Genomic DNA, 126,839 nt, shown 5'->3' on the forward strand with positions numbered 1-126,839 from the left:
TGAGGGGCCACTTCCCCCCATGGGCTGCAGATGGCTGGGGGTTCCCAGCGAGCCATAACAGGAAAAGCCTGTGGCTCTGCCGGGGATGTTTTTAAAGGTGGGCTAGCCTCCTCCACTTCTTCAGGTGCTGCTTTCTCTCCTTCAGCTAAAATTTGGTGGGGTGACAGAGTAGGGGCATAGATATCACTCAATGGCTCAGGGCCTTGCATTGGCAGCTTTGTTTCCTTTTTTCTCTCCTCATCAAACTGCCCCTAATCCCTTTCCGCCCCTTCCTAATGCTCGGGATGAAAGCAAAGCTTTAGGGCAGAGATGGTTGGGTAGAACCCTAAGGGGGGGTCTAGCCCGTGACTAATCTCATTCTTTCTGGCCAGGGTCTGAACCCAGTCCCAAGTCTCATACGAGAACAAGTTGGACGAAGGTGCCCAAGGGGCTACCTACATCACATGACGCCAGGCATTGGTGGCCGTGGAGTCAGATATTTCTAGGCCTCTGCTTTTTTACATGTACTTTAGAGCCTTGCAAGCTGTCTCATCACTCTTTCCACACACACCTCCCATGTTGCCCCATGGGGAAGGGACAAAGGGAGCAACAGGGCAGAGAAGTGCAGGGACTTCCCCCTGTTATGGTACTCACCCTGACACGCAGGTGGATTACTTCACGGCAACTACCGCGGTTGCAGGGGCCACTCCGCTGGTTGATCACCCTTCGTCGACCTTCTTTCAGGACCAAGCAGCCAGGGGCCTCACTCGCTCACCTTTCACCCATGCATTTTAAAAAATGCCTCACATGGAGCACCACTCTGTCGGGTCCGCTGCCGGCCAACCCAAACAGCCCTAGCCTCATTCCTTTTGGTGGCGAGCGAATGGCATGGATTCCTCTTTCCCTCCGGTCACCTTTGGAAGGAGACGGGGAAAGAGAGCCATGAAGAGAGGTGAGCATAGCCGCCGGCCCCAACCAGCCCAGTTTAAAGGACACTCAGACACAGCAGAGGTTCTGTCGAATAGTTCCGTTTATTATCACACAAGCACTTGCTTTTAAAGGCAAATGGGGAAGGGAGGTTTTTTACATAATCCTATCAGCTTAAAGGTCAAGGGCATGCATCCTGTCTCAATGCCTAGCTATTGCAACCACGCAGTGTTCATGAGCGCAGAAGCACTTATTTGGCCAATAAGGGCTAAGGCAAGGTTCCCGCAGACACCCCCATCCTACTTCCTCCTGGCGCTGTCTTAGTCTGCCACATTAATATGCCCTTGTGGGCCCATAATGGCACCACTTGTAATGTCACTTAAGGTGGCATTAGTTTTTAAGGCCCGACATAGCAACACATCAAAAAATTATACACCATGATGAAGTTGGATACATGCCAGGTATGCAAAGATGGTTCAACATACACAACCAATAAATGAGATACACCACATCAATAAAATCAAAGACAAAAACAATATGATTATCTCAATAGATGCAGAAAAAGCATTTGACAAAATTCAATGTCCCTTCATGATAAAGAATCTCAGCAAATTAGGTATAGAAGGAAAGTATCTCAACATAGTAAAAGCTATATATGACAGACTTTCTGCCAATATCATCCTGAATGGGGAAAAGCTGAAAGTTTTTCCCTTGAGAATGGAAATGAGACAAGGATGCCCACTCTCACCACTCCTATTCAACTTAGTATTGTAAGTACTAGTCAGAGCAATCAGGCAAGACAAAGAAATAAAGGGAATCCAGATTGGAAAGGATGAAGTCAAATTGTCCCTGTTTGCAGATGACATGATTCTGTATATAGAACAGCCCAAAATCTCTACAAAAAAACCTTCTTAGAGTTGAAAAATGACTCTAAAAAGTTGCAGGATACAAAATCAATACGCAAAAATTGGTAGCATTTTTATACTCCAACAACAAATTAGCAGAAAAAGAAATCAAGGAAGCAAGCCCATTTACAATAGTCACACAAAATAAAATTCCTAGGAATCAATTTAACTGAGGAGGTGAAAGATCTCTACAATGAAAACTACAAATCACTGTTGAAAGAAAGTAAAGAGGACACAAAAAGATGGAAAGTCATTCCTTGTTCATGGATTGGAAGAATCAACATTGTGGAAATGTCTATACTTCCCAAAGCAATCTACAGATTCAATGCAATCCCCATCAAAATACCAATGATATTCTTCATGGAAATAGAAAAAAAAAATCCTAATGTTTGTATGGAACAACAAAAGACCCTGAATAGCCAAGGCAATCTTGAGCAAAAAAACTAAAGCTGGAGGTATAACACTACCTGATTTTGAACTATACTACAAAGCTATTGTTACCAGAACAGCATGGTACTGGCATAAAAATAGACACTCAGACCAATGGAACAGAATAGAGAACTCATAAATCAACCCACACACCTACAGCCAACAGATCTGTGATGAAGACAACAAGAACATACACTGGGGAAAAGACTGCCTCTTCAAAGAATGGTGCTGGGAAAACTGGACATCCATATGTAGAAGAATGAAACTAGACCTATACCTCTCACCATACACCAAAATCAACTCAAAATGGATTAAAGACTTAAATATAAGTCTGGAAACTATAAAGCTCCTAAAAGAAAATGCAGGTGAAACACTTCAGGAAGTAGGACTGGGTAAAGATTTTACACATATGACTCCCAAAGTACAGGCAACAAAAAGAAAAATAAACAGATGGGATTATATCAAACTACAAAGCTTCTGAATAGCCAAAGAAACAATTAACAGAGCAAAAAGACAACCTACAGAGTGGGAGAAAACATTTCCAAAGTATGCATCTGACAAATGATTAATATCCAGAATGTATAAGGAACTCAAGCAATTTAACAGTAAAAAAGCAAATAACTCAACTAAAAAATTGTCAAAGGAACTGAATAGGCTTTTCTCAAAGGAAAATATGCAAATGGCCAACAGACACATGAAAAAATGCTCAACATCACTCAGCATCAGAGGAATGCAAATCAAAACCACGTTAAGATACCATCTCACCCGTTAGACTGGCTATCATCAAAAAGATGGAGAACAACAGACACTGGTGATCATGTGGAGAAAAGGGAACCCTCCTACACTGTTGGTGGAACTGTAAATTGGTGCAGCCATTATGGAAAATGGTATGGAGTTTCCTTAAACAACTTCAGCTACAACTGCCATAAAATCCAGCAACCCCACGGCTGGGTATATACCCAGAGGAATGGAAATCATCATGTTGAAGGGACACCTGCACTCCCCCATTTATTGCAGCTCTATTTACAATAGCCAAGAGTTGGAACCAACCTAAATGTCCATCATCAGATGACTGAATGAGGAAAATGTGGTATATCTACACAATAGAATACTACTCATCTATAAAAAAAGAATGAAATATTGCCATTCACAGCAACATGGATGAACTTAGAAAAAATCATATTAAGTGAAATAAGCCAGGCACAGAAAGAGAAATACTGTATGTTCTCACTCATAAGTGGGAGCTGAAATTATAAACATACAAATAAGAGAAAGAAAGAAAGAGACAACTTTCCCAATAATACATTGAACTTTCAAAAGGACAACTGAGGTACTAGAAGCAGGCAGGGAGGGGGTGGGAGGAACTGGTAAAGGGCCACCTATAGCAATGATAGTGTACATTATTGAATATAATAATTATTCTAATGTAAGCATCACATATTGCATGTGGATGTTGATGTTCAACTCTGTTCAATATGTACAATCAACTTTGTTACAATAAAAGAAAAGAAAAGAAGGTTCCTTATGAAATCTCTGCATGTTCCCAAGGGTCCCAAGAACACAGCCTGGGAACTTTGCACCCTAAAATGAAGACCAGCTGTTCACCTGGTCTGCAAAGTCTTAACTTCTAGAGCAACCTCCAAAATGGGAACCTTATTTAGAATGACCCTGTACACTCCTTGAGAATTCCAACTCTGAACCTCCCCCATAATTAGTCATTGTGCTGCCATATGAAATTACTGTTATTGCTATTTTAAAGCAGTGTTTAAACACTTCACTGCCATTCTTCGTAGTCATGTACATATGCCTCTACTTCCAGTAATACGTAAAATTGTGCCTAAGTGGATTTAATTCTATTTTGCTGGTAAGACTTGTTGCAGATCCTTTTTCAAGGCGGGTTATTACCCCCAATTCACATTCTATGTAAGTCTGGATTTTTATTTGTCAGTTTGTTTTAAAGAAAGAAGTAGCTGTATTGCATTTTTCTTTCACCTCTCTCCCTACTGCAGGTTGGAAGGAAGATTAGTAGGAAAGAGTCCGCAATAAAGGGAATGTTTTCCCTCATCTCTATGCTGTCCATACAGGTTGTCTTAATCTTATCGCACAGCCAATATGGAATTAATCAAAACCCAAAAAGCTGCTTCTGGAGTCAGGAGGAATGAAGCTAAGAAGTTGCTGATAATGCCCATCAGGGTGATCCTCTCTCTTTAAAAAAAAAAAAAATTTACTTTGGTTTCTGTTGGATTGTTTTCTTCCCTAGGCAACATTGCAGTGATGCCCAGATAAGGGGAAGGATAAACACTGACAAAGGCGGATGGAGAGGCCACACTGGGCTTACACAACCTGGGGGCCCTAGTCAGATGGGATGGTCTGGCAGATGCAGAGCACTTGAGGAGTCAGAGGTCTCTCTGGGAAGTTTGCTCTGGGGAGGGGCCGTTGGTAAGGGCAGAAGCCCAATCCTGAGCTCGGGAGACCACACAGTCAAGAGGAACCAGGAGTCTGAAGGACTTACTGTATGGTTATTGCTCTGAAGTGAACACAGGCAGATCAGAGCTGGCTATCTTCTGTCCTTCCACCACCCACAACGAAAGCACTCCCCTGCACTCCCCTCCACTCCAGTCCCCAATTCTCTGAATGTCCCTACCTTTGACCCAAGCTTTCTCCCAAACTTTCCCATGGTGTCCTTTCTACTTGCCACCCCACAGTCAGCAAACCCCTCCCCTGTCTTAGTTTCCAATGGCTGCTGTGATAAGTTGCCAAAATCTTAGTGGCTTTGAACAACACAGATGTAGTATCTGACAGTTCTGGAGGTTGAAAGTCCTAGAGTGAAGGTGTTGGCAGGGATCCTATTCCTTCTGGAGTTTCTAGGAGAGAATCCATTTCTTTGCTTTTTCTAGAGGTACTTCATGGCTCCTTCCTCTATCTTCAAAGCCAGGAGTATAGCATCTTCCAATCGCTCTATGTGTCTCTTTCTTTCTCTCTCTTCTTCTCTTTTCTGCTTCCATAATCATAGCTCCTTCCCTGTCTCTCTCTCCCCTGCCTCCCTCATATGAGGTCTCTTGTGATTATGTCAGGCTCACCTGGATAATCCAGATCATCTGCCCATCTTAAATCTGCAACTTAATCACATCTGCAAAATCCCATTTGCCATGTAAAGGACATATTCATAGGTTCCAGGGATTAGGACTTGGAAGTCTCTGGGGCCACCTTCAGGCCCACCTTTTCGGAGCATCCTGCACACCATCTGGCCTCCTGAGGACATCACTCACCCTTCAGCCTTCTCAAGGGCTGGTGTTGGCTGTGGAGATCCCAGATATCTCAAATGATGAGGGGGTAGGGTTGCCTTCCTTTTAGATTCCACTGCCACTTCTAGACTATCACCGTCTCACATGCTGTACATAGACAAACAACATATTCCTCTACAACCGGTTGTTGACCATATTCTGTGCATCACCATCCCCGCCACGGCCACAGCTCTTATGCAGCAGAGACTTGCTCTCCACCAGCGGGTGACTTTAGTTCACATGAACAACCAGACTTGACTGCTGCCTTCCTTCCGGCATCTTCCACACCACCTTAGTGCCCATGCAAAACCTTCACCCTGGACACTGTCATACCTGAAACTGCTCAACCTAAGCATAAGTCATTAATTCATGCTCCCCACTTCTGTTTGCAACTACCTCTCTTTCTGGCTTGTATTCAAAAAGGAGCTCCCCGCCGGCCAGCCCCTCCTCCACCCCATCCTCATCCAGCCTGGAGGCTTCATCCATCATGTCAGGAACACTATGGCAAACCTCGTACATCCTCTTTATCTTTGCTCTTTTCACAGAACAGAATATAAACTCTTATCTGAGAATATCGTGCCTACCTGTATCTCTACAGCTTTTATTTAAGCCCAACTCAAAAAAATGACTTTCTCTAGCGGTATTTTTGCACGATGCTGTCAGTAGACATTGAGAAATGCTTTAAAAGAGATGCGTACATGTCACCATTGCATTCCTGTGAGGATGTTGCCCACCATGTTACTTAGTATTTCCTAGATAAGAATACACGTAAAAACAATTATTTTAGACCAACATACCAGGGATGTTTTTGGTTCTCTTAAGAAATGGAACAAGCTTTGGTAATGGACAATGCAAATCATAAAATTCAAGGGTCAACATTTTCCTTTCTTCTCTGGCTATCAGTCAGCTTTATAACCTCAATAACAGTACCCAAGTGTGCGTGTGTGCAGGCTTTCCCCTGACTTACCACTCTTCTATTCTGTCAGTTTCCCTCAGTTTTGACTTTTATATGTTAATATTCTTTAAATTTCTTTGTATATTTTTGTAAGTAATCTTATAAACTTTGTGGGGTGTGATAGAATATCAATAAATAGACACTCAGTTGTACTGGTTTTTGCTTCATCCTCAAGTTCATTCTCTCTCTCCCAATCTCTCTCCCCCTCTTCCCTCACGGAGCTTATGGTTTAGTGCAAACTAATTACTCCCCCCAAAAAGTGTGAATTCAATATTCCAATTTTATGTATGAGAAAATGGAGACTCAGAGTCAAAGCAACTTACTTAAATTAGTTGGTGACTAGATTGTGTAGTTAGTTGCAGGTTTAGATCAGATTTCAGAATTTCCATCCAGAACTCTTTTCTCAGCCAGGATAATAATCCATACTTTCACTGCAGCCATATTCGGGAGAATAGCAATGTACACTCCCAACTTCTATAGGAGAAACTGCGGGCTGACATTTAACCTGGATTATATGTGTATGTGTTGAACCGAAATTGACGTAAGAGTCAGTTCTTTATTAAGCCTGATTTATTCACATTGATTTAAGAATCTCTGACAGAGAAAAACAAAAAACAGCATCAGTGAAATTTGCATAACATTTTTTGTCTCTGGGTAGATGGAATACCCAGGAGCTGCTGTTGCCCCATCCCATCCTCCTCACCCTCCATCCAGCCCAGAGCTTGCCCAGGGACCTTCCCAGAGCAGAATGTGACCTTCACACACCAGCAGGAGTGGGAGAAGCAGCAGCGGCACCTCACCTCCTCAGGAGCAATGGACTTCAATCACTCAGCCAATTGGCCACTTGGCCACCCAACATGCATTATTAAACACCTTCAATGGACCAGGCATTGGGATGCAGGATGGACAAAACACACTTCTAGCCCTTGAGGCATCAGTATATGCTGGAGGAACATAGAGAATCACAACTCAATATGGTGAGTAAAGGGATGGAGAGATGCCCAGGTTTAGGGAATACACAACGAAAGACCTCGGCCCTGCCCTCATGATGACTGATTCCAAAGAGTAAAAAGTAGAAGCAAAACTAACGAGTATAGAGCTAGAATCCAAGTCCATGCTGACACATAACTGGCTGTTATTAGAGTTATAAGATTTTCTCTTCAACGATCATTTCTACCATGATTGTAAAAAGAAAAACCATCTCCCTTTGGTGATCTTGTTTTGCCCTGAAAGAAAAGTCTGAATCAAACTTCAATCTACTGCTTGAGTTGCCTAAGTAGTTCTCTTCCCACCTGTAGACCCAGAGGGTACACCATTAGAATGAGTATTTCTTTTGAGCCATGGCCATTCTATCAAGTGCGGGTGGGTAAGGAAGGAAATTTGCCTCCATAAGTGCATCTTCATAACTAAGTTTTCTGATGAGAGCCACAGTCAGGCAACCAAGGTATAACTGAGCTCACAGGTAATTGCCTTTCTGAATTCCAGGTTCCAGTTTCTGACCAAGCATGTAAAGAGCCTGGAAGTCATCACTCCTATCCATGCCAGAAGAAAAAAGATAAACTGAAAATCAGCAACTCTTCTTAGACCTGTCAGAGAACTGAGGTCAGAGGGCAAACTGCTGCCACAAAATTGGAGGCTCAGATGGGCGGATACAATCACAACATACCTGAGCGGAAACCTCCTCAGGAATCAGTTCTGGAGTAGGGAAACCTAAACTGTGATTGATGAAGCAGGAGACTCAGTGTGGATATCTCTAAAAGTTAAAAATTCCAGGGGGACCCATGTTTAGGGGTCCCCCACACTTTTTTTGAGTCTTACTTCTGGAGCTTGACCAGGTTCTGACAGTAAATACCAAAGAAAAATCCCCTTGTGATACCGGCAGGGGAAGGTGAAAAGGAACCACTTTGAAACAGGTCAGGGCATTCTATTCTTAAAGAGGTCTGCCCTCAAGAGGAGTTATTCTACCAGAGCCTAAGAGACTGGTGTTTTAATTAGAGTCTAAACTACCAGAAGAAACAGAAACACTCAACTACAGTCCACTTTAGCCATCCCGTCCTCAACAGGGGAGAACACAACTGAGGAGCACTGGTAAGTGTCACAGGCCAGGGCACATTCTGATTAAAACACTGAGACCTGGTCACAGGAATGTGGGATGCTTCCCCTCCCCACACCTTGCCACTGTATCAGTAAAGCTCCTGTATATTAACAGGGAAATACAACAAAAAGAGCAGCAAGTCTCTTACTTAAGGAGAACTGCCTTTTCTATGTTGATCTTACAGAGGTCTCACTTCTAAACCCAAGATTAAATTGTTTAGTTATACATTGAACAAACTACTCTTGTGAGAGCCCGAAAAAGAACCAAAGCTCGCATGCAAAGGAACTGTAAGCAGACCCATTTCACCTCTACTCATCATCAAGAAGGAACTGTTAACGTCTTCTCATAATCTTCATAAACGTGTTGTCCTGGATATCAGAAAGTCTTCCCTTTGACAACTGGTGTGACGCAAACCTTCCCATATCCTGTGGATGTTTCCCCTCATGTTTCTGCTGACAAGCACCAACAAAGAGCTCAGCTCTCACTAGCATCATGCCTCGTGGCTTTTTAAAACCCTGCCCACAAGTTTGTACACAGTCCCTCTATTGAACCCTCCCTAAATTATCCAAATTTGAATATTTCATTGGTCTTCTACTGGGACTGACTTGTACACCTGAAAAGGTAGAGAAGGATCAAGTATGTAATGTAGACCTCTTTCCATTCCCTTTGGCAAAATAAAATGCCATGTAGTTGTTCAAAGCATTGCATGTTCTATATCTTGATCTGAATGGTATAAATATGTAGCATTTCATTGATCTCTCTGTCACCTCTTCTTGGGAGGAGCCTAGAGGACTAGACAATAGAATGTCAAAGCCACAGGATACGACATGAGGAGAATTCTGGCATAGCCCTGCCATAGAATACTTTTAATAATTAATTTATTTATTTTTTCACAGCTGGCTGGTAACAGGGATTGAACCCTAGATGTTGGTGTTACCAACAGCATTGCTCTAACCAACTGAGCTAATTGGCTGGCCTTTATTTTTTCTTTTTGCATTTTTCTTAACCAAAACACTATTTGAAATATTTTTCCCATTTTCCCATTACACCATAAAGAGTGCTCTTTGGAAATTGATATTGTGTCAAGCATACAGGAATAATTAATATTTAGTTTGTCTCAGAAACTGTGGTCACTGTGTTATTCATAGCATCTACTGGAAAATGGTTTTGTTTGATCTTAGAAACCAGTACTGTTAATAGGATGTTAAGCAAGTGTTTTCTGTGCACACAGAGTGTTTATATAGTGGAGTTGATAGCATTTTGATTTTGTCCTTGTGTACAAATTTTGGCACCAACCCTGGGCAAAGTTCCAGAACTTGGTGAACATCTGAGTGAACTGGGCTTTGCACCTATATGTCATTCACTCCATGAATGTTTATGGCATAATTACAAGTCAGCCTCTCTATGTCCCCTGTGGAAGGTCAAATAAACAAATACGACTTGGTGCTGTCTTCAAAGAGGCTATATAGTTCAACCCCTAACATGAGGTCACCACAGAGGCCACTTTTTACCCAGAGCTCCCTTCAGGACTAGTTTGGGGATACAGGGAGCCTGAACCCAGATTTCTCTGACACAAACAGAACAAATTTGCTTTTATTTATTTTACATAGTCATTGAAAGCTCGGTCACTGGGACAAAGAGTTTGAGGGTTTAGAAGTAAGAGAGGAAACTAGTGATCAATTGGAAAGATGTTTGATAATAGAGTTGTGCAGGCTTTATCACAATTAAGCTGAACAAGATCTGGTGGGTGCGGGATCAGGATCTTTACAGGCTCTGTAGGTAGTTATCGTGCATAAAGCCTAGCTGACTTGAGAACTGTTCATCTAGACCTGTGGCTGAAGACAGTACTGTGCATTTGGGTCTCCCGAGTAGCTTGTTTATGATCAGATACCCAGAAAAGAGACCCAGAAATTCCGATTGCATAAGCACTATGGATCCTGGGAATCTGCATTTGAAATAAACACTCCTGATGATTCTAATGCAAGCAGTCTGAGGCCCATAGGCAGAGAAATACTGTGTAGAGAATCCCTGGAATATGGAACGCAATTATTGAATATGTGCTGTATTTGTCCATTTTGTGTTGCTATAACAGAATACCTGAGACTGGGTAATTTATAAAGAATAGAGGTTTATTTGGCTTATGATTCTGGGACAGCTGCATCTAGTGCGGGCCTCAGGCTGCTTCTACTCATGGCAGAAAGGGGTAAGCAGCCAGCAAATACAAGCAGATCACATGGTGAGAGGAAGGAGAGAGAGTGGGGAGGTGCCAGGCTCCTTTTAAACAACCAGCTCTCAGGGGAACTAATAAAGCAAGAACTCACTCACTACCCCCACCCCCAGGGAGAGCATTAATACATTCATGAGGGATCTTCCCCCATGACCCAAACAGCTTTCAACACTGCCACACTGGGGAGCAGATTTCCACATGAGTTTTGGGCAGAAAACACATCCAAACTCTATCATGTGCCCAACACCTGGAGCTCTGCAGTTGATGGCTTCCCACTGCACAGATGATTGTCTCTCTGATAACCAGCTGAGATTTCAAAATAGGGCTTCACTTAAAAAGAACAGTGGTTATTTCTGAGTGGTGGAATTACATATGGTTTATAAATATGTCTACCTTATACTTTTCTGAATTTTCTGTCTTTTCTGTCTTTATTTATTGATTCAACAGCTATTTATTAAGCATACAGCATATGCCACCTATTATATTGTTTCAATAATAGAATAATAGTAATTGGTAATTTAATAATATCAAAATATATTTTAATGCTAATTAAAATAGGAATACAACTAGAAACCTGTCTGCTTTCTAAGCAATAATTTGAAAAAAGGCATTTTTCCCAAATTTTAATAGTTTGGCTCTTGGCCTTCTCTTTCATAGAAATCATATTATATATACTTCCCGGGAGATTGTCAAAGCCTGTTCAATCAACAGCAGGTTATTCTTCACATCATCCTGAAATATTAGGCTTTCAGTAGTACTGCACTCACTGCTGGCTTATGTCACTTATACTGCCCTGGGTTTTACGTTGGAATAAAAGTAAAGAGAATCTATAGGCATACTGAAGCAAAATTGTTGATAATTTTGTTGTTCTTTGCTTCATGTATCCATTGAGGTGGATCAAGACACCCAGAAAGTGGGTTCTTTGAATAGGCAGACAGGGAAAAGAGGAGGCTATTGCTAAGCTGGGAAGTGCCTCCCTCATTTATAATTAACCAGTGTACACTGAATTTGGCTGTCTGTATAAGACTGGGTTCTGGTATTACCAAAATAAATCCTGGCCTTTATACAGACTTATTCTCCAGGCCATTGTTGGTCCTCACCAACTTGATTCTGAAGATTCAGACCCCATCAGCATGAATTCATTTCATTTTCCATCTTGCCACCTTCAGCCCTTTAGATGGAGCTGAGGTTTTCATTTAAACATAGTAGCTAAATTTCTGTGTTCTGATTTTATCTTTTCCATGGGTACATTAGGCATTTCTTTCCAAAAGATAAGAATCATTTACATTGAAATTTTCACTCATTCAGTTAGGTTCAGAAACTCCAATTGGATTCTTACTAACTTAGTAAGAATCCCTGCTAGTTTAATTTGCTTTAACTTCTCTTTCTCCCAGAAGTTACTGGAAGAATGGTTAATGCAGCCCATTAACTGTTTCATCATTTGATTACTTATAACCAAACCAGAATTAATTTTTCAAAATTATGTAGCACATTACTATAATGGTTTACTACAACCAGATGCATTAAAAATACTGCCTTCCTATTGTCTCTGAATTTTTTAATTCAATCAGAAAATCAATAAACTGCTGACAAGTTTGCTTGGAAAAACCCACACTGTTTGACATGAAATTTTGGTATCTTCAGTTTTTTATTGTAACCCTGGTGACTGAACAACTGTGGCAGGTTGTCATCATTTATACAACTAGTGACCCTACCCAAAAACTTGGAAAATTCCCACTACTGGACAATCTGGCACTTGGAAACACTCTGATCAAGATGTGTTAGAATGAGGTTTCATTCAGAAATGAAAAATACCATCTTTTGTTGCCTATACTCTTTGACATGACATAGCCTTGGCTGTTTCCCCCCCTCCCACTTGGGAGTTTGCAGTGTGGATGCCCAGCAAACATGATGGCTGACTAGAGGTGGCCAACCCTTGCCTCTAATGCACAAAAAGCCCAAAGCAACAAATAGTCACCTGTAGAGTAGAGTATCTAGGAGAAAACAGTGAGATCCAGCTACACAGTAAGGAAAACTACCTAAGACCTGGAAACTTGAGACAGCAACATAGAAGGACAGGTGAAATACCTGACATGGACTGATGTGGAGACTGCAGAAACCCTGCACTGCTGGGAGAAGAGTTCTACTCAATTTAGGGGAACCACCCATGCCAGTAGAGAGTGGGAGGAGTGTGCCGATCATCTCAATCTATGCCCTACTTCCTCATGGAGCTCGAAGTCCCACCTGACTTAGTGCACCACCCCCACCCCAGTGGACAGCAAGCAGAGGCTGCACAATTTCCTTGTGCTGATTGCCTGGATCCATGCCACCTTCCCCAGGAGCCCAGTGTCCCATCCAACACAGCAGCCTGCCAGCACCAAGAGAGAAGGTGCAGATAGTGAGCTGTTACTTACTACTGTACTCACTCAGAACCAAACCTATGAAGCCCAACCCAACTATCAATAAAAAACACTTCTACAAGTAAGAGTCTCTCCCCTTGAAAACCACTCCAAAAATTAAAAGAAGTAACTATGCCACTAGATGCCCAAATATCAATGCAGAGATAAAAGAAGCATGAAAAAACAGGGAAACATGACTCCCCCAAAAGAAGACTGCAATTCTCCAAAACCAGACCCCAAACCATAGGAAATGGGTGAATTGCCTAAAGAGGAATCCCAAATGGCAATATTAAAAAAACTCAACATGATGGATAAAAAATAGACAAAAATCACAATGAAGTAAAAAAAAAAAAAAAAAAAAATCCAGGTCATGTATGAGAAATTCAACAAAGAGATAGAAACAATAAAAAAGAACCAAGTAGAAATCCTGGAACTGAAGAATTCTTTCAAGGAAATAAAAAATACAATCAAGAGCATAAGCAGCATTCTAGAACAAGAGGAAAAATGAATTTCTGAACTAGAAGATAGTCTTTTTGAATGATTACAGTTGGACCAAGGAAAAAAATGATTTTTTTAAAAATTAAGAAAGCCTATGAGATCTTTCTGATAATTTTAAGTGTGCAAACATCTTTATTATGGGTGTACCAGAAGTAGAAGGAGAGAAAGGAAAAGGCATTGAAAGCCTATTTAATAAAACATAGCTGAAAATGTCCCAAGTATTGGGAGAGTTATGGTCTCACAGATCCAGGAAGCTCAAAGATCCCCAAACAGATTCAACCCAAAAAGGAACTCTCCAAGACATATTATAGTCAAATTGTCAAAAGTCAAAGACAAAGAAAGAATTCTAAAATCAGCAAGATAAAAGCATCAAATCACCTATAAGGGAATGCCTATCAGGCTAACAGCAGACTTCTCAAAAGAAACTCTACAGTCCAGAAGAGGGTGGTATGGCATATTCAAAGTGCTAAAAGAAAAAAACTGACAACCAAGAATACTATGTCCAGCAAAGCTTTCATTCAGAAATGAGGAAGAAATAGTATCTTTCCCAGATAAACAAAAACTGTGGCAATTAACCACCAGAAGACCAGGCACTCAACAAATCCTCAAAGGACTCCTACAACTGGAATCAAAAGAGTGATATATGTCACCATAAATACACAAGAATAAAAACTGCAAATGAGATAAGCAAATGAGAAAGAGAAAGAAAATGTATCTTATCATTACAAAAAACACCAAACAGCACACACAAACAATAAAAGGGAAAGAAATGAACAAAAGAAATATAAAACAATCACGAAAAATTAATAAAATAGCAAGAACAAGGCAATACCTTTCAATAACAACCCTGAATGTAAATGGATTAAATTCTCCATTTAAAAGATATAGACTGGTTGAATGGATTAAAAAACTAGACCCAACCATATGCTACCTGCAAGAAACTCATTTCACCAGTAAAGACATACATAGACTAATAGCGAAGGAATGGAAAAAGATATTCCACATAAATGGAAACCAAAAATGAGCAGGAGTTGCCATACTTATATCAGATAAGATAGACTTTAAACCAAGAACTATAAACAGAAACAAAGAAGGCCATTATACAATGATAAAAGGATCAATGCAGCAAGAAGACATAACAATAATGAATACATATGCACCCAACATCAGAACACCCAATTACATAAAGCAACTGTTACTGGATCTAAGGGGAGAGAGAGAATCCCAAAAATAATAGGTGGGAACTCTAACATACTACTCTCAGCACTGGAGAGATTATCTAGACAAAAAATTAGCAGAAGAATATTAGATTTAAACAGGACTTTAGCCCAAATGGACATGTACAGAGCATTTCATCCAACAACTACAGACTATACATTCTTCTCATTAGCAAATGATTGTTCTTCAGGATAGATCACATGTTAGGTCACAAATTAAGTCTCAACAAATTTTAAAAGAATGAAATCCTACCAAGTATATTTTCAGACCACAATAGAATAAAATTAAATATTAACAACAAACAAAATTTTGGAAAGTATACAAATACATAGAAATTAAACAACTTGCTCCCAAACAATCAATGGGTCAAAGAAGAAATAAAGCAGGAAATAAAAAAAATTCCTTGAAACAAATGAAAATACAAGCACAATTTATCAAAACCTATGGGATAATGCAAAAGCTTTACTAAAAGGGATGTTTAATGCAGTGAATGCTTACGTCAAAACCATAGAAAGATTTCAAACAAACAACCTAATGTTACACCTCAAAGAACTTGAAAAACAAGAACAATCTAATACCAAAATTGGTAGATAGAAAGAAATAATTATGATCAGAGCAGAACTAAACAAATTAGAGACCAAAAAATGATACAAAAGATCAACGAAACAAAAAGTTGGTTTTTTGAGAAGAGAAACAAAATAGACAGAGCATTACTTAGGTTAACTAAAAAAGGAAGACAGAAGACCCAAATAAAAAAATCAGAAATGAAAAAGGAGACATTACAACCAATACCATAGAAATACAAAGAATCATTAGAAACTATTGTGAACAATTGTATGCCAACAAATTTGAAAATCTGGAAAATATTTATAAATTTCTGGATGCATGCAAACTACCAAGACTGAATCGAGAAGAAATAGAAAACTTGAACAACCAATAACAATCAAAGAGATTGGAGCTATAATCAGCAATCTCCCAACTAAGAAAAGCCCAGGACCAGATAGCTTCACTGCTGAATTCTAACAAACCTTTAAAGAGGAATTAATACCAATCTTTTCCAAACTATTCCAAAAAATTGAAACAGAGGTCATTCTCCCAAACTCATTCTATGAGGCTAGCATCACCCTGATACCAGAATCAGAGACACAATGAAAAAAGAAAAATACAGGCCAATATCCTTGATGAACATAGACACAAAAATCCTCAACAAAAATTAGCAAACAGAATACAACAGCACATCAAAAAGATTATAAACTATGATCAAGTGGGATTCATCCCAGGGATGCAAGGATGGTTCAACATATGTAAATCAATAAATGTGATTCACCATATCAAAAAAATAAGGACAAAAATTATGTGATTATCTCAATAGATGTAGAAAAAGCATTTGACAAAATTCAGCATCCCCTCTTGATAGAGACCCTCAACAAATTAATTACAGAAGGAAAGTATCTCAACACAATAAAGACCATATATGACAAACTCACCACCAATATCATCCTGAATGGGGAAAAATGGAAAGATTTTCCCTTAAGAACGTGAACAAGACAAGAATGTCCACTCTCACCAATTGGAAGTATTAGCCAGAGCAATCAGGCAAGAGAAAGAAATAAATGGCATCCAAACTGGAAAAGATGAAATCAAATTGTCACTGTTTGTCAATGACATGATCCTATATACAGAAAAACCTAAAAACTCTACCAAAAAACTCCTAGATAGACCTGATAAATGAATGCAGTAAAGTTGCAGGATACAAAATTAATACACAAAAATCAATAGTATTTTTATACACCAACAATGAACTAGCAGAAAAAGACATCAAGAAAGCATGCCCACTTACAATAGCTACCAAAAGAATAAAATACCTAGGAATAAATTTAACTACAGAGGTGAAAGATCTCTACAATGAGAACTACAAAACCCTCTTGAAAGAAATTAAGGAGGAAACCAAAAGATGGAAAGACATTCTATGTTTATGGATTGGAAGAATTAATGTGAAAATGTCCATACTACCCAAAGCAAATTAAAACCCCATTAAGATATCATTTCACTCCAGTTAGACTGTCTATTATCAAAAGACAGAGAACAACAAATTCTGGTGAGGATGCAGCAGAGAAAGAGAAACTCTTCTACACTGTTGGTGAGACTGTGAATTAGTATAGTCATTATGGAAAACTGTATGGAGTTTTCTCAAACAGTTACAGATAGAATTACCATAGGAACCTGCAACCCCACTTCTGTGTATCTATCCAAAGGAATGGAAATCATCATGTGAAGGGACACCCTCACTCCCATGTTCATTGCACTTCTATTTACAATAGCCAAGCTATGGAACCACCCTAAATGTCCATGTATGGCTACTCAGCCATGGAAAAGAACGAAATCCTGCCATTCACAGCAACATGAATGAGCTTGGAGAAAATTATGTTACATGAAACAAGAGAAGCATAGAAAGAGAGGGAAATATCACGTCCTCACTCATACGTGGGAGTGAAGGAAGGAAGGAAGGAGGAAAGAAGGAAGGAAGGAAGGAGGAAGGAAGGAAGGAAAGAAGGAAAGAAAGAAAGAAGAAAAGAAGGAAAGGAAGAAAGGAATGAAGGAAAGAAGGAAAGAAAGAAAAGAAAAGACCACAATAATACATTGAACTTTCAGAAGCAGAGAACAGAACCGTGGTAACTAGAGGTAGGAAAGTGGGAGGGGGAGGGGGTTAGCAAGAAATTGGTTAATCGGCACAAGGAATGATTACATTTTGTCAAAATGAACATGCTAATTATCATGATTTGATAATCACACATTGCACACAGGTATTGATATTCAATTCTCTACCCCACAAATATGTACAATCAATTACGTTTCAATGAAAAAAAAGAAATGGAAAACACCAACAGCTATCATGGACTGCAATAGGCATGCACCCAGTGGTGTGCTGGCACTGGTTCAAGTTGGCTTGTGAGAATTGAAAATGCATCCCTTCCCAGCTCCTCATTAAGTGAGGCCGCCTTGTTGTGAGGTTGTCACCCAGGAAAGGAACCAAACATTTAATTAAGAATTTTAAAGGAGTCTTTATTGGACGGCCAGTGACTGCCTCCCCTAGGTATCTTGGGAGAGCAGCAAATTGTCTTGGTCTGCTGGAGTTTATAAAGGCAAAAATCACATCCCATTGGCACACGGGTTTGTCCAGGTGCACAAAGCAAGCTAGGTATCTAGGTTACAGAAGCCAAAAGTGAGCAGTTAAAGCAATCGAACATAAAAATTTTCATTGTGTATGGTTCTTGTTCCTATGTAACGGTTCACTGTGTATGGTTCCTGTTTCGATGCAATGGTCTTTGTTTCTATGAGAAGATCAATGGTTTTTCACACAGAGGAGGGTAGTCTGACAATGAGAATGGAGCACCTACCCAAGATGGCGTCGGTATTGCTCAGGATTCTCTGCTACAACCTGAGTAACTTGAAATTGGCCATGGTTGGGAATATATACACCACAGAAATTAGCAAACACTATAAACAAGGGCTTCTTTACATTCCTGCCCCTCTTCTTAAAAGCTGGTTTGCCAGCACACCACCAGACATAATCCAATTGACTACCTGGGCCATCACTATGGTCTGAAGGTTTGGTTTCCCCAAAATTCATCTGTTAAACCTTAATCCCCAAGGTTACTGTATGAGGAGGTGGGGCCTTTGGGAGGTGATTATCATGATGGCTGATCCCTCATGAATGAGATTAGCATCCTTATAAAAGAGGTTCCAGAGAGCTCCATTACCCTTTCACCTTGTGAGGATGCATTGAAAAAGTACCATCTATGAACCAGGAAGCCAGTCTTCACCAGACACCGAATCTGCCACACCTTGATCTTGGACTTCCCAGTCAGAGTCATGAGAAATAAATGTCTGTTGTTTATAAGCCACCCGGTCTAAGGCATTTGTTATAGCTGCTCAAACACTAAGACAGCCATGATTTTTCAGAACTTCATAATTCCTTACAGCCGTTGCCCTCTCATGAGGACAATTACTCCCAATTCATTTACAGTCAGTCCTTAGAGCTCATGTCCATGTATGGATGATGAGTTCACTGACATCATCCCACATGTTGATTTTCTCTCCTTGCTCTTTGAGCCACACTACTGTAGTATCTAAACAGTGGCACGATGTCCCCACTAACCCTCTATTCAATAGTCTGCAAGCTTATCTCCTCTCTGTTAACAGTCTGTCTTGCTTTCCTCCCAGCTTCCCTCTTTGTCACTGAGAGCCCTCTCTGCTTTACTCATGCTTCCCCATGGCCTCCCCTTTGAAGAAGGTTCCCCTTAATAGACTTTGCTCATTCATCACCCAGAGGCTGGGTCTTTGTGCTCACTCCCAGGAGGACATAATCAGTCATTCCCACTGAAGCAGTGGACAGTCACGATGGGTAAGAGCCCAGGGTGACCTGAGATGACTGATGGTCAGAAGCAGTCTAAGGACTAATCCAGCCAGTGCCCAGAGGTCCTGTTGTACATTAAAAGGCTGTGGACACCTAGCCACCAAGCCCATCCGTGGTAGTCTAGCCTTTGATGGACATAAAAAGAGGGCTCTTGGAATTCCAGGAACAGATGACAACAGACAGAAACCCATGTGTTGTGTGAGAGAAAGAAAACTATGTGTGCAGCCAGGACGCTTGGCTCTGGTCTGAGTTCTGCTATCCTTGTACTGGCTGTGTGTGCACTGGGAAGTCATGGGCCTTATCTGCAATGAGTTAGGCTCCATGGCAAAGGTCTCTTTCAATCATAACAATCCATTGCTAGTTTATTTTATTGCTTGGATCTCATATGAGGCAATATAGAAATAAAATAAGCCCATGTACCATGGAAATAATCATAAATATGATGAGCTAACATTGATATCATATCAGATGGGACTTTGAAGTTTAGACTTGTTCCCAACATTTCAGGAATGGCTGTGCTGTTTAGATTGAGCATTTCTAGCTAGAATCAGCCAACAATTCATTGTGTCTCTCTCTCCCTGCCTTCTCCACAGAGAATTAGATTTTCAGGGCTCCAAAAAGTATAACAATTTTGTCCCTGATTACAGAGAGCTTTCGGTCTTCATGGGGAACTGAGTATTTTTTTTTTTTTAATTAAAGTAGATATCAGGGCTGGGCTGAGATTTGAGTAACTGAAATAAATCACAAGATGCTGTGATTGTCTAAGGAAGAGTAAGGACAGTAAATCCCCAGGAGGCTGGGAGGCAGAGGGAACACTTGATACAGGCCTAGTCAGTGAGGAGCTATACAGGGACAGCAGACAAGCAGGTTAAGAGTGCAAGGTCTGGGTTGGAAGAACCAGCAATCCAACCCTGCACCCACCTCTGCCTACTTATGTGTGTGCCTGCCCCCACTTTGAGGGGAGAAACCAAGGTTCAGAAGGTTAAGCTACTTGCCCAAAGTTGCACATCCAGGAAGCCAGATGTCCCCCTTGTTGAATCCTCATCCATGCTCTATTTCTAGGACAACCAGCCACCGTTCAGTAGGACAGCGGGGCAGCCGAACCATGGCATCGCACCAGGCTCAGCAGGCAGGGCTTCAGTGTTGTAGCACATCAGGTCAGGGCAGCCAACTGGCCTCTGTTAGTATGAATTCTACTGCAGATATGCTTAGTTTGGCAAGTACAGGGTTTCAAAAGTTGGGGGCCAAGCAGCCCATGGGCGGCTGAGCAGCCTTCACCTATGACTTCCCATTCTGATGTCACACACTCCACAGGCTGCTATCACTGCAGGCGCCTGCATGTACAGCCCTAAAATTGTATTCTAACCCATTATTTGTAAGTCCTTAAAGCCCTCATTGCCCTATTTTCTGTTTGCCATCCTATATCTGCCTCAGGCGGTAAGCTCCTGGAAATCAGGGATTTCCACTTAGTATCTAGCGTCTCTCACAGTGCCTGACATGCAGTCTGCATGGAGCATTAACTCTGAGACACAAATTGATATATAAGTATTACCTTCCTAGTTCCATATCAAAGTGCTAGAGTTTTGTTTGGGTGTTTTGCTTTGGCACGTTTATCTCTTATCACAATATCATTGCTGTATAGAAAGCAGAAGTGGTCTTTCACATGCTGTGGAAAGACCCCCGTTAAACATTATTCTAAGTGTTCCTGAGGGCATGAGCAAGAAGAACAAGAAGATTCTCTGAGACTGGAGGGGACAAAATCTAGGCTGTCCCAAGACTGTCAGGGACACACACACACTGTCTGTGTAGCATTTGGGAAGGTCAGAGGAGACAGATGTGGAGTGTTGCTCCAAGAAGCACAGGACCGCTGTGTTTGCCACCACCCAATCTCCCAGTGAGACATGGAGCAGCTAGTGGAGTCTGTAAGCAGGGACAGTCCCCAGCTTACTGCCATGAGAGACTTGACATTGGGGAGGGGCTATGGCAATGAGTTTAAATTTCCCCAACTCTTTGGATACTGTCAGATTTGAATTACTTTAAAGAGAATAAAGAAACATGATATTTTTCCTCACCCGAGTATATAAACTTGTTAAATGAACTGAATGCTAACAAGTGTATTTAGTAAGAAGGCACCTCTTTCCCAGTCACTTTTCCCCATGCAGAGCCTTCCATCTGGGTAACCTCCCTACAAACCCCAGCTACACCACATGTTTAGAGAAGAGTTTTTCCTGGCTCCTCTGGGTGTTTTCTCTTTCTCCATTGATGAAATTCCTGAGGAGACAGAATATGTTAATCTCTACAAGCAGAATAGTCAAGTACAGTGACTAGAGCAAAGTACACACTCAATGACTGTTATTGATCTGAACTGTCCTAAACCACTTTGTGGGCTCCTGCTGCTACTCTGTGGGTTCCTACTGCTTGTCTGTGAATTCTTGATTTTACTCTGTGGGTTCTGCGGTTACTCTGTGGACTCCTGCTGTTATTCTGTGCCTGTTGTTACTTTGTGAGTTCCTACAATTACTTTGCCTCCTCACAATCTAGCCAATGGAATTCCTTCCCAAGTTGTGTGGATGCTGGAAAATTAGATTAAATTTAATATTCTCTGGCTCCTATTGTGATGGTGGGGGTCTTTGCTTGGCAATATCTACTACTCCCTGTGCAGTTAACCTTGACCCAACAATCTCATTTATAGCAATGTTTTAGTCTGTTTTGTGTTGCTATAACAGAAATACCTGAGACTGGGTAATTTATTAGGAACAGAGGTTTATTTGGCTTATGATTCTGGGATAGCTACATCTGGCAAGGGCCTCAGGCTGCTTCTACTCATGGCAGAAAGCGCAGGCAGACAGTGGGTACAAGCAGATCACATGGTGAGAAGAAACAAGAGAGAGAGAGGAGGTGCCAGGGTCTCTTTGCTCTTGCAGGAACTAATAGAGTGAGGACTTACTCGTTAATCCCCCCTCCCTCAGGGAGAGCATTAATCCATTCAAGAGGGACCTGCCCCCACGACTCAATCAGTTTCCAACACTGCCACACTGGGGTTCAAATTTCCACGTAAGTTTTGGAAGGGACAACACATCCAAACTCCATCAAGCAACTTACTTGCAAATACACTTCCACAAGTTAAAAACAAACAAAAAACACACACACAATCATTAGGTGTTATTCATAACAGCAAACTTGGAAACGACCAAATGCCCGTCCATGGAAACTCTCTGAATAAATTATGATACATTCTCATAACGGAAGAATCTGCAACCATTAAAAAAAGAAAGAAGGAAAGAGAATAAAAGAGAGAGGCAGGAAGGGAGCGAGGAATGAAGGAAGGAAGGAGAAGACCTGTGCTTAAATTGGAGATGTGTATGCAATACTGCCTACTTCAGTCCATAATCACTTTTACATTTGTTTTTTGGTGGCTGGCCGGTTCCAAACCCTTGACCTTTGTGTACATTATATTCAAAGCATGCAGTCAAGAAGTACATCAGAAATAATTTACAAGAATATTTTCCCAAAATATGAATACCTACAATATGCTTCCTGCAATGTCCTCCAAATATAAAAACACACATTTTAAAAAGAAAAATACTAAGATTGAATATTTATATTTGCTTACTCTACACTAGACACTATTTTAAATATTTTGCACATAACTCATTTCTTATAAAAATCCTGTCAGGCAAGTACTATTACTTGCTGTGGATTGAGTGTCCCTGCAAAACTCATTGAAGCTTGACCCCCATTGTAATAGTGCTAAGAGGGTGGGAAATCCAATCATGGCATTTGAAAGGTGAGGCCTTTAAGAGGTGATTAGTTTTTGAGGACTGTGCCCTCATGAATGGATTGATCCATTTGTGGAGTAAAGGGCATGGTTCTGATGGCTTTGTAAGGAGGGCAAGTGACAAGGTTGGTTCACTCTTGCTCACCCCATTTCTCTGTGTCACTGTAGAGTCACCACCAAGAAGGCCCTCATCAGATGTGTTCTTTGGAGCTTGGACTTCCCAGCCTCCAAAACTGTAAGAAACAGATTTCATTTTCTTTATAAATTACCCACATTCAGGTATTCTGTTATAAGCAAAAGAAACCAACTAATACATACTATTTCCATTTTACTAGTGAGAAAAATGAGGCATAGCATGGCTAAGGCCTTAACCAATTCGCACACCTCCTCGGCAGCCATTCCTGGACTCAAATGCCATCTCCATCCCCTCACCTAGAGTCAGGGCTCTTACCCACTGTGGTCTTAACTCTGCCATGTAATGTCACTTTGCTCCTTCCCTTCCCTCCCAGTAACCCCCACATTATTTTTTCCTAATTGGGAAAAGAAAGAAAAAAAACCAAAAAACTCAATGTTGAAGCTGCTTCTCCAGGCCATTTCCAACCTTCTAGAAAGATTAAAACAATATTCTAAATTGTTTACAAATAGAAAGTGCTTGAGCCTTAAAGCTAAGTACTAAAGAACTAAGTGCACAGGTTTGGAGGCAAAACTAAGCTTTGTTCTTGAAGCTCAGATTGTTTCTGGAGCAGTGGTTGGGTTGGAAAATTTAACAGGTTGGGATCAGTGGATTTGAGCGTCTGCCTGTAATCCAGATGGTCATTAGGTCTAGATCCTCTTAAGCAGCCAATAGTCAAAATCCTTTCCTGTTCTTGTGCCATGAATATAGGTAGGGTAAGCCCTTTTCTGTTCTTGTGGCATGAACTTACTGGTATGAAGATATACATATATTTTAAGGGAATATTTCGTTAAGGATACATATGCCTTTCAGGATTCTGAACCAATATTGTACCATAGACACAGTAAATGGCTCCACCACCCAGCCAGGACAATAATCCCCTTCAAGAAGGCCCATAAGTCGCTTCAGGAGCATCTGCCACACAGAGGTTAAATCAGAGGACTTCTAAGTGATTACAGTCGTCACTGGCACTAACCCTGAGCTTGTCCTACCCACTCCCGCCCAGGCCCACGGCCTCCCTCCATCCCCATGCGGATTCAGACCCGGCTCTTCCACGACCCCCGCGGGCACGAGCGGTCAGAGCGCTCAGCGCCCACTGCGCACGCGCGCTCCGAGGGCCTCCGGGACCGGGTAGCAACGCCGCCACGCGCAGCCGCGCTGGCCAATCAGCGCATCCGGAGGCGGGGCTTTTCCGCGGCGCGCCCTTAGAGGCGGCGGACGACTTCCGGCAATAATCTCCGACGCGTCGCCGTCAGGTGCGGACGGAGGCCGTTGGCGCGTCAGGTGGGGACTGGCGGTGAGCGCGCCAGGTGGTGATGGGGGTTTGTGGTGTGTGAGGTGGGGACGGGGACTGTGGGCACGCCGAGTGGGGACAGAAGCCGTCCGTTGGTGCGTTAGGTGGGGACTAAGGCCGTCCGCTTGTGCACCGCACAGCCTCCTCTCAGCCGACGCCCACCTTTCGGGACCCCTCCTCACAGCAGCCCTCCCAGGCTCTCTCCCCCCAGCCCGCGCTTCCATCGGGGCCTGCGACCGCCTCTTGTCTTGACTGCCTTCGTCTCGAAAGTATTGGCGATTCCTCCCCACCCTCGACCCTGGGGCCTCCCGTGGCGTCTGTTCGCCTGTTCTGCGCCCCGTCCCCCGATGGACACCTGTCTGGGTACGACCCCACTCTCCTCCAGGCCTCTCTGTGCATCGTCTACTGTTTAATCTTCCTCTATTTCTCTACTCCTTGTCTGTAGCTCCGGCGCCGTCCCCTTCCTTCAATTGCCTTGTTTGCTTTTTTTTTTTTTTTTTGCAGCTGATACTTGTGAATTTTGCGTTCTTCTCCTGCCAGTAAGCTCAGTTTTGACCTTTTTTCCTGTTATTTCATCTCTGTCCCAGGGCCTATTCAAACTCGTTTTGAAAACTTAGGACTCTAGAGAACTGTTTCTTTCCCTGTAAAGCTCTATTTTCTTGCCTCCTCCAAATCCTTACCATGCAGCCCTAATCAGAATATATTCTCGCTTATTCTTTCATATTCCGTTTTCCGCTATTGTTTGCATGTTTCCTTTTCCATGAAGCATCTGCTATTGTCTCTCAGGCCTTAGAGTATATCCCATCTCAGCCCTCAGTTTGCCATTTTTTGATATCCTTTCTGGATGAAATTTGTCCACACTTACATGCTGTATTCACGTTTGACCCTAAAATTGCTTGAATATGAGTTATCTGGAAATATTGTAAGAAAAAGAGCAATAAAGGAAAATGAAACGCTTATCAAAATGAAGACCATTCTTTCTTATCCCAGAAACCTGAAAATTGTTTTCTCATAATTTATAATGAAAGATAAGGTATAAGGGAGAAGATAAATTTCTTTGCCAACTTTTTTCTCAGAATATGAAATTGCCTTGCTGTTATTTTCATGTAACTTGTTGCTTTTTTGTTATTGCTTATTCTTTGTATAGCTCTAGCTCTTGCTTTACACTTACAGCTTTTATTGTTTTTGAAGATCAGCTTAATTGCTGTAAGTACTGGTTATTCCATTTTCTTTTCATCTAACCTAAAAGCAAATAGCAAAACACAAATAGCTTTTTAAAAATATATTAGAGTTTTGTTTCCTGTTTGTTTTCCTTGTCTTACTGCTTTTATACTTAGGTCCATCATTACTTTAGATCATGTTGGTGATATATGTAATGCTATATAAGATAAATGTAAAAAGAAGAAAACCTTGTAATTTTATAGTGTCTTTTAACAGGGTGTTCAGGAATCGCTATTATAAACATTATGGTTAAGAGCATGGATCCTGGAATGAGACTTCATAATTTTGAACTCCAGCTCCACCAAACTCTTTGCCTCAGTGTCTTCATCTATAAAATAGAGAATTAAACCTGTAAAATGAAGTTAATATTTCCTACCTAAAGGAAATAATGAGACAAAATGTGTAGATTATTTAGAGTAATGGCTAGCCCATACTAAGCTAAGTAATGTTTGCCATTATTAAAAAAAAGCATGATTGTTGAAGGAAAGACATTTATTGGTTAGTTCGGATTCTCTCATACCAGTAGTTTTCACTGGCAAAATGAAATCCTCTTCTCTTGCAATACCCCAGACCCGTATCCTGCCATATAAAATAGAGATTAAGGGAAAATTTAAAATAGTTCAGCCCCATGTGCTCTCTGACATAAGTTGTCATAAAATGTGTTTAAAAATTGCTAATTATACAAACTATGTCACAACTGAGTAGACACGCTTTGAGTAGTTGCTCTTACACATTAAATGTTTCTCAGGAGTAATTTTTAGTTTTTATTTTGTATTTGCAAATTCTCAACAAATGTAATTTTAATTAAAATAAATGTATAAGCCCTAGTAACTCTTATCTTTAAGCCGAACAGATAAATAAATGCCAATATAAAGTGGTGGGTCGTCATCATTCCAAAAGTTTAGTAATAGTGTTTTTGATTTACAAAATCAGATGCCTCACATTGGGAGTATTTTTGAAAGTTTGATACCCAGACCTTTTAAATTGCAACTTGTCTATTTTTTTTTTTTTTCTTCTTTTTCCCAGTGTCTTTTTTGGTTGTTATTGTTTTTGAATAGATCTACTTCCAGAGTCTGTGATTTAGTTTGTGAACTGTAAAGATTATACTTTAAAATAAAACTTCATTGTGATCCGAAGAACATACCATGGCCAATCTCTGAGATATACACAACTGCAGAAAAACAAATTTTTTCCTTTGTGTTGAAAATAATTTGCATTGGAAATAAAAACCTTGGGCATGGACTACTTTTTATTTTCTTGGTGCATTAGCTGCATTTCATTCCTTCCAACCTGTAAAAAATCAAACTCAGCAGCTGAAAAATTCTGACCAAATTATATTTCTCACTGAGTTTAAGGTCAAAATAAATCATCTGTTGAGTTCTGGTGGCTTTAAAAGAATTGGTTATATTATTAGAAACACCAAGCCAGCTCTTTACCTGAATTTTATAGTGATGGTTTCTGAAGCTAGAAGATAAGTGTATTAAATGGTGAGTTGGCATAGAATCTAAATAAGTACAGCATTGTGTGTCATCAAATTTTAAAATATTTCAGTAGATGAGGAAACAGTGGTGTGCATAGGGCAGTCATCAGGATAAGGGTCTTTTGGCAAGACGTTTTCTGTTGCCTAATTGTTTTCTCTGTCTTCATTCTCCCGTTTGATCTATGGTCCTTAGAAAATTATCATTCTCACAGCAACACTGCTCACATTAATATGTTGCTCAAAAACTTAATTACTTAGAGAATAAAGTCCGGACACCTTTGATGTTCAAAGTCTTCCATAATCTGGCTTCTAGTCATCTTTCCAGCTTACCTACCAATTCTCTCATAAGATTTCTCTATTTCAGCCAACCTATTATGTTTATTTTTCTCAGATATGTCACATACATTTTGGCCTTTGTATGTATTCACCCACCATTCCTGTGTTGATATTTTTTTCCTTACCTCTCCATTCATGTAAGAGCTAACTATGCTTTCAGGTGTAGCTCATGTCCTAATTTCTGCTCAGAGCCTTCCTAGCCAATTTGCTTTTTTCTCTTATTTTCTCTTTACTACTCATTTGGCGGGGGGCGGGGGGGAGTGTGTGTGTGTGTGTGTGTGTGTGTGTGTGTGTGTGTGTGTGTGTGTGTGTGTGTGTGTGTGTGTGTGTGTGTGTGTGTGTGTGTGTGTGTGTGTGTGTGTGTGTGTGTGTGTGTGTGTGTGTGTGTACACACTTTATTACATTACATGAGTATGGAGTTTTTCTCTGTGTATGTTTTGGTTTATTTTGCTGTTGCTTTTTTAATTCCTCAACTACATGGTATATCCTTGGGGGCAGGGACACGTAGCATAACATTTAGTTGGTACTCAAATGTTTGTCATTGAGCTAATCCTGTGTTTGGTCTGTTAGTAATGTTTTTCATGGTTACCAAATATTTTTTTTATCACAGATTTCTGAGTTCACAGTTTTAACATGATATTGAGAGATATTTTGGCAATTATCAGAGATGATCATAACAGCCATCTTTCTGTTGTATGTGTTTTAGGAGACTAAAGTTGCCATTTAAAGTAGTCATCTGCTACTTCATAGTCCTTGCCTTCTTTTGTGGGAATGTTCTCTGGCCTATATCTGAATGTTCTTGAAAATCAGAAAATCAGGTGCATGCTATTGAAATCTGTCTTAGAGAACTCTGGATTGAACGGACACAGGTGGTGGCTTTTGCATTTTAGAATGATCAGAAGTTGTGAAGCAAGTCTATGAGACGAGGCTTATCAGAATAGTGCTGAGATGTAAGGAGTATTTTTAAAGTATGTTCTAAAGCAAAAATTTAGGTTAATCAATATGTGACTAAAAAAGACGTGTTCTTACTATAAATTATTTTACAAAGGTTTTGAGATCTCAGTGTAAAGAAAAATTACTTTATACATTTCATACACTGGTTTAAGAGTTGAATACTTGTAGTTGACCCAGTAATATTGTCGAAGTCTGTATAATTTCCTTCCTAATTTTTCATATCTTCTATGATAGTATAAATGCCCATTTAATAGCCTGTTTTTTGTTAGTTATACTAAATATTGTTGGGAGATGGTACTCCGAGTCTACTTTTGACAGTCAACATAACACATTACAAAAACTATTTTTGCTTGATGCATCAGCTACCTTTCTGTCACTAAATTCAGTATATATTTTTCAACTCTTCCCCTGCTTGGCTTTTTTGTAACATCTTCCTGTCTCTCATTTCTTTCTTAATATACATTCTTCTCTTGACTTTCTACTTTTCCCTCTACCTCTTTGGCTCTAACTTTCCAGTGTTCTTTCTTGGCTCATCTTCATCTACTTGTCCATTAAGTGATGATGTTTCTTAGGGTTTTTTCCTTGGCTCTCTTGATTACCCACTCTGCATACTCAGTGATATTGTTTCCATGGCTTTGATTACTATCTAAATGCTGATGGTTTTCCTATATTTCTCTTCAGCCTAAGTCTCTTCTGAGCCATGAATCTGTATATTCATTCACTTATCAATCGATCAACAAATATGTATTGAGTTTCTATTGCATGCCTGGTATTGTTCAAGGTTATTGGGATCAGAGCTGAACAAGAAGACATTGCATTCTCTTAGAGGAAAACAAATAGTAAACACAAATCATTTCAGACAGCCCTACTGCTATGAACACACTAGATAATGGCAGAGAGACTAATGGGGGTGGGGGCAGAGGAAGTGGAAGGGAACTGTTTAGACAGTGTGGTCAGGGAAGCCTTTCTGGGGAGGTGAGATTTTGAATCAACAGTGTGAACATCTAAGGCAGTTCTTAGCCCTCACTGTGCATGAGAATCACCTATGGACCTTAAAAAATACCCGTAGTTAGCCCTCAGCCCCAAATATTCATATTTCGTTGTCCCGAGATGGGGCTAAGCACTTATATTTTTAAAGAGCTTCCCAGACTGTGATGTTAATACACAGCAGTAGTTGAAAACCACTGATCAAGAGGAAGAGAATTCCAATCAATGGGAAGTGCTAGTATTCAAAGTCTTACTCTCATGAAATTGTAGCTTCATGATAGGGTAATAATGTCTGTTGCATCATTTTTTAAATGATGATTTTCATAACTGGAGTCTAGTCCATGAAACTTAACAGGCATGTTCCAAACTGAAACCAACATCTCTCATCTCCCCTCCCCTAGCAAAAACCTATTCATTCTGTATTTCTTATCTCAGAGCCAGGTGCCCCAAATCAAAATATGGATGTCTTTGATTTCTTCCTCACATATCCAGCCAGTCTTCAAGTGCTGTTTGGCTCTATTTCCTAAATATTTCTACCATCTTTTCCCTTCTCTCCAGTCCATTTGCTGCTGTTCTGTCTCACCTTTTAAACGGAACATTCAGCAGCCTCCAGTCCTAAATATTCATTCCTCCCAGTGTCCCCCCACCCCATCTGTTCCCTAGAGTGTAATCCTTAGTTGTTTGTAAAGCTCAAATATATTTGAATCACTTACCTACTTACGTCACTTTCTGGGTCCCTCCTTGCTCTCAGAATAAAGTCCAACTCCTGTAACTTGCTCTGGCCTTTACTGACTTCATTCTTCTAGCTGCTACCCATTTCCTCTCTTCTATTTTAAACTTCAAATTCAACCACATTGTATATTGACAAAATAAAATAAATCTAAAAAAATAAAATCAATAAATCAATAAAATAAAATGAAAAAACAAAAGATTTTATAAAAACTAAAAAATAAATTAAAAAAAAAAAAAACTTCAACCAAATTGATCTACTTAGAGTTGCAGAATGTAAATACATTTCATGTTATGTTGCATCTAAGTTCTGGCATAGAGAGTGCTCTCTGTTTAGAATAATATTCCCTGTTCTTTCCCATTCTCCGATTCCTGCTTGTTCTTCAGGTATGAGCATAGATGTGACATTTTACCTCTGGTAAACCTTTTCTAACACGTGCAGTATTGGGCTAGTAAATCTGTCTATACTCATGCCATCTTATCAGTTTCGTATAACCAAAGAATTATGTTATCATCACTGTTTACCACCAATGTCTTGCCAACATTTCAGTGATAAGCAGACATGTTAATATTAACTAAGAACTTTAATCTTTAAAAATCAATGAGGGGTTGACCAGTTAGCTCAGTTGGTTAGAGCATGGTGCTGATAGCACCAGGATCCAGGGTTCTATCTCTGTACTGGCCAGCTGCAAAAAATTTTTTAAAAATACGTAGTCAAAATAAATGCTACAAATGAAGGAAACTTTTGTTAATTACGTATTCACTTTTAACATAAATTAACTTTTCCTTCATAGGAGAACTATGCCTTTTTTGGGTCAGGACTGGAGATCTCCTGGATGGAGTTGGATTAAAACAGAAGATGGCTGGAAAAGATGTGAATCCTGTAGTCAGGAACTTGAAAGAGAGAATAATCAGTGTAACATCAATCACAATGTGTAAGTTACAGGTTAACAAAACCACATCATTTGTCAGCTTAACATCTATGGCCTTTTCTATTTTTCAGTTTACTGCAAAGCTCCATAACTGGTAATTTTGCTGAGAATTACAGAGGATCAGATGAGTTATTTAGCTAAAGAATGAGCCTAGTAGATTGCCTAATAGACACACATACATGCTGTTTTCTTCTTTTTATTTAAAACGTTTAATCCTCACAATAATCTGAGAGATGGGTGTTGTTATTAATCCTACATTATAGCTGAGGAACCTGAGGATATTAAAAGGTACAAGTTTGTTGGCATATGTCAGGGACATGATAATAGTGGCTTACACAAGACAGAATTTTATTTTTCTCTCTTGAAAGCCTGAGTTGGTATAAGGGACTTTGCTTCATAACATTTCAGGGGCCCAAGTGACGTTCTGTCTTGTTGCCCTGCCATCCCAAGAGTGTAGCCACATTGGCATGATCTAAGAGAGTGTATTGCCTACCCCATCTGTATTCCAGTTCATCTGTGCTTTAATGGCACAGCCCAAAAGTTACACAGATCAGATCATGTCTGTCCACTCTCTATTGGCTAGAGCACTAGCCATACGGGAAGCTAGGGTTTGCGGACTATCTTCTGCATAGCTGTATATATAGATAAAAATCAGAGATTTCATGAACACAGATGCAGGGTAGATGGCTATGGTGTGGTAACTAGCAATCTCTACCACAGTGATATTGAGAATTTGAAGGGTTAGGAACGTCTTGAGACCTGTTCCTCTAGTCATGGGTCTAGTCATTGATTTTATTGTATATTTTTATTTGACATTTGCATAAATACCAACTATGTGTGTGATAGCCATCTGTTTTTCTGACAGAAGTTTAGTAGCTTTAGACCAGAGACTGTTTTTTGCAGTATTCGAAGCAGAAATTAATTTTATATTTCAGTTAAAGTGGAGATAACACATAATAATTGTTGAATTTATATCATTCTGAGTTTTGTTTAATATTGATGGCTATAAAATTTATTAGGGTTGGTAATTATGCTTTTGGTATCAGATAATTAATGTTTCACAGTTATGAATTTTCTAGGTCATTTTTTTATTGTCTTACGATTTTTATAACAAATTATTTAAAGTTGGTTGAGTATATGTAGAAATGTTAGTTGTCTCACATTTACTCCCAATAGTCACAATTAAATGTGGAGATTCCTAAGGTTACCATTTTAGGATGGGGAAATAGGTTACAAAATGTCAGTTTACAAGAAGTTGTAGTGCTGGAAATACAATGTTATTGCTACTTCTACATTATGTAATTTGTGTGAGTTTCTGTTTTTTTCCTCATGTACTCTTTTTCTCATCATTCCAAACATGTTTTAAAAGTCTGAGAATTAATTTTTTCTATATACACATAAACTTGGAGAATATAGTCAGGACATGTTTTCTTTATGTATCTCTGTGCCCTGTCTGCCTCCTCCGTTCCCAGCAAACTCACCTACATATCCACACCCATTCAGACTTACAAATCCTTTGAAATAGCACTGCTAACAGAAGCGTCCCTGTGCAGAGTGAAAACGTCCAAATGTCTTCGCTTACGACACAAGGTGTTACTGTAGCAACCATGGCTACCCACCATGAGGTGACATGAAGGGAGGATTAGTCAACACTCATTTCTTTCACCCCATCCAGTTGCCTCACAAATCTATGGACCCTCTCTTTCCCCTTCTACCTTTGTTCTCTATCTTCCCCTGACTTCTCTCCATTCCTACCAAAATGTGTGAAACATAGCACTCCTGATTCTTTGATTTAGAGTGGGCTTTCTAAAATTAGAAAAATTACTGTAGTAAAATAATTTAGGTGATCAAGACCCTAACTAAGTTACTTAATTCTATTTTTTGTAAATGGGCATGAAAATAGAAGGCCTTTAAATATTCCCCTGCTTACTTTTCCCCTCATTTTGGGACAAAAAGTTCAGAAGAAATAGGTAAGAAATTACGCAATTCATCTTGGTAGATCTAGGAGCAGCCAATCAGTTCTTACTTTGAACCCTTGATTAAGTTGCTCCTTCAAGGAACATTCATGATATTATTAAGGTTACCGATGATGGAGCAAATACTAAACCATGTTTTGAATGCTTAGTTCTTCATTTAAAAGAAGTCATGTGTTAGAACTTACAGAGTATCTTACAGAGCACAGTTTAATATACAGAGCACTCATCTTGAACCCCATCCAAGGAAGTGTATTTAATAAGCTGTAGATGCAGCATAGAATGCAGATTGGCTGGGTTATAGATGGAAGAAAAGACAACCATTTCACAATTCTAGTATACCAGATGAGTCTACTGGGTGAGTACTTGCCTACAGTAATGTCTGTGCAGCTGGATAGAGGGTTAGAATCAGTAGGAGAGTGGGTAATAAATTGATTTGACAAGCAAAAAGGGGAGCCCTTAAGAATAACTTTCAGGTTTTGGCTAGGAGAAAATGGAACTAAGTAAATAACCTGGCTTGATTTTCTCTTCATTGTGGGGTTGCTGCCACTCAGTTTTATGTTTGATGACAAAAATTATATGATTTTTATAAAGAGAAAGTATTGAAGAAGAGTGTCTAGGTACTATTTATCTTTAAGAATTCCTCACATTTTCCATTAGATTTCAATGTTGTTAGTAACTATAGGATTGTTGAGGATGTACAAGAAGTTACTCATTGTCTTTTGTAAAGCTGAAATTTGATGAGGGAGTGTGTAGTCAAAATTGTGTTTATTTATTTTTAAATTTTTCTTTTAATTTATTTATTATGAATATTCATGAGATACAAAGATGATTGTCCCCCCTCCTGCCCATGATGTGAGGGCCAGATTCATACTGGACCAGAAATTACTTTTGTACCCTTTGTCCCCTCCCAATTATCCCCCAACCTCCCTCACCCTCCTCTTCTCCCCTCCACTCCAATTTGTAGCCCTAGGAATGTTCCCTCCCTCTGTTGGATCACAGCACTGCTGTGGTCTTTCTTTCCTACCTTTCTCTCTTAGCTCCCTCATATGAGTGAGCACATGCGGTGTTTATCCCTCTGTGCTTTGCTTGTTTCACTCAACATAAGTTTCTTCAGGTTCATCCATGTTGTTGCAAATGGGAGTATTTCATTCTTTTTTTATGGCAGAGTAGTGTTCCATAGTGTATGTATACCACAGTTTCCTTATCCAGTCATCTATTGATGGACACTTAGGTTGGTTCCATATCTTGGCTATTGTAAACAGAGCTGCAATAAACATGGGAGTGCAGGTATCTCTCGACATGATTTCCATTCCTCTGGATATATACCCAGAAGAGGGATTGCTGGATCATATGGAAGATCTATCTGTAGCTGTTTGAGAAACCTCCAAATTGTTTTCCAAAGTGGTTGTACTAATTTACAGTCCCACCAACAGTGCAGTAGTGTTCCCTTCTTTCCACACCCTTGCCAGCATTTGTTATTCACCATCTTTTTGATTATAGCCAGTCTAACTGGAGTGAGGTGGTGTCTCAATGTGGTTTTAATTTGCATTTCCCTGATGAATAGTGATGTTGAGCATTTTTTCACGTATCTGTTGGCCATTTGTATGTCTGCCTTTGAAAAATGTCTATTCAGCTCCTTTGCCCGTTTTTTAATTGGGTCATTTATTTTTTTACTGTATAATTGCTTGAGTTCTATGTATATTCGGAATATTAGTCCTTTGTTGGATGCATAGTTAGGAAAAAATTTCTCCCATACTGTAGGTTGTCTTTTCACTCTGTTGATTGTTTCTTTTGCTGTGCAGAAACTTTTTAGTTTGATATAGTCCATTTGTTTATTTTTTCTTTTGCTGCTTGTGCTTTCGGGCTCATGTTCATAAAGCCTGTGCCCTGACCTAACTGCTGAAGTGTTTCACCTATATTTTCCCTTAGTAATTTTACAGTTTCGAGTCTTATACCTAGGTCTTTAATCCATTTTGAGTTGATTTTAGTGTATGGTGAGAGATGCATATCTAGTTTCATTCTTCTGCATATGGATATCCAGTTTTCCCAGCACCACTTGTTGAAGAGTCAGTCTTTTCCCTCATGTAGATTTTTGTTGCCTTTGTCTAATATCAGATGGCTATAAGCCTGAGGAGTGATTTCTGAGTTCTCTATTCTACTCCACCTGTCTGAATGTCTATTCTTATACCAGTACCATGCTGTTTTGGTTACAACAGCTTTGTAGTATAACTTGAAGTCAGGCAGAGTTATGCCTCCAGCTTTGTGTTTTTTGCTCAGGATTGCTTTGTCTATTTGGGGTCTTTTGTTTTTCCATATGAAAGGTAAGGTTTTTTTTTTCCATTTCTGTGAAGAATGTCATTGGTATTTTGATGGGGATTGCATTGAATCTGTAGATCGCTTTGGGTAGTATAGACATTTTCAGTGTTAATTCTTCCAGTCCAAGAGCATGGAATATCTTTCCATCTTTTTGTGTCTTCTTTAATTTCTTTCAGAAGTGGTTTGTAATTCTCATTGTAGAGGCCTTTCACCTCCTTGGTTAAGTTGATCCCTGGGTATCGTATTTTTTTGATGACAATTGTAAATGGGCTTTCTTTATTTCTCTTTCTGTTAATTCATTATTTGAGTATATCAATGCTGCTGATTTGGGGGCATTTGTCTTGTATCCTGCAACGTTACTGAAGTTATTAACCAGCTCTAGTTTTTTGATAGACTCTTTAGGTTTTTCTCTATATAGTATCATGTCATCTGCAAATAGGGAAAGTTTGACTTCATCTTTTCCAATCTGGATTCCCTTTGTTTCTTTCTCTTGCCTGATTGCCCTAGCTAGTACCTCCAGTACTATGTTGAATAGAAGTGGTGAAAGTGGACATCCTTGTCTTGTTCCTGTTCTTAAGGGGAAGGCCTTCAATTTTTCCCCATTCAGAATAATACTGGTGGTGGGCTTGTCATAAATGGCTTTTATTGTGTTAAGATATTTTCCTTCTATACCTAATTTGTTGAGAGTCTTTATCATGAAGGATTGTTGAATTTTGTCAAATGCTTTTTCAGGATCTATTAAGATAATCATATGGTCTTTGTCCTTGAGCTTGTTGATGTGATGTATCACATTTATTGACTTTCATATGTTGAACCATCCTTGCATCCCTGGGATGAATCCCACTTGATCATAGTGTATAATTTTTTTAAATATGTTGCTGAATTCTAATTGCTAATATTTTGTTGAGGATTTTAGCTTCTAGGTTTATCAAGGATATTGGCCTATAATTTTTTGTTGTTGTTGTATCTTTATCTGGTTTTGGTATCAGAGTTATGTTGGCCTCATAGAATGAATTTGGGAGAGTAGCATCTATTTCAGTTTTTTGAAATACTTTCATGAGAATTGGTATTAACTCCTCTTTAGAAGTTTGATAGAATTCAGCTGTAAAGCCATCCAGACCCATACTTCTTTTTGTTGGAAGATTGCTAATTACCACTTCAGTCTCCTTGCTTGTTATTGGTCTGTTCAGGTTTTCTATCTCTTCTTGGTTCAGTCTTGGTAATTTATATGTGTCTAGAAACTTATCCATATCTTCCAGATTTTCAAATTTGTTGTCATACAATTGTTTATAATAGTCTTTAATGATTCTTTGTATTTCTGTGGTATCAGTTGTAATGTCTCCCTTTTCATTTCTGATTTTTGTTATTTGTATCTTAGCTGTCCTTTTTTTGTTAATCTAACTAATAGTGTGTCTATTTTGTTTATCTTCTCAAAAACCAACTTTTAGTTTTGTTGATCTTTTCTATTGTTTTTTGGGTCTGTATTTCATTTTGTTCTGCTCTGATCTTAATTATTTCTTTCCATCTACTGCCTTTAGGTTTGGATTGTTCTTGTTTTTCAAGTTCTTTGAGGTATAGTGTTAGGTCATTTATTTGAAGTCTTTCCATTTTTTTGATATAAACATTTACAGCAATAAATTTGCCTCTTAGTACTGCTTTTGCAGTATCCCACAAGTTTTGGTTTAATGTATCTTTATTCTCATTAGTTTCTAGAATTTTTTTGGTTTCCTGTTTAATTTCTTCTTGGACCCATAGGTCATTCAGGAGCCTATTATTTATTTTCCATGTATTTGTATAGCTTCCAGTGTTTTGCTTATTGTTTATCTCCAGTTTTAGTCCATTGTGGTCTGAAAAGATTGTTTGAATGATTTCAGTTTTTAAAAATTTGCTGAGACTAGATTTGTGAACTAATATGTGGTCTGTCCTGGAGAATGTACTGTGAGCTGATAAGAAAGTGTACTCTTTAGCTGTTGGGTGAAGTGTTCTGTATATATCTGCCAAGTCCAGTTGGTCTAGGGTGTAGATTAAATCCTGTGTCTATTTGTTGACTCATTGCCTGGAGTCCTGTCCCATACTGCAAGAGGGCTATTCAGATCACCCACTATTAATGTATTAGGTCCTATCTCCTTCTTTAGGTCTAAGAGTGTTTGCTTGAAATATCTGGGTGCACCTGTATTGGGTGCATACATGTTTATGATTGTTATGTCTTTTAGCTGAATAGTTCCCTTCATCATTATATAATGGCCTTCTTTGTCTTTTTTAATGTTTTTTGTTTTAAAGTATGTTTTGTCCAATATAAGAATAGCTACTCCTGCTCGTTTTTGGTTTCCATTTGCATGGTATCTCTTTTTCCATCCCTTCACTTTTAGTCTATGAGTGTCTTTACAGGTGAGGTGGGTCTCTTGAAGACAGCATATACTTGGGTCTAGCTTTTTAATCCAGTCAGTTGGTCTGTGTCTTTTTAATGGGGGTTTAGTCCATTCACATTTAGAGTAGTTATTGAGAAGTGTTGTTTAATTCCTGTCATTTAATTGCTACTTGTTTAGGTGGTTTATATATCTTTTGATCATTATTTCCCCTTTTATTTCTCTTCTTCAATGTGAGTTGAGAATTTAAGGTGGAATGATTTAGCTTCTTTCTCTTTCTTGCTGTCATTTTTGTTTTAACTGTGGGTTTTGCTCTTTCTTGTGTATTTGTGATGGTGGTCGCCATTATTCAGATTCCAGATGAATGACTCCCTTGAGAATTTCTTGCAGGGCTGTTCATGTGGTGGTGAACTTCCACAACTTTTGTTTGTCTGGGAAATACACTATTTCTCCCTCATTTCTGAAGGAGAGCCTTGCTGGGTAAAGAATTCTTGGCTGGCAGTTTTTTTTCTTTTGGTATTTTGAATATATCATTCCACTTTCTACTGGCCTGTCTGTTTTTGGTTGAGAAGTCTGCTGTTAGTTTGATGGGGGTTCCTCTATAAGTGACCTGATGCTTTTCTCTTACTGCTTGTAGAATTCTCTCTTTGTCTTTGAGCTTTGTGAATCTAACTATAATATTTCTTGGGGAGGATCTTATCGGGTTGAATCTGTTTGGCGACCTTTGAGCTTCCTGGATCTGAAGGTCTGTATCTCGCCCTACACCTGGGAAGTTTTCTGTTACTATTTCCTTGAGTAGGTTTTCAATACCTTTTCCTTTCTCCTGCCCCTCAGGAATACCCACAATTTGGTTGTTAGAGCGCTTGAGGTTATCTGCTATCTCTCTTAGGTTTTCCTCATTATTTTAAATTCTTTTTTCCTTTTTTTTTTTGTCTTCCTGAGTTATTTCAAAAAGACCGACTTCAGGCTCTGAAATTCTTTCTTCTGCTTTCTCTACCCTGCTGCTCAAGCTCTCAGTTGTGTTTTTCATTTCATTGAGTGAGTCCTTCATTTCTAGAAGTTCTGCTACACTCTTTTTTATGGTATTAATCTCTTTGTAGATTTCCTCCTTCATATTCTGGATGATTTTTCTTGTTTCATTGTGTTCTCTAATTAAGTCTTCCTTTATTTCTTTAAGTTTTCTTAATATCATTGCTCAAAATTCTTTTTCAGATATTTCACGGATTCCCTGTTCCATGGAGTCTGACTTTGGGCATTACTGTATCCTTTTGGTGGTGTCATTTCTTCTTGATTGTTTGTACTTCTAGTATTTTTTCGCTGACGCTTGGTCATTTGGTGGGGGATTTGCTTCTTCTATTACACCGAAGTTGGCCATAGAATGGCCCTGGCTGCTACTGTGGAGGGTGAATTGTCTTTGCTTGACAGTAGGTGTGGTGGTGGCTATGTTAAACCACCTTGGTTCCCATTCCAGACTCTGTGGTCATAGAATGAGCCCCTAGCGCTGTGGAGTTCTGCTGGGCCAAACTCAGTGGGTCGGATCTGTGGCCTGGTGCTCCCCCTGGGTCTGAGGTGGGGTGAGGGGCCGCATCCAGCCGCGCAGTTCCAGCTGGCTGCTGCTAGTGGGCTCACCTGCGTGGTGCAGGTTCAGGGTGCAGGGGTAGGGTCTGGAGCTCCCCCGCTGCCTGGATCCGAGGCAGCCGGGTGAGGGGACCATGTGAAGCTGCACGGTTCCACTGGTTGTTGCTGCTTCCGGCCACTACCAGTGGGCTCACCTGTGCAGTGCTGGTTCAGGGCATGGGGTGGGCGGAGTCTGGAGCTCCCCCCTGACTGGGTTGGAGATGACGGGGTGAGGGAACCGTGAGGTTCCCCTGGCTGGTACTGGCGGGCTCCCAAACAGTGTCTTTAGCTCAGCCTTGATGATGATGCTTCTAGGGTTCTTTCCCTTTGCATCTCATTTATTAAATCTTTTTATTGCATTATTTTTATTTACACCTCATTAAACATTCTATTTCCTATCCAAATTTTAATGTTAAAACATTTTCTTTTGGGTTTAATTTGGGTTTATTTTGGTATTTGGTTCTCAGAGGCATATCAGTGGGGATCATCATAAATTTAGGGCTCCACAAAAATTATCTTCAACCTTAGTACTTCCCAAGATATCCCAAGATTGTTGAATTCAGTAAAAGTTTTTTATACTCCCCTTGGTGGCTGGCCAGTGTAGGGACTGAACCCTGGACATTGGTGTTATCAGCACCACACTCTAACCAACTGAGCTAACTGGCCAGCCCTATAAAAGGCATTTTTAAATTGTAGGTCTCCCAAGGGAACAAGATAAAAGAAGCTAAATTTTTGGTTCTCTGCCGAGTATGTGAAAATGTTCTCTGGTCACCGTGAGAGATAGAGGATTCATGGGATTCTCATGGCCCTTGAAGTAAAAACTGGGATACTAGAGCTGTAGTATCTTGGTGAGGAGACCATTCTGAATCCATTTATTTAGTTAAATAAATACCCCTGTTGTCACATTGGTGTTTTCCCATTAGGATCTTTAGAGTATCATTACAGGTTTCAGTAAACACCCAGACGGGCTTCCTTATATTTTCTTTTTAGTGACTGGAAAGAAAATTTTAAGTGATTTATAAAGTTAGTTTCAACGTCAGTTTCAACTCTAAGTATTTCAGGCAATATTTATTATTAATTGCTTTTTAATTAATGATTTCCTTTGGATTACAAATTTCTATCTCTGACTTTAATACTGTCTCTCCCACATATGTATTTTTTGTCAATTATAAAGTAATGCATGCTCATTGTAAATGAACAAAAGCAAAATCATGCAGTCCGAAAGTATATGATATGAAGAGGGAAGTTCTCCTTTTCCAGCTCCTATCCTATTTCGACATAGTAACTAACTGTGTGTCACTATTACCAAATGGTAGAGTATACAAAAAATCATGGTCTTTTTCTCTATCCCAAACCCTGCCATCACCTGATGCTTTCTTTGTCCACCTTTAGGATTCACAACCTCTGGCCTTGGTGCTTGACTGCTTTGTTTGTCTTCTCTGTCTCAGCCGCCCACTCCCATGATTCAAAACCATGAATTCAGGCATCCCAGTCTTTAAGCATAATCTTCCTTCTTGCCAAGTTTCTTGGCTGCCACCTTGTCTTTTGACCTATTTTTTTCATCCTATCAACCCTTTCTTTTTCATATTTCTTTTTGTCCAGCTATTGTTCCATGATCCATTGTTTTAATAACATTCCTGCCAGTACCCTAAACTTTCATCTCAGGCTTTTTTTTTTTTTTTTAATACACCCAACCCTAGATGAACCTACACATGAGCAGCCAGGAAATGCTATCAGTTTGGATTTGGTTTTTCTCACTTGAAAGAACTCTAACTGCTGTGGTTAGTGTATATCTTAAGTTAAGAATTTAGCTCATCAGCCAGATCTTCAGTTTCCTCCTATTACCTGTGGACTTAACTACATACACCCCCCCACCCGACATCTATTCATCCTGTGTCTATAACCACTCTTACTCTCTGTTGGTTCTCAAAGTGTCCTAAGAATATTTCTGTCATTGCATTTAACACATTTGGATAGCTTGTTTATCTAAATGCAGCATTCTCATAGAACAAGGACTTTTCCTAATTCATTTTTGTGCCCCAGTCCATTCCTACTTAGTGTCTTGAACATATTAGGTGCTCAGAAAATGTCTGGTGTCCAGATGAATGCAGAGGCACATTCATAGAGTGGTAGAAAAATTCTAACTATAAACCAACAGCTAAATCTATTGAAATTGGTTTGGTTTCGATTATGGATTTACTTATCTTTCAGGAGCAAAGGCCTAAATCACTTTTTTCAGGTTAAATTAAATTATTTGTTTTAAGCCGGGTTTAGACATCTTTTGCTAATGTAGGCCATGAGAACAAAACATCCCTTTTCAAATCCAGGTCACTAAAGCTTTGCATTGGTTGTATTATGTCTGCTGTACGATGTTTTGCAGATGAAAGCCGTGTACTTATTTTCTGCCAATTAATGTAAAAAAATGGGCCAAACCACATTCAGAGAACGTGTATCCCAACCTAATCCCTTTGTTCTGAAATTGATCTGTCTTCCTTTTCCTCAGTCATCTTCAGTTCATTCTTCTAGCTTGGTTATGTTCATAAGCTGCTTTTGACATTTTGCCGTTATCTGGTTTTGACATTCTGATTAATTTTGTTTATTTTCCATTTTATGTATATATTTTTAATTTAAAACTTTCTCATATCTTATTTGAGGATGGCAGTAAAAAGGTCTTAAATTTTCCAATATTTCAAATGCCTAGGTACTTTTTTCTTTTCTTTTTTTAATGTTTTTATTGTGAAATGTAGCGTTCATACAGAAAACAACACAAAACAAATTTTACAATTCAGTGATGTGTCACAAAGGAAATATACCAGAGTTCCCAATACAGTAAATAAATAAAACATGGCCAGCATCTACAAAGCTCACCCCCATTCTCGCTTTTCTTTGTAGTTAACCACCAAGGGTTGTATTTCTAAATGCTGTATTTTAGTTTTGTCTGATTTTTGAAATACTTATAAAATAGGGATCATACATTATGAATTCTTTTATATCTGGTCTCTTGTGGTCAACTTGTGAGATTCATCCATGTAACTAACTGAAGATATTGCAGTGTGTGTTCCATATAGGAAGGACATATGGCTTGTTTTCAGTTTGGGATTTTTACAGATACTGCTGCTGTAAACTATCTTGTGCAAGTTTTTAGGTTTACCCATGTAGTCATTTTAGTTGAATGTATACCTAGGATTAAAATAGCTGGGCCATTTAGTATGTACGTAGCCACCGTTAATATGTTATGCCAAACTGTTTTCCAGAATGGTTGTGTCATCCATTCTTCTATTAGTAGGCATAAGAACTGCCATTGTTCCACAGTCTAAAATGCCATTGCATTGTGGGTTTATTTTGCTTTTTTCTTCTTGGAAATAATCAAGACAGTGGGATATTAGGGTAAGAATAAACAAATAGATCGGTGGAATAGAACAGAGTGTGTGAAAAAATGATCCACATTTACGAGGGCAGTTGTTTCCTGACAAAGGTGTCCAGACACATGGGCGGTGGGGCACAGGGAGGAGGGGAAAGCAGTCTTTTCAACCAATGCAGTTCAATTGGGAAAGGAAAGTTTTTTCAACTGGATAAATATATGGGGGAAATGAACCTCCACTACTAACTCTCACCATGGACACATCAATTTTAGATGGATTGTAGAATGAATTGTGAAAGCTAGTTTCAAGAAGAAAACACAGAAGAATATCTTCACAACCTGGAGGTAAGCAGATTTCTTAGCACACAAAAAACACTACAAAATAAAAAAAATGCTAAGTTGAACTTCTCAATATTAAAAACTTCTTGTCTAAAGTCATTATTAGAAAGGCAGAGAAACTAGAATAGCCAAAACAGTTTTGAAAAGAACAAGATTTCAAGACTTAACTATAAAGTATAAAACTACTGTAATCAAGAGAGTATGCCATGTGGTATTGGTGAAAAGATAGATACACAGGTCTATGAGACAGTATAGAGGGCCCCAAATAGGTACATATAAACAGTCAACTGATTTTTGACAGAGGTGCAAAAGTAATTGAATAGAGAACATATAATCTTGTCAGCAAATGGTACTGGAAAACTAGATGTCCATATGCAGAAAATGAGCATTGTCCTACAGCTCATACTTTATACAAAAATTAACTTAGAATAGGTGATAGACCTAAATGTAAAATGTAAAATTATAAAATGTAAAGCTATAAAACTTGTGAAAGAAACACAGAAGAAAGTCTGTGTGATCTTGGATGGAGTTTTTAGATATGACACCAAAAGCACAGTCCATTAAAAAAAATCAATAATTTGCATTTCATCAAAATTTTTAAATTTTGCTCTCGGAGAAAACATTTGTGAATCACATATCTGGCAAAGGACTAATATCCAGAGTAGAAAAAGAACACTTAAAACTCATAAATAAGAAAACGAACAACCCAACACAAAATTGGGCAAAAGATCTGAACCTACACTTCACCAAAGGTGATGCATGGATTGCAGAGAAGCACATGAAAGAGAGCAGGGGAAAATAAGCATATTGATGCTCAACATCATTTGTCGTTAGGGAAATGCAAGCAATCCAGAAAGTAATCATTGCAACTAGCCTGAGGTCACAGTACCAATTAGGGCAAGCAGCTGACCAGCTAGAAATAGAACAAAGTTCTGGGGATTGAGTTAGCCATAGTGGGCCTAGATAAGCCTTCACATGTCTGTGGTGGTCTGGAAGGCTGTGCACCTTCTGTGTAAGATACCATTACTCACCTATTACAGTAGCTGAGGTTAAAGAACAACAAAACATTCTAGTGCTGGTGAGGACAGTACCATATGCTGGCAAGATTGTACTCTCACAAATGTTGATGGGAATGCAGAATGGCACAACCACTTTGGAAAACAGTTTGGGAGTTTTGTGCTAAGTTAGCTGTCATATGACCCAGCAATCTCACTCCTAGGTATTTACCCAAGAAAAATGAAAACTTATGTTTACACAAAACCTGTATGTGAATGTTAATAGCAGTTTTATTCAGCAATTGCCAATGCTTTGACTAAACCCAGATGTCCTTCAACTGGTGAATGGATAAACAAAACAGTGGTAACATCTGCAGTGGAATACTACTTGAAAGTAAAAAGGAATGAACTATTGATCTGCACAACAACATGGGTGAATCTTAAATTCATTTTGCTTAGTGAAAGAAACTAAACTGAAAGGCTTACATATTGTATGATTCCATTTATATGACATTCCAGAAAAAGCAAAACCATCGGGATGAAAAACAACTCAGTGGTTGCCACGGACTAAGAGTTAGGGGAAAGGAGTTGATTACTAGAGGAGGCAGTTTTGGGAGTGATGGCACTGTGGCATTAGATTTATGACTGTGCATTTGTCAAAATGCATAGAATTGTGCAGCACAGAATTCACTAAAATCAACTAGGATGTTTGTGTGTGAGTGAGGGAGGTAGCCCAAATGATACAAATGTGACAGATGGATCTAATTGCATTACAGACGAATCCTGTAACCACCCCGAAATGGAGGTAGAAGGAGCTGACAGCATGCTGTAAGACTAAAGACAAAAAACTCTAGTTAGTGCATTTGTTCCTCTTAGGAGTATGGGTTAGCAGTCCTGAAACTACTTTATGTGTAAACTAGGTTAAACAAATATGAGTGAATATAGATAATGGGAGCCAGCTTTTTCACTTTAAATAAGGAAAGTGGTAGTGCTAGCATTAACTGTGGTTCTGCATTGCAGTTGGAGGTGCCAGTATGAACTCAGGTTTTTGTTAATTTTTTAGAAAGAGAAATCTGAATTTGTGTGTACATGAGTTAGTATAATACATCTATGTCCTAGCTCTGTTCAGGAAGAGGTGGTAGAGTAGTGACGCACCAGCAGCAGTGAGCAGATCCAGCCACGTACCAAGATCATGGTTTCTAAGGACTCCTTGAAGAAGGGCTTGATTCCAGGGCTGAAGTACAGAAAACACAAGATAAGCCTGAAGCATCTGAGCGTCTTGTGGCTGAAAGTCAAGAAATGATATTAAGAAAAAAAGATAGCAGCATGTCAGAAGTGCAGATGTCAACCCCAAAGTGCTCCAATGGCCAAAGCTGTAGCAATTTGAGCAATAAAATAAATAATGATAGTAATGGATTATAACCCAAAGAAGAAAATAAATATCCATGAGTTCATGCTGATATAAAGAAATAATATAAATATATAAATAAATAAGGGATAAGGAACAATTCTTCCTTTACAGAAGGCTTCCAGTTAATGTAGAAGGAATAAGGGAAATAGAAAATCATTATTAGATACCCATGGTAACGGTTGTTGTAGTCAAGATCCATTGATAGATACTAAAATTAATAGGTGGAAGGTTAAGGAGAAACAGTATCTGCAATCTTCTCCAAAATAGCTATTCATAGCAAAGGGAAAATTAATAACTGTACAGTTGAGAAACTTGGCAGACACTACCCTAAACAAGCAATCAAGTTTGGGTTTGGCATCATATTGGCTTCATAAACCCCTGGGGTGGTGCAGTGTGAACAGCATAACCAGCGGTATTCTTCCCAAAAATGTAAGACCTCAAATCTCATCAGAAGAAATACTGGACAAATTGAAGGACATTCTACAAAATAATTAGCCAGTACTCTCAAAATTGTCAAGGTTACGAAAAATGAGAGAACTACAAAACTGTCCTGGATGGGAGGAGACCGTGGAACTGTGTCAGCTAAACATGGTATGTATCCTGGATGGGTCCCCGGAGCACAAGAGGGCATTAGTGGGAGACCAGGTGAAACATGAATAAAGCCTGTAGCCACCTTGATAGCATTCTACCAATGTTTGTTTCTTGGTTTTGATCCTTGTTCTGTGGGTATGTAAGATGCTTGGGGAAGCTGTGTAAAAAGTCAGGAATGTCCTCTGGACTGTTTCTGCAACTCTTCTGGAAGTGTAAAATTATTTTTAAAAGTTTTTTATTTTTTAATTCATCTCTAAAAAAATTAATAGGCAAGCCAAAGACCAAGAGATAGTATTGTATTATATTGTCTGACTGTGCAAGGCAATCAGGTCTAGGGTCTATTGTCAGTTCAGGGGCACACAGTCATGGCAGGTAAGATTAATGTTGAGCCCCTCCCCAATTATTGCCTTAACAGCTTTAGGGGGAGGGCTGGGACTGACTGAGAGTAGCAGGAGGCAACTTTCTGTGGTGTAGAAGCATCGGGGTCTTGATTGGGTGTGTGTTACAGGTGATCGCATAGATCGGAACCCCTGAACTGTACTTAAAAATCTATTCATTCTACCGTTTATGAATTATACCTCAGGGGGGAGAGAGAGAGAGAAAGAGAATCTCTGCTCCATTTGAAATTCATCTGAGGGTGTGATGTGAGGAACAAATCTGTATCTTTGTGTAGTAACTATCCAGTTACTGCAACACCATTTATTTAAAAGTCCTTTTCCCCATTTTTTGAGAAGTCCCCTTTATTGTATACTGAATTTTCATGGGACCGCTTTTGGGCTTTCTATTCTGTTGGACTGCCATTGTAATGTGTTTTAATATCAGGTAGGACCAGACTCCTCCCCCATTGCTGTTCTTGTTTAGAGTTGTCTGGTTATTCTTGCTTGCTGCTTCTTAAATGAACTTTACAGTTAACTTGTCTAGCTCCAGGAAAAGAAAACCTGATATTTTTTATTGAGATAGTATTAAATTTATATATTTTTAAAGAATTGTTTCATATGCTTCTAACTTATTTGCAAAGAGTTGTACCATGTAGTCTTTTGCAATTTTTAAATTTTCCTCTGTTAGCATTTGTATTTTCTTCTCATCATTATTAATTTCATATATTTGTGCTTTTTTTTTTTTCTTTTTTCTGATAAAATATCTAGTGGTTTGTTTTTGTTCGTTTCCTCCAGAGTACCAGCTTTTGGATTTACTTTTTAGTTCTATTCTTTTTCTACTTAATATTATCTGTTTTTATCTTTAATAATTCTTTTCTTTCTTTTGGTTTGCCTGTTCTTTTTCTGGCTTTTTAGGTTGTATGTTTAAATAATGTATTTTTATTATATAAATTTGTATTGATATAGGCATTTAATACTATAAAGTTTCTTGTGACAATTGTTTTTCCTGGGTTCCATAAATTCTATATATATTTCCCAAACCTTTTATAGGTGTGTGTCTTATATGTATGGTGTTTGATTTTGCTCTGTGAGCCAATCCAAAACTCTTTTTCCTTTTAATAGGTGAGCCGTGCCCATTCACAGTTCTGGCTCCATCTGGCCTCAGTTTCTGTGTATAATGTATATCTACACCTGTATGTATCTGTACATATGTGTGTATTTTTTAGATCACAAAAATAGGGAGCCTCTCACCTTTTGTTCTGCTTTATTTGCTTTTACTCTTTTGGTTTTTCCCCCTTATGATTTTCACCTTTATACTAATACCTTTGCATCATACCCTTAGTTTCTTCAGGATGTGATATTGCAATTAGCTAGTGTTCTCCTCCTTCCCCTCCCTCTGCCCAACGTCTGGTCTGAAGCAGTCCTGTCCCCCTTTTCTCCCAGTTGGCACCTGACACATCCTCTCCCCCATTCCCACCACCATTTTTTTTTTGGTTGTTTTTCTCTGTTTACTTTGTCCAAGCTTATAACCATCACATGCTGTACTTTTATCATCATCATTTACCAGTAGTTCTACAAATAAACATATGTGGCCTATACAGCCCCAGCCTCTTGCCTCTGCCTCTAGTCGTTTTGATTTCCAGAACTCATTCTTCAGTGGATTCCTCTTCTCGGTGCCTGGTCATGATACTTCCCTGTGTTTGTGCATGCTCATAAAAAATGTGTGTGGCCTTTACCCTTGACACTCAGTTTATCTAAATTTTAAATCTTCCACTCACTTTTTTTCCCCTTGAGTATCTTAAATATGTTACCTGAACCTATTTCATCCTAGGCCTGTTATCCCTACCACAAAACCACTTACAAGTCTAGTTTTGTTATTCTCGGTTTTACAGATATACATTGTAAAAATTAAGTGGAGAATTAATTTATAGAACTGTCAGCCATGTGAATACCCTGGCCATGAGTTGGGTGAGATTCTGTCTGTACAGGTGAGATAGAGGTCAGAATTGTGCACACAGGAAGTCATAGAATGTAAGAGGCAGCAACTCTGTATACCCTTGTGCGTCTGTGTTACTTTTTGATGGGTTTACAGCCTCTTCTGATGGACTTTCTGATACAGCCCTTCCCTAACAGAGCTACATTCTGCTAAATTGCATGGTGTGCATGATTCAGTTGCTTCTTCCTGTTGAATGAGGCCTAGGCATGAATCTACTACTGGTCTATCTCACCCCAGTGTTCTGTTTGCTGGTTGCTCTGGTGCGCCCTTCATGTAGTAAGCTTGTGTTAGATTCCTTAAGCATGTCATGTCACATATTTAGGAAAGAAATATTAATCCTAAAAATAAGTTTCATATCTTTTTTTAACTTATATAAAATTGACTGGACTTTTTCTTTTGGAATATTCTATTACAATTAAAGGCTAATAATATATTGATGGGAAAGTAACTTTACATCAGGAAAATGAGTAAATGTGAGCATTTGCCTACCAAGAGAAAATAATACAACCCCCAATCTTTTTTGGAAAATGTGTAGATAAAAACCTAAGTTTAATAGGCAATCATTGATGAATAGAAGTATAACTTAAAACAATGATCGGGGATTGTTACAGCAGAAATTGTAGTGCTATTGGGAGAATGAACTAACTAGGATGAAGAGTAAAAGTGATTCTGAAAGAAACATAAGAGGTGGTCAGCTGAAGAATTATTTATCAATGGCTGTGTTCAAAGGTTTGTTCTGTTTTGTTTTTGGTGAAATGATTACGTTGTGTATGTCATTGTTACCTTGTTTATAAAATCTTTCAGACAAGTTGTCACATTTATGCTGAGTTTCTCTCTCCCTAAAGTCTCCTCTATTTGAATAGTAGAATTGATAGCATACATGTGCCTTTCAAGATCAATATCAAACTGAGCTAACTAAAGAAGATAGATAATTGTCTTAGTTTTTGTATTCATCTGTTTTTGTGTTGCTATAACAGAATACCTGAGACTGGATAATTTACAAAGAAAAGAGATTTATTAGGCTTATAATTCTGGCACAGCTGCATCTGGTGTGGGCCTCAAGCTGCTTCTACTAATGGTGGAAAATGTCAGGCAGCCAGCAGGTACAAGCAGATCACATGACAAGAGGAAGCAAGAAAGATAGAGAGGGGAGGTGCCAGAGTCTTTAAACAACCAGCTCTCACAGGAACTAACAGAGCAAGAACTCACTACCCTCCCCTCAGAGAGAACATTAATCCATTCATAAGGGATCCATCCCCATGACCCAAACAGCTCCTGGCATTGCCATGTTGGAGACAGATTTCCACTTGAGTTTAGGGGGGACAACATATCCAAACTCTGTCAGTTTTCCAGGGTGCTATAATCACAAACTTGGTGGCTTAAAACAACAGAAATTTATGCCCTCGCAGTTCTGGAGGCTAGAAATCCAAAATCAGGGGGTTGGCAGGGTTGGTTCCTTCTGGAGGCTCTGAGAGATAATCCATTCCATGCCTCCTCCAGCTTCTGGTGTTGGCACAATTCTTGGTGTATAGACACATCACTCCAATCACTATCTCTGTTGACACATGGCCTTCTCCCTGTGTGGCCTTTCCTCCTCTTCTTATAAGGACACCTGGTTAATCCAGAATAGTTTTACCTTGAGATTTTTCACTTAATTATATCTGCAAAGACCTTTTTTTCCAATAAGGTCACATTCACAGGCACCACAGGTTAGAACGTAGACATCTTTTGAGGAGCCACCATTCAACTCACTACAATAATAAATACATCTGGTTTTCTGCAGTTTACAAGATTCTGATTCCAAGAAATTGGATGGATGTATTTTACAGTTTCCCCTCCTATGTTAAACTGTAGAAATGATAAAAGGATGTATTATTTTAAATACTGTGTTATGGATTGGATTATGTTCTCCCAAAGTCCGTATGTTGGTGCCCTAACCGCCAACTTGACTATATTTGGAGATAGGGCCTTTAAGGAGGTAACAAAAGTTAAATGAGGTCATAAGGGTGGGGTCCTAATCCAATAGGACTGGTATCCTGATAAGAAGAGGAAAAGACACCAGGGATGCTCACACACACATATAGAGAAGACCGTGGGAGGGCACAAAGAGAGGCAGCCACCTACAAGCCAAGGAGACAGGCCTCAGGAGAAACCATCCCTGTTGACACCTTGATCTAGGAATTCCAGCCTCCAGTTCTGTGAGGAAATAAATGTCTGTTGTTTAAGCCACCCAGTTTAGTGTTCTGTTACAGCAGCCCAAGATGACTAATGTATACTGTAAATATATATTGTACTTGAGAAATTAAAAACAGGGAGGGGGCAACTCTGAACATCTCAGTGGACCTGAAATGATGGAGAATCTGCGAGACACTGAGCACAGTATTTGATTGAAGGACAGAAGACAGCCTGGTGGGAAAGATTGAGGGGGTTGCCACACAGGTGGGAGCAGCCAGGGGCCACTCTCAAAAGTGGTGGAAAACACTGTAAGGTGAGTATCAAGGACAGCTTCAGGATACTTAATTGAGAAATGCAGTAGAGGCAAGCAACAGAACAGATGGTGTGTATACCTCCATCCATAGGCCCTGGAGGTCTTGGGGTCTGATCCACACAGAGAGCAGTCGTGTGGGAGGGGTGGCCATGGTCAGGGCAACACGCTGGGTAGCTGGAGGTGTCTAGAGCCCAGATCCGTGCAGTCTAACAGCACGTTCCACCGTTCCCCACAGTAAATATGCTGATCACAACAGGACAGTGAGTACAACCCAGAAATACTTACACATGAAACCATGTCCTGTCTGGGGCTTACTTCACAACACTCAGGTTTGGCAGGGGAGCAAAAGATGGCAGGGGAGAGAGTAAGATTGGCTGTGAATTGATAATTGTTGAACGATGAGCTGCCAGTCAAAATTGAGAGGAATGTGATAACCATCTTAATTCCTTATCTTTTATAGACAACTCAAGAAATAGAGGTAGGTGTATCTTTTTTGGAATTATTAAAATTAGCACCCAGAACAAATAAAAATAGAAATAACATTTTAGCTAGTTCAGACATGGGTTTGATAAAGGACACTTTTCATTTTATACTCTTGTATTATTTGATATTTTTATTATAAGCAATATATTACTTTTATAATTTTTAAAACTTAAATCATTCACAAATTTTGGTAATTTGTGTTAGTTGCAACAAAATTTTTGTGACATATCTTAAAGCACTATAATTAAAAACTGCTGCCCTTTATTAACCATTTTAAAAACTATAGGGTTATCCTAGCCTGTCTCATTTCCTAGAATTGTGGGAAAGTTATTTTAAGAGGATGGCCCATAACATCATGTAAAGACCATCCCTAGTACCCCTGACTGGTCTGGAAAAAGAAGCTTAAAGCTATGTTATCCTACTCTTCAGGATGTCATCAGAGGAAAATGTAAATTTTCTAATAGGTCATCAATAGACTAAGGATGATAATTTAGGGAAAGGATCAGATCACACGACAATAAATATTAAAGCAGCATTCTAACTTTTGGAGTTGAATTATGAGAATAATTTCTATTCTTGGCTCTAGGTTATTTCTGTTTGGTTTGTTGATTCTTCTCTACATTCTCCTTTTCTTGATTGGAAACGAATTTGGGGGAAGAAGTCATTCACCACAGGTGGATTTATCTGAGAAATCCTGGAGTTTCGTTGCCTTTTGGGCATTTTGCCCAGAAAAAGGGTGGTTGGGGTGTCGGTGGGACAGCACACTGTCGATGTGGAGTTAAAAACTATAACCTTTATAAGTCAGATGCACTTTAAATATATAGGTATTCTGTGGTTCTTGCAGGTACATCTGTGCCCTGTATTTTCAACTTGTCTTATTGTGTGAGGTTCTATCGTTTGTTGGTTTTTAACACTTGCTTCCTTCCTCCTCTCTGTCCCCCTGACACACACTCTACACTACCTGAACAAGACACGATTAGCATGCTGCTTCCTCTCTCTCTCTCTCTTTTTAATTGTGGTAACATGCACTTAACATAAAATTTACCATCTCAACCATTTTAAAATGTACAGTTCAGTGGCATTGAGAACATTTGCATTGTTGTGCCACCATCAGCACCATCCATGTCCAGAACTCTTTTTCATCTTCCCAAACTGAAATTCTGTCCGCATTAAACACTACCTCCCCAGTTCCTGCCCTGGTAACCACCATTCTACTTTCTGTCTCTATGACTTGATTACCCTAGGGACCTCATGTAAGTCAGATTAGATAGTATTCGTCTTTTTGTGACTGGCTTATCTCAGCATGAAATCCTTAATGTTCATCCATGTTGGAGCCTGTGTCAATATTTCTTTCCTTTTTAAGACTTCCATTGTATGGATATACCACATTTTGTTTATCCATGCAAACATGGATGTATAAATATCTCTTTAAGACACTTCTTTCAGATCTTTTGGATGTACTAGTATACTCAGAAGTGGAATTTCTGGATCATATGATAATTCTATGTTTAATTTTTTGAGGAGCCACCATACTGTCTTCTACTGTGGCTGTAACATTTCATATTCCTACCAGTAGTGCACAAAGGTTCCAGTTTTTCCACATCTTCAGCAACACTTGTTATTTTCTGGGGTTTTTTGATAGTAGTCCTCCTGATAGGTGTGAGTTGGTATCTCATTGTAGTTTTAATTTGCATTTCCAAAACAATTGTTTCTGTGACAATTAAGATGTTGAGCATCTTTTCGTGTGCTTGTTGCCTATTTGTATGTCTTTGAAGAAATATCTATTGAAGTCCTTTTTTAAATTGGGTTGTTGAGTTTTTTTGTTGTTAAAGTTTCCATTGTTTTTTAAGTCTGGATAGGTGGTGTTTATCTTGCTCATGGAACCAAAGGTTATGAAAGAAGTGTTTGCTGTGAAAAGTAGTTGATTGATGGTTTACATACATGCAAAATGGGAAGATTCGTACGGCATTAAATTCTATTTTATCAATATTTATGGATGTTGGATTTTAATTTCAGAAGCGTTAGTTTTCTTCCCCACTTTTTAACGTTTTTGTTTACCTGACAGTATAAAAACCACTACCAAAAAATATGGCTTTTTTTCCCTGTATACGAATAGCAACTAAGTTAATAGTTTCTCTAAAGTAACCATTTTTCCTTAATTGTCATTTGTGGGCTCGGGCTTCCTATTCAAATCTGACATAGACTCTTCTAGGGCCTAACTCCAAAGTCCTTTGAGTCCTGTTGCTGCCCACAGTGGCCCAGGAAGCATCCTGGTGATGCCCACTAAGGTTGGCTCCACCTACAGAGTCCACTGGTATGGGGAGCCCCAAGGGAGCCACAGCCAACACAGTGTAGGACTAGATTTGCAGGAGGATGTAGTGACTGTAGGCAGCCATACCCAGGTCTCAGCCAGGAAGAAGATGAGGCTGTTTCCTCATTGTGGAAGCATCTGAATGGTGGCCCAACACCCTGGGCAAAGCCCAGGTCACATTCCACATGTCTAGGCTTACCTTCCTGCCCCACTCACATGCCAGAGCCAAGGTGCATAGGGAAGTCCCTCTCCCTTGACTGATAAGATCAGTCGGCAGTCTTCTGTTCTTCCATATCCTGTTTTCATTTCTGTGACTATTTCTGGAGAACAGTGTATTTCTGCTTTTCCTTTGGTATGTTTGTGATTTAGTTAGAAAAGCTTTTTCAGACTTTAGAACTTCTACATACAATATTTCAATCAGTGACAACAAACTATAGTAAGATTATTTATAAGATATGAGGATCAGCACATTCCCATGAATTGGTGTTATTTAATGCCTCTCATGGAATTTTAAGTTGTTTGTATGTTTTTCAAATGTGCCTTTGCTTGTCTTGATGATTTACAGCTATTGCCAGTGCTATTGTCTATTCCCACAGTGATAAATAGGTTCATTTGGCAAACTCAGCTGGTTTTATTAAAAGTGAATACTGGTGAGTGGAGAGGGACTTGTGTACAATTTTCTTGTCAAATAACAATGATGTGGAAATAAGCAATTTTAGTTCCTTGGCTTTGAGTATCATTCCCATATGGCTCCACTGGCCAGCTTATCTCTACAGAGCCTCTTTCCTCGCTTTCAGAGTGAAAACAATCTCAGTTATCAGTGTGCTGAAAAATAAACATTATATACATATTTAGTTTTGAGCGTGTGGATTGCTGTTCACAGGGTTTTTGTTGTATTTTAAGGAATGAACTTTTTTAAAAAAGAAAAGATGTTCAAGTTATTTATTGCCTTTCCTTATTTCATATAAAAAGAATAAATAATGGAAAAGTTTTTAATTAAGTGTATTTAAGTGGTAAAAATATATGTTTTACTTCATCTGGTTTCAGTTAAGTGACTTAAAAGTATATTTGGTTGATGCTTAATAAGAAAATGTTCAGTGGAGTAATGATTAGCTTCGGATAAATCTTTACAAATCTAGGGGATAAACAGAAACGTTGAGCATTTGCTTAACATTGGCTCAGTGATATAGCAAGTCATTGATATCAAGTGTCACACTGTCACTAACTTTCTTCCAGAGTTTTTATATATTTGTTTATAATCTCTGTGTTTTATTAAAGCATTTTGATGTCTGAAACTACCTTGGTTGAACATGTCAAAACCTTTGGGATAGTCTAAAACATGTCCAGCACTTTCTGGTACAACATTCTTAAAAGAAACAGGACACATCTCAGATTTCTTAAAACGAAAAAATAATATTAGACATTGCCCTTGTATTTCAAGCCCATGATCTGTCACTTTGAAAATTAACTGGTACTTTCAAAATTTAACATGATTTTTATTTTGGTCTCCAGAATTGCAAACCAAGTATTTATTATGTTCTCTTACAAAAGAAAAGCCAAATGAAAAACTATTTTAATAAAATGTATCTTTATTTCAGTATCTTAAATAGTGAAGATGAAGAAATATTCAATAATGAACAGCATGAATATACATCCAAAAAAAGGAAAAAGGACCATTTTAGAAATGACACAAATACGCAAAGTAAGGTCATTTTATTAATGATTTTTTGATATTTTACTTGTTGAATATTTTGCTTTGACAATGCTGTCTTATGAAATAAAAAGATAATACAGATATGTAAATAACAGTGCTGTATCCTGTGTTGCCCACTGATTTAGTGGTCACTTTTTGCAACTCAGCCATTTTAGTTGATAAGATGTGCAAAAACAGAACAAGAGATAGCAAAACCCACAAAACAGCTCACATATCTGAATGACTGAATTGTGGTCATGAATTCAGTTCATTCCTGAGCAACGAGGCTAAACCAAGAGGGGTCTTGACTTTGGTGCAGGAGTCACTGAAGTTTCGGAGCAGGAGACCAGGTCAGAACTGGAGTTGAGGACGTTGGAAGCCATGTAGTACAGATGAGGGTGGAGGAGGCAGGAAGAGGTCACTGATCTGTGAGGGGGTACCTCTTTTAGGACACTGTGTTAGGGCACAACTAGGAGTCACCAAGACGTGTTCATGTATGAAGAAGGTAAGGTCACGTGGAGAATATAGTTAGTGTGATTCTTGATGGTTTGGGATTTGAGTTAAATTAAAAAGTTGTTTCTATGGAATACCATGTAGGGCAACAAAAGAACTTTATTAGGGTATGTAAGAATTTATTAGTAATTTTATTGAATTTTTATAATCATTTATGTTTTGATATGACTGTAGTCATTAATAATACTAATTTTCTTGTAAGTTACCAAGACTTGGTACTGTCTTAAATAATTTTTCATGTGAAAGTGTTTCAGCATCTCTTAAACTGATATTGGGAAACAAAACAATTCGGTTTACATTTAATCAAGTAAATGCTCTCTTATCAGTACAGTAAATCAGATAATTTTGTTAGTGTATCCAATTATAGAAATTCCATCAAAATATTCATTTTGAAATGATTCACCAGATTTTAAAAATAAAATTAATTTTTATTCTAGGTTTTTATCGTGAAAAATGGATCTATGTCCATAAAGAAAGCACAAAAGAAGTAAGTATTTATTATGAATAAGAGCATATCTTGTATTGTTTCTGTTGAATATGTAATATTAAATAAATTGTTTCTTTTGCAGTGTTAAGCCTATATTCACATTCTAACAGATGAAAGCATATGAGGATTTTTTGAAGCAGTGATTCTCAATTTTGTGTATGGTGTGTGTGTTTGTGTGGTGTGTGTGTGTGTGTGTGTGTGTATGTTGTGTGGTATGTGTGTATGTTGTGTGGTATGTGTGTATGTGAGGGTGATATGGTTTTGTATGTGGGTTTTGTGTGTGTGTGTACGTGTGTGTGGAGTGTGTGGTTCCCGCCTACCTGATACACATCTGAATCGCACAAGGGCTATTTCAAACCAAGCATGGATTCCTACAACGTTAGATTTATTTTCTCTCTGTTAGTGTGAACCCTGTTGCTGATGGGGATGTGCCCTCTCTCTCGTGTGTTTTCTGGGGTTAGGACATCTGTGAGACCTTCATTCAATTTGGAGAGTGGCTAATATGGAATTAGTAGTCACGTTTGAATCTGTGCAGAGCTATTTGAACTCTTTCCTTGCCTTTCTTTTGCCAATTGGCTAAAGCTTTTTTAATGAGCTATAAAACAAGACAGTTCACTTCAAGCTCTGTTTCATGTTTCTCTGCTTAGTATTGGGGAAGCTTAGTTCTTCGTACAATCCTAGAAACTGCATTTACTTGATTTTGCAACAACTGGGGAAAATAATTTAGGAAGCAGTTGTTTATCACATATTATGTTAGGATAAGTCAAATGTTCCAGAAATGTTGATAATGGATGTTCTGAAACTAGCACAGTTTCCTAGAAACTGAGGGATTAGATTCTGAGAAAGAAAACTTACCTGACCTATTTGGTGATGGCTAATATTGTTAAATGGGTATAACACAATTTTAATCCTTAATGTATACTTCAGTACACCATTAGAAGGCTGTTTGACAGAATCTAACCTAATGTGTAAAAAACAGAGCTTAGAGCTTATGAAAGACCATTAAATATTTCATCTGCTCTGTATTACCGCACTGATCACAGAACAGAGAACCCCATTTAAGCTAGCATAAGCAGCAGAAAAGAGGAATTTATTGTGAAGCTGTGGGAACATTCTGTGTGTCCCGGGTGCAGAAATCTAATCAGGCTGAAGAAGGGACCAGACAAGGAATGAGAGCAGGCACTTCTCTGCATCTTGTCATGCACCTTAATTCCTGTCACCTGGTTTAGACCAGGTGTGTGCTGCCTGTCCACGTGACCAACTGGCTTCCCCATGGCATCCAAGGTTACATGTTGTGGGGCAAGGCCCCTACAAAAGTGGGTATGCTTTTGTGGTGCAAACATGCTATTTGCGGCCCCTCTGTGAATTAGATTTAATTTCCCGTTGTGAGATGATGGCAACCTAGAAAAGGTGTGTGCTGTACCACCATGGAGGATTCTGTTCCTTGGGAAAGTAGGAAAGGAAGGAAGGAAGGAAGAGGATATCTAATTAACCCTTTCTTCCCCCACAGCTCCAAGGAACGTGTCTTGCACACAGTAGTCACTCAGTACACATACGTATTGTCAATTTGTGCACACAGTAGGCCTGTTCTTGGGATCTGGGCACGAAACCAAATGAGCCTCTGTAGTGCATCTGTTATCTGAGTGTAAGGGGTTACTGCTCCAGCTACTTTCTCGAGACCATCTCAAATCACATGTTTGAAATCTGAGAAATGATGTATCACGTTTTCTGTTTTTGTCCTCTAATTTATCTGTCCCCACACCTCTAAATAAAAGTCTGTTTATATATTTTTAAATATTTCAAATACGGAGGCTGTAGTTTAAAATAACTCCTGAAACCTAATGTGCAAATCTGTAAAAACCAATAGAAAATATAGGATATATAATTAAAGAAAAACATCTGAAATAGAATAGTAGTGTTCACGGTACTGAAAGAAATTACTCACGTTTCATTTTCTTTCTTTGACTCTTGGACTTGTGGGTCTCCTTACCTGCTGTTTTGGTTTTTTGGGTGCTTGGACTCCATACTCCCAGCCTAGAAACTGTGGTTACATCCAGCTGCATGCCTTCAGCCCTTTTCACCCAAACGCAGTTTTTCTGAGGCTCCTTACTGTTGCCAGGCGCCTCTCTGAGCCTTGGCCTTTCATGGTTAAGTATACTTCTAACCCTGGGCCATACATACCTCCCCTGCAAAGAAATCCTGTCCTGATAATAGAGCTAAATAATGATTTATGTATTTTTTAGTTGCATAGCCTAGAATATATCCAGGTTTTAAAAATAATCTTAGGCTTAATTTTGTTCACCGTCCAACTTGTCCCCAGCAAAAGAAACTAGCAAGATATTTAATAAATATTTATTTGTCATTACATTAGCATTGGTGTAAAAAATGTCAATACATAGTATCTTGATTATATATAAATGGTTTAAATTTAGCATTGCTAGAATTTTACTTTACTGTCATCTGAATCTGAAATAAATCTTTAAAATAAAAAGAAATGTCCTTTACCAAAAATTTAAAAAATTTTTGCAGAGCCTAATTACCATTAACTGTCAGTTCATTTAGACTAACTGCCTACTTTGTAATTTTAACTATTCTGTGTTGCTTTTCCAGAGGCATGGCTATTGTACCTTGGGGGAAGCCTTTAATCGATTAGACTTCTCAAGTGCAATTCAGGATATCCGAAGGTTCAATTATGTGGTTAAAGTAAGTGTTTTATTTCAAAAACTACTTTGATGACTCTTTTGAATAACTGAATTTTGAAGATTACAAGAGTAAGATGTTTATGATGCTTTGGGCAGCTGCATAAATATGCACCTGTTTGCTGCGTCAGAAAAAAAGGGGGTAAGTCCAGAAGAGAACACTAAAATCCAAGGATTTCCCCAAGGTTGGTGTCATAGGTTGCTGGGCCTTTAGCACTTGAGGCCTCACCTGCCTGTGCTCTGCAGTTGTGAGGATGCTGCAGGGCATCTCTCATGGGCTCGTACGATGTGCCTATGCACAGCATTGGTGATAGCAAGAGAGGAGGTAGGCATTTCCAAAGGAGCTTTACCTGGTGATTTCAGGTGCATTTTCTACTTCATGTTGTTCACAAACAATGGACCTTGTTTCATAGAGGAAGAACTAGCAAACAAGAAAAAAAAAAGAATTTTATACAAAATAGAGCTCCACAAAAGTCTTACTGCATTAATGGTGTATTTTTAGAAGAAATGTTTATCTTGGGGTACATTCAAAAAGAAAAGATCTTAGCCATATTTATTGTTTGCTTTTATTTGTCTGAAGATTAATTACTATGTGGTTTGTTCACCTTCATTCTGTTATAGGTAAAGTATGAGTTATGGTTTATGAAGCTATTAAATTTTGTGTTTTTAATGGTGCTGGGAGACAGTGGAAAGATTTTTCTTTTAATGGCTTTTAGGCATTTAAAAGTATTATTGGAAGGACAAAAAAAGTGAGAGGTTAAATAACGTTAAGGCTCAGGTAATATTATCTGTTTGGTTTGGTTCCAGGCAGAATCTGCCAGGGCACCTACATAACTTAGATCTGTGGTTCCTCTTGTGTCCTATGCTTCACTGAATCCCAGCCATCACTGAGCTGTTTTTAGGCTGAATTTCCCCATTGTTTTTCTGAGTTTTTCTATAGATATTTATACATTGGCCAGCAGGGTGTCTCCCTTAGTTACCTCTTTTATAGATGATGAAACTGAGACTTTTGACTTGGCCTCATTGAAATTTTCAGGAATTAAGTAGCCAGGAAAAACGTATGTTAGCAGAGAGGTTGTTTTATAGTTTTATATTAACAACTTTTCAATAAATAAAAATTTTAGAAACAAAAACCAAAAACAATAAGTACTTCTGTGCATAGCTGTCTGGTAATTCAGACTATATTTATTGTTTTCTTAGTAGCAATTCTTGACCATCTACCTACATAAAAGGATTTAATTCTTGGGGTAGGTGAAAGTCAGAGTAGGATAGAGGCACAGGAGGAAAAAGCCAGCTCCTGGTCGCTTCAGGGCCTGATATTCCGCTTCATCTTTTTTGTCTGTTGATGGTGGGGAGGGTCTGAGTATTATGTGGTTTGTATGAGGAGAGGCCATAGACCAGGGCCCTTGTTTTGTCAATTTCAGTCATTTGAACCATTTCATGATTTTTTTGTTTTGTCTGCATACCACCCACTACTATTATTTACTAAGTAGCTTTTCTTCAAGTTGACTTTTTAAAACAGAAATACTTACTTCAGCTGCAAGCTAAACAATAATACCTGTGAAACTACAAATTTTGTGTTGTTTTCTAATACATAAAAAATGAATACATAACTATAAGAATTAATATATATTGTGTGCCCATGTACCAACTAAACTCACCTTACAATACTTTAAGAAACACTGTTTCTAGATACCACCTCCCAGAGGTGGCGGGAGGGAGCTAGTGAATTTAGGAAGCCTACTGGGTGCGGGCACGTGACTGCTTGTGTTGCACCCACACTGACCCACCTTCTCACAGTGGACCTCACACATTTAGGTCTCCTCCTTAGGAATCCCACCTTTTCCCTCCTCCAGTACCTGCTGGCCTTCCAATTACCCTTCACAAGTCCAGCAAAGTTATCTTCTAAAAATTGGTTTGCTTGTATCCACCTTTTGCCAAAAACAAAAACAAAAACCAGCCTTCAGTGATTTTTTTGTAATGACCTCCATGTGCCATGCCCTTCATGGGCTACTGTCCTAGTCTTAATTCCTGCTTCCCTTCCCATGCCCAGTGCCCTCCCGTATTTGCTCGCTCTCAGTTGTGGTCTGCTTTTTCACCTCTGTGCTTTTGCTTGGGGTAAATCTCATCTCCTCCATTTGCTGCCACATCCTTCAGGGATACATGGGGACTGTCTTCCCTCCTTGAGCCACTCGCGGGCTTCAGGTGTAGAACTTGAAGAATGCTGCTTTCCCTCAGTGCTGATGCATTGATACTGTGGTTAGGGGCCATCTTTTACAAACTTGGGTGTTTTTCTAGCATAGGCATTGTTGAGTAAATCCTTGTTAAACTGAATTGAATCTTTGTTCGCTTTACCAACAGGATATTTTTTTTGCTGCTTTAAATGTTTATAACAACACTTACAACAACTGAGAGGATTCTCTTGCAGTTCTTCTAAATAATATGATTTTCAATAATTAATTCTAAGCTATTCATAAAATCACTCATTAGTATTATGAGAATAGTGATAATCAAGAAATATAGAAGCATTTTATAAAATGCCTGATAAAAGGGTTTTCTTCTCATTCTAATGGCATTCAGTAGTATCTGCACTCAAGAATTTATGTGGAAAAAAAAATTCCCAGTATGTATTTTTCAATGAACATTTACATAAAAACTTTTTGTTCATCTAAAATAAGCCATTTTAAACTGAAACTAATCAATAATTACAACATAGTCTTTAAATAAAAATTAATATTAAATTGTCTCTTCCACAATCCTATATATAAAATGATAAGCCAGTATTGGTATTGTCAGTTAAAAATATTTGAAACTGTCATATCTTGTGTTCTTTCATAATTTTTCAAAATTTCAATAGGATTTTGAGGAATATATACTGTTTTTCCAAGCTGCATACACTCAGCTTTTTAAAGGAGAATATAAAACTACTTCATATGTGCTGTGTTTTTCAAAACACTTGCACCTTCCTTGGAATCACAGGTGAACTATTCAGTCAGTTATGACTGCTGGTAATTGTAATGAAGGCTGAAAATTTGGGATAAGTTGCTCTTCCTGGAAATGGAGTAATGATTGAGTGACCTGTCACACTCTTCTTGGGCAATTGACAAAGTTTCTAAATATCATACACATGGGCATTTTTGTCCATCTGGTCATGTCAGTGCAGTTTGGGAAGCATAAGTCCACACATTTTTCTTGCTGTGTGCTAACACCTATATAATTACAGACATGCAACCTACTCTGCTGAAGTTTGTGCACTTGTAAAATAGCTGTTTTCTATCACTGGGGTTCAGTAGAACAAACCAGTGTTCAGAATTATTTTTATAGCACGCATTGGTGGTTCAGTGGTAGAATTCTCGCCTGCCAGAATTATTTTTATAAATGTAATGGTATATATTTAGTTGCAGACTATTGGTTGTCAGTTATACCACCATTTTGTTAAATTACCATTAAAACCTGTCTGTAATACAATAACAACTCCTTATTATTATAACATATTGTGAAAATTGTCCTAGTTTGTTACTAAAGAATCCTTAGCATAATTTATTGAACTATTAAATTTATTTACATCTAGAAAAATAAATAAAAACTGAAATACTTGAGTAAAAAGAATTTTTCTCTCATTAACTATTTACAATTATTATTTTATAATATGCCCTGAGAAACTTCCATATTGAAAATAAATGACAAATCAAGATGCAGTATAGATTTGACCTTGGTGAGTAAATAATTCTCACTTCTTATTTATACCATTTATAAATAATATGTAAATAAATTAAATGCAGTTTTGGTCAGTTTTATTGTCTTATTTTCATTGACATAAAGAGTTAAATTTAGAGGAATTTTGAAAAATTTTTTAAGTGATTATGCATATTCATGGGGTCCAAAGCTGACTGTCACCACCTGTACCCAATATGTGACCAGATCAATATGCCCATTACTACAAATAGCAATTGTTCCCCATGTCACCCACCCAATTAATCTCCAACCTCATTTGCCTTCTCCCACTTCACCCCACAGCCCTGGGTAAGCTCTCTCCCTCTGCAAGTCCAACATACCACCGTGGTCTTTCTTTCCTTCTTCCTTCTTTTTCTTGTAGCTCCCACTTATGAGTGAGGACATGCAGTATTTTTCCCTCTGTGCTTGGCTTATTTCACTTAATGTAATTTTCTCCAAGCTCATCCATGTTGCTGCTAATGGCAAAATTTCATTCTTTTTCATGGCAGAGTGGTATCACATGGTGTATATATACCACATTTTCCTTATCCATTTGTCTGCTGATGGACATTTGGGTTGGTTCCATATCTTGGCTATTGTAAACAGAGCTGCAGTGAACATGGGAGTGCAGGTATACCTTCAATATGATGATTTCCATTCCTTTGGGTATCTAACTAGAAGTGGAATTGCCATATCGTATGGTAGATCTATCTGTAGTTGTTCGAGAAACCTCCATACTGTTTTTCATAGTGGTTGTACTAATTGACAGTCCCACCAACAGTGTAGGAGCGTTCCCTTCCCTCAGTATCCTTGTCAGCATTTGTTATTCTCCATCTTTTTTGTTATAGCCAGTCTTACTGGGGTGAGGTGATATCTCAGTGTGATTTTAATCTACATTTCCCTGATGATTAATGATATGAGCATTTCTTTAAGTACTTGTTGGCCATTTGTATGTCTTCCTTAGAAAAATGTCTATTCAGCTCCTTTCCCAATTTTTGAATTGGGTTGTTTGTTTTCTTATTGTGTAGTTGCTTGAGTTCCTTGTATGTTCTGGATATTAATCCCTTGTCAGATGTAGAGTTTGCAAATATTTTCTCCCATTCTGTAGGTTGTCATTTCACTCTGTTGTTTCCTTTGCTGTGCAGAAGCTTTTTAGTTTGATATAATCCCATTTGTTTACTTTTTCTTTTGTTGCTTGTGCTTTTGGGCTCTTGTTCATAAAGTCTGTGCCCAGTCCTAGTTCCTGAAGTGTTTCCCCTATATTTTTGCTTTGTAGTTTTACAGTTTCAGGTCTTCTACTTGAGTCTTTAATCCATTTCAAGTTGATTTTGGCATATGGTAAGAGTTGCAGGTCTAGTTTCATTTTTCTGCATATGGATATCCAATTTTCCAGATCCATTTATTGAAGAGGCGGTTTTTTCCCAATGTATGTTTTTGTTGCCTTTGTCAAATATCAGTTGACTGTAAGTCTGTGGGTTGATTTCTGAGTTCTCTAATCTGTTCCATTGATCTGTCTATTTTTATCCCAGTATCATGCTGTTTTGGTTACTATAGCTTTCTAGTGTAATTTGAAGTTAGGAGGTGTTATCCCTCTGGATTTTTTTTTTTTTTTTTTTAGTCAGGATTGCTTTGGCTATTTGGGGTCTTTTGTTGTTCCATATGAATGTTAGGGTAGTTTTTTCTATTTCTGTGAAGAATGTCATTGGTATTTTGATCAGGATTGCATTGAACCTGTAGATTACTTTGGGTAGTATGGACATTTTCATAATGTTAATTCTTCCAATCCAAGAGCATGGAATGTCTTTCCATCTTTTTGTGTCTTCTTTAATTTCTTTCTGTAATGATTTGTAGTTCTCGTTATAGCAATCTTTCACCTCCTTGATCAAAATGATTCCTAGGTATTTTATTTTTTTGGTGACTGCTGTAAGTGGGCTTACTTTCTTGAGTTCCTTGTATGTTGTGGATGTACATCCCTTGTCAGATGTAGAGTTTGAAAATATTTTCATTATTGGAGAATATAAGTGCAACTGATTTTTGGATATTGATTTTGTATCCTGCAACATTACTGAAATTATTAACCAGCTTTAGGAGTTTTTTGATAGAGTCTTTAGGTTTTTCTATATATGGGATCATGTCATCTGCAAATAGAGACAGTTTGACTACCATCTTTTCCAATCTGAATATCCTTTATTTCTTTCTCTTCCCTGATTGTTCTAGCTAGTATCACCATTTTTATGTTAAATAAGAGTGGTGAGAGTGGGCATCCTTGTCTTGTTCCTGTTCTTGAGGGAAAAGCCTTCAGTTTTTCCCCATTCAGGATAATATTGTCAGTGAACTTGTCATAGATAGCTTTTATTGTGTTGAGATACTTTCCTTCTATACCTAATTTGCTGAGAGGCTTTATTGTAAAGGGATGTTGGAGTTTGTTGAATGCTTTCTACATCTGTTGAGACAGTTATATCGTTTTTGTTCTTGATTTTGTTGATGTGAGGTATCACACTTATTGACTTGCATATTTTGAATCATCCTTGCATCTCTGGTATGAATCACACTTGATCTTGGTGTATGTTTTTTTGACGTGTTGCTGTATTCTGATTGCTAGTGTTTTATTGAGGAGATTTCTGTCTGTGTTCACCAGAGAGATTGATCTGCAGTTTTCTTTTTTTGTTGGATTTTTGTCTGGTTTTGGTATCTGGGTGATGCCTCATAGAATGAATTTGGGAGAATGGCCTCTGTTTCAATTTTTGGAATAGTTTGAAGAGAAATGGTGTTAATTCTTCTTTAAAGGTTTGGGAGAATTTAGCAGTAAAGCCATCTGGTCCTGGGCTTTTCTGTATTGGGAGATTGTTGATTAGTGCTTCAGTCTCATTCCTTGTTATTGGTCTGTTCAGGTTATCTATTCTTGGTTCAGTCTTGGTAGTTTGTGTGTCCAGAAATTTATCCATTTCTTCCAGGTTTCCTAATTTGTTGGCATATAGTTTTATGTAATAGTCTCTAATGATTTTTTGTATTACTATGGTATCAGTTGTAGTGTCTCCTTTTTCATTTCTGATTTTTGTAGTTTGGGTCTTCTCTCTCTCTCTCTCTCTTTTTTTTTTTTTTTTTTTTTTTGTTAACCTAGCTCGTGGTTTATCTATTTTGTTTATCTTCTTAGAAAACCAACTTTTTGTTTTATTGACTTTTGTATTGTTTTTTGGGTCTCTATAGCATTTAGTTCTGCTGTATCTTAATTATTTCTTTCCATCTACTAACTTTGGGATTGGATTGTTCTTGTTTTTCTAGTTCTCTTAGGTATAGGATTAGGTTGTGTACTTGAAATCTTTCTGTTTTTTTGATGTAAGCATATATTGCTATGAACTTCCCTCTTAGTACTACTTTTGCAGTATCCCAGAGGTTTTGATATGATGTGTCTTTATTTCTGTTGTTTTCCAGAAATTTTTAAATTTTCTGTTTAATTTCTTCTTGGACCCATAGATCATTCAGGAGCCTATTTAATATCCTTGTTTGTGGATAGAATCCTGAGTTTCAATTGTTATTAATTTCTCGTTTTAATCCATTGTGGTCTGAAAAGACCATTGAGATTATTTTGATTTTGTTAAAGTTATCGAGACTTGTGAGTTTCAATTGTTATTAATTTCTCGTTTTAATCCATTGTGGTCTGAAAAGACCATTGAGATTATTTTGATTTTGTTAAAGTTATTGAGACTTGATTTGTGACCAAACATGTGGTCTGTCTTGGAGAATGTTATGTGTGCTAATCAGAAGAATATATATTCTGTAGTTGTTGAATGAAACATTCTGTAGATATCTGCCAGGTCCAATTGGCTTAAAGTGTAGTTTAAACCCTGTGTTTCTCTGTTGATTTGCTGCCTGGATGATCTGCCCAGTGATGAAAGGGAGGTGTTCAGGTCCCCTACTATTATTGTACTGGGATCTATGTCTTTCTTTAGGTCTTAATAGTGTTTGCTTTATATATCTGGGTACTCCATTGTTGGAGGTATATATATTTATGATTGTTATGTCTTATTGCTAGATCTATCCCTTTGTCATTATATAGTGGCCTTTTTTGTCTCTTTATGGTTTTTGGTTTAAAGTCTATTTTATATGATACAAGAATAGCTACTCCTGCTCGTTTTTGGTTTCCATTTGTGTGGCATATCTTTTTCCATCCCTTCACTATTAGTCGGTGTATATCTTTACCAGGGAGATGAGTCTCTTGAAGACAGCATATAGTTGGGTCTTGCTTTTTGATCCAATCCATCAGTCTGTATCTTCTGAGTGGAGAGTTTAATCCATTTACATTTAGGGTTGTTATTGAGAGGTATTGTCTTATTCCTGGCATTTTATGGCTTTTTGATGAGATGTTTTGAGAATCATTTGTTGCTTTCTTCTCCTTTGATTGTGGGGTTTTTTGAAGTGGTAAGATTTAGTTTCTTTTGTCTTTCACATTTGCATTTGTGTTTTACTCGTGGGTTTTGTTCTTACTTGTGTATTTGGTGCTAGTGATTATTGTTTTTTGGATTCCAGATGCAGAACTTTCTTGAGAATTTCTTGCAGGACTGGTTGTGTGGTGGTGAATGCACATAGTTTTTGTGTGTCTGGGAAATACACTATTTCTCCCTCATTTCTGAAGGATAGCCTCACTGGGTATAGAATTCTTGGCTGGCAGTTTTTTTCTTTTAGTGTTTTCAATATGTCATCCCATTTTCTTCTCACTTATAGAGTTTCAGTTGAGAAGTCTGCTGTTAGTCTGATGGGGGATCCCTTGTAGGTGACTTGATGCTTTTCTCTTGCTGCTTTTAGGATTCTCTGTTTGTCTTTGAGCTTTGCCAGTATGACTATAATGTGTCTCAGAGAGGATCTTTTTGGATTGAATCTTTTTGGTGACTTTGAGCTTCCTGGATCTGAAGGTCTGTATCTCTCCCTATACCTGGGAAGTTTTCTGTTATTTTTTCATTGAATAGTTTTCAACACCTTTACCTTTCTTCTCCCCATCAGGAACACCTATGATTTAGATGTTTGTATGCTTAAGGCTGTCTGCTAGCTCTTTTAAACAGTTTTCATTTTTTTAAAATTATTTTTTCTTTCTTTGCTTTTTTTTTTTTTGTCTGCCTGGGTTATTTCATAAAGACCATCTTAAAGTTCAGAAATTCTTTTTTCCACTTGTTCTATTCTGCTGCTTAAGCTTTCAGTTGTGTTTTTTATTTCATTGAATGCATCTTTCAGTTCCTGGATTTCTGCTACATTCTTTGTTAAGGTGTTAATCTCTTTGTAAATTTTTTCCTTCATATCCTGGATATTTTTTCTTGTCTTGTTGCGTTGTCTTACAGAGTCCTCTCTTATCTCATTGAGTTTCCTTAAGATAGTTACTCAAAATTCCTTCTCAGTCATTTCAAGGTTTCCTGTTCTGTAGAGTCTGTTACTTGAATTCCTTTGACAGTGTCATATTTTCTGATTTTTTCATATTTCAAGCATTTCTACATTGATTTCTGGTCATCTGGTAGATCAGTTGCTTCTTCTAGTACTCTAGAGTGGACTTTGAGGAGGAGGACTTCTCCTTTTCCAGGCTCCTCCAGTGACTCTTCCTTGTATCAATGAAGTCAGATATGTGGTGGGCTACCTGCACCGTGGTCATGGATGTTACTAATGCAGCCAGCTGTCCTTATAACAGTAGTAGCTGCAGTTGTGGCTGTTGTGGACCACGTCTGGGGAGGCTGTGCAAAGTCTCATGGTGGTGGTTTGAGGTCCTGCCTTGTGTGTGGAAGGGTGGGGCTGGTCTCGTCTCCTGCCTGCCTGGGGCTTCCAGCATCGGCACAGGGTCCTACCTTCTGCACTGGCAGACGGGTGGCTGGCCTGATCTTTGGCCTGATCTCTTGTGGCCTCCCCACATTGGTGGTGGCACAGTGAAGGGTACTGCCTTCTGCGTGGGTGGGGCAGTGGTTTGGGTGGGTGGATGGCCTGGTCATCTCAGAATTTGAAATGTTTAATTCAGAAATCTTACCAAACACTTGGAATTATTACCACATATGTAGTTATTTCACCCCAAAATAGATTTAGAGCAGCTGGAGTTTGAATTTTAAAAGGTTTTGAAATTCACTTTTAGGTAGGTATCATGTTTGGAGACAATTTAAATGGTTAGCATCTTTTATTTATTGCCCAATAACAGATATTCTTTATTTGGGGTTGGGGGATTGAATATGTCATTGCCTTTATTTGCTGAACACCCTTGTGGGAGAGTGTGTCTCATACTTCTGTACAGAATTAACATACTTTGTCTTTCCAAAGTGACTTTCAGGAAATCTTTGAGATCCAATTCTAGTCACACGTCCACCATAAAATGTTGTTATATTTGTTAGTGAAACCACACTGAAATTTTAACAGAACAGTTTTTAAGAGGATGGTCACAGGGTTGTTGCAACACCTGTTCACAGCCAATTAGCTGGGACTGCAGTAGGTATGGGCATCATGAGCCATCTTGGGAACCACTGCCCCTGAGCACGCCATCCCTGACCACATTATATGGGTGGCACCCCTTGTGCCCTTTGGAGAGCGCCACTGACAACCAAGAGTGTGATGATATCTGAGTCCCTCATCTCAGGTGAGCCCAGGGAAGCAGGGAACTGATGTATCCACTGCTGTGCCCCATCACCAGAATGACACCAGTAGTCAAAGTGGATGTGTTCTGACTGGTTACCTCCACCTCCATGAGCTCTTGGATTCTTGGCAAACCTAGGACAGCTGTAAACTCAGAGATGGAGACCGTTCTCTCAAAGTGATTCATTTTTCTGTAGGAAGGAAGTTGAATTGTGTCCTTTTTAGGCTTATAGGTTAGTTTGGCTTCATTTTATACACTCTTTGTTGTCTTTCCCATGGAGTCCTAGGCTCCCCCACAGCACTGAGAATAGCAGACTGCACCATCACCCTTTAGCAGCTGAGAGAAATGGCTTCTGACAGCCAGAGTGGCCATTACAGAGATGTGGGAACACAGCAGCAAGGGCACCCTGTGCTGGGGAGGACATGTTGAAAGGCAGCATGCCTCCTGTACAGACTTTCTGAGAGCCACTTAGTGTAGCAATTGGAATTTACAGAAATGTTAGATATGCTATTTCACATCTTAGGGGGAAAAAAGCTTTCAAAATTGTGAAGTTTATATACCTTAATTTTAGTTATCTGGAAAATTAACTTATCTGAAGTACTTAATTCTCTGTTTATGGATGGATCAATGAGACAGTGCATCCAGTGTCAAATACTTTCAGGGATAGTGTGTATTTAGTTAAATATCTAAGTATTTCTTGCTACTGTGTATTTTTACCTTTCCCTGTGCTGTTGATGTAGTTAATGAGTTGGTCACTCTTGTCATTAAAACTTTTCATGTCCCTGGGAATTGCTGTGTTCTTCTGAGGACTCACTGGTCCTGGTCCCTTTTTGTATTTTTTAAACATTTATTATTATTTATCATTTTTCTAATTATTTGCTATCAATATACAATGTAGTTGATTTTTGTGTCCCTTTACAAATTCCTTTTTTTCTCTCTCCCTCTCCTCCTCTCCCCCCATCAACATCATATCTGTTCACTTAAGTTTAAGGAATTGTTGTGACTGTTGTATCTTCTGTACCCTCCTCCATTTATTTGTTTGTATATTTATTTATTTATTTTTATTAACTCCCACATAAAAGTGAGAAGAGATGGTATTTCTCTTTCTGTGCCTGGCTTGTTTTACTTAATAAAATTTTCTTTGAGTCCATCCATGTTGCTGTAAATGGTAGTATTTCGTTCCTTTTTATAGAAGAGTAGTATTCTGTTGTGTAGATATACCACATTTTCCTTATCCACTCATCTGATGGTGGGCATTTAGGCTGGTTCCAACTCTTGGCCATTATAAATAGCACTGAAATAAACATGGAAGTACAGGTATCCCTTTGACATGATGATTTCCATTCCTTTGGGTGTATATCCACCAGAGGGATAGCTGGGTCATATGGTGAACCTATCTGTAATTGTTTGAGAAACCTCCATACCATTTTCCATAAAGACTGCACCATTCTGGAGTCCCACCAACAGTGTAGGAGGGTTCCTTTTTCACCGCATCCTCACCAACATTTATTATTCTCTGCCTTTTGGATATTAGCCATCCTAACTGGAGTGAGATGATATCTCAAAGTAGTTTTGATTTGCATTTCCCAAATGCTGAGTGAAGTTGAGCATTTTTTCATGTGTCTGTTGGCCATTCATATATCTTACTTTGAGAAATGCCTATTCAGCTCCTTTGCCCATTTTTTAATTGGGTTACTTGTTTTTTTGCTGTTAAGTTGTTTGAGTTCCATGTATATTCTGGATATTAATTCCTTGTCAGATGTATATTTTGGAAATATAATCTCCCACTCTGTTGGTTGTCTTTTTGCTCTGTTAATTGTCTGTTGCTGGGCAGAAGCATTTTAGTTTGATATAATCTCATTTGTTTATTTTTCCTTTGGTTGCCTGTGCTTTGGGGGTCATATTCATAAAGTCTGTGCCCAATCCTACTTCCTGAAGTGTTTCCCCTATATTTTCTTTTACAAGTTTCAGGATGTATATTTAATTCTTTAATCTATTTTTAGTTGATTTTGGTATATGGCAAGAGGTATGGGTCTTGTTTCAATCTTCTACATATGGATGTCCAATTTTCCTAGCTCCATTTACTGAAGAGGCAGTCTCTTTCACATTGTGTATTTTTGGTGCCTTTGTCAAAGATCAGATGGCTGTAGGTGTATGGGTTGACTACTGGATTCTGTATTTTGTACCATTGGTCCATGTGTCTCTTTTTATGTCAATACCATGCTCATTGGTTACTATAGCTTTGTAGTGTAGTTTAAAGTCAGGTAGTGTTATGCCTCCAACTTTATTTTTTTGCTCAGGATTGCTTTGGCTATTTGTGGTCTTTTGTTATTCCATGTTAATGTTAGAATGTTTTTCTATTTCTGCGAAGAATGTCATTGGAATTTTGATGGTGATTGCATTTAATCTGTAGATCACATTGGATAGTATGGAAATTTTCACTATGTTGATTCTTCCAATCCAAGACCATGGGATATGTTTTTCTTTTTTCTTTTTTTTTTTTTTTTGTCTTTTTGTGACCGGCCACACTGTGCTCAGCCAGTGAGTGCACCGGCCATCCTTATATAGGATCCGAACCTGCGGTGGCAGCACTGCTGCGCTCCCAGTGCCGCACTCTCCCAGCGCCGCACTCTCCCGAGTGCGCTACGGGGTCGGCCCTGTTTTTCTTATTCTTGCGTCCTCTAATTTCTCTCAACAGTTGTTTGTAGTTCTCAGTATAGAGATTTTTCACATCCTTGGTTAACTTTATTCCTAGGTATTTTATTTTTTTTTGGTGACTATTGTAAATGCACTAGCTTTCTTCGTTTTCTTTTCTGCTAGTTCATTGTCAGAATATAGAAATGCTACTGATTTTTGTGTGGTGATTTTGTATCCTGCAACTTTGCTGAAATCATTTATCAACTCCAAGAATTATTTTGTAGAGTCTTTAGGCTGTTCTGTGTATAGGATCTTATCATCTGCAAACAGGGACAGTTTGACTTCATCTTTTCCAGTCTGGATGCCCTTTATTTCCTTCTCTTCCCTGACTGCTCTGGCTAGTCCCTCCAACACTATGTTGAATAGGATTGGTGAGAGTGGGCATCCTTGTCTTGTCCCTGTTCCTGTTCTTAAGGGAAAAGCTTTCAACTTTTCCCCATTCAGGATGATATTGGCATTGGGTTTGTCATAAATGGCTTTAATTGTGTTGATATACTTTCCTTCCATACCTAATTTATAGGGAGTCTTTATCATGAATGAATATTGAATTTTGTCATGCTTTTTCAGCATCTATAAGAGATGATCATATGGTTTTTGCCTTTGATTTTGTTGATGTGATGTATCACATTTATTAACTTGTGTATATTGAACCAACTTTGTATCCCTGGGATGAATCCCACTTGATCATGGTGTCCAATTTTATGGATTTGTTGCTGTATTCTATTAGCTAGTATTTTACTGAGAATTTTTGCATCTATAATCATCAAAGATATTGGCCTGTAGTTTTCTTTTTTGTGTTGTGTCTTTGTCTGGTTTTGGTATCAAGATGATGTTTGCCTTATAGAATGAGTTTGGGAGAATGGCCTCTGTTTCAATTTTTTGAAATAGTTTGTAGAGAATTGGTATTAATTCTTCTTTAAAGGTTTGGTAGAATTCTGCAGTGAAGCCATCTGGTCCTGGGCTTTTCTTTTTTGGGAGACTGCTGATTACCGCTCCAATCTCTTTGATTGGTCTGTTCAGACATTCTCTGTTTTCTTGGTTCAGTCTTGGTAGTTTGTGTGTGTTTAGAAATTTATCCTTTTTATCCACATTTTCAAATTTGTTGTCGTATAGTTGTTGATAGTAGTCTCTAATGATTCCAAGGTATCGGTTGTAATGTTTTCTTTTTTATTTCTAATTTGTGTGATTGGTGTCTTCACTCTTCTTTTCTTTGTTAGCCTTGCTAATGGTTTGTCAATTTTAATTATTTTCTCCAAAAAAAAAAAAAAAAAAAAAACCTTTTTGTTTCCTTGATCTTTTGTATCCTTTTTTGTGTTTCTATTTCATTTAGTTCTGCTCTGATCTTAATTATTTCTTTCTGTCTACTAACTTTGGGTTTTGATTTTTTTTTTTTTTTTTACTTCTTTAAGGTGAAATGTTAGGTTGTTTACTTGCCATCTTTCCGTTCTTCTGAAGTAAGCATTTGTTACAATAAATTCCCCCTTTAGTACTGCTTTTGCAGTATCCCACAGGGTTTGGTATGATGTGTCATTATTTTTATTAGTTTCACTAAATTTTTTGATTTCCTGTTCAATTTCTTCTTGGACGCATATGTCATTAAGTAGAGTGTTGTTTAATTTCCATGTATTTTTATAGTTTCTAGAGTTTCATTTGTTATTGATTTTTAGTTTTAATCCATTATAGTTTGAAAAAATACAAGGAATAATTCCAGTTTTTAAAAATTTGTTGAGACATGATTTGTGACCTAATATGTGGTCTATCCTGGAGAATGTTCCATGTGCTGATGAGAAGAATGAATATTCTGAGGTTGTTGGATGAAATGTTCTGTAGATATCTGCCAAGTCCAGTTGGTCTAAAGTGTTGTTTAGATCTTGTGTTTCTCTGTTGATTTTTTGCCTAGATGATCTGTCCAATGTTGAGAGTGGAGTGTTCAGGTCCCCTACTATTATGGTATTAGTGTCTATCTCTTTCTTTAGGTCTAACAGTGTTTGCTTTATATATCTGGCTGCTTTGATGTTGGCTGCATGTATATTTATGATTGTTATGTCTTCTTGCTGGATGGATCCTTTTATCATTATATAGTGGCCTTCTTTGTCTCTTTTTATGGTTTTTAGTTTGAAGTCTATTTTATCTGATATAAGAATAGCTACTCCAGCTTTTTCATTTCTATTTGCATGGTATCTCTTTTTCCATCCTTTCACTCTTAGTTTATGTGTGTCTTTACAGGTGAGGTGAGTCTCTTGAAGGCAGTGTATTGTTGAGTCCATCTTTTTAATCCAATCAGTCAGTCTGTGTCTTTTGAGTGGAGAATTTAATCCTTTTACATTAAGAGTTATTACTGAAAGGTGTTGATTTCCTCCTGGATTTTTTTTTATTTTTGATGTTTTAAGTATCTTTTGCTCCTTTCTTTCTTATTTATTGTTTGTCTTCTGTGTTTGTTGGTTTCTTGGGTAGATAAACTTATTTTTTCTTTATTGTTATTTTTATTTTACTGTAGGGTTTTGTTCTTTCTTGAGTTTTCATCGTAGTGATGGTTGTTTTTCAGGTACCAGACAGAGTACTCCCTTGACAATTTCTTGTAAGGCTGGTCGTGTGGTAGTGAACTTCCACAGTTTTGTTTGTCTGAGAAACATACTGTTTGTCCTTCATTTCAGAAGGATAGCCCTGCTGGGTAAAGTTTCCTTGGCTGGCAGTTTTTGCCTTTTAGTATTTTGAATATATCATCCCATTCTCTTCTTGCTTTTAGGGTTTCTGATGAAAAGTCTGATGTTAATCTGCTTGGAGCTCCCTTACAGGTGACTTGACACTTCTCTCTTGCAGCTTTTAAGATTCTCTCTTTGTCTTTGAGCTTTGCCAATTTACTATGACATGTCTTAGAGAGGGCTTTTTGGGGGGTGAACATTTTGGGGGATCTTTGAGCCTCCTGAATCTGAAGATCTGTATTTCTCCCTTTACCTGGGAAATTTTGTGCTATTTTTTCATTGAATATTTTTTCAATGCATTTTACTTTCTCCTCCCCTTCTGGAATGCCCATGATTCAGATATTTGAGTGCTTAAGGTTGTCTATTATCTTTCTTAGATTTTCTTCAATTTTTAGTCTTTTTTTTTGTCTGCCTGTGTTGTTTTGAACAGGCTATCTTCATGATCAGAAATTATCTCTTCTGCTTATCATAGCATGCTATTTAAGCTCTATTGTGTTTTTTATTTTGTTGTATGAATCCTTCAGCTCCACAAGCTCTGCTACATTCTATTTCCGGACACTGATTTCTGTGTACATTTCCTCTTTCAGGTCCTGTATAATTCTCATTTCATTGTGTTAACTGAGTCTTCTTATATCTCATTTAGTTTCCTTAGAATTGTTGCTCAGAATTCTTTGTCAGTCATTTCAAGGTCTTCCTGTTCTATAGGATCTTGTACTTGAGAGTTATTATATTCCTTTGGTGGTGTCATATTTTCTTGTTTTTTCATATTTCTGTTATCTCTCTGTTGGTGCTTAATCATCTGGAAGAAAAGTTACTCATGAGTGGTGTTAGTGGAGAGGAAGTTCCTGGTGCATGTGTGTTTTATAATGATAGTTGAATGGAGTGTTTTAATATTAGATCTAGGTAGATGCCATAGTATAGTCTCTGTGAAAGTATTTTGGCCAAATTTGGTATTGGAGTTGCATGAGAGTGCATCTTTTACCTATTCCCTAGGACACTTTCTATTTCTTTGCTGAGGTTGGTGACACTATATTGGATCATCAGGAGACAGGCAAGCTCTTAAATATGGGGGGATAGCGTCTTGGAGTCTTGTCACTCTTAGGTTATAGTGGGTGCTCTTGGGCAGGACTGTTGGCACTGTGGCTAGCTTACCATGACTCTATTAGGTGCAATGGGGTATACTAGTTACCATTCAATTTGAATGGGTGACTCTGAATGGGTTTTCTCTTTTTTCTTTCCTCTTTCCCTGGGTTCTGGTGTCACTCCTTCTGTCTGTGCCAATGAGTAGTGACCAGGAAACCTATAAGGTAGTGGTGGCTGCTGTTTTGGCAGCAAGCTGTCCTTATAGCAGCAGTTGCTGTGGCGGAGGCTGTCATGGCCCACTCATTCCACCCTGGTGTCTGCAGCAGTGGCAGGGAGTGTTGCTGATGCTTGGCTGCCTGTTGCTGTCTTGGGGCCTCTGCGGCAGTGGGGTCAGCTTCTTGGGGGCAGGGTCTCACCTGGCTGAGTTCCCTCGGTGGCTGCCGGGTCAGTACTGCCTCCTTGGGGCCTCTGTGGCAGAGTTGGCTTCTTGGGGACAGGGTGTCACCTGCTGGGTTCCCATGGACGATACCTAGTCAGCGCTGCTCTCTCGTGGCCTCTGCAGCAGCAGGGTGGGCTTCTGTGGTCCTGATGCCTTTAACTCCAAAATGATCCTCACTTTTGGAGATGGATTCTCCCTGGTTCCTGGGTATCTCAGGGATCTATTAAATAGTGGAGACATAAAAACAACTAGAAAGATAGCTCAGGCTAGAATATCTGGTTATATGAACATTCTAAAAATTTTTTTCATAGTTTCTACAAAGGAGTACTTAAAGCAGCAGAGGAACCTAGGTCCTCCCAGGCATCACCCACATGTGAGAGGCAGCCACAGCGTAGGAAGATGGCTTGTGGAGCCACACAGACGGTATTTGAATTCTGTCACTTTTATTTATTTATTTACCAGGGGATCTCAGGCAAATGACTTAACCTCCTCATCCAAGATATCTGATGGGTTTTAGTATCTACTACCTTGGAGAACTGTAGTGAGAATAATATTACTTAAATCATATAAAGCTCCTGGAACAGACTGTACTCTATAAGTGTTAACTGCTATTTCAGTAATCTTTTGAGGATAATTTCGGCAAAAGGATAACAGCTGTGTGCACATCCATTTAACACCCAAGATTTAAAGATGAGAAGACAAGGCTGAGAGATGTGCCTAAGGTCGCTTTGGGAGCAAAGATACAGATCAATAACATAGCTGTCCTGATAGCAGAGAAGTGCTTCTGTCGTGGCATTATTTTTCCTAATTCTGTAAACTTTTCCTCTGATGGAAAGCAAATGACTTTCTTAAATGCCTCATATCACATTTTAAAATAATGTCTGTCAAGTTAAATGAAACTTGAAATGGAGTCTTTAAAATTTCTGATAATGGGCTGAGCCCGTGGCGCACTCAGGAGAGTGCGGCGCTGGGCGCGGCCATGCTCCCGCCGCGGGTTCGGATCCTATATAGGAATGGCCGGTGCACTCACTGGCTGAGTGCTGGTCACGAAAAAGAAAAAAAAAAAAAAAAAATTTCTGATAATATTGCTAATCAAGCCTTTGTTTGCTTTATTGAACCTTGTCTTAAGGGGCACAATCAAATGCTAATTTATTATCATATAATAATTTGTTTAATAAACACTGCTGTATCCAAAGCACCTGGCAAATAGAAGGTACTTATTATTCCTAAAATAAGTGAATGAATGAATAAATGAACAAACCACTGTTAACATGAATTTTTTTTGTAAGTTACTCAAATTATTTTTTATTGCTGTTAAACATTTTCCATAAATTCTACTTGAGGTATGAAGTAGGATACTGTAAAATAATTAAATTTTTGCTAGTTGTTTTACTGAATCCGCAGGTACCTCCTCTTTCCAAGAAAACTTGGTATTCAGAAATAGAGGATGTTGTTTCCACATTATAAAGATTCTTCACAGAGGGATGTCCTCTGATTTCCTAAATTAGCAGAATTTCCTTTATACAGAAAAGATATTTATATGCATATATATATATATATTTTTAATGTAGTCAGTTTTATTTTATTTTATTTTATTTATTTATTTTTTTTAATTTTATTTTGTCAATATACATTGTGGCTGATTATTGCTCCCCATCACCAAAACCTCCCTCCCTTCTCCCTCCCCCCCTCCCCCCCAACAATGTCCTTTCTGTTTGCTTGTCATATCAACTTCAAATAATTGTGGTTGTTATATCTTCTTCCCCCCCCAGTTTGTGTGTGTGTGTGTGTGTGTGTGTGTGTGTGTGTGTGTGTGTGTGTGTGAATTTATATATTAATTTTTAGCTTCCCACCAATAAGTGAGAACATGTGGTATTTCTCTTTCTGTGCCTGACTTGTTTCACTTAATATAATTCTCTCAAGGTCCATCCATGTTGTTGCAAATGGCAGTATTTCATTCGTTTTTATAGCTGAGTAGTATTCCATTGTGTAGATGTACCACATTTTCCGTATCCACTCATCCGATGATGGGCATTTGGGCTGGTTCCAACTCTTGGCTATTGTAAAGAGTGCTGCAATAAACATTGGGGAACAGGTATACCTTCGACTTGATGATTTCCATTCCTCTGGGTATATTCCCAACACTGGGATAGCTGGGTCGTATGGTAGATCTATCTGCAATTGTTTGAGGAACCTCCATACCATTTTCCATAGAGGCTGCACCATTTGCATATATATTTTTAAATCTTCCTTATCGTGTTGATTCAAGAATTGGTTGTAGGCTATTTCATTAACTCCAGGCATTTCCTATAATTTTTCCCCTTAAAAAATGCTGGATTAAAGTGTATCAGCAAAATATGTTAATGCTCCTAAGAGCAAGATTAGTTAAAGAGGAAGGACCAAGAAATAACAGTGTTGGGACCTCTGAGACACCTATTTTCAATTGAAGAAAGTGCTCTTCAACTTGAGAATTGACCTTGGTTAATTCAAATTTGACCTTGTAGCTCTGATGTTTTTAAGAAAAATTGAATATAAATTGATGATTATGGTAGATAGTTTGTGTGGGGCCATTTTGAACACTGGGAATCTAAGCCTTTATTCATTAGATGGCATGCCAAGAAAAGCTTGTCTTTCTCATGAATATCCACATTATATTAGAAATTTGAAATGCCAGTATTAATACAGTCTGTAGTTATTCAGTGACATCTTTATTTTTCTTTTACTCAGATTATTTATCCTATCAACAAAGTAATTTGTGGAGTATGACTAAACACAGCAACTAAGTGTTTTGCCAAAATTAAAATTATAAGTTGTGTAACAGTTCAATTTTTGGTAAAATAGTAGTCTTTCTTTCTGCCAGTGCTAGAAGTTGGTGAACAAGTTGAGACTCAAAATGAGATGTTAATTCCCAAGGTGGGTGGAGAGAAGGGACAACCCAAAGAATAGAGGTCTCTTCTCAAAGACCACTGCTTAAGCAGCTTGTGAACTGTATGTGAGAGGCGCTGGTTCCTAGTGGAGAACCTGTTTCAATCCAGCCTGCATTTGTCTGTAGTGTGACAATTCCCTGACTTCTGGGTAGGGGTAGGCAGGGAGCCCATAGACCTTTGAGCAACTGAGGAAAGCTTCTGAAGCTCTCCCCAGAAAGTTTACATAGATTACAAATTCTGCATGCAAATTCAGGGACCTACCAGGTCTGCTTTGGCTTCCTATCATAGAGTGTAGGTTACCATCCTTTTTTGTTAAAGACAGACTTTATTGAGACGACTTTTTAAAACCTGATAATCAAACTTTAGATCATTGAAGGCTGTTCAGAGTTCTTCTTTATGTCTGATACACACACACTAGATGGAAGGTGGCCTCTCAGGAAGGTGGAAGATTGCCTGGGCTCCAGTCCTGGCTCCTCCCCCCTCCTCACCCCCCCCCCTCCCCGGCCGCCTTTGATGTGGCTCTTTGACGAGCCTCATCATCTCTCTGTGCCTCAGTTTTCCCATCTGTGGAGCAGAAACAGTAATAACACCTACCACATAGGGGTGTCATGATAATTAAATGGATATCACGTACTTTCAGTAGTGCCTTATAATAACCACTCAATAAATGTGTACTATTAGTTATAAATCTAAATAAATCCAAAAGGAAAATTGAGCAGAGTTGATTTGCTCTGCCCACGAAGAATATGTGTTACATATTGTTGCTGTTTTTCCTCCCCACACTTCTCCATGCCTGGGAGAGCCTTTATACACTTTCACACACCACACTATGTGTTGATTTGCTCTCTTATCCAAGTGTATTCAGGAATGTACCTTGAATCTCAAATAGCTACAATTTTATTTAACTTTATTGAATTCTAGTTTTATTATATTATCATGAGAGAGTTTGGCAATAAGATCTCTGCTTCTTTGAAATTATTAAGTTTTCCTTTGTGTCTATTTCCATCATTGATTTTTGTAAATGTTCTATTGACACGAGAAAAATGCAAATTCTCTATTTAAAGGATGTAATTTTTTTCTGTTTATCTAAAAAACAAGTTTTGCTGTTATATGACTTAATTCTTCCACATCCTTACTTGTTTAGAATAGTCAGATTTAAAGAGATATATAACAATTTCCCACAATATTTGTGTTTTTAACAAATTTCTTATTAAATTTCCAACAAATTTTGTGTTATGGCTAAGTTGGGGCTTATAACTGGTGATATTCTCTTTGTAAATTGTGTGTTTTGCTCTTTTATCTTCATTACAGTTTTAACCTAAAATTTCAACTTGTCATTTATGAACTTGGCCTCTCTTGTCACTCTTTGTTGGCACATGAAGGGCAGGATCTGTTGTCTAGTCCTCTTCTGGTAACTGGTGTGAGTGAATGTACTAACCCCGTGCCTTCTGCTAATGATTTCAGCGTGTTTTTTAAAGAGTTTTTAAACATGATATTAGAAAAATGTGTTTATGTTGATGATGGGAAGGGGGTAGTTGGGAAGACTTGCCTCCTAGAAGACACAACGCCCATTCGTGATATTGCTTCTGCTATTAGAGCAGTAGTTCTCAAACTCAAACTTGGTCACAGGTGTCCTTTTCACTTTTTAAAATTACTGGGGACCCCAAAGATATGAATTATAACTATTAATATTTGCAATATTCGAAAGTAAAACAGTTTTTATAAAAATTTCTGTTTATAAGTTAGGAGTGGCATGGTCTGACATCTGTACACATCCTCCTGGTGTCTAGTGTGATAGGAGAATCCTGCTCTCTGGTCCTGAACTCAGTCTGCTGGATGCTACATGTCAGGAAGCCTCTGAACACTTCACCACACACTTATGAGAGTATGGCGCAAAAAAGGAAAATGACATCTTAGTAATATTATGGAAATAATTTTGACCTCGGGGACCCTCTCAGAGGCTCCTGGGTGATGCTTTGAAACTCTTGCAGTAGAACAATACCCTAGCCTCTTTGTCTTCACTTCTCTCATTAATGAGAAACAGACCATCTATATCTCTGCTCTTTTTTCTTTAAGGAATAAGAGGAATAGAATTTGCATATTCTGTTGCTTCTTTCGTATCCTCAGTGTTGTAGGTCAAGAATCCTATTTGGGAAGGTTTTGGTTGTTAAACAATGCTTGTGGCTGGGTGACTACATCTCATTCTAGGATTTAGATTAGGAAATCCATTGCTACTGCATATGTAAGTTGCACCCTCCAATCCAGCTTTTATTCGCAATAAAGCTGATAACCTCAGTTGGCCTGAATCCTTTGTGTCTAAATTGATTGTAAACTGAAGCAGGAAAAAGGGGTGCTATTCAAATTAAAATAGTGCTTATTGTGATGATATTTCAAAACAAGAAATTTAATAATAATATTCAGCTAATTTGAAAAGATACAGAACAGCATTAAAATTTTAGCAATGGGCTTTTTAGCATTGTTTGGTATAATCTGATCTGATCTTGGCCAGTGCCCTAAAAGATATACTTTTTAGGTAAATATACTAGAAGTTGTAGAATTTTTTTTTCCCCCTAAGAGTATCATGTGATTGTCATATACGTGGTGTTATTTGTGGCTATGTGAGTTAGTAGTTTTTTTCCTTCCTCTGGAAATCAACAAAGGCTAGAAGGAGAATTAGAAGGAAGGGATGAATAATTCTCTTTTCAGAAAAATAGGAGGTAGATGAAATTCACAGATGCTAAAATATGTGTAAGTCTTACCAAAAGCAGCTGAGATTGGGCTGGAATAGTACAGGCAGAAGTGAATAGAGATGTTCAGGTTGGCAGAAAGACTTAGCAGGGCAGGTCTAGGAGACACCAGTGCATACGCCTCGCAGAGCAAGAGGCAGAGTCAGAGGCGAAGCTCCTACTTACAACAAGGGTGATTGTTCTTGGGAAGATGGCTGACAGCAAAGGATGTCTTGAACGCAGTTTTACTCAGAGAAGGGGGCGGTGGGTTTCCCACAGGATTGCACATTGGAACATGTTTTGTGGGGAGCAGCGGTTGGAATAGTGCATGTTGGGACTGGGCAGCCTGGGACCACCCTGGCTCTCCCTTCTGGGGCCCCAGGAAGTTCTGCCCCACTCAGGAGTGTGTGTTAAAAAAGAAGGTGACTGTCACAGCATGAATGTTCCTGAGGAAAATGTGGAAAAGAGCAGCAGAACCTACCAGTAAGTAGATGAAGAACACCAGACAAATGTGTCCATGAAGCAAGAAGGGAGTCATGACCAGACATTTCATCATGAATGAAAAACAAGAAACTCATGGAGCTATTCTCTGAAGGAAGATCCCGGTGCAGAAATGCTACAAATCAGAAAAGAGATGTTAATATAACCAGGTGAGGCAACAGGAGACAAAACATGAGTTGGCAGAACTAAGGATAGAGCAGCCCAAAAAGTCATCGTAGAAATGAAGACAGAAATGAAAGATACTGGAGAAAATAGACACTTTGGGAGACATAGTAAGGGTGATGGGAATGAGAAAATTAGTGAAAATGAGACAGTAATGGTGAGTTTAAAAGGATTAGAAAGAAAATTATAGCCGTAGAGGACAGTAAGAGATTTAAATCCAGCATATTTATCTTTGAAATCCGCAAAGATGAAAACAAAACAGTGGGACTGAACAAGCATTTAAAGATAATGTTCAAAAAAACTTTCCTGAGGTAGAAATAGACTTAAACCTACACTGTGAAAGGGCAGATTGTGTGCCAGAGAAGGTTGAGCCAGACAGTCACAAGTATGCCATCTCTAGAGGAATGACTCAATTCTGCAGATGAAGTGAGAATCCTCTCAACAGATAAACAAAATGTTAGTGGCCTAAGATTTTTCCACATTCTTTAGGTGGTGGAGTAATCCTGACAGGATCCTCCAAGAAGAAAGGATGACCCATGAATTTTAGGTCCAAACTGTTTTTTATATCAGGGCTGCAGATAAACAGTACTGACTATGTAAGCTCTCAGGTAATATTGTTCCCATGAGTATTTTTGAGGGAACTAACCTCAGCCAGCCAAGAAGGATGGCTGGAGAAATGGTGGCAATAGAACTGGACATCAGTGATTACCCAGTGCATTAGCTGAAGACTGAAATGAGGATGCATGTGAGAATAGGGTGATAGGGCAGAATGTGAATGTTGTGGACCCTGAGAAGAAATGGCACAATTAACCAAACTGGGGAGGGAGGGATAGGGAGAAAAGGTGTGTGGTGGACATCTGTTGACTGTCTCACATGCAAGGTGCTGAAATAATGTATTCACTATAATCGAGTTATAGAGGGAAGGAGCGGAAGGAAGGAGGAGCAAGACGAATGGCAGTTTTATCATAACTGGAAATAGGAAACTAACATGCTAGGATGTATGATCTAAGTATTTAGGAGGGTAAGACTATTATGTAGAGTTAACATTACTGTGGGGAAAATAGAATAGTTTAGTCAGGCTTCTTCACCTAAGGCCCGGTTGGGGGTCGTATAGCACATTCTTTGTAAACAGGTTGTGTGTGGGTGGAGTTAGTGCGCATGTGCACCCATGTATCTTTTTAGTTTGTTGCTATTATATGTTCTTCAGTTTGTGATGCAGCCCTAGCTGGCAGAGCTTGTGTCTAAAAATAGAGTATGTTTACTTTGCTGACAGCTGCTCATTTTGTCAAGTGGGCTTTGCCAGCAGTTGAATTTCTGAGTTTCTCTTTGTTCTGCTTAACTCTTAGACGTGTGTGTGCTGAATAAAGATTACTCTTTCTTCAACCAAGGCTCCGATGACCTTTTTGCCAGTTACCTAGCTCATAGACCTGCGTGTGAAGGGTTTGTGATCCAGTCTGGACAACGGGCTCTAGGGGTCTGTGAGCTCCAGACCCTAGCCCTAGCTCTACAATTACAAAAGTAACCTCTAGGACAAAATAATGCAAACTTTCCTGAATTTCAAAAGAACTACAGAGCAAGCGAGAGAGAGAATGAGTGAGAGAAATAGAGAACTAGAACTTTTTTAAAAAGCTACAAAAACAGAAACATGTCATAAATTAAGATGAAACATGTATCAATAAATGTAAACAGGCTATCAAAAGATTTTCAGATTGGATCAAAAAGCAAAACCTGATGCCAAGTTGTAGATAAGAAGCACACCTAAAAAACAGTGACTCACAAAAGTTGAAAATTTAAAAATGAGAAAGGTATACTGGGAAGATATAAACAAAAAAAAAAATGGGACAACAAGCACTACAGGCAGGAAGCACTTTGTAGTGTCGAGAGACACACATAAGAGCGAGGGTGCAGTGGGCAGGCAGAGAATGGAGTGGACGCAGCCCTCTTCCTTCCCACAGAAAAGGAATGCAGGTCACATAGGTTTTGTTATGTGTTTATTGTTGTTTTGTAGATATTCTGCAATTTGTTTATTCTTTGACCAAAGTGCTATTTAAAAAGCAGTTTGTTTCGTGTTTTCTTCTTAATTTCCAGATGTAAGGGATTTTTGATTTTCTGTCTGTTTAGCAAACCACAGCAGGTCTGGGAGTCATCTTGTAAAAATATCTGTAGTGACCGAGTATCCATTCTGGCCTCTTTCTGGTGTGCCCCCGTGTACAGTAGAGGTTGGAAAGCCAAAAACTACATTTCACAGACTCTTACAGCGAAGGTTCTGGAAGTAAATTAGCTTCCACTAACTAGATGTATTCATGCGAGATTGGAGAGTAGAAGCTGCTGCTGCTTGGGTTAATGTAGGTGGTGACTATTTCCTACAATTGGACTCAGACTGACACGGTGACTTAATTTAGAATGCCTCATGGTAGCATATCTTTATGCTGTATTTGCGATATGTCACTATTGTTTATATTTCCATGTTAAATACATTTATTTATTGCTCAACTTTTTTCCCCTCTTTTCTTTAAGCTATTGCAGCTAATTGCAAAATCCCAATTAACTTCATTGAGTGGTGTCGCACAAAAGAATTACTTCAACATTTTGGATAAAATCGTTCAAAAGGGTAAGGTAATCACTGATATTTTTAATAATGTAAATCTTAATTAGAAATTTGGTGCAAAGAGATGGGATTTTTCTTTTATCTTTTCTCACTATGTATGCTGTCAAAAACAACAGTGTAAATAATGTGATTCCAGACAGAAATACAGGTCATCCCTGCAGTTCTTCTTCTGTGTTACTGCTATTTACTTTTTCAAAGTTGATTTTGCATACAAAGGGATGTATTATAACAGAAAATGTAACTAATCCCAAAGTTTTGAAAAGCTATTTTACCTTCACATGTTTAGCCAATCATAGTTCATTTTAGCTATATGGTTTCATAATTAGCAAGATTGTGGCTTGTTCGTTTAGGCACCAAATAAGCCAGTAAATTTCATTTTAATTTAACAAGCTTGCCTTGATTAATCACTGACTATTGGTAAATAGAACTTTAAATTTCACACAATGAGCTTATGCATATGTAGGAATTTATGACTGCATTGTTAAATATTAATTCTCTTTATGATACCTACAAAAGTTTTTAAAATCTCATTATAGTTGTGATATCTCAAAAATGATGCCACTTTTGTGTTGCAATGAAATTAGATCTTTTTTTATTGTGGTAAAATACACACATAACATAAAATTTACCATTTTGACCATTTTTAAGTGTAAAGTTCAGAGGCATTAAGTACGAGGGTACTTCAGAAAAGTTCATGGAAAAATAGACTTTAAAAGACAATGTGAAACTTTCCATGAATGTTTTGAAGATCCCTCATACATGGATGTAGTGCAGCCATCACCACCATCCATCTCCAGAACTTGTTCATTGTCCCAAACTGAAATTCTGTCCCCATTAAACACTAACTCCCCATTTTCCCACCCCCACCCCTTGGTAACCACCACTCTACTCTATGTCTCTTATGATTTTGAGTACTGTAGGAACCTCATATAAGTGGAATCATACATATTTGTCCTTTTGTGACTGACTTATTTCACATAGCATAATGTCCTCAAAGTTTATCCATATTGTAGCATGTGTCAGAACTTCCTTTCTTTTTAAGGCTGAATAATATTCCATTGTGTGGATAGACCACATGTTATCTTTTCACCTGTCAATGGACATTTGGGTTGTGAAACTAGGTCATCTGTAAAAGTGGTGTTTAATTGTATCAATCCATAGTTTTGTTTTTGTTTTCTCCAGTTCTTGATGACCACCAAAATCCTCGCCTGATCAAAGATCTTCTCCAAGACCTAAGCTCTACCCTCCGCATTCTTATTAGAGGTGTAGGGAAGTCTGTATTGGTGGGAAACATCAATATTTGGATTTGCCGATTGGAAACTATTCTCACCTGGCAACAACAACTACAGAATCTTCAGATGACTAAGGTGTGAATTTCTTGACCTAAGAATTATTACACTCTGTTTTTATATTGCAAAGTCATTAGCTCTTGTAAGTACTCCTGAAAGACTACTATAGCTTTTTGAAAGATTTTTTTTACCCTTTCACAAGTAGTAATTAAGCTGTTTTAAAATAGAATAGGACCAAAAGACCCCTTAATGGCTTATACTTGTTGTTGGAAAAGCATTGGGGGCAATAATCATTAATAAGCCTGGTCCTGAAGGTGATTGGGGGTGAATTACTTTACCTTTAAAAGAAATTAAGTTTTTCAGGGTAAAATAACATTCAATAAAAGAAGGCTAAATTGTATTGCTAATAATACTCCATTTATCTAATTGTTGCTTCTCCAGGGTTAGTATTTTCTTCTTCACTTGCTTGCTGTCTTTTTTGCGACATGTGCATTTATGTTCTTTGGCAATAGTGAACAAAGTGAAAAGAAGGTACAAATTATATCAGTTGTTCTTGATATTTTTTATTTATTCTGGTAACTGGTTTCAGTAAGAAAAATGTAACACCATTGACCAAAGTGTTTTAGATTGTGTTTTTATTTACCTCCAGTACTAATGTAAGAGTAAGAATAAACTGAGTATATATCTTAGTGGCGTAAGTTATGTGGCCTCAGTGGTACAAATGGTTCTCCAAATTGTACTTCTGGTAGTGTCATCATTACCTTTATCACTGCACCCTAGGTTCCATGTGAAGGGAGTTGTTTTCAAACAGCCTTGGAATGCCTTAACTTTTTGTTGCTTATTTGCCACCCAGAAAAGGGATTTACAGAAAGAATAGCAATTCCTTAATTATGAGTCTGAAGTTATCATTAATAATATAATATTCAGTGTCAGTAAGAGCTGAGCAAATTTGTTGTAAACATCGGATTGTTTGCTCTGTTGTCTTACACATGATACTACCAATCATTCAGAGCTCTCCACAGTCTGGCTCCGTGCCACCTGTTTTACTTCATTCTCCATGTACAGGTGGGTTATGTTATAAAAGTCTGTCTGCCAGACATTTAAACACAGCACACAGTTTGTGTAGATGGTGAGGCCACACTCTCCACATCTCATTCATCTCTCATGTAGCTAATCTGAGGTAGTGATGACATCCTAGCTAATGACCCTCTGGGGAGAGTGAGGTATGTCATTGTCAGCAGTGGGGCTTGATGGTCAGGATCCCTGAAGGAACGGAGTGTTTGGGAAAAGCCATGAAGCAGTCTTTCTGGTCTGACTGGGAAGTTCTAGGCAGCCTGCATCTATCTCGAAGGAGAGAGAAGGGAGAAAACAAAGAACAGTCTTCCATCTTTGCATAGGTGGACTGTGGCAGAGCCAGAAAATGCATGAATGTGACATAAGCTTCCTTCTGGATCTTCACTTCCATATACACTAGCTGGGAATAGGAGCAGAAAGAGGGATGTGGGAACTACACATGATCCCAGCTCACCCTGCGCAGGGCAGCTAAGAGCCACCCTAAGAAGATGACGCTCAGGAGAAGGCCTCTGCTTCAGGCCTGGGGGTCCCAAAGCCTGGTGGTCGGGGTGCATTTATGTGGTGTCATCTCTGCCTTGGCACACATGACTGTCACCATACTGCCCTTTGATCAAGTAGGAAAAATAAGGCACAAAATGAAATTAATGATGATACTTTAAATGAGGAATAAGAATTAATAACAACACGAAGGTACTGGTTTTCATGGTGTCCACTCAGATCTTATCATCTGAGACCTTGAACTTGCTCCTCTGGTTCTCATGTGGGTCGTGGGTTTTTTCTGTGTCCTTCCCACCAACTCTCTGAATGCTTCTCTTGTGCTCTGCAGCATTGTTCAGAGCAAGAGACACCATGTGCGCCCAGTGATGGCTGTCGCATCTGTGCCTTGTTCCCAGCCTCCTGCTGGGTGATACTCCATTGTGTGAATTGGGCAGAAGACTTGTTCCCTCCTGGGAAGGGCTCTTTATCATGTCAACAGCTCAGCTGCACTTGTAGGCTCCAGACCAAGTCAGCCACGGTGGTCAAGGCTGCTTAACATAGTGAGTCCCAGTCTCACGACCTATGGCTGATGGCAGGTTGCTGCCTATGTTTACTCATAGTCAATTTTAAGGCGATATGAGCAGATGGAGGGCAGAACAGAACAGCTGAGCACTTCATGAATTCTGAAAGCAGAGGTCCGAGCACACTGCCTGAAGCCCCATCATTTCAGCCTCATGGGACACGGTTGCCCATTTTCTCCAGTGAGCTGGCAGTCTTTTTTTTTCTTCTAAATTCTCCTAACAAAAAATATCTTGACAACCCTTAAATCTAAATTCTCATACTCCCAGAAGTAAGTAGAGGCCTAGTATACATATATTAGAGTTGAAAAGTTTCTAAGATCTGAAATCCTTCTCATAGTCCTCTTCCAAAAATTTATCAACTGAGAGTTTACTGATATTAACACATACCCAGGGAAAACTTCAATTATTTTTATACATGCTTTTGGGGATTAAAATCTATCACTATTCAATAAAAAATTCTCCACCACCCTGATAACACTGTGAGGTGAAACAAAAAGTAATATTCCAGTACGGTAGACAGATACCATGTCTGTTCATCATTATCAAACTACCAGTTTCTCTTTTTTAAAAAATTTCTTATGAGAAAAAAAAATGACAGTTTAGTTTGTTTTATTGAAACAAGTGATCATACATATTTGTGTGGTATAGAGTTGACTTGGCATTTGTGTACAATATGTGATGATCAAACCGGATTATTAGCATATTCATCATTGCAAAATGTAATAAAAGTACAATTTACTGTGTGCTATCAAACTACCAGGTTTAAAATACCTTTAAACTTTTCATAAATTTTCTGCTTCATTTTTTTTGTCTGGAGAGAAAGTCTTGGGTATATGAAAAGCTGTGCAGCTTGCTTCAGCCTGCCCACTGTCCAGCATCACACATTGAAGTCTGGCAGTACTTGATCTGCAAGCTGTTAGTTTTCTAGTCTTAGAATCCCTATAGTAAAAATCCCAAAGAACTTCCTCAAATTCAGTCAACAGTATATAGGGAAGTAATCATAAGTAAAGAGACAGGGGCAAAAGGGAACCAAAGCTAAAATCAAAGAATTTTGTGTATATATTGCCAAGGATCTTGGTAGAGTCTTTCTGCTTAATTGAGTAGCTTCATTATGATGACTAATTTCTACAAAAAGGCAAAAGAAGAGCTAAAAGGTGGTTTTTAATCCTCCAAAACAAGTGTCAGTGCTTCACTGAGCCCAAGAGTGCAGGGCACTGATCTGATATGTTGGTGAATACCTGGCCCTCCCTGTAGTAGAGGTGATGATACCATAGCATACACAGAAACTCCCCCGCCAGGATTTACGCCTGCCGTTTATTTTGTTAAGTCATTTTCTTGTGAACACAAGTGTGCATGAATTACAGACTTCTTTTCTCTTTCTTCTAAATCAAATATAATTTGCTTTTCAAAATCTGCATTTGAAAGATAGTAGTGCTGATGAACTGGAGTGCCTTCATTGATATCTCCTGGTATCTCCTGCATGACCCAGTTAGGACAGGCATGCAAACATGTACTCACAAGTCCCCTCACTAGTCAGCGCTTATAGATGCCTGCTGTGTGCCGGGCCCATCATGAGGTAGCACTCATGGATAGCAGGAGTGGCCTTCAGCATCAGACCTCCAGTCGCCCCAGGGAGATGCACCCAGGATGCACATGGTAATCTGTTGGGGCTGGTTTTATAACAGAGATATGCACACAGGGCTGTTGATGAGTTAATGTTGTCTCACAACACACTTTAGGTGGAGCTTAAAGAATGAGTAGAAATTGCCCAAGTGGTGTGCTAGTTAGTGCTTAATAATCAGCTCTCTGGTGCATGAGCCCTGATTTGTGGCATTTGCTAGTTTCCCACCACAGCTGGTTTCAAGCTACCAGCAAGAAGTCAGCTGGTTCACAAAATTTCCAAAAGTTGCAGAGTTGGCTGCTGTGAACAGGTACAGGCTCTCCAGCATACCACAGGATGTAAGGGCCTTTCAGGCAAAGAAAGCCCTGAGTCCAGGGTGTGGGGACTTCTACATTAGGAGCTGGGGTACCTAGTGTATGGAGCAGTTAGAAGAAGGTGTGGAAGATCAGGCCAGACTTGAGGGCCTTGCAGGTATTGAAGCCCAAGGTGTTTGGGGGCGTCTGTGCTTAGAGGGACCCTCAGGTACCAGGGAGGGACCAGCGTGGTTGGAGGGAAGCAAACCCCATTGCAGTTGTGAGGGGACCTCTCCTGAGGAATGACAGGGTGAAAGGGGAGGATGAATTTGGGAGACGTTGAGAAAGATTAGACAGCACATGGTGACTCAGAAGTGGGTGCATGGGAAAAGAAGGATCAGGGAGACTTAGGCGACCCCACAGGGAGGGCCAAGCAGAGCAGTGAGGGGCCTAGGCAATGCCTCAGGACCTCGACCTTGGGCAGGCCACCACCTCATCTGTAGCTCAGTTTTATCCTGTGTAAGATGGAACCCTGATAGCAGGACAAGTTTCTGTTAGCAGAAGTGCCCCACAGAAGTGGGGATCACTGATATTCGCATGCAATCCCTAGGACTATCCTAAAGCAAGAAAAGAAGAGGCAGTGTCCCTTTTTTACTGTTAAGTGTAGTTGTGAGGGACTTCACAGCAGTGAGGAGCATTCAGCTCATCAGAGGAGGTGGTATAGCTAAGGCTGCATGTAGTTTCTGACACAGTGCCATATCACAGTTGAATGGCACAGTTTGATTCAGATGAGAAGCACCAACATTCCTCCCATACTCCCTTGTTTGTAGTCATAATGGGACTATACATTTGAGCCTACCAGAAAACCCAGGTGCCGAGCTGTCACGCGTGACTAACTCTTTACTAATCAGGATTTTTTTCTACCACTTCATGACACCTTAAGCTTGGTGAGTTTAGCAGCAGAATATCCTGTCTGGATAGAAATATCTGTCAATAGGAAGAAGAATAAAGCAGCTGTTCAGAGTAACACTTATTTCTTTTAATAGTATTATTTGGGGATTAATTTATATACATGTTATCTTTCATATGTGCTCTCTGCCATGTGCTAGACAATAAGGACAGAAGGACCAGCTAAACTTGAGTCAGACATGCTCAGACTTGTCAGTGGCGAGTGCCCCTTCATCTGTTCTTGCACTCAGAGAGTACTTGCTGGGAGCCTGCAGACACCATGCTGAGTCCTGGGGGCTCCACAGCCCATGGAAGGGGGCTCTGTACAAGGTCCCGTCTTGCTGTGGAGGCAGAAACACACACGTGTACCACGGGGTGCCTGGCAGATGCTTAGCGTACTTGATGAGGTAGAAATGTAACTCAGAATAAGGCGCCAGTGTTTGTTCACCCTCATGATGCCCCATTTGGATGCACAAGAAGGTTCCTTCAGTAGTTTATAGTTTTGAAGTATTTCTATAGCCAGGACTATAATTAGGGAAGCAATAAAAAGAGAACAGTTGCATGGCAGATCACGAACACCCCATCACCCATTCCTATACCCCACTCTTCACAAAGGGCAGGTCGTTTCTAGAACTAAACTGAGGGAATTAGTTCATTTAAGCAAGAAATGGATGGTCATTGTCCATTGTGAACAGCAGGATTATAGAAGGGCACAGAGCATTTTGAGGAGAGCACTGCCTTTATGGCAGAAGAGTGTATTGACCAGCTGGGAACAAAACAAATGAGGAAGCACAAATCAGAAGCTCGCAGATGTGCACGTGGTGCTGAGGCACCTGCTCAGAACAAAGGGAGGGAGTGAGGCGGGACCAGCAGCTTCATCAGATGCCCCAGAACCCATCCTCAGGAAGTGGTACTTCTCATGAGAGTGAAGGGATGTGTTCTAAGACAACTTCATTGAGGCCTGAAAAGCCTGAGATGGTTTAAGCCCAAACCTGATCCAGGGCTAACCAATTCAGCTCCCTCCAGGTGGAAAGGCAGCCGCACCTCTCACAGCGAGGGGCCCCTGAAAGTATGGAATGTACGTAGGCATGGTCATCATTCTTCCAGCCTTCCAAGGGGAAAACCCAGTGGCTGTGTAAGGGAGGAAATGGTTTGTAAATTTGAAATCATAGAAATGTAAAGCTAGAAGGTGGGAAGATGTTGGACAAAGCATACCAGGTTTCAGTTATGCAGGAGGAGTAAGTTCTGGAGATCTGATTATAGTCGTGGTGACTAATGTATAACATGGTGGTTAATAATAATGTGTTGTTACTTCAGATTTGCTAAGAGAGTAGATCTTAAATATACTCCCCCCACACACAAAAAAATTACTACATTGAGGTGCTGAATATGCTAATCAGCTTGATTGTGGTAATCACTTCATCATGTATTCTGTAAATATATAAAATTTTTATTTGTAAATTATACCTCAACAAAGAAAAATAATTTTTTAATTAAAAAATAAATATAAATAAAGCTAGAAAGTACATAAAGACAGTTTAGTCTACTTCCCCTCATCAAGTTGAAAGGCTGTGGCCCATCAAGGCCCATGTACCTTCCAGGCCATGTAGATAGTGGCGTGGTGTGGACTCAGGGCGCAGGTGCTGACTCAGGCTGAAGCACCCCCCACCTGGTTTCCCTTAAAATGCATAACTTTGTTGCCCTCCTGAAGCATTTGATTCATTTAGTTAAAAATTCTATATTCTCAGAAGCTACTATTTTCCAGGTATGTCAACTACTGTCTTCCTAGTGTTGAGAGTAAACCTGGTGCATGTAGAGAGAGCAGAAGGAGCCTCCATGTTTCTGGCTGCTCCATCCTGGCCTTGGGAGACAGGACAAGTCGTGTTGTGCACCTGCCTCTGCCCTGAGATCATGGATGCAGTGCTTCGCCCACTGCCAAGTTCAGAGTAAAGGGATGCTTTAAGTGGTCGCATTTCTTTTGTATTGCCATATTTCAACGTATTTATTCAAGCTTGACCATTGAAAAAATGGAAAAATGCTGTTCATTGTCTTCTCATCGAAATGTCACTGGTGTTTTCCTTTCAGCAGGTGAACAGTGGCCTCACTCTCAGCGACCTTCCTTTGCACATGCTGAACAACATCTTGTACCGGTTCTCAGACGGATGGGACATCATAACTTTAGGCCAAGTGACCCCCACGCTGTACATGCTCAGTGAAGACAGACAGTTGTGGAAGAAACTGTGCCAGTACCATTTTGCCGAAAAGCAGGTGAGTGTAGTGCAGTGGTGTCCGCTTGTAGTCACGTGTGTAGTAGATTCCACCCAGTGATCACAGTCCATGAAATCACGTGGGGAGAATGGCTGGATGTTCCCATTTTTAAAGAATCAGGAACAACGACAATTTATTGAAATTCTTATGGTTTCTCTTCTATAGATAGTAAGATTTATTTTTCATATTCAAAAAGAATCATGATTCTAAAAAATAACCCAAAACCAAACAGCAAAGTGAGAGCTGAGTTCTTTCATCACATCTGTTGATCACAAGGTTTACCGTAGTCACTGGCTTTTTCTCTTCCTCTTTATTTTGATGAACCGGATTCCAGTTCTTCCCTTTACCAAGCTGTGTGTCCTTGAAAGGTTGCGCGACCTCCATGAGCTGCCGTTTTCTGCCATCACTTGGCAGACACCCCCAAGCATCCACAGAGCATCTCCTCCTCTTGTGTTGCTCACTGCCTTCAGTCATGGTGGGAGCAGCACAAACACATTTAAGTGTCACTCACGCTCTTTTCAGGAGGTCTGCTTACCCTCACCCAAGGGGAAGTCCTGCTGTCACCATTTCTAACCTTTGCAGGACTCAAGTGTCCCCCATTCATCACACAGATATGTGGGGGGAGCTGCTCTGTGCCAGGGTGAGGGGTGCACCAGGGAGAGCAGCTGCCTACAGGGAGATGCTTACACAGTTCAGCAGGTGTGGGGAGCATTGAAGAGGAGGGACGGAATTGTGCACTTTTCACGGGCAAGTGCTGCTGACCCTGGGAGCACAGGGAGGAGGTCAGGGTGTTCGTTGGGAAATCACAGTCACCTCGGCCATGAGCAGGCCCTGCAGAGGGAGAAGGCCCTTGGGAGGGTGATGTGTATGTGAGGAGGTGAAGGGTGAGGGGGTGAGGGTAGAGTCCGGGCCATGCCAAATCATCATTACCCAGCCAGCTCAGAAGAGCCAGCAAAGCATTTGCAACACGTTGCAACTTTCAGAAGCTCCTGTCTTCTCGTTTGAGGAATAGACTAGAGTGTATGCAGGGAGACCCATGAAGAGACTGTCCAGGGAAAGGCCCAGGGCAACAGAGAAGATGAGGAGATGACCCTGACAGGCTGAGTTGGGGGTGGATCTTCCCAGCAGAGGTCGAGTGGGAGGTTCACATGAGAGTGGTCAGCAAAGGCAGGGCCTGGACAGACTTATCAAGAGAGGATGGAAGCAGAGCCTTGAGGAGCTGAATGACAGGGAAACTGCAGAGAACACAGAGTAGAGGTTCACAAGAGAGCTCAGAGAGAAGCAGACACTGAAGCCCGAGGCGAGCAACCTGGACAGAGAGGTCAAGAAGGAGGACAAAAAAGAGCCCACTTAATTTAGCTTTATAGAGCCCATGGGTGACCTCAGGAAAACTTGTAGGTGGACTTGTTGGGCAAGAAGCAAAAGGATCCAGATATTCATTTGAGCTGGAAAGAAAGTGGATAAAATTCTTAGTCAGCATTGGAAATGGGGGACAGGGAGGAGTGAATAACTTTTTGGAGGGAGGGTTTAGAACCTAGGAAAAGAGGATTAAGGTAGGTGCATGTGGTAAGGGCCCCCGCATCTCATGGCTTGCCCTAGATGCTGACACGCAGCAGGTGACCGGGTGTCCTCACTTCCTCCCTACATTCAGGTCTGAGCTGTTTACCAAAGGTGTTGGTGAGAGTGCCTGACAGTATTTATACATCCAGACCTGAAACACATTTTAAGGATATCTGTCGACCATTTGTGAGGCCTTGCAGTTCCTTAAAGGAATGACATTAAAGAAGTTAAAAGTCTGTTCTGCACCAGTGTTTAATGCCCTACCAGAATGGTTACATTAAAACCAGTATTAGCACCTACAGATGCGTATCTTGTTTGTACACATTTTCTTGACTGAATTATAAAAACACAGCATCAGAGAAATAATTATCTGTTCTTCAGGGCCCAGTAACTAACAGTAAGACTGAAAAAAGACAAGCATATTAGCAATCACTTTTATGAAAACAGCACTGGTTAGGAAACATCCTCAAAGTGAAAACTGAGTGGGCCGTGAAGACTGGATTAATAAAATTAGTCTAAAACATTGTTAGAAGGAAAAGTTGACTTGAGCATCTGATCTGGATGTTGGATTTGAGTTCAGGAAAGTCACAGATGGCTATTTAGGAGAAAAACGATGAAGGGAATGGGAGAATTCTTTGTGTGAACGTGGGTGTAGCAAAAGATTGATGAGAAGTAGAAGTGAGACAACAAATAGTTGTTCTCTCTAGGAACTAATGTTTTAACAGTGCTCCGAGGATACAGGAATTGATATAACCAGGCCTGTAACTACATCTCTTTATTTTTAGAGCTATTCTCTTTTCAAATTTTATTAGAAACAAGTTTTCTTCATTGACTTAATTATAATTTGTAAAGTTCTCAAAAGCCATGAGAAAGTATGAGTATGTTATACAAGTGATTACTTTTAGTTATAAAAAGTCAAATGTTGCTCATTGCAACAACAGTCTTAAAGACTAGTACAGTGTTTTACAAACCAACAAGGGAAAGGCCTTCCCACCCCAAGGATAACCCTGTTAATCCTTTAGCCCATGCATTTTGTTTCAGGCTTTATACATAAGCAAACATAGCTATGCACTGTTATTTTCCCATAATTGAAAGCATATCACTCTAACATTGTTTTTTGGTAACACCTTTATTAAGATGCCATCCACTTTGTGCAGCCATCACTACGATCGATTTTAGGACACTGTCGTCACCTCAGAAAGAAGCCTCTTACCCTTCAGCAGTCACTCCCATCCTCTCTTCCAGCCCCAGGCAACCCCTAACCTATTTTCTGTCTCTATGGATTTACCTGTTCTGGACATTTGATATAAGTGGAATATGAAGTATTTGTCCTTTTGTGTCTGGCTTCATGTCCATAAGGCTCTGTGTTGTAGCATGAATCAGAACTTCATTCCTTGTTAAGGCTGAATAATATTCCTTTCTATGTATTTACCACATTTTGTTTATCCATGCATCAGTTGGTAAACATTTGATTTGCTTTCACCTTGCAGCTTTTACAAGGAATGCTGCTATGAACATTCATGTACAAGTTGGCGTGTGGACATGTGTTTTCATTTCTCTTGGGTCTTATACCTAGGAGTAGAATTGCTGGATCATATGGTAATTCCATGTTTAACCTTTTGCGGGACTACCAAACTATTTTTCCAAAGTGACTGTACCATTTTACATTCCCCCAGCAGTGCTTGAGGGTTCCCAATTCTCCACATCCTCCACAACACTTGTTATTTTCTGACGTTTTGATTATAGCCATCCTAGTGGGTTTGAAGAGGTATCTTATTCCATTTCCCTGGTGACCAGGTTGTTGAGCATCTTTTCATGAGGTTATCGGCCATTTGTATATCTTCTTTGGAGAAAGATCTTTTCAAGTCCTTTATCCATTTTTAAATTGGGTTGTCTTTTTTATTATTGACTTGTATGTGTTCTTTATTTATTCTAGGTACAGGTCCCCTTATCATATATATATATGATGTATGTAACTTATTTTAACTGATTGATCTGGAATGATGTCCATGATATATCAGAATATTTAAAAGTGTTTAACAGCTGCTTAGTATTCTCTTATACAGACATACCATGATTTATTTAATTCTTTATGATTTATCCAGGTGAGTTTAATGTCAAATAATTAAATGTTTCATGGACTACACTGCCTTTAAAAAATAGTTTTGCCCCTAATATTATGTTTTAAAATATCTTCTGCTGATTCTGAACAGAATTTTTTTATGTTTAGTTTTGTAGACATTTGATCCTTTCAGAAAAAGGTCATATCGAATGGAAGTTGATGTATTTTGCACTTCAGAAATATTACCCAACTAAAGAACAGTATGGAGACACTTTACATTTTTGTCGGCACTGCAGCATTCTCTTTTGGAAGGTAATAACTTAAATATACTCTTGGAATTTGAGGATTGAAATTTGGTGAAACAAACTATATATATTTTAAGTTTAAAGGTAGAAAAAAATAGAAAACACTATTTGTGATAAGAAAATTAAGAAGGTATATTTCACCAAATATTGGGGTAGGGGAACAGGTGTGTTCATCAAAGTAAAATGTACAACTTGTGGTTTGAATCAGAAATATTGAAAATGAAATACTGCCATCTTTTTTTCCCTGTGGATGACTGCTTCTCCCCTTTGGTAGATGTTGGCCTGTGGGAGGCGTGTTCCAGGGAGCAGGTGAGGTGAGAGCATCCAGTCACGGGCAGGTCATGACCCTCAGGAAATGTCTCAGCCAACCCAACCTGAGGACAAAGGGGCTTACAATTTCCACCCTTTTTATAAACCTGAAGAAGAAATCTCCTTAATTGTTTCCCCAAACTCAGTTCTCAGCCTACAGCTTTGATGACCAGGCTCTCCCTTTTGTGTTGCTGTTTGCAGAGTCCTCAACAGTGTGCACAAGTGATCAGGACTAGTCTCAGGATTCATTTCTCAAAGCCAAGTTATTAGAGCAAAGGGGTCTGTATAGTCACATACAACCTGAACTTTTCTCATTTATTTGATCAAAACTTAACATATCTGCAAGTCTTGACCTTTAGTGAAAAACATAGAAACATTTTCTTCAGCAATTTCAGTATCCAAAGATTAGGAATCTTTCATCCTGCTACCTCCTGTTTTTTTTTTTTTTTTTTTTTAATTTTATTTTGTTGATATACATTGTAGCTGATTAATGCTCCCCATCACCAAAACCTCCCTCCCTTCTCCCTCCCTCCCTCCCCCCCAACAATGTCCTTTCTGTTTGCTTGTTGTATCAACTTCAAATAATTGTGGTTGTTATATCTTCTTCCCTCCCCCCCCCCGATTTGTGTGTGTGTGTGTGTGTGTGTGTGAATTTATATATTAATGTTTAGCTCCCTCCAATAAGTGAGAACATGTGGTATTTCTCTTTCTGTGCCTGACTTGTTTCACTTAATATAATTCTCTCAAGGTCCATCCATGTTGTTGCAAATGGCAGTATTTCATTCGTTTTTATAGCTGAGTAGTATTCCATTGTGTAGATGTACCACATTTTCCGTATCCACTCATCTGATGATGGGCATTTGGGCTGGTTCCAACTCTTGGCTATTGTAAAGAGTGCTGCGATGAACATTGGGGAACAGGTATACCTTCGACTTGATGATTTCCATTCCTCTGGGTATATTCCCAACAGTGGGATGGCTGGGTCGTATGGTAGATCTATTTGCAATTGTTTAAGGAACCTCCATACCATTTTCCATAGAGGCTGCACCATTTTGCAGTCCCACCAACAATGTATGAGAGTTCCTTTTTCTCCGCAGCCTCGCCAGCATTTATCGTTCATAGTCTTTTGGATTTTAGCCATCCTAACTGGGGTTAGATGGTATCTCAATGTGGTTTTGATTTGCATTTCCTGGATGCTGAGTGATGTTGCTGCTACCTCCTGTTATTTGTTTTACTTCTCTGTATCCAGACTGTCTCTGATAACAGTGTTTTTTCCACAATCAGAGGTAACCATTATATATCTCTTCTTTGGTACAATGTATTTTCTTAACATGTTAATATTGTTTCACCCTGGAATGCCTGTCCATGGTTTGCCTTGTATTTGAATATATTTAGTGTTGTGAGATTTCAATGGGGGAAGAAAAGTGTTGAAAGTATAGAAGCTGACTCCCTAGAGGGAGCGATCAGCCCTGACCCTGCACTCTGGGCTGGTGTGGGGAGGGAGCCCCTTCTAGACTGCCCCCAGGTCTAGACAAAGCTCTGACCCTCTCACATGGGCACAGCTGTATCTGCCTCACCATCTCTGGGTTTAGGGAGATAAGGCTTTTGCCTGATAGACACCATAACCTGTTTTGATGATTTCTTTTGCTTAACATTTATCTAAATTTGTTATCAGTTGGGTCATAAGACAAGCTCTAGATTGTTGGAAAAGAGACAACTGCTTTTAATTTTTTTCATTTCAAACTACATTTATAATAATGTGGCTTTTTTATTATAATTCATGATTGAGCAGAGAATGAAAAGATGTTTAGTTTTTCTTGTATTATTTTAATAGGTTTACACTATCAAAGGTAAGCAGCATCATGAATAGTTACCGATGCCTCTGTGCATGAATAACTCATGAGACTGTGTTATTTCTGATTTATATTTTGGTGTGAGTCTCTTCTTTCCCCAAATTAAAAAGACACAATATGTGTTATGTGTTTTTGCTGTAGAACATTGTCCCTCAAGAGCAGGGAATATCTCGTATTCAAATTTTTTCTCACGCTTGTGAAGTCAGCAAATCAGTTCATCAGTGAGATTACAGAGAGAGTACCCTTATTCTGTTCTCTTTGCCCCAGTCATAGGGCACAGAAAACATAGGCAAATGCTATGGAAAGAAAGAAAGGTGACTGAGAATATGGAGTCTGGGTTTTCACCCCAGCTTTGATACTTGACCCTGGAGGGAACCGGCCTCCATTCTCTGCGGTTCCTTCTAGATCAGTGCTTCTCTGAAAATCATTAACACTGACTGAAAACATGAGGATGTGTCTTCATTCACATAGTAAGAGTACATGAGATGCTATAATTTCTACTTTGAATTAATCCTTCCCCTAAAAGTTGCTTTTTTTCCTCCTGAGCAGATTATATAATACTGTACAAATTTTAAAAGCAATTATTGTTTTATAGAGGGAAATACTATTTATGGGATAGAAAGCTTTCAATTTTGTATGTGATAGTCAGTGTTTTCCTCAGAACAATGTTTAAGAATATTGGAGCTCTCCTATCTGACAAGTAATTAACCAAGAAATAAACACTCTCCTTAGTTTATGCATTTTTAGGCAGTATAAGAATATGCTGCTTAAATTTCCTGAAATATATAAGTTCTGATTTTTTTGAGAGATGATTTTTAGCTTTCTAAAAGAATTTACCTAGAAATTCTTGTATTTAGTGAACCTTCCTACCTTACTTCATTATGTTATGAAAAGTCAGAACATACCTTTCCTAATGAATAGTTTGCTGGTCTTTTCTGTAACACTCCTTTCCTGTCCCTGGAGGTTGTGTGATGTCATACTCCATGGCCACAGCGGGCTTTAGAGCTGGCCTCGGGGAGTGGTCATTGCTCAGCTACTCCCACCAAACATCATTCAAGACAGCATTGGTTGCAGTCCATGTTTTTATTTCTGAATCTGTGTCTGAAAATGTTTTTAAAAAGATCAGTCTCTTCCTACCTTGCCTGGTGTCTGCTCTGCAGTGCTTTCCCTGGCATAACTATCTAAAGGCAGGCAGCATCGTGGGCAAGGCACAGACTTGGAATCAGGCAGAGCCAGACCTGTCCCAGTTCCTGTGGCCTTGCACGGGTTGCCAGTCTCACAACAACCATGCAGAGTTGTGAAGATTAAATATTATTGTACCTGGCACATAGCTAGTGCTCAGAAAATGGTATCTACTGTTACTACTCATTTTCTTTAGTATCCCAATAAATAACTTGTGTTGACTGAAAAACTAAAATAAATTGGGGGGGGTGTGGGGTGTGTGAGCGACTCCAAACCCTTACCTGACCCTCAGACTTGTCATGAGCCTCACCTTGTCACCATGGCTGTGCATCTGTCGCGCTCCATATCAGGTGTCTTAACCCTTTCCACAGTAGATATATTTGGAGGTTTCTGACCAGTCATCACCACAGAACCTCTTCACCTGCTCCCGAGTTGGTTTTCCATCTGTTCTGGCTTCACTGTTTGGAGTTATTTTTCTAACTTTTCTACCTGCCTTAATCAGAAAACCTCCAACAGTCTGTACAGTAACTCAGCTGAGTTAACTCTGCGGCCCAAGACTGACTGCAGTAGTCCTCATGAGGGTCCTCTGAGGTGACCCCCACCCAGGGTCATCAAGGGTGCCTGAGAAAGGGAGAGCTGTGCGTGACTGTTTAGTCCTTACTCCTCCCCACTCTCCCAACTGTATGAAACCTCTGTTAAAAACTGTAGACTTGTAGGGTGGGTTAGGGAAGCAAGTATGAGGATTTGGCATTTCTATGTCCCTTTTTTATCTCAGTGTGTCAGTTGCTAAAATCAAGGACAGGATACCCAGCGTTAACCCTGCAGGCCCATGTGGGCGTCAGGAGCAAAGTCGTAGCTGGGATCTCAAATGAGGCCGTAGCTCCCAGATCCAAGGTCCAATGGTCTTGGTTGTGCTGGTGAACTGTTTCCATATGAGTAGCAGGGACAAGACAGAAACCCCCCTAGCCAGGGAAGACAGCACAGGAGAGCAGCAGCAGGGCAAGGGACAGCAGGGTGCCAGGCACTGCCATGCTGAAAAGCAGCAGGCGGAGGCCAGTCTTGCCTTGAGAAACAGAAGTGTTAAAGATGGAGGTTGCTACATAGCTTCTGGGCGCACATGGAATCAATGTACATTATTTAGCGTAGATTGCACCCTTACAACATTCCAACAAAGAAGGAATTCCATTAAAGAAGGAATAAAGGTCTGTCCAAAAGAAGCTATTGTAAACTTTTCAATATAAACTGTACATGGAAACATCAGCATTGCTTTATATATTTTTCAGTGAACAATTTTGAAGATTTAGCACTTCAGGCTCATTAGTTGTCAATTTGAGAGACCTAAAATGAAATGGAAATATTTTTGTCATAAGACTGTATAAGTCATGTGGAAATTTGGGGTGTCTGATGGTACCTTGCGTGCTTACTTTTAACAATATTTCATATTGCCCAAATTTTGTTACCTGGTGTTTTTAGTTATTTTCATAAAAAATATCCATTAAACCTAAATGCCTAAAATATAGTCCGGCTCTTTCTAATCTTAATTTTTCCTTTTTTCCCTCCCTTCACTGCATTCCTTCCTGATTCTTTCTTCATGATCTCAAAGGACTACCATCTTGCTTTATTATTCAAGGTACTTCCATATTTTACCACACATGCTGTATTTGGGATAAAAAACAATGAGTTGTGTTGCATCTCCTACACATCATCTTTGTCCCTACCTGGTAGACAGTCACAAGTAGATTTCGGCTCTTGCAGACTTGAGCTAAGTCTCAGGATTGCGCAGAGGTTGATGAGCTGCCCCTCTGATCATTTCAAAAGAACCAGAGTATTGCCATGTAATACCTCAGAGCAGACTAGCACCCAATGGATAAACACTGAAACTTGAGGGAAAACTGTAACTTGTCCATAAAAACTTCATGCAGATAGAAGATGCTACACATAGCACCTCGGGGTGACATGCCAGGCAGGGGCCTGTGGGGAGGCCAGCACTGACCTCACACAGTCTCTGGTCCTCCTAAGATTCTGTCGGTTTTCTTCCACAATACTTATTTTTCTTTTGTTGCTTCTCCTGTTAAAAATACTTCAGGATCTTTGGTTGCATGAGTGCTGCTAGCACCTCACACCCTGCTGTTGGAGCAGACGTCCAATGTGACGTGTGATGTCCCCTCTGCAGCAGGAGCTTCAGGTGGGCTGACATCTGCGCCTCCTGGCCTGTTCTTGGAGCCTCCATACTGATTAAAGGGATGAATGACAGGTAGAGGGAAGTCTGAGTAGCAAGGTAAACTAGGAAAGGCCAGGATCAGAGAGGCAGAAAGGCCCCAGTGGTTTCGTTTTTTGCCCCATAGGCTCTGGGGTAGCATCATGCGGGGCAGCAGCTCCTCTTACTTAGGGCCAGGCACAGCTTTCCAGGGCTGACTCTGGGACCACCTGTCTCCTTCACGTGAGCAGAAATTCCACAGGAAATCTCTACTGAGAAACTACTGTGGCTGCCATTGTTTTAATAATCCTCATCCAAGTTATTGTCCATACACCTTTGTGGGGTCCAGAGTCCACTTAAACAGCTGATGGCTTCTCTCCAGATGTGGCTGACAGTGGTGGTGACACAGCTTTCCTAACTGTGTCTCTCTCCTCCCCACAGGACTCGGGACACCCATGTACTGCGGCCGACCCCGACAGCTGCTTCATGCCCGTGTCTCCACAGCACTTCATTGATCTCTTCAAATTTTAAAGGCAGCCCTCACCCCTGCTGTCCCTGTCAAAGGTTGTGCATTGTGCTTTTTGTGCGATAGCTGGTAGTAAATGTTCTTTGTGATCAAAAGCATTGACTAGGTGGGTGACTAGTGGCGTCCTGTGAGGCCTGTGCTTCCAGAGAGAACATGAAGAGTTATTCCTCAGCAGCTAAGGGGTAGGAATGCATTGTTGCATAATTTGATCTTTGAAGGGGGTCAAGGGACCCAAGCAAAATCATTTTTATTTCTTTAAAAACTTCTTTCTTTCTAAGCATATTAAAATTTGAAATTTTGCATATTTATAAATGGTTCAAAAAAGATTTGGGGTTTTCAGCCCCACATTCTATGCTGAACTGGCACTAATGGCCAAGATTGTGCTTCTTAATTGTCAAATTATTGTTTCCCAGTTTTATGGTAATTGGGGTTGGGAGACACAACAATTGATCCTTGTAAATATATTGTGCAGAATATTTATTTTTTCTTAAAATGTATTTTAACAACTGCATATGCTGTGCCCAGATGAGTCTTCTTTAAATATACAGTGAACCTAGGGAAATGCTGGCCATATTTCATCATAGTGTTTATCAATCAGGTTGTAAATTGTGCCAACTGTCCACAGCCTGACAATGGTATGGTGGGCTCTGTGCTCCTGAGAGCCCCTAGTGTGGGGGCTAATCTGTGTATTCACATCTGGACCAAGGAAGGGACCAAACCCACATTTGGAGCATTTGCCAAGACTGAGTCAGGAGCAGCCCAATGTAGTCTAAACTTTACTTGTGTTGAAACTACTTTCATAGACAAAGTAATAAATTATGTTTATTGATTTAACTTTACCAGTTTTGCATCTTGCTGAAAAATGTAGTTTTAATGATTTTGATATCATTTAAGTCTTTAAAATATTGTTTTGTTTTTAAAATAATGCATGTCTATTTTAGAAAATTTTGAATACAAAAGTATATGAAAGAAAATAAAAATCACCCACCCATAATCCTGCCACCAAAAGTTAACTGCTCTTGCTAAAAAAAAATATGCAAAATTGTCCCTCACAGCTATAAGGTAGAAATGTATTGTTGTATATTTTCTTCTTTGAATAGAGTCAAGGGACCCAAGCAAATCATTTCTACTTCCTTTAAATTTTTTTTCTAAGCATATTAAAATTTATAATTTTGCATAATTTAAGTATGGATCAAAAAAGATTTTGTATTTTCAGCTCTACATTCTGTGCTGAACTGACATGAGTGGCCAAGAATATGCTTCTTAATTGTCAAATTGCAGTTTCCTTCCAGCTAGCTTGCAAATAGCCAGGGCCTCTGTGTGTATACACTGGAGAAAGGAGTTTTTCATAAAACTGTAAACATCCCATATACCGTTTTAATTTTATAACCAGCGCTTTTCTTTTCAGAAAAATTTACCTGTATCTTTAACATTATTTGAAAATATATTTTTATTGGCTGCATCACATTACAGAGATGGAACAACCTTCATCATCACAACATTCAGGTGAATCCTGAGTTTTGTTGTTAAAATCAGTAACTCTGATGCATGTTTGCACATAAATGTTTGTGCATGTGACTCTCTCCTCATGATAAGCCAGAAGTAGACCCAGTGTAGTGAGTCAAACATTTCTTAAGGCTTTTAGCATGTATTTTCAGATTGCTTGAGAGAATAGAAATTGTTATAATCTAAGAGAGGGAGCATTATCTCTGAAGCATGGATATTATTTATTTTTCTTTTGGTGCTATTTTAATAAGCGGAGAATTAGATGTGTGATTTATTGTGAGGTTGAACATGTCTTCTGTTTCTTTGGCCATTTTGGGTTTTTTTTTTTGGGGGGGGTGCTGATCTTCTTTATATTAATTTCTCCCTAAAAGGATATTAACCTCTTGAAGTTACAATTCTTTCCCCAGTTTGTCATATGACTTTTGTTATGACGCTCTTTGGCTGTATACATACATACATTTAACTTGTATAATTTGAGCAGGGAAAAAAAAAAAAAAAAGTGGAGGGACAGGATTCCAGCTACTCCATCCCATTGGCATATACTGCAGTCAATGGCTGCAGCTGATCCCAAACTGTAAATGTGTGCTGGCACAGCCTACTACAGGTGTGCCCAAGGGGATGCAGTGTTGGGGGCCAGTCAGGTGAGCGGGACGGATGACTCACATTGCTAGGAAGAGATTGAAGGGTTAATGGAGGGCATAAACAAAGTTAGAATAAAGACAATTTTGAGGCAGATCAATTATTTACAGAAGATCAGACATACCAAACAGAAAGATGAGAAGAGGAATCATGAATTTACACATTTGAATGGTATCTTTGAATACAAGTTCTGCTAGACAGCCTGCCAAAAGTAGGGATCCCACTCCTTGTTGGATTAAACTAAACTTTGATTCATTTATTTGCAATGAATTGGAGATTTCAGGACACTAGGAGCCTGAGACCAGGCAGTAAGTTTCGCATGCCCTTTGTTCCTGACAAAGACACCAGACTCTCTACAGATGGTTATCTAGAGGCATTCCCCATACCTGTCCCAGTTAGTGCTGCTCATTCAGAGCCTGCCCAGCGGGGCCAGGAAGCTGGGGTCTGTGTTGACATCCAGTCACAACTTCCTTTTGCCTATTTTGAGATTTGAAAAGACATTCTTCTCACCTAATCTGTGAATATATACAAATCAGAAATAGCCAACCAGCCGCATCTTTGTAGCAGATCAAGGTGCAATTCATTAATAGTTTACCAAATAGTAGACTATATCTGTGTATATATTATAAATATATATATACTGTAGATGGTTGTATACAGAAAACTGTCTAGTTTGTGGTCAATTTTTACAGATCTGTATACAATTGACTGTGTACAATTTTTGCTTTAATACTGCTTTTAGAATCAAACCCTTATAATAAGACTTCTTTATATCAATCTTCTATCCTGCAGCCTTGCTGAAATAGTATATTAGCTCTAATGTTATTTTTGTAGATGTCCTATAAAATCATGTCATCTGCAAATAGGCATGGTTTCACTTCTTCCTCTCAATCTAGATGCCGTTTATTTCTTTTCCTTGCCTAAAGTTGCCTGGCTAGAACCTCCAGTACAATGTTGAACAGCAGGGGTGAGAGCAGACATCTTTGTCTTGTTTCTTATCTTAGAGGAATGCTTTGTCTTTCACACTTAAGTATGATGTTAACCGTGGGTTTTCCATAGATGCCCTATATCAGTTTGATAAAGTCCACTTCTGTTCCAAGTTTGCTGAGTATTTTTGTCGTAAAAACATAATGGATTATCTCAAATGCTTTTTCTGCATCTGTTGAGAAGGTCACCTGGTGGTTTTTTTTTACTTCATTCTAGTAATGTGGTGTTATTATATTGACTGATTTTTGTATAGTGAACCAACCTTGCATTCCTGGGCTAAATCCTACTTGGTCATGGTATATAATACTTTTTATATATAATTGTTGGACTTGTTCTTTTGGTATTTTATTGAGGATTTTTGCTTCTTTATTCATAAGAGATATTGGTCTACAGTGTTCTTTTCTTGTGATATCTTTGTCTGGTTTTGATGTCAGGGTAAAAAACGGCCTCATAGGATAAGCTCGGAAAATGTTCCCTGCTCTTCTGTTTTTTTGTAAGAGTTTGTGATCATTTCTTCTTAATGTTTCTTTAAATGTTTGAAAGAACTCTGCATAAGATTTGAAGTCACTGAGGAGAAGCTTCAATTGTCAGTTTAGTGGCATCTTCCCTTTTGGAAATTTCTTTGCCTTGTTATTCTTTAACAGGATAAGGCTGTTTTTTCTGGGGATATCTTGATTAAGGCTTTTTCTTTTTATGGTGAAGGCCTAACCTAGCAGGTAAATGGACTGTGGAACTTACTCGTTCTGCTTAGCTCCATGATCATCGAAAGTGAGAGGTGATGCCCTCTGAAAATTACAATTTTAGAAGGCAGAGGATACCTTGACTACGTGTGTATGCACGTATGCTTGACTCTCCACCTCCCTATCACGTACAATATCAAATGCCACCCAATGAAATAGACAAAAGATTTGTAATAAGTGCAAAGAAAAAATAAGAAGGGCCTGCATTGACCAGCATCAACGTACTTAGTGCCACTGAACTGTACTTAGGTAAAGATGGTACATTTTATGTTATGTGTATTGACCTCTGACAGCTCACCCCCTCTGGGCTGGAAGTCCCAATGTCCATGCTGTTATCAACTTGACTGCACCCTTCGTCTGTTTGACTATAACTGCTTCTTCTACTTTTACTCCAACAAGCCTCCTCTCCTTGTCCCTTCCTATAGTTTCTGCACAGAGGAAGAAGACCCATGGCTTTGGAAAGCGCTATCCTTCTGCACCCCATGCATCCAGTGCCAGAGAGTCGGTTGTGACTAGAATGAACTCAACCAAAAGCATCTAGGAAACTGCTCATTGATGTAGTCTGTGCCTCTCAGAATCCCAGTAGGGAACTGTACCACTGTGTGCCTAGAGAGAAGCACCAGCTCACATAGGGAAACAGTGCTGCTCCAAGTGACTCTGGGGTACCTCCGCCTGCACACGTATGCCCTCAGCCGTCCCTGGAATGCTTACTTCTGCTTTCTCTGCCTCTTACTTAGCTCCCACACCATAACCAGGGATCAGACAGGTTTTGCTTAGGGTGATGGGTTCCCCAAACAGATGCTTTTGTTCTTCCTTTTTAAATAAGGTACATTTAAAAGATAAGGTCTTCTGTGTCAGACAAGAGAGACAACTCAATTGTTTTGTGTTTTGCATGGAAATTTCATTATTATTTGATAGTCATTTAAGAAATGTGCACAGATGAAGGCAAGTAGCTTTTTATTATCTAACTTATGTAGACAATTCTGTCATTTAAAATTTTTCTAATTATGGTAAAATACACGTAACATACAATTTATCATCTTTACCAATGAAGTACATTTCAGTGGCACTAAGTACATTCACATTGTACAACCATCTCTATCATCCACCCACAGAACTCTTTTCATCTTGTGAAACTGAAACTCCATATCCATTAAACAATAACTCCCCATTTCTCCTCCCCCAGCCCCTGCAACCACCATTCTACTTTCTGTCTCTATGAATCTTCAACTCTAGGAACCTCATATAAGTGGAATCAAACGGTATTTGTCTTTTTTTGATTGGCTTGTTTCACGTAGCATAGTGTCTCAAGGGTCATCCATGTCATAGCCTGTGTCAGAATTTTCTTCCATTTTAAGGCTGAATAATATTTTGTTGTATGGATAGAGCATAGTTTGTTTATCCACTCATCCATTGATGGACGTTTGGGTTGTTACCAATCTCTTGGCTATTGTGAATAGTGCTGCTATGAACATAGGTGCACAAATATCTTTTCAAGACCCGGCTTTCAAATCTTTTGGGTATATAACCAGAAGTGTAATTTCTAGATCACACGGCAATTGTAAATTTATTCAGGAATCACCATAGTATTTTCCACAGCAGCTGTACCATTATACATTCCCACCAGCAGTGTGCAAGGTTCCAATTTCTCCACATCCTCACCACCACTTGAAATTGTGTTTTTTTGTGATAGTAGCCATCTTAAAGGGTGTGAGGTAATATCTCATTATTGTGGTTCTGATTTGCATTTCCCTAATGATTAGTGTTTTAGTCCATTTTCTGTTGCTTATAACAGAATACTTGAAACTGGGTAATTTATAAGAAAATGAAATTTACTTTATACAGTTTTGGAGGCTGGAAAGTCTAGTCCAGGAGGCACATCTGGTGAGGGCCTTCTTCAAATGGGAACTCACTACAGGGTACCATGGCATTGCAGGCATTCACATGGTGAGGATGGCAAGAGCTCTCTCATGTCCTCTCCTTATATAAGCCACCAGTCCACACCCATGATTAATCCATTCACAAGGGCATAGTCATCAGATTTACCACCTTCTTAATATTGTTACAATGGGGATCTAGTTTTCAACACATGAGCTTTTGGGGGACATTTAATCCATGGCAATTAGTAATGTCGACTATCATTTTATGTGCTTTTTGGCCATTCATATGTCTTCTTTAGAGAAATGTCTATCAGGTACTTTGTTTTTCAGTCAGGTAGTGTGGTTTTTTTGTTGTTGAGTTGTAGGAGTTCTTTATGTGTTCTGGATATGATTTGCAAATATTTTCTCCCATCCTGTGGGTTGCCTTTTCACTGTTTATTATTACGTCCTCTGATACACAGAAATTTTAAAATTTTGATGTAGGCCAATTTCCTAATATTTCTTTTGTTGCCTGTGCTTTTGGTGTCATATTCATGAAATCATTGCCAAACCTAATGTCATAAAGATTTTCCCCTATGTTTTCTTCTAATTTTTTTTTTTAGTTTTAGCTCTTAAATTTAGGTCTTTGATCCATTTTGAGTTAGTTTTTGTATATAATGCAAGGCAAGAGTTCAGCTTTATTCTTTTGCATGTGGATTTCCAGTTGTCCAGCACCATTTGTGGAAGAGACTGTCCTTTTCTCCTTTGAATGATCCTGGCACCCTATCAAAAATCATTTGACTATATATGCAAGAGTTTATTTTGGGCTCTGTATTCAATTCTGTTGGTTTATATGTCTGTCTTTATGCCAATACCACACTGTTTTGATTACTGCAGCTTTGTAGTAAGTTTTGAAATGGTTTTTTCCTTATTTCTGTTGCTGTGGTATATCACATTTATTGATTTGGGCATGTTGAACCATCCTTGCATTCCAGGGATAAATCTCACTTGGCCATTGTATTAGTCCATTTCTGTTGCTTATAACAGAAATACCTAAAAGAAGTGGGTGATTTATGAAGAAAATGAAATTTATTGCTTACATTTTCTGAGGCTGGGAAGTCCAAAGTCCAGGGAACACATCTGGTGAGGGTCTTCCTTGGTGGTGGCTTGAGTGACAGAGGGTATCACATTGCAAGATGGCAAAAACAGAAAGAGAGAGACTCTCAGGTGCTCACCTTTGTAAACCCTCAGAACCATGCCCATGACCACCATTATTAATCCATAATAGGATTTCCCACCCTCTTAACAGTCACAGCAGGGATCAAGCTTCTAATACATAAAACTTGGGGGACACAATTTAATCCACATCAGCCATGGTATATAATCCTTTCAGTGTGGTGTTGAATTCTGTTTGCTAGTATTTTGTTGAATATTGATAAAGAAAATCTTCATGAGAAGTACTGGTGGTGTGTGTTTTCTTGTCGTGTCTTTGTCTAGTTTTGGTATCAGAATACTGGCATCATAGAATGAATATGGAAGTGTTCTCTTCAGTTTTTTGGCAGAGTTTAAGGAGGATTGATTTAATTCATCTTTACATGTTTGGTAGAATTCTCCAGTGAAGCCATCTGATCATGGACATTACTTTGTTGGGAGGGTTTTTTACTACTGATTCAGTCTCCTTACTAGTCATTGTTCTGTTCAGAGTTTCTATTTCTTCATGATTCAGTCTTTGTAGGCTAGTTTTTTGTCCAGTTCATCTAGGTTATCCTATTTGTTGACCTACACTTGTTCATAGTACTCTAATAATGATTTTTATTTCTATAAAATTGGTTGTAATGTCCCCTTTGTGATTTTAGTCATTTGAATCATCTCTTTTTAAGTCAACCTAGCCAGAGATCTGTCAATTGTGATTTTCTAACCAACTCTTGGTTTCATTTTTCTGTTGCTTTTCTATTCTCTATTTTATCTCTGCTCTAATCTTTATTATTTCCTCCATTCTGCTAGCTTTGGGTTTTGTTCTTTTTCTAATTCTTTAAGGTATAAATTTGTTAATTTTAGATCTTTTTTTAATGTTTGCAGTTATTAATTTCCTTATTGCTGCTTTTGTTGTACCCATAAGTTTTTGTATGTTGTTTTCATTTGCATTTATCTCAAGATACTTTCTAATTTTCCTTGTGATGATTTCTTTGATCCAGTCTTTTGAAATGTATCAAGACTGGTTTTGTTGCCTAATATATTGTCTATCCTTGAAAATGTTCCATTTGCACTTAAGAAAAATGTGTGTATTGCTGTTGTTTGGTAGAGTGTACTGATATGTCTGTTAGGTCCAATTGGTATGGTGTTGTTCAAGTTGTTTCCTGATTGATCTTCTGTCTGGTTGTTCTATCAATTATTGAAAGTGGGGTACTGAAGTCTTCTACTGTTATTGTAGAGCTAATCTACTTCTTCAATTCTGTCAGTGTTTGCCTCATATATTTTGGAATTCTGATGTTTGGTACATATGCATTTGTTAAAACTTCTTGTTGAATTTTTAACTATTTTTATTTAAACAACATGAAGATCAAATTATCTGATGTCTGGGATTTGCTTCAACAAAATCCCTGAGCTGGGTGTGAGGAGTAACTGCAGACGAAATAAGATTGGCCAGGAATTGACACTTATTGAGGCTGGAAGGATGGGCACACATAGGAATTTGTACTGGGTTTGGCACACTCTTTCTATAAAGGGCCAGACAGTAAGTAGTTTTGGCTTTGCCAGCCACATGGTCTCTCTCATAACTATTCCATTCTGTCATAGTAGCACAAAGCAGCTGTGGATAATACGTACACAAATGAGTGTGGCTCTCTGTGTTCCAGTCAAACTTTATGGACATTGAAATTTAAATTTCATATACTTTTTATATGTCTTCTTTTACATTCTTTCACCTTTTAAAAATGTAAAAACCATTCTTAAATTTGGGAGTGTGCAAGAACGTGATGGACCAAATCAGGCTATATAGTTTGCCAACCCAGTTTGTACTTTTGTCTCTTCTTTTGTATATGTTGACATTTTCCATTTATTTTAAAAGTTACATTTTTATACTTGTTACCCTGTTTTTTGATTGCAAAAAATATGCTTATTATAGAAGTTTTTTAAAAAAGCAAAAACACAGAAATCATTTAAAATATTACCCATAATTCTACTTCAGCAGTTATTCATATTTTAATATATTTTTCCAATATTTTTTCTTGTATTGCTTTTTGAAGATACATAACATGCTCACAAATATAAAGTGAGAGAAACAGTTAAATATTAGGATACACCAGCCTCCTCTCCCCTCCTACTTGGAAATCAAAGCATCTGGAGTTGTGTGTGTCACCCAAGAAAGGTGACTCCAGAGGGGCCTGGAATCCCAAGGGAAACTGGTTTTCTCATGTGCTTCTGTGTGTTGAGCTTTGATGATACCATATATAGCAAAAATTGTTGCCATCACCTCTTATTTTTGGGGGCTGGTTCTAAAGTCTACAGGGAGAGGAGACCTTTGAAACCACAGTATAAAGGGGAAAAAAATCATTTCTCAAAAAGAAAACTCAAAGCAAATGGTATGTCCCATCACCTTCACCCACCCATATTTTTTCAACTTCCTTGAAAATGGTTAAATAACCTAAACTTTGTAATTTTTAAAATCATATAAATATTTCCCTAAAATGCCAACACTAATTTTATGACTTAGTAACACTTGTTTTGAAAGCTAAAATACTACCCAACCTTTATCACTGTTAAATATCTTATTTGCAACTCTGAAAAACCATGCTGAGACATTAACTTCTAAAAATATAAATTTATCCATTTAAATTTATAGACTTATACTACAGGAGGGCCACTCTTATTAACTGAGATAAATACACCCAAAAGAGGTGAAACCATGCACAGACACTAGTGAGAAGATGGTTGGTCATCAGAAGACAAAGATGCCAGCATCCCTGTGGTGACCTTTAAACAGAATCAGAAACTTCTTGGTGATTTACCAAGAAGCAACAGGCCTTGGAGCTCTATTATCCACTGCCCAGGAAATGTCAGTGAGTGTAAGAACCATGTGTTCAGCAGTGGGTGACCAAGTGTGGGGGATTTGTGAAATACCTTGTGAAGACGATGACCACTCTGTGGTACAATCCCAGTCCTGGGTAAGAGAATGGTACAAAGGAAAATTGCCTCTTTCCCAAGGCACTGGAGAAAACAAACCAACTAGTAGGGAGGTCTTCTTTCCCATCTCCTCTGTTGATCTGAGAGAAAGGAATGTTGGTGCAAACCCACTGACCTCCACTTCCCGTATTTAACATTTACTCAGTGTTTACTGAATGCCCGACAGGCCATTCATGTGCCATATAGGTTACTCCTCCCTTCTCTTAACCCTGCCCCTCCCCACAGGCTCTGCACAAACTGGAGAGGACCACAAGTGTGCGAAGCCACAAGTGGGCTTGCTCCTGAAGTTACCCTATTCTCCCTCTAAAAACTCAGATTGTCCTGTTATGAAACTTTTTTGAGTCAACTAGTTTTTCTGAGCATAACCCAGACAGGCCTGTCTCTGGGTTCCCACATCCACACAGAGCCTCAGCACCAGCCCCAGACTTTGATCTGCCTGACCAGTCCACACGCCACCATCTTTAGCTGGCACCATAGCTCTTCATAAAGATGGCAAGAGATGTGATTTCATCACCTTTGTAATCAAAGGTCACACAATCACGTATCTTTCAGTAGAGAAGAAAGCAAGAGGCCCTGTGGTTTTTTTGTCATTGTCATAGAAATGTGTACAGGTGTGCACACACACAAACACTCCCATTTTGAGCTCTCCTCTCTGCTCCCCCTTATCCCAGGATATAACTGGAGGAAGGTGGTAGGGCTATGACACAGCACACACACTGACAGGCTTCCCTGTAGCATAGACACTGAGCAAGTGGCAGCTAGCTTTCCAGTGTCTTCTGGTCTCAGGAAGGTAAGAATGTTTCTAATTCCAATTGAAAAAATTTTGACTAATGCCCACTATAAAACTGGTTACATTTGAGGGGAAATGGAGTAGTCTCATGTGTATTTTAGTTGCTGTGACCTCTTTTCTGGAGCTCACTGGAAAGACCAGGCCCAAGGGTGTGCAGCAGGACCTGCCCAGGGCAAGGCAGCATCCCTGGTCTAGGGGGAGCTCTGCTTGCAGAAGGCTAGGATGGAGCCCAGACACAGCCCTAGGAGTTAACTGGGAGATGCCTAAAAAAAGAGAGAGCCAGAATAAAGATGTGGTTGTCACCACCTGAGCCTAATTTTAATATCAGTAATGGTGGGACATCAGACATTATGTACTTGTGATGTGTGGCAGTGTGAAGTACACAGAAGCACTCAAGAATTGCCCTTGCAAAAAAGGCTTGGGCAAAAAAGGCTTAATTTGAATTTAACCAAGCTTTTAGAGATAACTTCTAGTTTGTGTAAAATATATAGGATGGAGGGATGCGCAGGGTTCCTTTCAATTTGAATATTTAAGAGAGAAACACACTATACCCAATTTACAGCCCTTGATTAGATCCTGTTTATGGGGAAGCAGCTAAAAGATGTTTTCCAGATAATTGGGAAAATTTATATATATATAGGGTACCAGGTGATATTAGGGGGTTATTAGGTATTGCTAATGATGTTTTAGTTACACGGAGAGCATCCTCATTTTTTAGAAATGCATGCTGAAGCACTTAGGGTGAGATGCCATGGTGTGTGCAGTTTGCTTTTAAATGGTTCACTAAATATGTCTGTGTCCACACACACACACGAAGCAAATATGACAATTTTAGCAATTGTCGAATCTCTATAGCTGAGTTTATTGGTGTCCACTGTACTATTCTACTTTTTTACAGATTTTTTTTTTCATAATAAAAAGTTTAAAAATGAAATACTTGTCCCCATCCCCCAGAATGAGCCAAATTGAAATATGCTATCTTAATTATGAAAATTAACCACCATTTAGAGGTTTAAGTGTAATTTACCCCTCTTCCTCTAACACCTCCTTGGATCAGCTCCTTCAAGGCTCAGGAATGGAATACACTTTAGGGTAGAAAAAGTAAAACTGTGGCCAGGAGCCTCCCCCCAGTCCTGTTCTGCCCCTCATGGCTCAGAGCCACTGAGGGAGAAGTCACCATTTAGATTGTTAGATTCCTAAGATGCACCATGCTTAGCATTTCTGTTGTTAAAATGAGAATAACTTTTATTCAGGATGTACTCCTCCTAGATGAAACAGATATCAGATTCTGGGAGCAGAAGGAATGTACTCCAAGGCATTACCAGGCTCTGGAGGAAGAAGGAGCACATGCAGGGAATCTCAGGAAGGGTCTGGAGGGAACACTCTTGTTTGTTTACTTTCAGCTCTGACAGTTCGGCTGGAGCTTCCTTGTAGCGGCAGAGTCCCATTGCAACCTGGGCCTTGGGGATAAACTTAGACTGTGCAGGAGCCTGGGTGTGTGCATACATGACCCTGGGCAGCTGGTAGATTTTATAAGTAAATTCCAGGTATAAGCCTTTTTTTAAACATCTACACTAAGGACGGCTAATTTAGGGTGTCATCTAATTAACATTTTATTGTAACTTTCTACTCATTTTACATAGTAAGACATGGACCAAATTCCTAAAGATACCTTGTTGTCATAGCAATGTTTCACAAAACTCTATAATCCACTAGTTTTCCCTCACAGCCCAGAGACTCAGCTCCCACCTCCCCTGAGTTACACAAACTTCTCCTTCTGTCAAAACCACACTCCACACAAAGAGCAAAATGGCACTGATTTCAGCTTTATGAAAACATCTGCCAACAAGACAAAGCCCTTTGAGCCTGGCCTTGGCCTCCAGGGAAGGCTGAGGGTGGGGTGACACTGGCTATGTCAGGAGCTGTACCACACCTCGCACAACCCCACCAGTCCTCACTACAGATGGAATAGAAATGCCACCATCTCCACTCTGCGTGACAGGAGGATACTGATCCTCTCCAGGATTTAGACCCTGGTCCATGCAATTTTTACACCAGCCCTATGTGCCTTCCTAACCCATTCTAACCCCTTCCACACTCAAGCATTCCTTGAAGCAGAGGCCGCCTCAGGAGCAGAGTCACGGCCATGAAGGAAAACACACAGCAACAGGAGAAAATGAATGAAATGAACACATGGTGACAGTGACAGACATGGCTCATGGGCCAGGGGCGGGGGGTGGGGGGGATGTGAGTGTTTTAGAAAAGAGAAGAGGCCCCTGAGGTGACACATGAGAAGGAAAGGAGCAGTTGTAGGGGAAGGAGGGAGTTATGCTGGCCTAGGGACCAGCAGGTGTAGGTGGCTCAGCCCACCCTGCAGGGCAGGTGGGAGCCTCGGTGTGGCACAGGCCAGCCAGCCCTGCAGCCCTTCCTCTCTGGACTGGGGTCCTCCTACCTTCCTCACCCTCCTGTCCTCTCTCTCCATTTTCCTCTGTAATTTTCTTAAGTGAATCAATTTAAAGAATATTAAGTACATTATAGCATATATGTTACTCACAAATGACAAAAATCATGAAGAAATTCAAGAAGTGAAGTTTGGGAAGCACAGACCCAACTACACCCCAGAAGTTTCTAATGTAAAAGGGAAAGGCATTTTCAGAACCTCAGCAGAAAAGGCTTGTAGGGAGACAGAGGCAAGAAATGCTGCCAAGGCCCAAATTTCCTTTCTTCTGTTTCTAGAGCCTTCTGTTAACCTGGGCAGGTTGCTCAGCCCTGGTCTCTGCCTGAATGCTCTCACTGGAGGGGCCAGCCTATGTGGTGCAGTGGATGGAAGGGAGCAAGAGGAAGGGCACAGGCCCCAGTATCACCTGGGCCCTATGACCCCCCAGCGACCATGTCCCATAGGAAGCACATCTACCCCCATCCACCACCCTGGGCCAAGATCCCGAAAGGGCAAAGAAACTTTTGGAAAGAGCCTTAGTTTGGGATGGGGGGAGACCTTCCTTCTGACCTCCTAGAACTTGGACAACAGGTGCTGCACTCGGAGCCAGGAGTCCAGCCCAAAGGCTGACAGCAGCCTCTGCACCAGGCACTGAGCCCTGACCTCAGCAGTGGGGGAGTGGGGGATACAAGCCTTCAAGTCAGTCGTGTTTTGGGTACCTAATTAAAAGTTGGCTGTGGTCGGCCTTAATGAGGCTGGGCACAGGAGTGGATCATGCTGCAGAGCACAGCTTGGATCAACTGAGGTCTGGATCAGTCAAGGGGGCTGGGAACTCTGAGGGGAACCTAAGGACATGCTTTTGCTGACTGTGCATCCTCAGGCACTGGTGACCCTGCACATTGGCTGGATACAGCCACAAGCGGGATGCCACCTGCCCAGGAGGGGCTTTGGGCCTGACCCTCACCAGGACCAGGGTGCTTCAAAACATGCTCAGGGTAAAACAGCCATCTACTGCAGCACAGGTACCCAAATTCCAACCATCTGACCCCAAAACCCACACTGGATGGGGAACCTGCCTAGGAAATGCCATAAGTCACAGAGCAGTCACTCCAGAGTCCAGCCACAGATCTCCGACTACATCTCAGGGGACTACTCAGGTTTGGTGAACACACAGTCCTCCCCTCCCCAGACCCTCACAGGACAGGGATTGGATTTCCAATTGGCTTAGTGGTGCAGAGCTGTCTCCGGGTGCTCTGTCCAACACTCCTTGCCCCAGCAATACTTTATTCTTTGGAAACACACCCAGCAGAAATGCAGATGAGTAAATGAAGGGTGCCCTGTTTCCCCACCTCAGCTGCCTCCAACTTCAGCTCATCACCTGTGATGGGTTCTAACAAACTCACTCCAGGTATCCAAGAGTTAGATTCTCTGACCTCACTTTGATCACCCAGAATATGGGCACAGCACTTACCAGTCTCACAAGCGAGCTCTGCTTACCTGACCTCTCCCTGAGAAGGTGACAAGGAAAAAGGAACAACACCCCTGTGTGGATGCTACCAGGGCCAAGGCCCGGCTGACCTGCTGACAGATGGTCTCCAGCTTCCAAAACCTTCCCTCTGAGAGAGACAGACATGCTATAGCAGTTTAAGCCAGCCACATCGTTTGTCATTTTGTTTAAATATCAAGTTATTTTTATACGGTTTTACTCAGATAACAAGCACTCAAAGTTTTTGTTTGGTTTGTGTTGCTCGTTTCCAGTTTTGTTTTTTGGCTGAGATTTTTTTGCATAAAATCCAGTTGACTCCTCAAATAGAGCTGGCTGTTACAGCTGGAATTTGCTACTTCAGGGAACTGAAAAAAAATAATTCAATCAGAAATAGTTTACTTCCTGCTGGGAAGTAAACTGATTTTGTTTTATTTTTGCCCCCTTCCCCATCATTTCATTGTGCCAAGTCATCATCTAAATTTAAAATAGATCAACAAGTTCAAGAGGGCAGCGAGGGGTGAGTTTTATGCACACATACTAAACTTGAGACTAAAAGAGATGTATCCCAAATCACATAAGGCTTTCTGTACTAGGCTTCTCCAAAGAGACAGAATCAATAGGATATGTTATAAATATGTGAGAGGATTTATTAGGGGAATTAGCTGATGCAGTTGTGAAGAAAAGTCCCACAATAGGCTGTCTGCAAACTCATTGCTGGTAGCTTGGCTCAGTCTAAGTTCAAAAGGCCTCGAAACTGGGGAATCTGAAGGTGTCCTTGGTGTAAGTCCTGGAACCCAAAAGCTGAAGAGTCTCGAACTCTCATGTCCATGGACAGGACAGAAGAGTGTGTCCCAGCTCCAGTGGATAGAGCTTCACCTCTTTCCTCTGTCTTTTGTTCTCTTTGGGCCCCCAGCAGATTGGATGGTTCCCACCCACATTGAGGGCAGGTCTTTCCCACCCAGGCCACTCAGGCTCTCATGCTAATATCTGCTGAAAACACCCTCTTGGACACACCGAAAAAGATAGCTTTACCAGGTTTCTCGGCATTCCTTAATCTAATCAAGTTGACACCTAGAATTAACCTTCACACATTCCAACAACGCAAGAAGCCCCAGATGTTGCAACAACTTCATTTTTCCAAATTCCATATAATTACAGGCTGAGCCTGCTTCTGCTGGAGGTCACCTTTGTGCCTGGACCATCCTGAGCTGACTCCACTTGAGGGTCTGTAACTCTTTGATTTGGGTAAATGATACCAGCAGATACATCATAGGCAGCATGTGTGCCACACACAAAGGACACTTGGGTAGCAAAGAGAGAGAGACTGTATGCTCTAGAGCCAGCTCCACACAACCCTCCCCGCCTTTGGTAACAGCCTCATGTCCTTATGAGCAGAATGTGAAACTGCTTAAATAAAAAATGGCACATTTAGAAAACACCCAGTTATAAATACATAATGTTTGTTAATATTGTACCCATTTCTACTTAATTTTTCAACATATTCCAGAAAGACTAAAAAATACAGATAAAAGTCACTCCCTAATTCCTTCATCTTACTATAACAGTGACAACATAGTACTTAAGATATGGCCTGACGTGTTTCTTCATTCTCTTTGTGGGTTCAAGAAGAGTAGGAACAGCTCCAACAGGGACATGTCCACATATTGGGGGTAACTCAAGTGATGACATAGCAGCAAGAGGTAGAATTCATCTTTGCAAAGGCACCACACACCAGTGTGCTAACTAGCTACATCAGACTGTCTTGTATTTTAAAAAATACAGATTGCCAAGAAAATAAAGTGGCTTTTATGATAAACATGTTAAGTCTCATGTTCTCAGGAGTCAACATAGCAGAGAAATAAAAGTACAGGGTATTGACGATGGGGAAACAGTACCTGTGTCCAAGACCTCATCCCCCAGGACATCGTGACCCAGCAGCAAGGTCCCCCAGGCTGCACCTGCTCCTCCTGGGCCAGGGTCGCTGGGCTTTGCCTGTTCTTCCCTTGAGAACCACTTGCCAATGCCACTAAAAGCTGAACATTTTCAGAGACGACACAGCTAGCCCTTGTTAGATCTTGCCCATCAGCAGGAACTTTCCAGTAGCCCAGGCTGCCAGGAAGGTGATCTCCACAACTGAGCTAGAGTTACTGTTGCTACAGTACTGGAACATTGAGGGGTGTAAATTCCTTGCAAATGTATAACCTGGATGAAATAATATCAGAAGCAAGCCTTCTTCTAGGGGTGTTATGTCAAATTTGTGCAGTAATCACTCCTGACAATAGTTTGTCTGCTTTTCCTTTCCTGTAATACTGGGGAAAAAAAGGGGCATGAAAATGCTCATAAACCTGAGAATTGGACATACATAAAACCAAAAAGAGTTCCTGAGGAAACTGCTCAGTGGCAAACACTTTCAGCAAAGTCTCTCTTAGGCGAAGTTAGGGGTAAAAAAAAACCTTTTCATGCCAGCTAACACTGAATTGTGACCTTAAGATAAACAGTCCCCCATCAGGCTGAACATTTTCAGACAACACACAATGAACAGGAACTCACCATTGCAATTCTAGTCTTTACTTTCCTCAGTGGGCAGAATCACTCATGAACAAATCTCATGTCAGCCTGCTCCCCACTTCCCCTTTAGTGGATAAAGGACAAAGAACAGTCCCAGGTGGTGCTGTGGCTGTTCTTGAGAACTGCCTGGGATAACAGGGCGAGCCATGGGCGGGAGAACAAGAAGGCATCCCCGCCACAAAGATCAGAAGTGCTGCAGGACACCGCTACACACTGATGAGGTGCTCGGCCAGAGCTTTTCCTTATCTGTCCTCTACTCCCCAGCATAAAGAATCAGGAAAAAAAATGCTTAAGAAAAAAAGTGACTTCTCTTAAAACCAAGTATCTCCTAAAGAAAAAAACCATTTGTTGTGCTTTTAAATGAGGGGCCTGCATGTTCCTCGTTCACCTGACCGGCCATCTAGTTGCTATTAAAAAAGAAAACAAGGCATCAAGAGCTATAAACAGGAGACTTCAGCCCCTATTCTGAAAAGTGAACATTTAAAGATGACTCGGCACCTACCGGCATAAGAATTCATCACACTAATGATAAGACCCCCAGTGCCAGCGCTCACAGCCTCACAAAGTGACAGACTGCTGGGTTGTCAGATTCCTCTTTAACCATCTTAGGAGTCAGGCTATGCTGCTATCCCCACTGTGTGTGAAGCTGGGTCTTTTGGGTGCAGCCACAAAAGGCTGAGGTGGTACACCCAGGACTGGGACTCAGGCCTTAAGACTCTTCCCTATTGTGAGTGTCAGACTCTACAGACCCCAGTTCTCAAGGTATTTGACCTTCATACCTGTCTGCTTGTTGAAATCTGTATTACTAATTCCAGTAAATACGTCCTTTACCCAAAAGCATTCACTTTCAGTCACTCATCCAAGCAAAACCTTGCCTGTGGGAGGCATGCACACAGATGCAACATCCCTCCCCATGGAGCTGTCTAATAAGGAAGCAGATTCTCAACAAAGAAGCATATGTTGATGTGAATGAATGAAGAGAAAAACAAATTATTACCAAAGCATATTGTTAAAGTTTCAGTTACAAGGGAGGATAGCTCTGTGGACAGGATGTTAAGTTGACCCCCTAAAATGGGAGAGAGAGGGTTCTAGATGGAGTGATTGAGATCAACTGTGTAACATGGAAACTTCCAAATCTACAGAAAGCTGTCAGAGAAACTTACAGTGCCAGTGTCCTTGGTAAAATCTGATGCTCAGTGGCAGAGCCACCGTAGTCCATGTCAGTGCTAAGTTCTCTGGGCTCCAGGACAATGCCCTGGTGGGTGATCATGCGGCTCTGAGCATGGGCCATCGAGGAGGCAGGGAGACCCTCTACACAAAGCACAAAGTTAAGCCTTGGGCAGGACAGAGTCCACCTGCCCACTCGCCTGAACTTCGCCAGAAATGTCACTGTCTGCACCACCATGAAAAACTGCAGTTCTGTCTTCCTGTCTTTTATATCACTTTAAAACAAAACTAGGGGCTGGCCTGTTAGCTCAGTTGGTTAGGAGCACAGCCTTGTAAAACCAAGATCCAGGGTTCGGATTCCTGTACCAGCCAGACGCCCCCCCCCCCCCCCCCCGCCCAAAAAAAAAGCAATAAAAAAAAAACTAAACTACACCAGTGAATCCTTAATTCCAAGGCAAAAGGCAAAGGCTGACTGTATGCAGCTGAGCCCCTTGGTCCACCCAAACCCTGTGGAGCCTTTCAGCTCTTTGTATTTATAGTGTCTTAACAGACAAGAGTCTTTGGTAATAGCTATTCAAAACTAATTTAATATGAGGAAAACCAGGTATGCAGAATTTTACAGCTTCACCAAGTCTTCAAGTTTCACTGTTTCCTCCACACAGCTCACTGAGATGTCCCACTTTATAAAAAGGAGGTACCGCTGACCAGGCCGCCTCATGGTCTCTTTTGTGTACTGTTTACTAAATAGTACAGCTTAAATGTTTGCAACACTGAGAAGTCTTCTTTCAGAAATTTTATACTGTTCAACAACTGACAAAAGCTAGTTCATCGCTTATCTGCTATCAGCTAAAACTATAAGTTTTCACTTCACTATGATTCTTCCTTCATGATATTTATCTCAAGGCATTTAGGTAACAGAGGCGCTTTTTCTTAAGACAGGTGCATTAGACCAGCTGGACGTGCAGCTTACCCTTATATCCTACTAGTCCTGAGGCCAGCAGCCAGAAAAGAGAAGGTGGTTGGTGGCCCTGTATCTGTCCCCACCCACCTCAGGGACTACAAGTGACACAGAAATCAGGCAGAGAGCCTAGACAGTGAGGCAGGGCCCAGATGGTCCTGGATAATCATCCGATAGAAAGCTACTGTGGCAGTTCTGTTAGAGCCTGAAGAACTAGAATACAATAAATCACTTAAACCTGAAACTAATTTATTGAGCATAATTTCATCAGATTCAGCATGCACTGTGATGTTTCATATCCATGACTATAAACAACTTTGGAATTACAGGGCAGTGGGACATGAGGAGAATGGCTATCACTGTGGCTCAAATCCACCTAAGTGTGGATTCTCACTGATGCCACCTGAGGTGCTTACATGGCACGTTACCACACCAGTCAGAAGTGCTTTCATGTGAAGCAACAAATCATGCTGGAAAAGGATGGGCTGGAGCTGTTTCCTCAGCAGCACTTGGTTAAACCATGAGGAGACGTTCAGAGTGAATTAATGCTTTCCATCCAGTCATCACCAAAATAAATAAAATAGCAGCAGCAGTGAGCTCTCTTGTTTAGTCATTTAGCACTATTTAGACAACCTTTGGAAAACTTTGAACATTTTTTTTAAAAGTTATCAACAGAGCTGGAACAATCAGCCAATTTCTCTCTTCTAAGCTTAATAAACAGTGCGCTGCCGGCTGGTCTTTTGGTTGTTCAGTCAATCAAATATCAACTGAGGAATGACCATAAAAACCAGAAAGCAAATAAATGGCTAAAAGTAAATTGGGGGAGAGAGAGAGGACAGAAGCACCCCCCCACACACACTCGCCTAAGACAACAGCCAATAAATAACCAAGGAAATGAGTGAGCCAGGTCTTTAGTGCGAACCTAACGTGGGTCTGAGGCTGCTGTGCAGGACCCCCAGGGCCCACAGTTTCCAGGTTAGGCAGGACAGAGGCACCAGAGGGACATGGGTGGAGGTGGCATGAGTGTCCACAAGGAGCTGGGTAGAAACCCAATGGCTCAGGACTCAGGTCTGAGAAAAGGGACCTAGTGCACCTCTACACCTCCTCCCAAAGGTACCTGTACCCCAGAAATACAGAGACGTGAAGGCACTGCAGGGCCCGCCAGGGCATCCAGTTCCTAAGGGAAGTTAGAATAGGCCAATCTTTTAAAAAAAAAGACTTGTTTCTAAGAGATGGTCATCTTTTTAGAAGATAAATAAAAATGATTAGGTAAAAAATATACTATCACTAGTATTTGTTCATGTTTCTCAACTACATGCTGAGGGGTAAAAACTTGCTTAAGGACCTAATTCATTAAATAATGACAGTAAAACCAAACCAGAAACAAAGGACACCTAACACTCACAGGCGCACACAGGATGGCCCAGCACCAGGTTCTTAGTTACTTGCAGACAGCACAGGAAAGCAGTTCAAATACTCAAAAGACACATCTTGAAAACTTAAGTTGAAATTGTTCATTTATTTATGAAAAAGTCTACATGTATTGTTTGCATTTTAAAATGAGGTTTATAAGGTCAGAAAAAGTGCCATGAACTCTAAGAGGCCAACTGACATCATCATAAGCAGATGCCAATAATCATGCAAACCAATCATGAAGGAGGATAGAAATAATATTTTTTACAAACCTCAGCATTAAGCAGGAACCCTACCTTCTCTGATGCCAATCATTTTCCTATTAAAAAATAATAAAATACAGTAGGAGTACAGACAATTCTGTCTTCACACAGTGAAGTTGTGTGTTTACACATCAAAACACCCAAACTCAAAACCACATTCTCCCACTAACTTGTGAACGTAACAGATTTGCTTTGGTAAGTAATTCTTTCAAGAAAAGATATTTTTCTCCCAAAGCACACCAATAAATATTTATATTAAAAACCACAAACAAAGTTATTTCATTTAATCAGATACAACAGAAAAAAAATCATTTTTACATTAATCTTTGTATTAAGAAAAATTTGATTTACAGAACACAGTCCAATCCCAATCTGGCTGTCTTCAAATTTTGAGAAATGATAGTATAAAAGGCTGTTTTGCCAAAAGTTCATTGCAATTATATTAGCAAGGTGAGTCGCAGGCACTTAGCATTCCAACACAGAGGCATAGCGAATGCAGCTGGTCACAGAATCCCAGAACTCCCCCAAAGTGTGGGGGTGGTATTCCCCATCTCCCCACAAATAAATATTATTTCCAGAGTCTCAAAGGCAACGTTTACATTACTGCACCACAAGACAGCATTAGCCAAGACAAGCCTAAAACAAATCCTCCTGTAAAACATTTGCATAAATCATGGTATGGTACATGTTTGTACCATCCTGGGAAGCGTTTCTGTAGGGATACAAGCGTTACGGTCCATACAGTGAACTATTTACCTGAGGAAACTTACCATTTTTCAACTTGACTATTATACTGAAAATTATAAACTTCCTTCTGCGTTATGAAACAAAGACAACCTTTACAATTTCACAATTTCAAGGTTCTAACACAAACTGGAATTTTTATTTGAACACCACTTAAAGCATGTCCCCCTTTCAAGGCTTGATAAGTAAACTTTTTGCTTTGTTTTTAAAAGATAGATAAACAGATAGATAATAGATGAAAGATAGATGGATAGATGACTGATAAAGATGATTAGATGGTTGGATGGATAGATCAGATAAACCTGTTTTATTAAGAAGCAGATCAGACAGATGCTCTGACAAAAGACTGTGCACTCTTCCACCAGGCAGGCCCGATTACTTCACAGGAATGTGAAATGGAACATCTATGTGCATGAAACACACAGAAGTGCACACTGAACTGCTTGAGGACAGGCTTTTTTTTTTTTTTTTTAACATGAGGGGAATGCACAATATAACTGGAGGTTTTTGTTTTGTTTTGAACCAAAGAAAAATAAACCTTTCCCTTCAAACCGCTTTTACCTAAGGATACGTGTTTGTACCACCTGCTGAAAAGCACCATCCTGCCAGAGACAGATGACTGGAGCACCTCACAGAAAGGACTGCCTTGTCACAGACAATAACCAGGGCTCCAGAGACAAAAAAGGAGTGAGATACTCTCAAATTAGACATAAAGTATTCTTGTGGGGGAAACACACTTCTTAGACATCAAACATCACAGTAAGTTGCTCATTTTGAAAAACTGAACACCTAGGTATCATAGAAAAGAGGCACTTCAGTGTTTTATATACAGCTTGAAGCTAGTTAATGTTTTCCAAACAAAAGTAAGATTACCGAGTGACTAAAATTTATCCACACCTTATAGCATTTCTTTAGTGTGTAAACAAAAAAAGAAAACAAATTTTTCAAAGAAAATAAAGATCAATATTTAAAAGTTCAGAAGAAGTAAAAATAAAATCCCAAAAAAGAACCACTATTACCATCCAACGTGCATACAAGAGGCTCTTCCTCCCTCAACAGTAGGTGAACATGCTTTATAAAGTACTGACATTTTATGCTCATATATAACCTTTGCTTTTTCAGTATTTAATTTGTTTACGTTCTTTAATTTAATAATAAAAAGAAGT

The 126,839-nt window shown here is 39.4% G+C and overlaps 1 protein-coding gene across 6 annotated transcripts; it reads left to right on the forward strand.

The window, feature by feature from the left end:
- The first annotated feature begins 24,493 nt into the window (after positions 1–24,493).
- FBXO25 (F-box protein 25) lies at positions 24,494–104,730 on the forward strand. 6 transcript variants are annotated; one of them, XM_063105350.1, is made up of 11 exons: positions 24,494–24,539; positions 31,079–31,219; positions 55,442–55,545; positions 56,487–56,536; positions 59,147–59,239; positions 85,299–85,392; positions 86,572–86,756; positions 93,758–93,940; positions 97,731–97,874; positions 102,815–102,841; positions 103,850–104,730. In XM_063105350.1, the coding sequence occupies exons 2-11, from the start codon at positions 31,086–31,088 to the stop codon at positions 103,937–103,939; spliced, it is 1,104 nt and encodes a 367-aa protein (XP_062961420.1). In that variant the 5' UTR covers positions 24,494–24,539; positions 31,079–31,085; the 3' UTR covers positions 103,940–104,730. The 6 variants fall into 6 exon arrangements, with proteins under 6 accessions (XP_062961420.1, XP_062961449.1, XP_062961413.1 ...); XM_063105343.1 differs by having other exon boundaries at positions 24,501–24,567; XM_063105359.1 differs by having other exon boundaries at positions 24,501–24,567; positions 93,761–93,940.
- The last annotated feature ends 22,109 nt before the right edge of the window (positions 104,731–126,839 follow it).

This window comes from Cynocephalus volans, chromosome 1 (genome assembly GCF_027409185.1).
Source record: "Cynocephalus volans isolate mCynVol1 chromosome 1, mCynVol1.pri, whole genome shotgun sequence".
Lineage (NCBI taxonomy): Eukaryota > Metazoa > Chordata > Mammalia > Dermoptera > Cynocephalidae > Cynocephalus > Cynocephalus volans.

Bases quoted from the DNA above. Each gene is read 5' to 3' on its own strand.
- FBXO25 (XM_063105350.1), top strand. From the start codon at position 31,086: ATGCCTTTTTTGGGTCAGGACTGGAGATCTCCTGGATGGAGTTGGATT. The intron at 31,220-55,441 runs GTAAGTTACAGG...TCTTTATTTCAG, and splicing joins TGTAACATCAATCACAATGT to TATCTTAAATAGTGAAGATG. The intron at 56,537-59,146 runs GTAAGTATTTAT...TTGCTTTTCCAG, and splicing joins ATAAAGAAAGCACAAAAGAA to AGGCATGGCTATTGTACCTT.